At 44.4% G+C, this 144,179-nt stretch overlaps 3 protein-coding genes and 1 long non-coding RNA gene across 10 annotated transcripts in view; 2 read left to right on the top strand and 2 right to left on the bottom strand.

The window, feature by feature from the left end:
• LOC121548973 (A-kinase anchor protein 7) overlaps positions 1 to 43,417 on the top strand; it is a 54,117-nt gene extending 10,700 nt beyond the window's left edge. For 2 of the 3 annotated variants that reach the window (XM_041860711.2, XM_041860707.2), the window contains 2 exons: positions 40,833 to 40,868; positions 41,666 to 43,417. In XM_041860711.2, coding sequence (XP_041716645.1) covers positions 40,833 to 40,868; positions 41,666 to 41,877 — 248 coding nt within the window. In that variant the 3' untranslated portion in view covers positions 41,878 to 43,417. The remainder of the gene's footprint in view (positions 1 to 40,832; positions 40,869 to 41,665) is intronic. The other variant, XM_041860708.2, reaches the window with a different exon arrangement.
• Positions 43,418 to 68,409: 24,992 nt separating this feature from the next.
• Positions 68,410 to 101,949, bottom strand: med23 (mediator complex subunit 23). 4 transcript variants are annotated; one of them, XM_041860680.2, is made up of 30 exons: positions 101,766 to 101,949; positions 100,745 to 100,776; positions 100,472 to 100,559; positions 100,230 to 100,354; positions 100,032 to 100,143; positions 99,751 to 99,849; positions 99,556 to 99,657; positions 99,368 to 99,437; positions 99,138 to 99,250; positions 98,929 to 99,024; positions 98,370 to 98,387; positions 95,772 to 95,972; positions 95,433 to 95,576; positions 94,812 to 94,957; positions 92,625 to 92,870; positions 91,608 to 91,750; positions 91,139 to 91,313; positions 88,182 to 88,345; positions 87,019 to 87,143; positions 86,702 to 86,919; positions 84,447 to 84,627; positions 84,034 to 84,204; positions 83,418 to 83,634; positions 82,956 to 83,192; positions 82,526 to 82,691; positions 82,116 to 82,188; positions 81,571 to 81,785; positions 74,033 to 74,153; positions 73,250 to 73,381; positions 68,410 to 69,101 (listed from the first exon to the last, which is right to left on the bottom strand). In XM_041860680.2, the coding sequence occupies exons 1-30, from the start codon at positions 101,814 to 101,816 to the stop codon at positions 68,922 to 68,924; spliced, it is 4,161 nt and encodes a 1,386-aa protein (XP_041716614.1). In that variant the 5' UTR covers positions 101,817 to 101,949; the 3' UTR covers positions 68,410 to 68,921. The 4 variants fall into 4 exon arrangements, with proteins under 4 accessions (XP_041716614.1, XP_041716615.1, XP_041716616.1 ...); XM_041860681.2 differs by having other exon boundaries at positions 86,714 to 86,919; XM_041860682.2 differs by lacking the exon at positions 98,370 to 98,387.
• A 1,734-nt stretch (positions 101,950 to 103,683) lies between these two features.
• il20ra (interleukin 20 receptor, alpha) lies at positions 103,684 to 109,627 on the top strand. Of its 2 annotated transcripts, XM_041861156.2 has the most exons (7): positions 103,684 to 103,897; positions 104,869 to 105,001; positions 105,167 to 105,372; positions 106,789 to 106,964; positions 107,189 to 107,333; positions 107,660 to 107,799; positions 107,901 to 109,627. In XM_041861156.2, the coding sequence occupies exons 1-7, from the start codon at positions 103,858 to 103,860 to the stop codon at positions 108,867 to 108,869; spliced, it is 1,809 nt and encodes a 602-aa protein (XP_041717090.2). In that variant the 5' UTR covers positions 103,684 to 103,857; the 3' UTR covers positions 108,870 to 109,627. The 2 variants fall into 2 exon arrangements, with proteins under 2 accessions (XP_041717090.2, XP_041717089.2); XM_041861155.2 differs by lacking the exon at positions 103,684 to 103,897 and having other exon boundaries at positions 104,792 to 105,001.
• Positions 109,628 to 128,611: 18,984 nt separating this feature from the next.
• Positions 128,612 to 135,316, bottom strand: LOC121549364. Its single transcript, XR_005996805.2, has 8 exons — positions 135,180 to 135,316; positions 134,999 to 135,101; positions 134,040 to 134,274; positions 133,821 to 133,919; positions 133,575 to 133,734; positions 133,310 to 133,482; positions 132,646 to 132,753; positions 128,612 to 129,026 (listed from the first exon to the last, which is right to left on the bottom strand). It is a non-coding gene; the product is annotated as an uncharacterized LOC121549364 (long non-coding RNA).
• Between the last annotated feature and the right edge of the window lie 8,863 nt (positions 135,317 to 144,179).

The raw sequence follows: 144,179 nt of genomic DNA, 5'->3' as shown, positions 1-144,179 counted from the left end.
GCTTCACAGTAGGTATGGTGTTCTTTGGATGCAACTCAGCATTCTATGTCCTCCAAACACGACGAGTTGAGTTTTTACCAAAAAGTTATATTTTGGTTTCATCTGACCATATGACATTGTCCCAATCCTCTTCTGGATCATCCAAATGCACTCTAGCAAACTTCAGACGGGCCTGGACATGTACTGGCTTAAGCAGGGGGACACGTCTGGCACTGCAGGATTTTAGTCCCTGGCGGCGTAGTGTGTTACTGATGGTAGGCTTTGTTACTTTGGTCCCAGCTCTCTGCAGGTCATTCACTAGGTCCCCCCGTGTGGTTCTGGGATTTTCTTGTGATCATTTTGACCCTACGGGGTGAGATCTTGCGTGGAGCCCCAGATCGAGGGAGATTATCAGTGGTCTTGTATGTCTTCCATTTCCTAATATTTGCTCCCACAGTTGATTTCTTCAAACCAAGCTGCTTACCTATTGCAGATTCAGTCTTCCCAGCCTGGTGCAGGTCTACAATTTTGTTTCTGGTGTCCTTTGACAGCTCTTTGGTCTTGGCCATAGTGGAGTTTGGAGTGTGACTGTTTGAGGTTGTGGACAGGTGTCTTTTATACTGATAACAAGTTCAAACAGGTGCCATTAATACAGGTAACGAGTGGAGGACAGAGGAGCTTCTTAAAGAAGAAGTTACAGGTCTGTGAGAGCCAGAGATCTTGCTTGTTTGTAGGTGACCAAATACTTATTTTCCACCATAATTTGCAAATAAATTCATAAAAAATCCTACAATGTGATTTTCTGGATATTTTTTTCTCATTTTGTCTGTCACAGTTGACGTGTACCTATGATGAAAAGTACAGGCCTCTCATCTTTTTAAGTGGGAGAACTTGCACAATTGGTGGCTGACTAAATACTTTTTTCCCCACTGTATATATATATATATATATATATATATATATATATATATATATATATATATATCAGTGGGGAGAACAAGTATTTGATACACTGCCGATTTTGCAGGTTTTCCTACTTACAAAGCATGTAGAGGTCTGTAATTTTTATCATAGGTACACTTCAACTTAATGCAAATTAATTACTTAAAAATCATATAATGTGATTTTCTGGATTTTAATCCATGACGGCGTAGTGTGTTACTAATGGTTTTCTTTGAGACTGTGGTCCCAGCTCTCTTCAGGTCATTGACCAGGTCCTGCCGTGTAGTTCTGGGCTGATCCCTCACCTTCCTCATGATCATTGATGCCCCACGAGGTGAGACCTTGCATGGAGCCCCAGACCGAGGGTGATTGACCGTCATCTTGAACTTCTTCCATTTTCTAATAATTGCGCCAACAGTTGTTGCCTTCTCACCAAGCTGCTTGCCTATTGTCCTGTAGCCCATCCCAGCCTTGTGCAGGTCTACAATTTTATCCCTGATGTCCTTACACAGCTCTCTGGTCTTGGCCATTGTGGAGAGGTTGGAGTCTGTTTGATTGAGTGTGTGGACAGGTGTCTTTTATACAGGTAACGAGCTCAAACAGGTGCAGTTAATACAGGTAATGAGTGGAGAACAGGAGGGCTTCTTAAAGAAAACTAACAGGTCTGTGAGAGCCGGAATTCTTACTGGTTGGTAGGTGATCAAATACTTATGTCATGCAATAAAATGCAAATTAATTACTTAAAAATCATACAATGTGATTTTCTGGATTTTTGTTTTAGATTTCGTCTCTCACAGTTGAAGTGTACCTATGATAAAAATGACAGACCTCTACATGCTTTGTAAGTAGGAAAACCTGCAAAATCGGCAGTGTATCAAATACTTGTTCTCCCCACTGTATATATATACACATGTATATATACACACGTGTATGTGTGTATGTGTATATATATATATATATATATACATATATACGCACACATTATATATATATAGATACACATATATATATAGATATAGATACACATATATATACATACATGTGTATATAGATATATAGATACATATATATATATATATATATATATATATATTATTATATATATAGATAGATAGATATAGATACACATATATATACACATACATGTATATATATACGCACATATATATGTATATGTATATATATATATATATATGTATATATATATATATATATTGTGATGTCACGAGAGGCTGTGTCCTGGAGGGACGTTACATCCCCCTGAGGTGGCTGCAAACCCAGACAGCTATGGCTCCATCTGCTGGTATGGTCGGGAACTCCAACCCTCTATGGCCAATCTTCCCACGCAGCTGAAACCAATCAGGAGCTGATGAGCTGAAGGTTTGTTGAAGGGAAGAGACACGGTCTCCAGGCTGGGCTCTCTGGAGGACAAGAGTGCTGCACGTCCACTTCCATGAGGAATATAAGGATTTGGAGATACTTACCTTTGGGAAATACTCACCTTTGGATATATGCACCTGTGGAAATACGTGTGGGACATTTGGAAGGACGTTTTGCTGGGTTGGCCACTAGCTGCAACGGGGAAGACAGTAAGACTGGGGAAAAGTTATTTGAGCGAGGGAGAGTTATGATTTTGGATGTGGAAGAGACATCCCTGAACTGTTAACCCTTAAGAGCCACCAGAGAACAGAATTGTGTTATACTTTCGTTAGTTTCCCAAGACCTTTAATAAAATCCTTGTTTTGGTTGAACCTGGTCTCCTTGCACTACTTGAGCAATCCCGCTGAAAGCTGTGTAGCCTCTCGTGACGTCACAGATGGTGGAGAATACAGGCACGCTCAAGCGTTAATAGTGCATGTCAGAGGAGGATACCGAAGGTTTGATCACCCAGTTTTCCAAGCTGGCCGTAGGCTCCCCGCCGACTGAAATGGAGGACATATTGAAAGCCCTTGTTGCTGGCCAGCAAGCCCAGATGCAAGCAAACGTGGCTCTCTTGGAGGAGCAAAAGAAAGCCAACCTTCTGAAGGCAGAGGAATTGCAGTTGCAGAGACAGAGGGTGGTCCAAAATACCCGCCCAATAAAGGCAAGTGACTTTATATCTAAGATGGGAGCTACCGATGACATTGAGGCATACCTGCATGCATTTGAGGCCACGGCCACTAGGGAAGCCTGGCCCAAGCAACAGTGGGTTGGTCTGTTAGCCCCCCTTTCTAACCGGGGAAGCGCTGAATGCTGTCCGGGACCTGGGCCCTGACCAGGTTACTGACTATGATGCCCTGAAGTCTGAGATCCTCAGCAGATATGGACTCACAAAGTTTGGTATGGCCCAGCGCTTTCACAGCTGGACCTTCCAACCAGACCAACCTCCTCGGGCGCAGATGCATGAACTTGTCCGAATCGCAAGGAAATGGCTGGATCCGCAGAGGAATACAGCAGCGGCGGTGGTGGAGGCCGTTGTGGTGGATCGTTACCTACGCGCCCTGCCTTATGAGGCAAAACGGTTCATCAGTCAACAGGCCTTGACCACGGCTGATCTGACCGTGGAAGCTGTGGAAAAGTACCAGGCCACAGCGGAGATGCTGAATGCTTCCGAAAAGACCCCAGGAGTGCGGCCCCACCACAAATGGGAAGAACCCGTCCAAAGGACCCCAAGGTCTCGAACCCAGCCACGTCAGGACTTATCCCGGCTCCAGGGGGAGCCAGAAACCAGGCGGGTCCAAGAAGAGTACACCAGGAGGGGGAAACTCGACAGTGTTACCGGTGTGGGGGAGATGGGACATATCTCCTGGCAGTGTGGGAAACCAGCCGATGAACCTATGCCCACTGCGGAGTCCTCCAGCTCAGCACCCACACACCGTTTTGCCTCGCTCTTGGGAGTCGTAGATGGCGGCCCAGATCGACCCCCCCACCTGCCCGGTAACTGTGAATCACCATGATGTGGAGGCCTTACTGGATTCTGGTAGCCGGGCCACCCTGGTGCGTAAGGATTTGGTGGGCCCAACGTGTCTGACCCCGGGGAAAGTCCTCCCAGTTTCCTGTGTCCATGGGGACACCAGAGAATACCCCATTACTGAACTTACAATGACCAGCACACGGGGAACCATACACACGACGGCGGGCGTGGTTGATTCCCTCCCCGTCCCTGTCCTAATTGGACGAGACTGCCCAGCCTTTTACCCACTCTGGAGAGAGTCTCAGGAGAGGATAACCCGAGTACCTCGGAAACGGAGAGGCAAGACTCATCCTGGGAAGGCTCCGGTGCAATCCTCCGAGTTACTCACTCCCGCCCCGGGCTCTGATAGGGATGGCAGGTGCCCAGACCGACACAGAGACGGAGCTACAGAATCTGGACAAAGAACTGTCTGGTCTGAAGGGGACCGCTGAGAGGTATCGTTTGTTAAAGCAACAGTTAGACATGAAGACAGAAGAGTTAGATATCCTCCAGGCTAAACTCCAACAGAGCTCCTTCCCTAAGCAACAGGAGGAGCTGGAGAGGCTGCGCAGGACCATCGAGGAGTGTGAGGAGACCCTGCGCAGTAGTAAGGAGGTCCAGAAGAAGGCAGAGGAGAAGTACAAGGTGTTGGAGAACAAGATGAAGAATGCGGAGGCAGAGAGAGAGAAGGAACTGAAAGCTGCTCAACAGAAGCTAAACTCTGCTAAAACCAAGGCTGATGCGTTCAGTAAGAAACTCAAGGAGAGACAACAGGAGGCTGAGTCCCTGGTCCTAGAGGTGGAGGAGTTGAAGAGAGAGCAGGCTGGCAAGCACCACGGCAATGCGGACGCCCTCTCCCCGGCGTGATGCCTTCTTCGCTGCCTTTACCCCGACGAGGACGTCGGTCCCGAGGAGGGGATGTGTGATGTCACGAGAGGCTGTGTCCTGGAGGGACGTTACATCCCCTGAGGTGGCTGCAAACCCAGACAGCTATGGCTCCATCTGCTGGTATGGTCGGGAACTCCAACCCTCTATGGCCAATCTTCCCACGCAGCTGAAACCAATCAGGAGCTGATGAGCTGAAGGTTTGTTGAAGGGAAGAGACACGGTCTCCAGGCTGGGCTCTCTGGAGGACAAGAGTGCTGCACGTCCACTTCCATGAGGAATATAAGGATTTGGAGATACTTACCTTTGGGAAATACTCACCTTTGGATATATGCACCTGTGGAAATACGTGTGGGACATTTGGAAGGACGTTTTGCTGGGTTGGCCACTAGCTGCAACGGGGAAGACAGTAAGACTGGGGAAAAGTTATTTGAGCGAGGGAGAGTTATGATTTTGGATGTGGAAGAGACATCCCTGAACTGTTAACCCTTAAGAGCCACCAGAGAACAGAATTGTGTTATACTTTCGTTAGTTTCCCAAGACCTTTAATAAAATCCTTGTTTTGGTTGAACCTGGTCTCCTTGCACTACTTGAGCAATCCCGCTGAAAGCTGTGTAGCCTCTCGTGACGTCACAATATATATATATATATATATATGTGTGTGTATATATACATGTATGTATGTATATGTATTTATATATATGACAATATAATTAATCAAATACATTCTCTAGTTACATTTGTTTTGCCAGATTGCTAGCTGGCTAGGGACTCGTTGCTATGGGGCTATCAGGCTAACGGCTAAATTAGCTAGCGGACTTTCACAAGTTCATAACATAAACGCACCATAACAATATAACAAACATACTACGGAAACATTACTCTTTTGAATAGTGGCTTTGCCACTCGCTTACCTTCAAAATAAAGATAAGAAATGTATTTATGTTGGTGCCTCTGTCTTCCTGTTGACTTGGCAAACTTCTCTCAACTGCCACATATGTGGTCCTCTGTAGCTCAGCTGGTAGAGCACGGCGCTTGTAACGCCAAGGTAGTGGGTTCGATCCCCGGGACCACCCATATACAAAAATGTAGGCACGCATGACTGTAAGTCGCTTTGGATAAAAGCGTCTGCTAAATGGCATATTATTATTATTATTATTTACATAGCGCGAGCCCACCATAGAAGAAGCAACCACAACATTAAAACGAGTGGCGGCCTCTAGTTGCCATTCTGGTACTGCACCATACATTGCGCAATACATGCCAAAAAGGATAAATGGTCATATATATATATATTACACCCTCCCCCACTTAAAAATTATTTAGGAACCCTTGATGGTAGGCTTTTCCCTGGTCGTAGACGGAGAACCATGAGTTGCCACTCAGTGAGTAGAGCATGCCTTGGATTCTGGGTATGGGGATGTTGATCAGGAACAGATTTGTTGTTGAGCTCCCTTTAGTCACAGCAGAGCCTCAGGCTTCCATCCTTCTTCCTCACACACACCACTGGGGAGGAGTATGGTAACCTTGACTGGCTTACCCATCCTTTGTTTAGCAGGTCCTGGAGATACTCTTTTACCTCAGCGTGGAGTGGCTTGGGGATGGAGATGTAAGTCTTTTGCACTGGTGTAAGGTCGTTCAGGGTGATGTGCAAGTGCAGAGATGGGATACAACCGATGTCGTCGTCATATGTGAAGGCTTCACATTCTTTATGCAACATCTCTCTGACTCTCTGTTCCTCTGTCAGGTGGTACACATTGACTGGAGGGTACCAGTTTGGTCGGTTGTTTCTCTCTCTCTCTCTCTGCTGTGCTGGACTCACTGGGGCTAGGTTGACTGTAAAACACTTGGCTTGGGAGTCAGCGGCGGCAGGATACACAGCTTTCCTTGTCTGGAGGTGGCTTAGGATGATGCACTGGTTGAGTGCGATTTGGTGGTGTTCGCGATGGGAATAGTGACAAAGGCTTTCTTCCCATTGGCTGTCTTCACCAGCCCATCAGTCACTTCCAAGCCGTGGGGGAGAGGGTGTAGTTCACTGGGTGTGAATAATATCTCTTGGCCTTTGAACTTGGCTCCTACATGTGCACGTAAACGGATGGTTATGACTTCGTTGGCAGACAGGAAGATCCTCCTACGGCCTGTTCTCACCAGTCCCACATCTTCACTTTCCTCGGGAGTGCGGATGAGCTTCAACACCATCTTGGCAGTCCTGGCTGTGAGAGAGGATGCAGCACTTACTGTTTGGAGGGTGTCTGGGTCTGTTTGTGACCGGTGCTGCGGGCCTTCACCACCACCTCGATAACGTTGAATCCGAAAAATGTGGTTCTCTGCCCCACCTGGGTTGTCTGACACGAGGATGGGAGCTGTGATGTCTTCCATTGTCTCGCTGCTCAGTTTGAACTGTACCTCCATCTTGCCAGTGAAGGGGATTTCAGTCTATTTTGGCTGCCAATCCCGTCAGTGTTCCGGGCCCCAACAGCTCTTCAATGAGTCGGAGGGTGGTGTGTGGGAGGTGTTTCTTCCTCCAGGCTTTGTTGATGATACTGGCTTGAGCTCCGGTGTCCCACAGGGCCTCTACTGTGATATCTTCAAGCTTGCAGCTGACTAGACATTGCCTTCCAATCAGATTGATGAGCTGCGTTTTGTGCTGTGGCCTCACATAGTTCACATATAGACTCGGGATTGGAGCTGTTGTTGTGGCTTTAGTGGTGAGTGGTGTGTTTAGTCTACCTGGTTGCTGTTGTTGTTGCTGTTTTTTGTGCTGGTGCTGTGTCTCTCTTGTGGTTAGGGAGTCTGGCTGTAGGTGGGACACGTGATCTGGAGCTACTGTTGATCCCGTCTCAGCAGCCCATTCCCGTTTCCCGCCGTCTGCCTTGGCTTCCTGCACCCTCTTGACACGTGGCCCGTCTCACCGCAGCGGTAGCACTGCTCACAGGCCGCACAGCCCTGTGGTCTCTGGCTGGTCTGTGTGGTAGGTCTTCCCCTCTGGGCTGAATGAGAGGTGTATCTTTCCCCTGGTGATGGCTGAGTGGTGTACATTCCTCCCTGTGATGGCTGAGTGGTGGCCTCCCTCGCTGCCAGGAACACCTTCCTCATCTCTCAGACGTCGGACCTCAGGTCTTCTATGAGCTGGTGGGTTTCAGATGTGATCTGTGGACCCTGGGAGTAACCTCTCTTTGACTGTGGTGGTGGCTCACTCGTCCTCGGCATCACTTAGCAGTCCAATTTCGATGGCACGGAGGAACTTTCGCTGGATCAAGTCGTGGCTGTAGTCCTCCTCATCCCTGTCTGTGGACTTTCACAGTAGCTTCTCCTCCACCTCGATGACTCGGAAGAGGAAGGTCTGGGCTGACTCTCTGGGCTCCTGTGACACATTCACAGATGAGCTCTCTTCTTTATAATGGCCCTTTAGGATGCTTTTTAGTATAGACAGCATCAACCCACTGGTGTATGACAGCCTGTCTCTCTGTCCCCCTTCTCCTATATGCCTATTGATTCTGAACTCTCTTCGGAGAGTGACCTCAGGTACTGGGGTATGACGTGGTGTGACCTGAGGTGCTGGGGTAGGATGTAGTGTGTTCTGTACCTCTGTTCCATGCCTGGGGGGTGTGACCATCTCACGGAGACATCTGATCTCTTCCTCCAAGGCTCTGTACTTTTCCATCTGGACTCTCTCATTTCTTGCATGAATTAGAGGACGTCTCTCAGGGACTCACATTCCCTGTCCTCCTCCTCCTGGTCCTCAATGTCATTTAATGTCCTTTAAATCACCCGGATAAGACTGTGTCTGGTTTTATTTGACAAACCCCCCCCTCAGCAGGACCAACACATTTCAAATAGTTGCACACTTCAATGAGTTGATGCTGTTCCAGTTGGCGTAGGATGGCACTCACTTCATCATTTATGTTCTCAATTTTTACCTCTTTTTTATTGATGATGTTGTTCTGACGCTTTCTCTAATGTTAAGTTGATCCTAGTTTCGTCTCTTAGGTGGTTCTACCTTTTTCTTGCTTGTAGAATCTTCTCCTGGCTAGCTCGCCAAAATGTTACACATATAGTGTGGTGGAGTTGAAGAAAGGGAGCCAAGACCTTCAAAATAAAGATAATAAATAATATATTAATGTTGGTGCCTCTGTCTTGCTATTGACTCACTTGGCAAACTTCTCTCAACTGCCACATAGCGCGAGCCCACCATAGAAAAAGCAACCACAACATTAGAACAAGTGAGTGGCGGCCTCTCGTGGTCATACTGGTACTGCACATACATTGCTCAATACATGCCAAAATGAATAAATAGTCATATAAATTATATTACATCATTTACTGTAGAATTCAAGGAGACAGAAAAATGTTTTTCTCTTCAGATCTACTATACTGTAGTCTGTACAACTTCAATATCATATGAATTATGCACTTAACTTGATTTACTCCAGAACTTGGGAGGAAAACTGAACCCGAGGGAAAGTTTAACAAGATACAGGATAGTCTTAACAAGATAATGTAATAATAATATAATAGTGATTGTGAAGTGGGAATTTTCTTCCTGAGATTGATTAGCCTATTTCTCTCAGAAATGCTCCCATAAGCAGTTAATATAATGTAATGTAGCAAGGGTTGTTATTGTTTATTAGCCTAGATTTTATTTGCAAACGACCTTGGGGATGTTACTGAATGGAATTATAGTGGGTTGCTGTGTTAATATTTTACCAGCAGAGGGAGTTAATAATCTTTTTTAAAGGTAATCGTCTGTGAAGGCAATGCATTTCCTCCACATCATCTGGTCAACTCTTTACCCAGGGACTAACATTAGGAGGTTTAAGATGTTTGTTGTTCAGACGTGCCTTGATATTCCCCAGAGGTTTGTTCTGACAATCAATAGACGCTCCTAGTTGCTGGGGATTGTGTGTCGTCTCTTTCTTCCTGTCTGAGTTTATTTTAGTGCTTGTTTTATTTGTTCTGATTCCCTACATGCTTTAGTTTCTGGATGAATAAATCACTTGGGGATGATGCTCTCCACTGGGAACAAGTGTCCTTGGCAGCCATTCACTTTCATATTGTTCTATTTTCACAGCCTCTTAACTGAGTAAACAGCAGAACAGACCTTTTTCTAATTAACTGAGTAAACAGCAGAACAGACCTTTTTCTAATTAACTGAGTAAACAGCAGAACAGACCTTTTTCTAATTAGCCTAATTGTTTGAAAGGCCAAGAATATGTTTACTTTTGGCCTCCATCAATTTCTGGAAATGTTGATTATGTTCTACTAAAGCCACTAATACAGAATAGATGTACAAAATGCACTGTACACAGCAGGATGCCTGTGCCTGGATTATCAGGTTCTGTGCTGCCCAGTAGAACCCTTGTGGTCGTGATGCACACTGCAGCAATAACATGCAATACATAACAGGCTCATTCCATGCAAGCAGGTCTGCTAATTGAATTGCATGAATCGTTGGGAGAGATCAGATGGCTCTGTATGCTGTAGCATAGTGATGGAGGTCTGACAAACAAGCTTGGCAAACGTCTTATGCACCCGCAGTGAGGGAGATGGGTTAGCCAGCACAACAGGGCAGCCCAGTTCATGTGCACTGACTGGCTCCACAGTGCTCTCCTCTGGCTTGGTTTGTCTTGATGATATGTGTGGTGCTTGTTTGTCTGAAAGCTTCCCTGGCATGCTGAACAAACGGAAACAAGTTAACTTGCTTCAGATTGCTGTCAAACAGCCTGTGAAATTTGTGGGACTGGGAATATATTTGTTGGTGGTGGATCATTGATGTTATGGGGCTGTTTTGCTTCCATATTTATTTTCTAGTCTTTTTTGCTCATCTTTATCAAGGGATCCAATAATTCCCAACCCCACTGTATATATGGTTGACAAGTGGTAGGGCTATAGCCTAGACCTTTTTCATCCTCTGTAATGAGTTGGTCCACAGAGCTTTTGGTTGGTCTATATGACTAACATGTACAAGTCTAAAGCATCAGGTTGAGAGCAACATGGTTCCAAAAGAAATGTGTTAATTAGCCTGGCGCTCAGGGTTGGTCTGGAAGGACTCCAACTGGATCAGGAAACTGTCAGTAGGCAGGCGACAGAGTGGAAGAAGGGTGTTGATTCAGGAGGATGTGTGAGGAGTATGTTGGTTATACATGACAGAAATAAAACCCACCCAATGCTTGGCTCAATGGCCAATATCTCTTTTTAAAACAATCCATAAACACACACACACACACAATTAAAATAATGACCGTGACAGTCAGTGATATTATGATAAAGATGGAATTGGGATTGTAGTGCACAAACACTGGTGAGAGTTCACTAGTCCATCTATATTCTTCTCTGTCAGCTGCCACTGGGCTCTTGATGGAGCTATGGCTGGGCAGCAGTGCCAGGCCAGCTAGGCAAGCTCTCCTGGACTCATCCAGTAGATGTGTGTAGTTGGTATAGGGAGCAGGCAGACCGGGGTCTCTCCCCAGCCCTCTCTGATCACTGCTCCCATATGGAAAAGATATAGAAGAATTTAACTAGATTCTTCTGTTCTACCTGGAACTTGTAAGTAATACAAATGGCAGCAAATACACTGAGAAGATTCATAGAATATTCTTGTAATATCTGACTCATGTGGGTGGTTAACATTTAGACATAACAGAAATGTTGCATGTATTAAAAAAAAAAAAAACATATGATAGACATGTAAGCGAAGCCTTCTAAGGTCTCACATACATGGGACATACACATTTCAAAGCACTTGCATACCACTGTCTAACGTCATTGACACATGCAATGTGACACTTATTGAAGAAAGAAGCAAAGTCCACCAAATGATGAGGAACAGGAGGAAGGTGGAAAGCAGGATGGAGAGGAGGGGAAGAGGAGGAGGGGAGGATGAGGTCGGAGGGGGGGAGGAGGAGGGGGGATGAGGATGAGGTAGGGGGATGAGGGGGGAGGATGAGGTCGGAGGGGGGGAGGATGAGGGGGGATGGCTCCTGACTGGCTCCCCTCCCCTGACTGAGTCGCACTGTGGTGTCACAGACGGGACACAGCACACTGAGGGGTCCCTCTCTCTCACCTCACACAAGCAGCCAGCTGTGAAGCCCATGTCAAGGAGTTGACACCACGGCTCAGTGTCAAAAACACTGTTGCCATACTCACCCTCTAAGGTGTTGGGTAAGAGGTTAACTCATGTGGCAACTCTGGGAAAGCTGGTGTGTGCCTGTGTGTGTGTGACTTAGATGTTATATTGTGACTGGGTTGTGAATATGAATTTGTTTTGTGCCATCTGCTTTAGGCTGGTTCCTCTCATATTATAGAATAACTCTGCTTTTTAATAATTGAGTTATTTCTGTCTGGGGAAAAATGTCTGCATTGATTAGGAAATCGATTTTAGGGTACCTAAATGTCATGTTGATTTTACAGAAAATAAAGTTGAATGCATAAGTCTATGGATTTCTCAGTTGCTCTCTTTCTCCCCACTTGTTCTCTTTCTCCTCCTCTCCTCCTTTACCGTCTCCCTCCCTCTATCGCGCTCTTTCTCTCTCTCTCTCTCGTTTTTACTCTCTCTCCCCCCTCTCTTTCCCCCTGCCTCTGTCTCTCACTCTGTCTGGGCTTAGTGTTTGTGACCTTGTCATGTTGTCACCCTCATCGTCGATGCAGAATCATCTCAGGGGGCCTCTTGTCCTGCCTGGTGTTGCTTCTGTAATGTCTGCTCCTTTTCCATGTGAGTTGATCTAGCCCAGCAGTACATTGCTTTAGAAACACTGTAGTTTTTGTGTGTTTTAATAAACTTAAATCTGAACAAAAAAAACGATTTATGCTCATGTTCATTGAATATTAGGGATATCAACACATTATCTCCGTGTGTTTCAATGCAAACCGGGCTTAATTGGATCAACAGGGATTTATGGTGAAAAAGACAGAATAGCAAAGTCTACTCGTAAAATATTTGGAAAGCAATGGTTTGGGGTTAAAATACAGTTGAAGTCGGAAGTTTACATACACTTAGGTTGGAGTCATTAAAACTCGTTTTTCAACCACTCCACAAATTTCTTGTTAACAAACTATAGTTTTGGCAAGTCGGTTAGGACATCTACTTTGTGCATGACACAAGTCATTTTTCCAACAATTGTTTACAGACAGATTATTTCACTTATAATTCACTGTATCACAATTCCAGTGGGTCAGAAGTTTACATACACTAAGTTGACTGTGCCTTTTAAACAGCTTGGAAAATCCCAGAAAATGATGTCATGGCTTTAGAAGCTTCTGATAGGCTAATTGGCGCCATTTGAGTCAATTTCCAAACGCCTGAAGGTACCACGTTCATCTGTACAAACAATAGTATGCCAGTATAAACACCACACAGCCGTCATACCGCTCAGGAAGGAGACGCGTTCTGTCTCCTAGAGATGAACGTACTTTGGTGCGAAAAGTGCAAATCAATCCCAGAACAACAGCAAAGGACCTTGTGAAGATGCTGGAGGAAACAGGTACAAAAGTATCTATATCCACAGTAAAGTGAGTCCTATATCGACATAACCTGAAAGGCCGCTCAGCAAGGAAGAAGCCACTGCTCCAAAACTGCCATAAAAAAGCCAGACTACAGTTTGCAACTGCACATAGGGACAAAGTACTTTTTGGAGAAATGTCCTCTGGTCTGATGAAATAAAAATAGAACTATTTGGCCATAATGACCATCGTTATGTTTGGAGGAAAAAGGGGAAGAATTGCAAGCCGAAGAACACCATCCCAACCGTGAAGCACGGGGGTGGCAGCATCATGCTGTGGGGGACGGGTGCACTTCACTAAATAGATGGCATCATGAGGAAGGAACATTCTGTGGATATAATGAAGCAACATCTCAAGACATCAATCAGGAAGTTAAAGCTTGGTCGCTTAATTGGGTCTTCCAAATGGACAATGACCCCAAGCAAAATGACTTAAGGACAGTAAAGTCAAGGCATTGGAGTGGCCATCACAAAGCCTTGACCTCAATCCTATAGAAAATCTGTGGGCAGAACTGAAAAGACGTGTGCGAGCAAGGAGGCCTACAAACTTGACTCCGTTACACCAGCTCTGTCAGGATGAATGGGCCAAAATTCACCCAACGTATTGTGGGAAGCTTGTGGAAGGCTACCCGAAACGTTTGACCCAAGTTAAACAATTTAAAGGCAATGCTACCAAATACTAATTGAGTGTATGTAAACTTCGGACCCACTGGGAATGTGATGAAAGAAATAAAAGCTGAAATATATAATTCTCTCTACTATTATTCTGACATTTCACATTCTTAAAATAAAGTGGTGATCCTAACTGACCTAAGACAGGGAATTTTTACTAGGATTAAATGTCAGGAATTGTGAAAAACTGAGTTTAAATGTATTTGGCTAAGGTGTATGTAAACTTCCGACTTCAACTGTACACTAGACTACAATATTATGGAATGTTAGTAACGATCATATTGAACAATATTGCTGTATTGTAATTTACATTCTGTATAGAGGGAGTGCTTTTTGTGCTACTGTACCCTTTAACCTGAGATAAATGTCAAATTTACAAAAATTTAATCAATGTATAACAATGCAAGGTTCATTTAACAGTAAAATAAGACAAAATGCATTTAAGAATGTATGTTGTGAATGCATGAAATCTATTATCTTCTTGTAGTTCACCAAGTAATGTTGCTACTGTGAGACTGTGACATGCAGGCACGACGCTAGCATGAAAAACTCATATTTTCAATTGGCAAGAAATAGTAATTAATGCCCATGAAATATGCTGTCATCAGCATTTGTCAGTACATTAATCTCTTTAATTTTACATAAAGTATGATCACTTATCTGAGAAAGTACTACAAATATCTGAAAGATTTGTTTATCTGAGGGTTGCCTCAACGCCAACGTTTTTTTTGCAGCTTTGAAATTGGCCACTAGTGGCAACTTACACATAACTGTCAATAATAATAAAACATCTGAATGGCTTAGAATAAAAAGTGTTATGGATTGGTTGAAACATTAAACAGCAGAAATGTCTTTTTTTTTTTTTTGGAATCCAAAGTGGGCTTAATGGGTATTTAGGCTTAATAGGGACGCTTACCCTACTGTAGTTATAAAGGGGGGAAAGAATTAGGGTAGATTCTTCCTTTACAGTTATGAAATGTACTGCCTCTCTAGAGTCTCTGAGAAGTGTAGAGAGTCATGTTTGACTAATGCCGTTGTAAATTTATGCTGAGCAAAATGTCAATTCAGAAATATGACATTTGCAAATCCTCTTCAGCCCGATTACGGAGCTTTCCCAGCCTGAGGTGGCGGTGCCACCATGTGTTCCATATCATCTGTGTTGCACATCTGTCTGTGATGGCTGGGGGCCTGAGATTTAATGCACTGATTTCATTACTATGGTATCTATGGAATGAGAGGCTGCTCCAAGGGAGTTCACTGCCAGATTAAGAAGAAAAATGTCATTTTCAGCCATGACTCTATTAGTAATGCATTTGCCTTTAGATATAGGCTAGGCTATCTAGGCCTACATTATTTTCACTTTTTCTGCTTTGGAATGATGCATCCTGGTAATGCTGTTTTAAAAAATATATACATATAAAATAAAATGATATTTCCATATCAGATAAAAAAAAAATATATATATATATATATATTTACAGAATCCTCCTCCTATACCTCTGCATTCCATATGTAGAATGTAGAATCTGTGAATTGTTTAGTAATCCACCGTGGTGCTGATCGTTCACGGTTATTGTAATTCACCATCTCTGTGGCAGATGGGAAGAGCAGGATAAGCAAGTTATGTCATGTAATCCTCACTGGATTTTCACTTTCTGAATGCTACCCTCAGCCAAAGGCCACTCTGACAAATGTTAGATTATTTTATTTGTTCACCAGTGTAGCAGTAGATTAATAATAATCTTACGTGTCCTTTTTTTATCGAGCTTTGCTGTGTTTGAAATGGTGACGATGCTCTCAGACAGTGTCCTTGTAACTCGCATACTCGTCACGTCACTGTTAAAACTAGGTCACAGTCAGACCTATTTTTCCTCCCCAACTGGATAAAAAAATTGACATTTAATCCTGGAGGAGAAAGTTTTACATTATCCTGGCTGACATCACTGTTCAAATATAGAGTTGGGAACTTGGGATAATCCCCAAATGTTCATATTAGAGATGGCCTTTGCCATAAGAATGTGCAGCAGGGTATTTATTTCCTTTAGATTTGATCTCAGCATGCCATGTTGGGTTATGCTAATGTTAAATTGACATGTGGTAGCTAGCCTGCTGTCAGCAGACCAGCGGTAGGGAGGTAGGTAGTGTGGTTGAGCATGGAGAGAGGAGCGTTCTACTGGTGGGTTCTAAAGATGTTGTCTCTCCTCTGCCTGCAGCTGCAGAACACATTTACAAGGAATATGTAAGCTGGACATTTCTGTAGCACAGTGGTGCTGTAGAGAAATCCATTGTTGTTTTTGTGTATGTAAAAGGATCACCAGTTGGGGGTGCACATGCTCAATTCCTTCAGGCCTCATTTGTCAAAAGAAATAGAAAAGCATTTGAGCTGAACTATGTCTAGGAGATACAGAATGTTTTCACCGCTTGCCATAGGCCTATTGGACAGTCCTCTTACTCATAAAGTTGGAGGCATCATTACATTGTATTTGTACAAATTAGCACTCACTGTGTGTATTGATATATTGTTGTAATATTATTAATTGTGATGCCTAAATCCTATGCCTGGCATTTCAAACAGATTTTATTATACACTGTAAGTTGAGGTTGATATATTCCAAAGTGTGTTGAAATGATAATGGCCTTGACTTTGATGAGAGGGTGTAACAACCGAGTGTGTGGTAGGCTTGGCCAGCTGATATTTTATCTTGGCTGATTAGGTCTTGGGTAGCAACTAGAAACATACATCTAGTGTAGTGAGTGATAGCAGCGATTAATAACACCAGTCATATCCAGAAAGGTGATAGGAAAGGCCTTGTTATCTTTAGTGTGCAGCTGCTTATCTGTGTGCCGACCTGCCTCGTGACCACTTCACGGTGAGCAAAGCTGACCTTCATACAAATAGAAAGTCATCCCCAAGTCCAAGGTACTGGGTAGGGCCCTCTGTCTGAGTCACTAGAGAGGCTCAGTCTGTGTGTTCATCAAAAGAGTTGTCTGAAAACCAATATTGACCTCTGTTCCTTTTAAGTTTGCTCAGATTGTGTGTTGCCAGTGTGGACCTGGATGCAGCGTTATCGATCGGAGGCAATCCGATATTTAAAAATAGGGTAGCAAAATTCCGGGAACTTTCAATCAATTCCCTGGTTTTCCTGAAATCCCGTTTGGAGGATTCCCGGTATCAAGAAGGAATAAGGAGGAAATCTGGAATCCTCGAATCCCGGAATTTTGCAACCCTATTTAAGACTGCTCAGCCATGTTGAGAGTAATCTTATATTTGAGCGATGCCGCTGTGTTCATGTCTAGCAGCTGCCTCGCTCTTAAAGACATGCTCCGGAACTTTGGCGACTACTATGTATATTTTTAAACCTCCCGTATGGGGCTTGACGTGTCAATGTGTAGTTCGTACATGCCTAGTCTATGAGCAGAATTACTGTATTACCTCAATTAGCCACGAAATCCCTAGTTTGAAATGATGCTGGGTGATATATCGAACTAATTTGATGTTCCAAATGCCTGTATCGCAAGAATTTATGTTTTTATGAGCATTCTATGTCTTTTTGGTCTCATCTCCTTGGCTCCTTCTGTGCTGTGCACTGTGCACCTTCCCACTCGCACACAGACACCACGCCCCTGCCACTCACAACAACAACGGCGAAAGATCATTTCTTCCTCTCTGACAACAAGCAGTTTAAACTCGCTATTTGCATTTAAGGTTTGGTCCAACAGAATCGGTAATATGGACACCGAAACGCTTAGAGACATTATCTTACTGTAATAGACGAGAACTTAACCTTTCTAACTATACCCTTTTTATGTCTCAACTCCCAAAGTGTAGAACAGAGCAGACCCTACTAAAACGAGAGTATCAATGAACATGATTGTGGAAAATTAATGCTCAGTTTCTGTCACATGCAGTATTGCTGTACCACGTCCAGCTAGCAGCATTTTAGCCACAGACTGTCATGTGCTAGCTGTCTAACCTGTGTTTTATAAATGTGCAATGAGCATAAAAATACTCATTTATATAACAAATTGGCAACCCGCTCTCATTCTGAGAAATAAGCATCATCTTATCCAGGTAGGCCACTTGATTTCAATATCTAAACAAAGTGAACAGGCTATGTTGTTCAAACAGTTTGAGACGGACAGGAGGGTATCTTCATAACAGTTCAACGGTTCTTTCTACCTTGTTAGCAAGCAAATAGATCCAAGTTGGCTAGACTTTAAATAAAAAGATTAGCTGGCTACTCACTGCCACGTTGGCTTGAGCTTGAGCGATTGTTTATGAGACCTGTGTTAATTTTATATATTGCCTGCTACCAGAAGTTGGTAATTATTAGTGGGATGTGCATGGTTCTTGTAAAGTTTGTAAAAACAGTTTTTATTTTTATAGGCAAACTTGAATGCCAGATCAGTGATTATTGCAAAAAAGCTGGTTAAACTATTTAGATAAAATAATTACATTATTAGTGGGTTGTGGGAGGCTTATATTTAGCCTAGCTATACTTTTACATGTAACAAAGCTTTTAGTTATTTTTTTATATACAGTATGCATATTAACAGTATTCAGCCCCCTTTACTTTTTCCACATTTTGTTAGGTTACAGCCTTATTCTAAAATGGATTAAATAGTTTTTTCCTCTACACACAATACCCCATAATGACAAAACAAAAACAGGTTTGTAGAAATTTTTGCAAAAACAAAAATATATAACGGAAATATCACATTTACATAAGTATTCAGACCCTTTACTCAGTACTTTGTTGAAGCACCTTTGGCAGCTATTACAGCCTCGAGTCTTCTTGGGTATGACGCTACAAGCTTGGCACACATGTCTTTGGGGAGTTTCTCCCATTCTTCTCTGCAGATCCTCTCAAGCTCTGTCAGGTTGGATGGGGAGCGTTGCTGCACAGCTATTTTCAGGTCTCTTCAGAGATCGGGTTCGGGCTCTGGCTGGGCCACTCAAGGACATTCAGAGACTTGTCCCGAAGCCACTCCTGCATTGTCTTGGCTGTGTGCTTAGGGTCGTTGTACTGTTGGAAAGTGAACCTTCGCCCCAGTCTGAGGTCCTGAGCGCTCTGGAGCAGGTTTTCATCAAGGATCTCTCTGTACTTTGCTCCGTTCATCTTTCCATCGATCATGACTAGTCTCCCAGTCCCTGCCGCTTAAAAACATCCCCACAGCATGATGCTGCCACCACCATGCTTCACCGTAGGGATGGTGCCAGGTTTCCTGCAGACATGACGCTTGGCATTCAGGCCAAAGAGTTCAATCTTGGTTTCATCAAACCAGAGAATCTTGTTTCTCATGGTCTGAGAGTCTTTAGGTGCCTTTTGGCAAACTCCAAGCGGGCTTTCATGTGCCTTTTACTGAGGAGTGGCTTCCGTCTGGCCACTCTACAATAAAGGCCTGATTGGTGGAGTGCTGCAGTTTGGCTGGGCGGCCAGCTCTAGGAAGAGACTTGGTGGTTCCAAACTTCTTCCATTTAAGAATGATGGAGGCCACTGTGTTCTTGGAGACCTTCAATGGTGCAGAAATATTTTGGTACCCTTCCCCAGATCTGTGCCTCGACACAATCCTGTCTCGGAGCTCTACGGACAATTCCTTCGACCTCATGGCTTGGTTTTTGCTCTGACATGCACTGTCAACTGGGGGACCTTTATATAGACAGGTGTGTGCCTTTCTAAATAATTTCCAATCAATTGAATTTACCACATGTGGACTCCAATCAAGTTGTAGAAACATCTCAAGGATGATCAATGGAAGCAGGATGCACCTGACCTCAATTTCGTGACTCATAGCAAAGGGTCTAAATAAGGTATTTCTGTTTTTGCAAAAATGTATAGACACCTGTTTTCGCTTTGTCATTATGGGGTATTGTGTGTAGATTGCTGAGGATTTTTATCTATTTAATCAATTTTAGAATAAGGCTGTAACGTAACAAAGTGGAAGAAGTCAAGGGGCCTGAATACTTTCCGAATGCACTGTGTGTGAATATATATATATACAGTGGGGAAAAAAAGTATTTAGTCAGCCACCAATTGTGCAAGTTCTCCCACTTAAAAAGATGAGAGAGGCCTGTAATTTTCATCATAGGTACACGTCAACTATGACAGACAAATTGAGAAAAGATAATCCAGAAAGTCACATTGTAGGATTTTTTATGAATTTATTTGCAAATTATGGTGGAAAATAAGTATTTGGTCACCTACAAACAAGCAAGATTTCTGCCTCTCACAGACCTGTAACTTCTTCTTTAAGAGGCTCCTCTGTCCTCCACTCGTTACCTGTATTAATGGCACATGTTTGAACTTGTTATCAGTATAAAAGACACCTGTCCACAACCTCAAACAGTCACACTCCAAACTCCACTATGGCCAAGACCAAAGAGCTGTCAAAGGACACCAGAAACAAAATTGTAGACCTGCACCAGGCTGGGAAGACTGAATCTGCAATAGGTAAGCAGCTTGGTTTGAAGAAATCAACTGTGGGAGCAATTATTAGGGAAATGGAAGACATACAAGAACACTGATAATCTCCCTCGATCTGGGGCTCCACGCAAGATCTCACCCGTGGGGTCAAAATGATCACAAGAACGGTGAGCAAAAATCCCAGAACCACACGGGGGACCTAGTGAATGACCTGCAGAGAGCTGGGACCAAAGTAACAAAGCCTACCATCAGTAACACACTACGCCGCCAGGGACTAAAATCCTGCAGTGCCAGACGTGTCCCCCTGCTTAAGCCAGTACATGTCCAGGCCCGTCTGAAGTTTGCTAGAGTGCATTTGGATGATCCAGAAGAGGATTGGGAGAATGTCATATGGTCAGATGAAACCAAAATAGAACTTTTTGGTAAAAAGGACAAAGAATGCTGAGTTGCATCCAAAGAACACCATACCTACTGTGAAGCATGGGGGTGGAAACATCATACTTTGGGGCTGTTTTTCTGCAAAGGGACCAGGACGACTCATCCGTGTAAAGGAAAGAATGAATGGGGCTATGTATTGTGAGATTTTGAGTGAAAACCTCCTTCCATCAGCAAGGGCATTGAAGATGAAACGTGGCTGGGTCTTTCAGCATGACAATGATCCCAAACACACCGCCCGGGCAACGAAGGAGTGGCTTCGTAAGAAGCATTTCAAGGTCCTGGAGTGGCCTTGCCAGTCTCCAGATCTCAACCCCATAGAAAATCTTTGGAGGGAGTTGAAAGTCCGTGTTGCCCAGCGACAGCCCCAAAACATCACTGCTCTAGAGGAGATCTGCATGGAGGAATGGGCCAAAAATACCAGCAACAGTGTGTGAAAACCTTGTGAAGACTTACAGAAAACGTTTGACCTGTGTCATTGCCAACAAAGGGTATATAACAATGTATTGAGAAACTTTTGTTATTGACCAAATACTTATTTTCCACCATAATTTGCAAATAAATTCATTAAAAATCCTACAATGTGATTTTCTGGATATTTTTTTCTCATTTTGTCTGTCATAGTTGACGTGTACCTATGATGAAAATTACAGGGCTCTCTGATCTTTTTAAGTGGGAGAACTTGCACAATTGGTGGCTGACTAAAAACTTTTTTTCCCCACTGTATATATATCGTGAATCGCCCATAAGTTAGGAAAAATAAAGATATTATTTTTAGGCCAATGATGCTTATCGCCCAGCCCTAGTTTGAAATTAACTTTTTCTCGAAGCTGTGCTGCGCCATTTTCCCTACATTTCCCCCACGTCGCTAGCACCCTAGCAATTCGAGTTCTAGCCAATGAGCTTCAGCCCCTCGCCATTTGAGTAACAACTAGCAAGATGCACACACAGCAGAGCGAGAGAAAGAGCAATGATGTGGTGCACATATCTGCACATATGTGACGTAGTACACAATTGTCGGGGACCACTTTTGGCTCGTAAGCGCTACTTATATAACTACTGGCTAAAAAGTATACAAAAGTACTGGAGAATAAACTAAAAAAATAGATACTTGGAGTCACAGTATCGATATAAAATTGGCAAAGATAATATTGCGATACTCTGCTGTATCTATTTTTTTCCCCATCCATATTTCTTTCTGGTTTTGAAAATGAAAGAACCAATACTATCCCTCTCCTAGCTCATCATGAACATCCAGTCATGTGTTTTTGAGCCCTGTAATTTTTGTCAATTTCCATTGAGGCACAGCAATTGGCACGTTCTAGCACCACAAATTGAGATGGGGAGGATTATAGCAGCAGTCGGTTTAGCAGTGTGTACATTTGGGTCTGTGTCCACGAGTGTGTGTGTGCGTGTGTGCCTATTTGTGCCTGCACGTGTGTGAGTGAATGTGTGCATTTAGTGTGTGTGTTTTGTTGAGTAGCAGCTGTGTGAGTACCACTGCTGATGGGGGCTGGAGACTGCTGGCCCTCTTACACAGCTGAGGACAAATGCTGCTGTGTGTGGTCCTTCAATGGCCTGTTACATTGCCATCACACATCCCTAAAAAATGTACGTTCCCACCTTCTACTGATATATTTGTATTGATCTGTGCTGGGTCTGGACGTGGCAGGACAGTCAATAGTAATGATGTGATGTAGTAGGGGCCCGTATTGGTAAGCAGTAAGTAGTGTATGAAAGATGGGATTGCAAGCGAGTCGGACCCACGATGGTCACCATAACCGTCCTCTGCTAAGGCGTAACTCAATAGCCTCGCCCTGCCTGCTCTCTGAGACTCCAGATATGAAACATGCTGTTCTATCGATCTGATGCTGTTTGTTGTGGGAATATGAATTATGTGGACGTCGCCAGCCGCTGTTCAGACACCTTTAATGGCCTTGATGCTCTTCTCACACACAAGGAGGGAATCTGTAGTAAACCAGGCGCCAGTCATTTGCTCTCGCCTTTTAATCTGATGGTGATGGGCTATCATCTTGGATATCACACACAGTTAGTGTTTAGATAACGATCCAATAGAGTGCTCTTCAGTGGCTAAGTTAAAGGCTTCATTGAGGCTAAAGGGTTTAATGGTAATGGGATCCATTCTGTTTTAGGCTAAATCAATATGAAATATGTACAGTTGAAGTTGGAAGTTTACATACATTTAGGTTGGAGACATTAAAACTCGTTTTTCAACCACTCCACAAATTTCTTGTTAACAAACTATAGTTTTGGCAAGTTGGTTAGGACATCTACTTTGTGCATGACAAAAGTAATATTTCCAACAATTGTTTACAGACAAGAATATTTCACTTATAATTCACTGTATCACAATTCCAGTGGGTCAGAAGTTTACATACACCAAGTTGACTGTGCCTTTAAACAGCTTGGAAAATTCCAGAAAATTATGTCATGGCTTTAGAAGCTTCTGATAGGCTAATTGACATCATTTGAGTCAATTGGAGGTGTACCTGTGGATGTATTTCAAGGCCTACCTTCAGACTCAGTGCCTCTTTGCTTGACATCATTGGAAAATCTAAAGAAATCAGCCAAGACCTCAGAAAAAACATTGTAGACCTCCACAAGTCTGGTTCATCCTTGGGAGCAATTTCCAAACGCCTGAAGGTACCACGTTCATCTGTACAAACAATAGTACACAAGTATAAACACCATGGGACCAATGCAGCCGTCATACCGCTCAGGAAGGAGACGCGTTCTGTCTCCTAGAGATGAACATACTTTATTGTGCGAAAAGTGCAAATCAATCCCAGAACAACAGCAAAGGACCTTGTGAAGATGCTGATACAAAAGTATCTATATCCACAGTAAAACAAGTCCTATATCGACATAACCTGCAAGGCCGCTCAGCAAGGAAGAAACCACTGCTCCAAAACCGCCATAAAAAAGCCAGACTACGTTTTGCAACTGCACATGGGGACAAAGATCGTACTTTTTGGAGAAACGTCCTCTGGTCTGATTAAACAAAAATATAACTGTTTGGCTATAATGACCATCATTATGTTTGGAGGAAAAAGGGAGTGGCTTGCAAACCGAAGAACACCATCCCAACCGTGAAGGACGGGGGTGGCAGCATCATGCTGTGGGGGTGCTTCACTGCAGGAGGGACTGGTGTACTTCACAAAATAGATGGCATCATGAGGAAGAAATTATATGGATATATTGAAGCAACATCTCAAGACATCAGTCAGGAAGTTAAAGCTTGGTCGCAAATGGGTCTTCCAAATGGACAATGACCCCAAGCATACTTCCAAAGTTGTGGCAAAATGGCTTAAGGACAACAAAGTCAATGTATTGGAGTGGCCATCACAAAGCCCTGACCTCAATCCTATAGAAAATCTGCGTGTAAAGCGTAGCAAGGAGGCCTACAAACCTGACTCAGTTACACCAGCTCTGTCAGGAGGAATGGGACAAAATTCACCCAACTTATTGTGGAAGCTTGTGGAAGGCTACCCGAAACGTTTCACCCAAAGTTAAACAATTTAAAGGCAATGCCACCAAATACTAATTTAGTGTATGTAAACTTCTGACCCACTGGGAATGTGATGAAAGAAATAAAAGCTGAAATATATAATTCTCTCTACTATTATTCTGACATTTCACATTCTTTAAATAAAGTGGTGATCCTAACTGGCCTAAGACAGGGAATTTTTACTAGTATTAAATGTCAGGAATTGTGAAAAAATGAGTTTAAATGTATTTGGCTAAGGTGTATGTAAACTTCCGACTTCAACTGTAGCTAATGTAATATAGTTCATTGTTATTTGATGCAGGCAGACACTTTTCTGATCTAAGTCTCAGTAGTCTACATGGTCTGAATTAATTAATTAATTAATTAATTTGTTTCTTGCACAACAACAAGTCTCTTTTTATTAATTTAGTATCTGTCAGATTCACGCTGTCCAACATTAACTCATCGAACATTTCATTCCAAAATCATGGGCATTAATATGGAGTTGGTCCCCCCTTTGCTGCTATATCAGCCTCCACTCTTCTGGGAAGGCTTTCCACTAGATGTTGGAACATTGCTGCGTGGACTTGCTTCCATTCAGCCATGAGCATAAGTGAGGTCGGGCGCTGATGTTGGGTGATTAGGCCCGGCTCGCAGTCGGTGTTCCAATTAATCCCAAAGGTGTTCCATGGGGTTGAGGTCAGGGCTCTGTGCAGGCCAGTCAATTTCTTCCACACCGATTTTGACAAACCATTTCTGAATGGACCTCACTTTGTGCACGGGGGCATTGTCATGCTGAAACAGGAAAGGGCCTTCCCCAAACTATTGCCACAAAGTTGGAAGCACATAATTATCTAGAATGTCATTGTATGCTGTAGCTTTAAGATATCCCTTCACTGGAACTAACGGGCCTAGCCCGAACCATGAAAAACAGCCCCAGACCATTATTACTCTTCTCCAAACTTTACAGTTGGCACTTTGCATTGGGGCAGGTAGCGTTCTACTGGCATCTGCCAAACCCAGACTCGTCCGTCGGACTGCCAGATGGTGAAGCGTGATTCATCACTCCAGAGAACGCATTTCCACTGCTCCAGAGTCCAATGGCGGTGAGCTTTACACCACTCCAGCCGACACTTGGCATTGCGCATGGTGATCTTAGGCTTGTGTGTGGCTGCTCGGCCATGGAAACCCATTTCTTGTGCTGACGTTGCTTCCAGAGGCAGTTTGGAACTCAGTAGTGAGTGTTGCAACCGAGGACAGATTATTTTTACGCGCTTCAGCACTCGGCGGTTCCGTTCTGTGAGCTTGTGTGTCCTACCACTTTGCGGCTGAGCCGTTGTTTGCACCTAGACATTTCCACTTCACAATAACAGCAGTTACAGTTGACCGTGGCAGCTCTAGCAGGGCAGAAATTTTACGAACTGACTTGTTTTAAAGGTGGCATCCTATGACGGTGCCACGTTGAAAGTCACTGAGCTCTTCAGGAAGGCCATTCTACTGCCAATGTTTGTGTATGGAGATTGCATGGCTGTGTGCTCGATTTTATACACCTGTCAGCAATGGGTGTGGCTGAAATGGCCGAATCCACTCATTTAAAGGGGTGTCCGCATACTTTTGTGTATATAGTGTATGTTGAATCAAAGCATTCATCTTTCAAGCTCAACTATACCACATCAGTCTTCAGTGGGGCTTTTCAGAGCTTAAAGGGACATTTCTACATTTTTCAACTTCATTTTCATAATCTCCAGCACCACTCCAACATCAACATATGTGAAAATGTCATGTTTCTATGTTTTGTAGAAAACAGATAGAGGGAGAATAGTGTTTCCAATGACATAATTGGTGTGCATCGTGATTTTAACCCATTATGAGTAGGCATTGCCTACTAATTGGTTGATGGTGTCATTGGAAATGCTTATCTTTTTTATTACAAAACATAGAAATGAGCCATTTTCACATAGTGCCTTCGGAAAGTATTCAGACCCCTTGACTTTTTCACATTTTGTTACGTTACAGCTTTATTCTAAAATTGATTACACACAATACCTCATAATGACAAAGCAAAAACAGGTTTTTAGAAATGTTTGGTAATTTAGGGATGGTGCCAGGCTTCCTCCAGACGTGACGCTTGGCATTCAGGCCAAAGAGTTCAATCTTGGTTTCATCAGACCAGAGAATCTTGTTTCTCATGGTCTGAGAGTCTTTAGGTGCCTTTTGGCAAACTCCAAGCGGGCTGGCATGTGTCTTTTACAGAAGAGTGGCTTCCGTCTGGCCAATCTACCATAAAGGCCTGATTGGTGGAGTGCTGCAGAGATGGTTGTCCTTCTGAAAGGTTCTCTCATCTCCACATAGGAACTCTAGAGCTATGTCAGAGTGACTATTGGGTTCCTTGTCACCTCCCTGACCAAGGACCTTCTCCCCCGATTGCTCAGTTTGGCCGGGCGGCCAGCTCTAGGAAGAGTCTTGGTGATTCCAAACTTCTTCCATTTAAGAATGATGGAGGCCACTGTGTTCTTGGGGACCTTCAATGCTGCAGACAATTTTTGGTACCCTTCCCCAGATCTGTGCCTCGACACAATCCTGTCTCTGAGCTCTACGGACAATTCCTTCGACCTCATGGCTTGGTTTTTGCTCTGACATGCACTGTCAACTGTGGGACCTTATATAGACAGGTGTGTGCCTTTCCAAATCATGTCCAATCAAGTGAATTTACCACATGTGGACTCCAATCAAGTTGTTGAAACATCTCAAGGATGATCAATGGAAACAGGATGCACCTGAGCTCAATTTCGAGTCTCATAGCAAAGGGTCTGAATACTTATTAAATTAGCAAACATTTCTAAAATCCTGTTTTCGCTTTGTCGTTATGGGGTGATGTGTGTAGATTGCTGAGGATTGTTTATTTTTTAATCCATTTTAGAATAAGGCTGTAAAGTAACAAAATGTGGAAAAAGTCAAGGGATCTGAATACTTTCCGAAGGCACTGTATGTTGATGGTGGCGCTGAAGATGATGAATATGAAGTTAAAATTTTTTGAAATGTCCCTTTAATAAACCCACCGTCATCCAAACTAAAAGAGCTCTGATGTTGTCAGTGTTTAGTACCCGAAAACAATAACAGAGCTGTGTCTGATATCAGCACAGTCATCTAGACAAGGTCCATAAACAGACAGACAGACCGACATCATGCTTTCTGACATCTAGCAGTGCTGACGTCCAGAGAGCAGTTCCATGCCATTGAGCTCTAAGCAGGCGTCACCCTGTCACGGCCAAGGCTAGGAGAGCAACGGGAATGTTGCCTGGTACATCTAGTTCATAGTCTTTCTGCACACTAAAGAGGTGTGCGTGTGTGCGTGCGTGCGTGCGTGCGTGCGTGCGTGCGCTACCAATTCATCCAGTCTGGCCAAAGTCTGCCACAGCAGCTTTGAATACCAACAGCCCAGATTGAGTTAGTTGCTAATTGAATCTCGTATTTCGATGGTTAAGTAGAGGCGAGGAGAGGACAGTCGTCACCCTGGCATAGTATTTCACAAACACTGCTGTCTGGTGGGCCTTGGATGGTGGGTGAGAGGTGGTGATAGTGTTGAGTGGGTGAGAGAAGGACCTGGTCCAGTGGGGTCAGAGCAGAGCAGTGTGTGCCAACGGGGTCATATCATAAACATGCTCTGTCTATTCTTACGTCATCATCTGGATGCTCCTGGCTGTCTTTCCACTCTACTGTTTTAACATGAAGATGTAGTCAGTTCTCTGGCAGTTTGGCTCCATATTTCACTTCTTTAATAACCTTCTAATGTTGTCGTCACGTTCTTAGCATAGCAGCCTAACTAATAATAAAGTGGTCATCATTGATGAGATTGTGTACAAAATGTATTAATGCTATTACTTCTAGCTAGCACAGGGGATTTCAACCGGTGATCCGCGGAGGTACTGCAGGGGTCCCCGAAAATATGGATATATACAGTACCAGTCAAAAGTTTGGACACACCCTTTTCTTTATTTTTACTATTTTCTACATTGTAGAATAAATGTGAAGACATCAAAACTATGAAATAACACATATGGAATCATGTAGTAACCAAAAAAGTGTTAAACAAATCAAAATATATTTTATATTTGAAATTCTTCAAATAGCCACCCTTTGCCTTGATGACAGCTTTGCACTCTTGGCATTCTCTCAACCAGCTTCACCTAGAATGCTTTTCCAACAGTCTTGAAGGAGTTATCACATATGCTGAGCACTTGTTGGTTGCTTTTCCTTCACTCTGCGGTCCGACTCATCCCAAACCATCTCAACTGGGTTGAGGTCGGGTGATTGTGGAGGCCAGGTCATCTGATGCAGCACTCCATCGCTCTCCATCTTGGTCAAACAGCCCTTACACAGCCTGGAAGTGTGTTGGATCATTGTCCTGTTGAAAAACAAATGATAGTCCCACTAAGCGCAAACCAGATGGGATGGCATATCGCTGCAGAATGCTGTGGTAGCCATGCTGGTTAAGTGTGCCTTGAATTCTAAATAAATCACAGACAGTGTCACCAGCAAATAACACCTCCTCCTCCATGCTTTACGGTGGGAAATACACATGCGGAGATCATCCGTTCACCCACACCGCGTCTCACAAAGACACGGCGGTTGGAACCAAAAATCTCCAATTTGGACTCCAGACCAAAGGACACATTTCCACCGGTCTATTGTCCATTGCTCGTGTTTCTTAGCTCAAGCAAGTCTCTTCTTCTTATTGGTGCCCTTTATAATAATAATAATAATAATAATAATAATAATAATATGCCATTTAGCAGACGCTTTTATCCAAAGCGACTTACAGTCATGCGTGCATACATTTTTTTTTTTTTTGTGTATGGGTGGTCCCGGGGATCAAACCCACTACCTTGGCGTTACAAGCGCCATGCTCTACCAGCTGAGCTACTGAGGATTTTAGTAGTGGTTTCTTTGCAGCAATTCGACCATGAAGGCCTGAGTCACACAGTCTCCTCTGAACAGTTGATGTTGAGATGTGTCTGTTACTTGAACTCTGTGAAGCATTTATTTGGGCTGCAATTTCTGAGGCTGGTAACTAATGAATTTATCCTCTGCAGCAGAGGTAACTCTGGGTCTTCCATTCCTGTGGCGGTACTCATGAGAGCCAGTTTCATCATATCTTGAAATGTTCCGTATTAACTGACCTTCATATCTTAAAGTAATGATGGACTGTCGTTTCTCTTTGCTTATTTGAGCTGTTCTTGCCATAATATGGACTTGGTCTTTTACCAAATAATCTTCACCCCTACCTTGTCACAACACAACTGATTGGCTGAAACGCATTAAGAAGGAAATAAGTTCCACAAATTAAATTTTAAGAAGGAACACCTGTTAATTGAAATGCATTCCAGGTGACTACCTCATGAAGCTGGTTGAGAGAATGCCAAGAGTCTGCAAAGCTGTCATCAAGGCAAAGGGTGGCTATTTGAAGAATCTCAAATATAATATACAGTGGGGAGAACAAGTATTTGATACACTGCCGATTTTGCAGGTTTCCCTACTTACAAAGCATGTAGAGGTCTGTAATTTTTATCATAGGTACACTTCAACTGTGAGAGACGGAATCTAAAACAAAAATCCAGAAAATCACATTGTATGATTTTTAAGTAATTAATTTGCATTTTATTGCATGACATAAGTATTTGATACATCAGAAAAGCAGAACTTAATATTTGGTACAGAAACCTTTGTTTGCAATTACAGAGATCATACGTTTCCTGTAGGTCTTGACCAGGTTTGCACACACTGCAGCAGGGATTTTGGCCCACTCCTCCATACAGACCTTCTCCAGATCCTTCAGGTTTTCGGGGCTGTCGCTGGGAAATACGGACTTTCAGCTCCCTCCAAAGATTTTCTATTGGGTTCAGGTCTGGAGACTGGCTAGGCCACTCCAGGACCTTGAGATGCTTCTTACGGAGCCACTCCTTAGTTGCCCTGGCTGTGTGTTTCGGGTCGTTGTCATGCTGGAAGACCCAGCCACGACCCATCTTCAATGCTCTTACTGAGGGAAGGAGGTTGTTGGCCAAGATCTGGCGATACATGGCCCCATCCATCCTCCCCTCAATACGGTGCAGTCGTCCTGTCCCCTTTGCAGAAAAGCATCCCCAAAGAATGATGTTTCCACCTCAATGCTTCATGGTTGGGATGGTGTTCTTGGGGTTGTACTCATCCTTCTTCTTCCTCCAAACACGGCGAGTGGAGTTTAGACCAAAAAGCTCTATTTATGTCTCATCAGACCACATGACCTTCTCCCATTCCTCCTCTGGATCATCCAGATGGTCATTGGCAAACTTCAGACGGGCCTGGACATGCGCTGGCTTGAGCAGGGGGACCTTGCGTGCGCTGCAGGATTTTAGTCCATGACGGCGTAGTGTGTTACTAATGGTTTTCTTTGAGACTGTGGTCCCAGCTCTCTTCAGGTCATTGACCAGGTCCTGCCGTGTAGTTCTGGGCTGATCCCTCACCTTCCTCATGATCATTGATGCCCCACGAGGTGAGATCTTGCATGGAGCCCCAGACCGAGGGTGATTGACCGTCATCTTGAACTTCTTCCATTTTCTAATAATTGCGCCAACAGTTGTTGCCTTCTCACCAAGCTGCTTGCCAATTGTCCTGTAGCCCATCCCAGCCTTGTGCAGGTCTACAATTTATCCCTGATGTCCTTACACAGCTCTCTGGTCTTGGCCATTGTGGAGAGGTTGGAGTCTGTTTGATTGAGTGTGTGGACAGGTGTCTTTTATACAGGTAACGAGTTCAAACAGGTGCAGTTAATACAGGAAATGAGTGGAGAACAGGAGGGCTTCTTAAAGAAAAACTAACAAGTTTGTGAGAGCCGGAATTCTTACTGGTTGGTAGGTGATCAAATACTTATGTCATGCAATAAAATGCAAATAAATTACTTAAAAATCATACAATGTGATTTTCACAGTTGAAGTGTACCTATGATAAAAATTACAGACCTCTACATCCTTTGTAAGTAGGAAAACCTGCAAAATCGGCAGTGTATCAAATACTTGTTCTCCCCACTGTATACTTTTTTGGTTACTACATGATTCCATATGTCTTATTTCATAGTTTTGATGTCTTCACTATTATTCTACAATGTAAAAAATAGTAAAAATAAAGAAAACCCTTGAATGAGTAGGTGTGTCCAAACTTTTGACTGGTACTGTATATTTCAATGTATTTATGAATATCGTTAGTAACAACAGAATAAACTAATTTTTAATTACATACCTACAGTAGAAGAGAGGAGAATATCTTCTTTCTAATGATGTCAACTTTATTTCTCAACTCCTAATATTTAAAAAATTACACTAATTGGGGCCAATTACACTCAGTGGAGTATCTGACAGGCTTTGAAAAAGCACCTGCAAATAGGCTACCAGTGCGGCAATTGCCGCTGGCTGCTGTGAGCATTCTTGACTTTTTTTTCCAACAGATGGCTAACTTTTGTTTAAACAGCTGCTCTTAGCGAAAATGTGTTTGGAGTTACCTTTCTAGCTAATTGGCTATGTTAGAGTTTACATTTCCTCTTCCAATTATAATGTGGGGAGGTCAAAATAATGAAAAATATTTACCAAATCTATTCATTTTAAAATGTTGATTTACTTCTCCTTGCCATTATCATTCACCTGATGATAAGACGCACTGGTACCCGGCAATTCGTAGGCTATTAATTGTGTGAATTGTTTGCTATTTGTTTGTCTATCTTGATCAATTACCCGTTAAATATACACTGAGTGTACAAAACATTAAGAACACCTTCCTAATATTGAGTTGCCCTCAGAACAGCCTCAATTCCTCGGTGCATGGACTGTACAAGGTGTCGAAAGTGTTCCATGGTCCACCACCTAAAGAACATCCAGCCAACTTCACACAACTGTGGGAAGCATTGAAGTTGCTAGCCCATGTTGACTTCAATGCTTCCCACAGTTGTGTGAAGTTGGCTGGATGTTCTTTAGGTGGTGGACCATTCTTGATACACACGGGAAACTGTTGAGTGTGAAAAACCCAGCAGCGTTGCAGTTGTTGACATAAACCGGTGCGCCTGAACTTACTTCCATACTCCGTTCAAAGGCACTTAAATGTTTTGTCTTGCCCATTCCCCCTCTGAATGACACACATACACAATCCATGTCCCAATTGTCTCAAGGTAAAAATTATTCTTTAACCAGTTTCCTCCCCTTCATCTACGCTGATTGAAGTGGATTTAACAAGTGACATTAATAAGGGATCATAGCTTTCAACTGGATTCACCTGGCCAGTCTATGTCATGGAAAGAGCAGGTTTTCCTAATGTTTTGTGCACTCAGTGTATCTTGATTAGATAAGTATTCACCCCCCGAGACAATATATGTTGGAAACACCTTTGGCAGCGATTACAGCTGTGAGTCTTTTTGGGTAAGTCTAAGAGCTTTGCACACCTGGATTGTACAATATTTGCCCATATTTCTTTTTAAAATTCTTCAAGCTCTGTCAAGTTGGTTGTTGATCATTGCTAGAAAGCCATTTTGAAGTCTTGCCATAGATTGTTAAGCCTATTGAAATAAATAAATTAGTCCCTAATCTATGGATTTCACATGACTGGGCAAGGGCGCAATCAGAATGAGTTTTTCCCCACAAAAGGGCTTTATTACAGACAGAAATACTCCTCGTCACCCCCCCTCTCCCCTCTCAGACGATCCCACAGGTGAAGAAGCCGGATGTAGAGTTCATGGGCTGGCATGGTTACACGTGGTCTGCGGTTGTGACGCCGGTTGGACGTACTGCCAAATTCTCTAAAACAACATTGGAGGCAGCTTATGGTAGAGAAATTAACGTTAAATTCTCTGCCAACAGCTCTGGTGGGCATTCCTGCAGTCAGCATGCCAATTGCACACTCCCTCAAAACTTGAGACATCTGTGGCATTGTGTTGTGTGACAAAACTGCACATTTAGAGTGGTCTTTTATTGTCCCCAGCACAAGGTGGACCTGTGTAATGATCATGCTGTTTAATCAGCTTCTTGATATGCCACACCTGTCAGGTAGATGGATTATTTTGGCAAAGGAGAAATGCTCATTAACAGGGATGTAAACAAATTTGTGCACAAAATTTGAGAGAATTAAGCTTTTTGTGCTTACGGAAAATGTAGTTGATCTTTTATTTCAGCTCATGAAACATGTTGCGTTCATATTTTTGTTCAGTTTAAGTCAAAACTATAATTAAGCCACTCAGGAACATTCAATGTCATCTTGGTAAGCAACTCCAGTGTAGATTTGGCCTTGTGTTTTAGGTTATTGTCCTGCTGAAAGGTGAATTAGTCTCCCCGTGTTTGTTGGAAAGAAGACTGAACCCGGTTTTCCTCTAGGATTTTGCCTGTGCTTAGCTGTATTCTGTTTCTTTTCATCATAAACTTCATAGTCCTTGACAATAACATGATGCAGCCACCACCATGCTTGAAAATATGAAGAGTGGTACTCTGATTTGTTGTGTTGGATTTGCCCCAACATAACACTTTGTATTCAGGACAAAAAGTTCATTTCTTTGCAACATATTTCTGCAGTGCCTTGTTGGAAACAGGATGCATGTTTTGAAATATTTTTATTCTGTGCAGGCTTCATTCTTTTCACTCTGTCATTTAGGTTAGTATTGTGGAGTAACTACAATGTTGTTGATCCATCCTCATTTTTCTCATATCACAACCATTAAACTCTGTAACTGTCTTGGCCTCATGGTGAAATCCCTGAGTAGTTCCAACAGTTCCATTTTTGTTGATGATGTGGTCATGTGTAGCCGTTTCCCCGGTTACCAGAGAAACACGGTGAAGAAAGTGGAGAAATAACAAGAAAAAAGCAACTGCGTTAGGAAGGACGCCTGTATCTCTTTAGTGACTGGGTGTATTAATACACCATCCGAAGCCTAATTAATAACTTCACCGTGCTCAAAGGGATATTCAGCATCTGCTTTCTACATTTTTTACACATCTACCAATCGGTGCCCTTCTATGGGAGGCATTGAAAAACCTCCCTGGTCTTTGTGGTTGAATCTGTGCTTGAAATTTATTACTGGATTGAGGGACCTTACAGATAATTGTATGTGTGGGGTATAACAATCACTATTATTGAACACAGAATGAATCCATGCAACTTATTATGTGAGTTGTTAAGCACATTTTTACTCCTGAATCCATAAATGTATCATTCTTGTGATTGATATATAGAGGCTACATTGTTTTTCTTTCATTCTTTTCTGGCATTAGTGCGTAAGCCTAAGCGTTAGGGCCTAACTGTACGTGTGCCAAGTAGCCGACACGCCAATCGCTTTGTCAGAGTTTAATTCAATAAGAGAAAAGTCATGTTTGGGAAAGATTTGGTGAAGCGGTAAAAGACGATGATAGCAGTGCCGGCTACGTTATGTGCGATGATTGTGAGGCGCTATACAAATTCGACAGTCACCAGACGGGGAGGGGACTTCAAATAGGCTGTAGCCTACTGTTCAGATGGGTTGAATGGAAACTGTAATCTGGACACTGACTGTAGGTCTATAACCTATCACAGAGCCTTAATATTAACTCCTGTAGAATTAATAATTTATTGCAGAAAAATTATACACATGTACATTTTGACTAGGGAAGTTCAGGAGTTTGAGACTGCGTCGACACTCAAATAATTTTTACACTACCTAATAGTGAAGTGGTCATCATTTTTATCTACACACAATATTCCATAATGTCAAAGTGAAAAGCAAATTCTACAAATGTTTACAAATTAATAAACATTTAATATCTAAAATATAGTAAGTATTCACCCAATTTGTTTAGGCAAGCCTAAATTAGTTCAGAAGTAAAATTTGGCTTAACAAATCACATAAGTTATATGGACTCACTCTGTGTGAAATAATAGGGGTTGACATTATTTTTTAATTACTACCCCTTCCTCTGTCCCCCATACATACAATAAATGTAAGGTCCCTCAGTTAAATATTGAATTTCAAGAACAGATTAAACTTCAAAGACCAGGGAGCTTTTCGAAAGCCTCATAAAAAAGGTTGTGATTGGTAGATGGGTAACAATAACAAATCAGACACTGAATATCTTTAAGCATGGTCAAGTTAATAATTATGCTGTGGATTATATATTAAAGCACCCAGACACATCAAAGTTGCAGTCGTCCTCCTGAACTGAGCTGCAGGACAGGATGGAAACTGCTTAGGGATGTCACCATGAGGCCATTGGTGATTTTAAAACAGCAACAGAGTTCAATAGCTGTGATGGGAGAAAACTGAGGATGGATCAACAACATTGTAGTGACTCTACAATAATGACCTAATTGACCGGGTGAAAAGAAGAATACAAATATACAGAATATTCCAAAACATGCAAATGTATGCAACAAGGCACTAAAGTAATATTGCAAAAACAAACATGGCAAAGGAATACACTTTTTGGCCTAAATGCAAAGCCTTATGTTTGGGACAAATCAAAACACAACTCATACTGAATAACTGCCTCCTTATTTTAAAGCATGGTGGTGGCTGCATCATGTTATGGGAATGCTCGACATCGGCAAAGACTGGGGAGTTTTTCAGGATGAAAAGAAAGGGGATGGGGCGCTAAGCACAGGCAAAATCCTAGAGGAAAACCTGCTTCAGTCTGCTTTACACCAGACACTGGGAGAGAAATTCACCTTTCAGCAGGACAATGACCTACAACACAAAGCCAAATATACACTGGAGTTTCTTAGCAAGAAGACAGTGAATGTTCCTGAGTGGCCAAGTTACAGTTGAAATCTGCTTGAAAATCTATGGCAAGACTTGAAAATTACTGTCTAGCCATGATCCCCAACACCTTTACAGAGCTTGAAGAATTATGAAAAGAATAATGGGCAAATATTGCACAATACAGGTGTGCAAAGCTCTTATGACACTTACCCAAAAAGACTCACAGCTGTAATCGCTGCCAAAGATGTTTCTAACATATATTAACTCGGGGAGGGGAATACTTCTCTAATCAAGGTGTATTAGTGTTTTATTTTTCATTCATCTTTAAAAAATGTTAGAATTTTTCTTAAACTTTGACATTACAGGTTATTTTGTGTAGCTGGATGACAAAAAATGACAAATCCATTTTAATCCCACTTTGTAACGCAACAAAATGTGAAAAAAGTTTGAGGGGTGTAGACTTTCTATAGGCACTGGAAACCCTGGCTCTCTGCCTGAAGTCATTTTTATATTCTTAGTTTTTCATCTTCTCAAGAAAGCTACTGTCTAAAAGCAATTACTGTTGTTCAAATATTGAATTGTAAAAAAGGATGATTGGTTTTTTCACTTACTGCATTCTGTTGCACGTTGACATTTTGATCTCAGATCTGTGTGATTTTTATTGTATCTTTTTGATCTGTAGGTTAACTCATTAAATGGAAACACAGAGTGAAATGAGAGAAAGTCATAGTGCTTTCACAGCTTTGTATTATCAGCCTCTCATTTAGTTTCTAATGATCGCTCATCTCTATGTGGAATGTTGAGCAGCTGGCAAGGTGAATAACCGTGGTCTTGTAGAAAACCCTCTCTCTGGCCCTGGGAGTTAGAGACAAACTTTCGGACTCTGGCCCCAGCAGAGGCTATCATCCCACGGATTCACACCTCTGGCCCTGGCTACTCCGTAGCTAGGGGGTTGCCAAGCGTCCTTCCAGAACACTCTTCCCTGGCTAGAGTCATGTGACCTGGTCAGCTCAATCACATCTCAAACCCCCAACACAGTCTGTGCTTTAGTTGAACAAGGAGGTGCAGAGAGACAACAGGTCAGAAGAACTTTGCACCACTTCAACACAACTCCCCACTGGACCCTTCCTACAAGGACAATCCTCCAACCTGGACTTCCCAACTGTGTGATAGTGCATCACTGACGATACAGCCACTTTCACGATTACTTCCTGTTTCAATGCCGTCTGTCTTGAGTGTGGTATTAAAAGCGTGAATTGTATCTCTGTCGCCTACTGGTCATTCTACGTCATCTAACCGGGAAGCTGGGACAGATGTATCTATATTCTAAACCGGCACCTCTTTCGGAGACCATACACACACACTTACACATAAACACCCACGCAGGAGAGCACACAACCGTTGCAGTCAGCTGCCGGCCATTCCAAAGCAATTATCCAAGGCAACGAGAGGGAAGAGGGTGGAGCTTGAGTCACCCCCCCTCCCCTTCCACACACTCACACACCCCTCCCCTCTCTGTCACAGAGTGAACGCTGCCTTCAGCCTCTCAGTTGACTCCCTCATTCACTCACTCCATCTCAGGCAGTGTGGAAGCTGTGCTGGATTTTACTACTCATCTGTTTGCAGCGGGGTAGAGCTGGGAGTGATAGAGAGGGGATAAAGCCAGAGAGACGGGGCAGAGGAGCGGTGCGGCTATGGGGCAGTTGTGTTGCTTTCCTTTCTCCCGAGCGGAGGAGAAGATCTGTAAGTCCTTGGGTGTGGGTGGTCTGTCTGTCTTCTGGTTTGCTTGTGGCTGAGACTCAGATCTATGGAAGATCGAAAGGGGCGCATCGTTTTATTGAATGTGTCTGTGAGTGTGTGTGCCTGTGTTTGTATCCGAGTGTCCATTATTGCGTTTGTATCGTGTGTGTGTAGGTAAGTATGTGATTTTGTCATCTTGGCACTGCAGAGTTTATAGTCCGCTATAAACGACATGCACATGCCATAAACGTGTGTGCTGCTGTCTCTGTCACCAGTGTGCAGATATGTGAACTTGGAGCTGTCTGTCAAAGTGCCAGTATCTCTTTCTGGAGCTGCTATGTGCCAACAGCCTCTCCAACAATTGGCAATGCAGCGGACTCAGCACTAGAAGCTCCCATGCTGCCAAACAATTTATTTTTCATTTCCCTATTATAAATTGGTCCAAAGCTCTTACCAGTCTGGCAAAGCTAGGCTGATTTGGGATGTCTATTTTGATTTGGCAGGATTTTCTCTCTGCATTGTTTCTCTGCCTCCAACTCGATGGGAGCCTTTCTCTGATGAAACACTGCAATCTTGCCTTTTTCTGAGAGCATGTTTGCCCTACTTTTAATTCTAGCAAGGGGGTGAGAAAGAGAGAGAGCGAGTGGGAGTGAGAGGGATGGGGAGAGAGGGCAAGAAAGAGAGAAGGGTGAAGAGATTTGTCGTGATAGGTCAGATGCTCGTTGGGTGATGTGATTGTGTTGTCGCCACCCCTCATGAGCACAGCTGGGCGCGAGGAGCGTGTCCTTGTTTGGCCGCTGGCTGGCCGTGTGAATACTGTGAAAGGGTGTCTGTTCTTCCACGGGCACAAACTGTGAGCCCTGAGCATCTGACAAGGCCGGCAGCGCTAAATAATGGCTTTGGGATTTTAAAAGGCAGCATGGCGGAGGGGGTGGGGGGGTGGGGGTAGTTGTACCCAGCTAAAGCTGATCTGTCTGCCTGGTCTTCACAGTGCAGTTAGAAAAGACGGGGGAGTTCCTCAGAACGCATTCAGACACATACAGTGCTAGTTAGTTTTAGTGTTTCAAGCAGAAGCTTCATTGTGATCTGTATCCATATTGGAAGAGAACACTTGATTGTTCTCTTGCTTTGGCATTTTGTCAGCCTGAGGTGTGTAGCCTATTCCTGCTTGTGTGTCTGATGAGTAAGAGACATGACTGGCAGAGTGTGCTGGGTTGTTGCTGCCTGTCTGCACTCCTGTCTCTCTGTCTGCTTTTATGCAGCCACATGTGCATGCACACAGACACACACACACGCAGTGCACAGTCATGAAAAACACATACACAGCCTTTTCTAACCTCGTCCAAGGACAGATTGGAGCTGGGACTCAATGGCAACCTTGTCAGGCCACCAGCAACAGGTCCCTATGGTGACGGAGAGACACACCCTGTGATGTATGACTGCAGAAGGTCCAGAAGCGCTAGGCTCAGCATGCAATGACTTTCACACACAAACTGTATGGGCTCATTTGATGCATCACTTTATCTTGTTGGAGGATATCCTAGTTGCTGTGTTAATACGCATTTTTGTTTTGGAATGTGGCTTATCCATTATCCATGGGATAGATTCAATCTAGTGTGCTCGTTGATAAGGAGCAGTGCAGCGGTTGACTCCCACTGTGTGTGTGTACAGCAGAGAGGGAGCAGAGCTAAAAAGATCCCTCCTCGCCTCATTTCCCTCAGATGACCTGGTGGTTTAGGGAGTCTGCCTGGAGGTATTTCCTGAGGAAACGGCAGCTCCATTAGGGAGATCCTGAGTTCCCGCACCACTCCCCCTCCCAGGGATGGAGGAAAACAACACACATTTACATTTTAGTCATTTAGCAGACACTCTTATCAGAGTGACTTACAGGAGCAATTAGGGTTAAGTGCCTTGCTCAAGGGCACATCGACAGAGGTTTTCACCTAGTCGGCACGGGGATTAGAACCAGCTACCTGCCGCCCCGTTTGACAACACATCTGATGAAATGTCTGGCCCCAAGAGTGGAGTAGAGAGGGAGAGCCAGAGAGAGAGAGACTGGTGTTCAATACTTGCATAGTTTAATACTGTGAAACTCATTCTAATGCTATCGCCATGACTACTAGCCAGGCGAGTCTGGGTTTTGGCTTCCCTTTTCTCAGTCCAATTCAAAAGGTGAACCACTTCTACTTGTCTCTAAGGTACGACCTGCTTGCCAGCTCTTAATCTGTCAGCCTGATCTCCCCTACATTATTATGGGTGTGGAGGGAGCATTTACTGCTCTCATAAAGTTCTCTCTGAGCCACAGCAGTAGCTAATGGAATAGAGTTTAGCTTCAGGCTGCTCGCTGTTCTGGTTAGAGTGGGAGAGAGAGAGTCTCTCTAGTCTACGATGTTCAGGTTTGGTGTCTGTCAACCCAAAAGGCGGTCTCTGTGAGTTTCCCCCTCTCCACGTGTTATATGCAGACATATAGAAATATCATTGCTAGTATCTATGGATGTATGCACACCCTTCAATGTACTGCACACTCTCTCACATTGTGTTGTGTGGACTTCCATGGTTCAAAGTGCACTCTCCTGCCTTGAGTTTATATCTTTTTCTTCTCACTTTTGATAACCAACTTCTCCATGTGTCACTCATATAACATCACACTCTTTATTCTAATCGACATAGTTAGAATAAAGGTCATTACTTTGCTGTGTAAAGAAAGCGAATTATTTCTCCCCCTCTGCTGTAAGTATTCATTAAATGTCTTTGGAGATAGACTCATCCCTGAGAGAAAATAATACGCTTAACACTTATAAACCTTTCTTAATCTGAATACTTGATTCTGTAACACAGTGGTCCTCTGAGTACAACACCATAAAACACCACAGAAATCAAATGTGTGAAATTCCTAAATGACTGAGTGTTGAAATTCACCAAACCTGTCGTTCAGTAATGCAATCAAGGTATGCTGTCAGCCAATCAAAATAAGGAATGGGCTAATCGCCACACAAACTCCCCTGATTGTGAGAAATGGAGTCTGATTTGCGTTGAGAAGTACTGTTCTGTTGCTAAACGGCTATTGTTTGTCTTGCAGATCTTTTTCAGAGTGGGCCTCGGGCTGCTCGGACAAGTACGTGCGTCTCTGTCTCTCAGTGGGCTCTCTGAGTCCCAAAGCACCATTTCATTTAAAGCACTGTAGTCTCCCTGACTCCCTCCCTTGACATGTTATTGTGTAACTAGCTGACTGTCTGACTCTAAACCCTACTGGAGCAACAGCGTGAAAGGATGACACCAGTGTTTGTACTGTTTTAGCCTCCGCTTCTGTGCTCTCACTGTCAATGCCAAATCCCCTGTCACTCTAATGCACCATCCCAACTCTAACATACTCTAATACTGGCAGACTGTCACTTATACAATAGCTAACGAGAACATTACTGCGGGCACAAAATATTTGTCATAAAACTATAGCCACAGTAAATTCATAGCTTACCTTAATCATTTAATTCAGGGTTCTTCAATTCCGGTCCTGGAGGGCCGAAACACTTCTGTTTTTTATTTCTACCTGGTAGTTAATTGCACTCACCTGGTGTCCCAGGTCTGAATTAACCCCTGATTAGAAGGAGAGGATGAAAAACAGAGGTGATTCGGCCCTCCAGGACCGGAATTGAAGAACCCTGATTTAATTGCTCAAAATGTGAATTGTACTCCTCTGTGAGTGTGCTTAATTGATACTGTATGAGCTTACCATCACTAAACTTTGAGCCTTGAAGAGCCTTTAACCAAGGGGCTCTTGTTGTGTTGACAGAACTTGACACTTAGCTGGAATAGGGTAAAGTTCATATAGCTCAGAGTTGCTAGGCTGCATGGTGTGAGTAATAACAGGGTGTGGTAGTGACGCTAGCTGTTGTGGTGTCGTTGGTTGTGTAGGTGTGAAGAGGGGTCCGGAGCCTGACGATGAGGAGCTGGTGAGCCTGAGTAAGAGGCTGGTGGAGGACGCCGTGCTGCGGGCCGTGCAGCAGTTCATGGACGAGACTCAGCACAACGGGGCTGTGTCATCCGATCCGGTGCGGCCCTCAGACAACCTCAACACTAACGCTGTCAACACGACCACCACCGACACCAGCGCGAGCAGCAAGTGACCACAGACAATTCCCCCAGGCAGCACTGGACACTAACCAGCCCAAGCAGGAACTCAGGCAGTCAGCCAGCCAGCCCAGGAGCCAATGGGCAGTTGAAGGGTTTCACTAGACAAGGAAGGAGGTTTTTTTGGGGGCAGGACACTGAATTGATTGTGGAATCCCTATGCTGCGTGTTGTGTATCTTTAACTCTGATTGTTACCCACGACTCTCGGCAGTCTCCCTCCATACAAGCCCCTGTCGTGTCTGTCTGTCCATCTGTCTGACTAGTTTGGACCTTTCTTCTTTTCTCTGATTGGTGCCCTGAGAAAAACAGTTGGCCTTTTTGAAGGAAATTGCACACTACAGACTGATCTGGGATCTGAGGTTAGGTTAGGCTATACCTCGGCCCTCCACAAGGTGCGGTCAGTGCAAAGACAATCACCGTCTTTCTACTAAGCTAAAACAAAACATCACTACAAAATGAACTGCAACTCAAACACTTGAGACCAAGGAAAATGAGCTGGACTATGCAGTTGGACAATATGCTGTGAACTATGTTTACGTGATCCTGTCTCATCTGTGCTGTATGTGGCTAAAACGTGAAGAGTAAACAAAGAGTGGTTCCCATGTGCTACCTATGGTAAAAATATGCTTTTTAAAATCGAATGATTATACACAGCCAATAAGGTTGACCTACCGGCGATGAGGATCATGTTGGGTTTGTGTTAGTTTGTTTGTGTGTTTTGTTTTGTTTGTCCCGTGTAGAAGAGGCTGGTGATGCAGCAGGCCTGGTTAGGAAGGCCCTTCACACACAGAACCAGTCTCCTTCTCAGAAACTACAGGACGTAAGTCCTGTAGTCCCACTGCACCTGACTGACTGAGTCCCACTGCACCTGACTGACTGAACACTCCCAGTACCCGCCGCCAGTGCGGAGACAGCACCAAGGAACTACAGAGACTAAGAGTAGGCTACTGTACTACACACAGGAGAGAGACACCACTGTACAAACACAACAGAAAGTACATCCAGTTGACATAGTCAAAGGTTTTCTGTATGATGATGATATAAAAAAATAAAAATAAAAGTTTAATTTTGAAATGAGTAGAAAAAACTAGTTGGCTGAAAAAATGACAACTGATGAATTTCTGTTTTGATTTTACATACTGTTAGCGAAGGAGATGCTTAAATTACCACTTCCGAACAGGCCTTAATAATGACTGAATTGAAGTAGACCTTGATTTATTATTACCCTGCACTTGGAGGCTTGTGTTTGTTATGTTTATGTTCAGCTTTTGCATAAATTCACCAGAACCTTAATAATATATGATTTGTGTCACGGATGTGTCATGGGATGCTACAGCAGTGTCTGCTGCCTTGCTTATGATCTCCACAGTCGAAAGGTTGTTATATGTACCAGGTTGTTCTATGTACCAGGTCTACTAGATTTCAACGACAGTTTGTCTGTGGAGCAAATTCACAGGGCCCAGTGTAGCTCAGTTGGTAGAGCATGGCGCTTGCAATGCCAAGGTTGTGGGTTCGTTTCCCACGGGGGACCAGTATGAAAATGTATGCACTCACTAACTGTAAGTCGCTCTGGATAAGAGCGTCTGCTAAATGACTAAAAATGTAAATGTCTAGCCACAATGAACAATAAAAAATCAGGATATGAAAATCGATCGAACAGACTTTGTTTCCTATCAGGTTGACTGATTCTGATGCCTTGAGGGTGGGGTGTTTGGATTATCTATGGTGTCTATCTTGGAGGATGTGGAGGTTCAATGCAAAGAGCTATCCTTAAGTGCTGTGATAAAGAGCCTTGTGTGACGCACCCTCATTGGAATTTCCTCACAACAGATGGGTCAGTGGGTTGTTCCTGTATTTTAAAAGCATCTGCCTCAAGCAGTTGTTTTACTCATATACTTTAAAATGTTTTCTCATCTATTTTTGATCTTGGCCCTCAAAGCTCCCGTTCGCCTCAGCCCTGGCACAATCTGCCCAAGCAGAGGGAAAAAGCGAAGAGAAAGGGGGAGTGTACACTGCACAGAGATCGAAGCAGGATTGGCAGTCGTGGGCTGAAACTATACTTATCACTCTATCTCTGGAGCTGCCTGCTCCGATCGATACACGCTCCCTGCCAGAGCCACTAGTCTTCTCTTCAGACCAGTCTGTAATATCATCTGCTATAGTATAGACAGAGACTATCAACTCCCCTCTACTCAATAGCTCTCAGTACATGACCACTTAATTGAAGCCACTTTCTGTCATAGTGAAGGCATAACAGTCACACAAAGGTTAAATGTGTCATGATACCAGTCCCAAAGCAATCTCTTTCAGTATATTCGTAATCCACGTTTGACTGATGTCATCTGGTGACTAAATTCCACTGTCTGCTAGGAGAAGTCGATACTGGGGTCATATAAATTATATAGCAGACCTTTGCTCTTTACTCTCTACCTCTCTTCTCCAATATTGTGTTGTATGATGCACTAGCTGGCTGATTTACAGCCCTGTGTAGAAGAGACCATGTGCAGCTATACCTGTGCGCCATGGAAACTGTCAATCGTGTCCAAAAACCCATTTATTTTCATGCTTGGAAAATCACCTCTATCCTCACCTCTATCATATCTCTATAGTTATCCGACTCTGAAACTACTGATGAAATTCAATATGGTTTGCAGGAAATTCATGTTTAATGTCAAATGCAGTTGTGAGTGACTACATAATGAAATGATATACAGGTAAACTGCCTTTATAATAATAATATGCCATTTAGCAGACGCTTTTATCCAAAGCGACTTACAGTCGTGTGCATACATTTTTACGTATGGGTGGTCCCGGGGATCGAACCCACTACCCTGGCGTTACAAGCGCCATGCTCTACCAATTGAGCTACAGAGGACCACAAATAAAGGAAGCACCAGCATAAAGTCTCTTAATAGAACGTTGGGTCAGCACGAACCGCCAGAACAGCTTCATTGTGCCTTGGCGTAGATTCTACAAGTTTCTGGAACTCTATTGGAGGGATGCGACACGATTCTTCCATGAAAAATTCCCATCATTTGGTGTTTTGTTGATGGTTGTGGAAAACGCTGTCTCAGGTGCCGCACCAGAATCTCCCATAAGTGTTAAATTGGGTTGATCTGGTGACTAAGACACACACAACCACCTATGCTCCTTTGAGACCTGTCTTTCAAAGTCACTGAGATTTCTTCTTCTAGCCATGGTAGCCAAAATAATGGGCAACTGGGCATTTTTATACATGACCCTAAGCATGATGGGATGTTAATTGCTTAATTAACTCTGAAACCACACCGGTATCCCATATTTACTTGTGTTTCCATGACCGTGTCACCACAAATCCCTTGAATGATTTTAATTGTTCATGACAAATCCTGACATGCATTCATAGACAATCACTGCATGCAGGTTCACTCTCCTAGCAGAAAACAGCATTAATATTTTACTATTGTTTTCACTGGGAGGTAAGTGAGGTAGTGCAATGTGAATACTTTCTGCTATTTGGAGCATATTTAAACTTTGGCTCATACATCACCAATGTCTGTATTCCATTCATAACATATTCATAAACAGTTAATTAATTAAACCAATCTCTTATTCAGAAAGGGAATGATGTCAAATATATTCTGGACTAATGGACCTAAAACAGGAAGAGATAGATTAGAGCTGTTGGAGCTTTTGGTTTTTCTGTGATGGTCAACAGATAAAAATAGCCCCAGAATCATCATGCCTCATTAGGTGTGCATAAAGTAATGTAGCATTTGTCTTTCCATGGCATGGACAAGGAAGCCATAGTTGCACTGGGAAACCCTCCCGTCCCCCATAATGAAGGCCTTTCCACTTCCCAGCAGTAATTTTTTTAAATACTGCTGTTTTCACAACAACGACAAAGATCTATAAATTGATTGTGCAGAGATGATTTTCTCTGGAAGAAAACAGAGCATAAATACTGTCAGGAGGAAGCTGACATTGAATAATAACCCTGCATGAGGCTGTTTGAATTGTATTAAATGAGGGCAGAGCTGTTCTTTTTCTCCTGCCATCAATTTCCTATTGCTACCAATGATTTTGCCAATACATCAAGTACAACTATCACATTCTTTATCCATATGTTTTCAACTTTTTCCTCTCTTTCATTAGAAAGATAAAAGCTTGTGAAGTCTTGTTAGCATTGTGTTTATGTATTTTTCCCTGTTCAAGTCATATCCCCTCCAGGCTGTGCATGCATCTGCCTCATACTGCCATGTGGCAACCTCAGGACTCGAGAAACCCACACCACCCAATCCTCAGAAATAAATCATGAACAGCAAGTTTTCTGCATTCGTTTTTATTCCCCACATTCCTAACAGTTTTGTCTGTCCTTGTGTTGATACTTTCTGACCACGGAGAGAAGGATTACTGTCAGCTAGCTGCAGCCTGCACTCAGCAGGCTGAATAATGGTTGAAAACTTTGTGTGTAGAAGTGCCTAGATCCATGAAATGGCTTTCTGTATGATGGCCTTGAAATTCCATGCCTGATGGTAGCGAAATGATAACAAATTATGTTTACAGTCATGTGTGTGAGAATTCTTCCCCTTCAACAGTTGAAGAAGTCTGATATATGCTACATTACTCTTGCAGGCAGAGTAGTACACCCTCTCCCTCGCTCTCACAAAGCTCTAGATCATGGGAACTCCAGAATAAGGCTAACACACAATGAAACCCCCCGGCAAGTAGCCAAGTGGTGAAAGCGTTGGGCCAATAACCGACTAGGTGAAAAATATGTTGATCTACCCATAAGCAAGGCACTTAACCCACATTTCTCCAGGGTTGCCGTCAATAATGGCTGATCCCTGGATGTGACCCCACTCTCCGAGGGTGTCTCAGGGGGAGTGGGATATGCAAAATACACATTTCCATTTCACACCACACACGTACAGTGTTAAACAGGACAAATATAAGCACCCCCTATTTGATCTTGATCTCTGGGAACACTTCAGCGCTCCACCCATCGATTCTGACCTGTGGCGTACGTCCTTGGGCTGTAGTGGTGGACGAGAGAGAAAAGAAAAGCCACTGTTTTCCCATGTTACCTCTACTCCGACACGGCCATTAGCCACTGTTTTCCCATGTTACCTCTACTCCAACACGGCCATTAGCCACTGTTTTCCCATGTTACCTCTACTCCGACACAGCCATTAGCCACTGTTTTCCCATGTTACCTCTACTCCGACACGGCCATTAGCCACTGTTTTCCCATGTTACCTCTACTCCGACACGGCCATTAGCCACTGTTTTCCCAAGTTACCTCTTCTCCAACACGGCCATTAGCCACTGTTTTCCCACGTTACCTCTACTCCGACACAGCCATTAGCCACTGTTTTCCCACGTTACCTCTACTCCGACACAGCCATTAGCCACTGTTTTCCCATGTTACCTCTACTCCGACACGGCCATTAGCCACTGTTTTCCCATGTTACCTCTACTCCGACACGGCCATTAGCCACTGTTTTCCCACGTTACCTCTACTCCGACACGGCCATTAGCCACTGTTTTCCCATGTTACCTCTACTCCGACACGGCCATTGTAGGGAGCAGTTGTTGTGATTAACTGCCTTGCTCAAAGGCAGAACGGCTGATTTTTCCACTTTACCCGGATCAGGGTAACAAACAAGCAACCTTTCAGTTACTGTCCCAGCGCTCTAACCGCTACAGACTCTTCCTTCCGCCTTTATAGGCCTACAGACTCTTCCTTCCGCTTTTATAGACCTACAGACTCTTCCTTCCGCCTTTATAGGCCGACAGACTCTCTCTCTTTCTCTTTCTCTTTCTCTTTCTCTTTCTCTTTCTCTTTCTCTTTCTCTTTCTCTTTCTCTCTCTCTCGTCCCAGAGCAAGGCCTTCAGCCTTGCTCTGGGACACGAGGTCACCCTGTGGTCACACCACTGCTTTAACATTAAATTGGGGAGGCAAAAACCTCCAGGGAATGATTTCTGATGCTAATTGGCAGCGGCAGCTAATGTTCCAGCCCGGATAGATACCCCTAGCAATATTCCCTCTAAACTGTAGGCCTGAGACTGCTGCTCAGCTCCCCCGGGACTTCCGCGCAGAAATATCAACCCACAAAGAGAAGCACGAGATTGAACTTCACTCAACTTTCTAGAGCACTGGTCGATCTCCAAGGCATTCCTAGTCGATCACCAAACATTTTTGCAAATGTTGGCAGTAGGTGCACCCGATTCAGCTGCCCTGTGTGCCGGGTAGGCGAACTGTTGCCATTTTTAACCATTTCATGTGTATGAAGGTACAAACTCTGCCTTCCCGGCAGGCCCAGATAGCAAATCAAGTGCACTCTAGGTCTACTGCTGGCCAATCGGATGGCTCAGATTACAGTCTGCAGTAAGGTAGCAGGCCTAAAAGAAAGCTACAGCAGAATTGTTACTGTGAGATTTCAAAACGTTTAAAACCATGACTAGAGAGAGATTGTCAATGAATACAGCAAAGAGCTGCTGTTTTTATGAGTGAGTTCATGTTTAAGTTACTTACTTACTCAGCACTGTCAACACTCTGTATTCAACACTTTTATAAGCCATAAAATGCACGTTCTTCCTATTTCCGCTCAGCGCTACAACAAGCAGTGCAGCAGTAATGAATGAGTAGGAAAGTGTATCTATAGGCTTGTTGTTGTTATTATTAGCGGCTTGGGTATTTTTTAATATCGAGGAATATTTCACTTTCTCTGTTCATAACAACATGAATTTGTGCATGAGGCAGAAATAATGCAGTGGACTCGAGTTTCCCCATCAGCTGGAAGACAGTGTCCCTTTTTGGTCAGTGTCAGTGGGGGAAAGGGAGAGAGGAGGGATGTTGATAGGCAGACCCTGAGTCTGCTGCTCTCTCCCTCCTCTGAGACTGACCATCAGATGCAGGCACCATCAGCCCAGTAAAATAAAAATAAAAAGCAAATTATTTAAATGTATGCTCGCTCAGCTGTGCCTCACAAGTAATACAATGGATCTATTACCTGTGTGATCATGTAGACTACCTGAAATGTTGTAATATAATTTTAAAAAATGGCCCGAACAACAATGCATTGGCAGGGGAATTCAAGCAAAGCCAATATGTGGTGTTAATGTATTGGGCCTGTAGCTTACTGCACAAACCTCATTGCTACAGTACTGTTTTTAATTGGTTAATGTTTTTTTAAAAATCTGAGCTTTTTTTTTTTAAAGGGGCAGTGTTGGATTTTGAGACAGGCTTGAATAAGCTCAATAGCCAATACGCAGAGGGTAGCATAATTTGCCTGATTCTCTGTAATAATGGTATGGGAATAATAATGCATTTTATTTTGTAAAGTGGTTTCTTGCATCAAACAACACAACATTTTCCGTCACCTCCTTGTCTGAAGGACAAGTTCATAAACAGGTTAATGTCAAGCCCTGCATGTTTTTTTTCCAAAAGTCTCATGAAATGTAGGCCTACATTGAACACCACACATTGGCTGCTATTGTAGGCTGAATGATAGAACAGCTATTTCCATGTTAAAATGTTATGGGATGCATTTTCTCCATTGTTTTTGATGGTAGGCCACTCTGGTAGGCCTACATTATGATCAAATAGCCACAGTAGCCTACATGGCCACTGTTAAAACTGTAACTTAAAGCGGGTACAGCCTCAGTGTTCCCAGTAAACGCATGCTGGAAGTTGCACAGAAGTTTGCGCTCAGCAGACCAGAAAACATTTGAGGGAACATTGACCCCTAGTCACAGTGTCAGAGTTATGATAGATCATTATTACACAGCCAAGGTTTTCTATTAAAGTTCTCATTTGGGGAGCAAGACATGTTGCCATCCTCACTGCATAACATCATAATTGGATACAGGAGAGAAGAGGAGAAGTGGCCACCCAGGTAACAACAAACATTCTCACAACTTTAGAGAACGTTCCCTGAAGAGTCTCATTAGGTCCTTACCTAACGTTTTCATAGGAATGCCCCAGTGACGTGCAAGGACTGTTTCCAAGAGACCATTCCCTTAATGTCAAACAGAACTTACCCAGAACGTGGTTACCATGTTCTCAGAATATTGAATATTAGTGTTCTAGACATGTTTCATGGGAACGTTGCAAGAACATTCCCGTGTCCAGTTTTCTAAGGGTTAGGACAATATTCCATCAATGTCCCACCAAACATACACAGAACATAGTTGCCATGTTCTCAGAATATAAGATATTAATGTTCTAGACACGTTTCATGGGAACGTTGCATGAAAATTCATGTGTATCAGTCATCAGGACGTCGCCTGATGGTCCCAAAGAAACGTTATCCAAAAAATAACTATTGTTTCATCATTACACGTCACCCCTTCTTACTGTGGCCGAGCCCATCAAGGCTCTGATTGGTGAACCACTGAGATGTACTTGGATCCTGGATGCACCTATTTCTGGTGACTGTTCAGTTCTGTTTCTGAAAGATGCAGGTGTCCTTCAGACAGCTTTGCTATCTCTGTCTTGATTAGGGTAGATGTGTGTGGGTAGACTGGGCACTATTCATGGCATTTTGATCTTCCTGCTACACCACCATGTCTGTGTCAGTTATCAGTTAATCTAACTATTCTCTCATCATTGATTTGATTGAGTTATTTCAGCAATTTTAGGGCTTTTTGTATAGTTGTCTAATGTTGGTGGGGCATATAACCCTTTTTTAATGTTACTCCTGAATCACTATGATCAATAAAATCGTTTTTCTTGAGTGTACTTTTAACAGAGCTGAGATTTACTTTGAAGTGCATTCACCCTATAGCTTACACCTATACTGTTGGTTCAGATTTACACAAGTGCGTAGGGAGAAGAGGTTAGGGTTATCTTCTGGACAGGGCCTAACTATACTGGCCCAATAAGCACATGCCCTAGGGATATCCCTTATTGGGACAGTGGTTACAGTAGGGCGTTTGTCACTGGTGCTGGTGGCCTGGATTTGGAATCCGCTAGGGGAGTCACACTACTCTCACATTCTTAGCAATATACACTGAGTTGACTCCAATGCTTTCCACAGTTGTGTCAAGTTGGCTGGATGTCTTTTGAGTGGTGGACCATTCTTGATACACACGGGAAACTGTTGAGCATGAAAAACCCAGCAGCGTTGCAGTTCTTTACACTCAAACCAGTGCGCCTGGCACCTCTTACCATACCCCCGTTCAAAGACACTTAAATATTTTGTCTTGCCCATTCACCCTCTGAATGGCATGCATACGCAATCCCTGTCTCAATTGTCTCCAGGCTTAAAGATGATTAGTTAACCTGACCCCTCCTCTTCATCAGCACTGATTGAAGTGGTTTTAACAAGTGACATCAATAAGGGATCATAGCTTACACCTGGATTCACCTGGTCAGTCTATGTCATGGAAAGAGCAGGAGTTCGTAATGTTTTGTACACTCAGTGTATGTTAATGTCATTATTTGGCAACATTTACAACACCCCTAACTGATCTAATTAAAATCAGTTTCTCATTGAAAGATGGGAATCTGTGGGATTACCCCTTGAGCACAAATTATGACTACATTTCTACTACCTCTCATACATTTTTTGTATTGTTGTATTATATGGGCGGCGCACAATTGGTCCAGCGTCGTCCAAGGTAGGGGAGGGTTTGGCCGGCAGGGATGTGGGTTCGTTTCCCACGGTGGGCCAGTATGAAAAAAAATAAAAAATGCATGCATTCACTAACTGTAAATCGTTCTGGATAAGAGCGTCTGCTAAATGACTAAAATGTAAGTGTAAATATATAGCTGAGCATCTCTCCATCGTCTTCTTGAAATGCACTTTTAAGTAAATCTCAGCTCTGTTAAAAGTACAATCAAGAAAAACTATTTTATATAGTGATTCAGGAGTAACATTAAAACAGGGTAAAATGCCCCACCAACATTAGACCACTATACAGAAAGCCCTAAAATTGCTGAAATAAGTAAATCAAATCAATGATGAGAGAATAGTCAGATTAATTGATAACTGACACAGACATAGTGGCGTAGCAGAAAGATAGGAATGCCATCAACCAAGAGGTTGTGAGTTCAAATCTCAGGTGAGGATACGCAGAAAAATAATTACTGTATAAATGAACATGCACAGCATAATCATGTATGTCAAAGTGTGTCAAATATGTACATTGAAAACACTGTACGTTAAATGCACTGTGTGTGTGTGTCCCCCTAATCTTGCCAACAGACAAAGAGCTGTGAGTGGTTCATGAATCAGGGCCTTGATGGGCTCTGTAACAAGGCGTGATGTGTAAGTAAAAATAAATTGGGGGAGGGGGGAACTTTTCTTTGGGACCATCAGGTGACGTCCTGACAACTGATATACAGAAATGTTCCTTCAACGATCCCATGAAACGTGTCTAGAACATGAATATCTTATATTCTGAGAACATGTCAACCATGTTCTGTGGATGTTTGGTGGGACATTAATGGAATATTCTCCTAACCTTCAGAAAACTGGACACAGGAAGGTTTTTGCAACATTCCCATGAAACGTGTCTTGAACATTAATATAGGATATTCTGAGAACATGGCAACCACGTTCTGGGTAAGTTCTGTTTGACATTTAGGGAATGTTCCCCTAACGCTAATGCCAAAACATGCTAAATAGGTTCTCATGAGGTTTTTGCTAACATACAAAGAATGTTCCCCAAAATAACGGAAAACTGGACACACAAACATGGGGAACATTATGGGTAACAATACAAAAACATTCACTCTCCCTAGAATTGTTAGCTGGGAGTCCATCCATCCACATTATAATGAAAGGAGGGATGTTGTGAGGGAGGGAGGCTAGAGACTGTTCCATTTGGCTCTAGCTGCTTGCCTTCCTCCACTGTGTTGCTCAGACACACCGCAGGTTCAGTAATACATGCACTCATCTCGTGTGCCTCGTGAAACCGCCTGGAGATGTATCTTTTATCATCCTACAGCATAACTAATCCACAGCATAGCATCGCTGCAACAGGGTGACACAACACAGGCAGACAGATATCTACCAGGCATGGTGTGCTGCAGATGAGCATGGTGTGGTGTCTCACTGTGTGTGTAGGTGTGAATGTGTGGGCAACATCTATTCAGTAGCTCAGGGCACTCTATAACCTATGCCATTATAATTTCAGTCAGTGCTGTTCCTGTGGGATTGTGCTACTCCTGCAGGAGCTGTGATATCCACGTAACATTACCTCCCAAATTACAGATCAGACACTTAACCTTAAAGCTGTGAGGAGACACAAAACCATCATGATGACACATAGGTTTACGAATAAAATACAGTGGGGAAAAAAAGTATTTAGTCAGCCACCAATTGTGCAAGTTCTCCCACTTAAAAAGATGAGAGAGGCCTGTAATTTTCATCATAGGTACACGTCAACTATGACAGACAAAATGAGAAAAAAAATCCAGAAAATCACATTGTAGGATTTTTTATGAATTTATTTGCAAATTATGGTGGAAAATAAGTATTTGGTCAATAACAAAAGTTTCTCAATACTTTGTTATATACCCTTTGTTGGCAATGACACAGGTCAAACGTTTTCTGTAAGTCTTCACAAGGTTTTCACACACTGTTGCTGGTATTTTGGCCCATTCCTCCATGCAGATCTCCTCTAGAGCAGTGATGTTTTGGGGCTGTCGCTGGGCAACACAGACTTTCAACTCCCTCCAAAGATTTTCTATGGGGTTGAGATCTAGAGACTGGCTAGGCCACTCCAGGACCTTGAAATGCTTCTACGAAGCCACTCCTTCATTGCCCGGGCGGTGTGTTTGGGATCATTGTCATGCTGAAAGACCCAGCCACGTTTCATCTTCAATGCCCTTGCTGATGGAAGGAGGTTTTCACTCAAAATCTCACGATACATGGCCCCATTCATTCTTTCCTTTACACGGATCAGTCGTCCTGGTCCCTTTGCAGAAAAACTGCCCTAAAGCATGATGTTTCCACCCCCATGCTTCACAGTAGGTATGGTGTTCTTTGGATGCAACTCAGCATTCTTTGTCCTCCAAACACGACGAGTTGAGTTTTTACCAAAAAGTTCTATTTTGGTTTCATCTGACCATATGACATTCTCCTAATCCTCTTCTGGATCATCCAAATGCACTCTAGCAAACTTCAGACGGGCCTGGACATGTACTGGCTTAAGCAGGGGGACACGTCTGGCACTGCAGGATTTGAGTCCCTGGCGGCGTAGTGTGTTACTGATGGTAGGCTTTGTTACTTTGGTCCCAGCTCTCTGCAGGTCATTCACTAGGTCCCCCGTGTGGTTCTGGGATTTTTGCTCACCGTTCTTGTGATCATTTTGACCCCACGGGGTGAGATCTTGCGTGGAGCCCCAGATCGAGGGAGATTATCAGTGTTCTTGTATGTCTTCCATTTCCTAATAATTGCTCCCACAGTTGATTTCTTCAAACCAAGCTGCTTACCTATTGCATATTCAGTCTTCCCAGCCTGGTGCAGGTCTACAATTTTGTTTCTGGTGTCCTTAAACAGCTCTTTGGTCTTGGCCATAGTGGAGTTTGGAGTGTGACTGTTTGAGGTTGTGGACAGGTGTCTTTTATACTGATAACAAGTTCAAACAGGTGCCATTAATACAGGTAACGAGTGGAGGACAGAGGAGCCTCTTAAAGAAGAAGTTACAGGTCTGTGAGAGCCAGAAATCTTGCTTGTTTGTAGGTGACCAAATACATATTTTCCACCATAATTTGCAAATAAATTCATAAAAAATCCTACAATGTGATTTTCTGGATTATTTTTTCTCAATTTGTCTGTCATAGTTGACGTGTACCTATGATGAAAATTACAGGCCTCTCTCATCTTTTTAAGTGGGAGAACTTGCACAATTGGTGGCTGACTAAATACTTTTTTTCCCCACTGTAGCTCACTTTTTGTTGATGATAAATAAAGGACATTTTAAACTCTTATTATGGTGGTGATTTGACACAATTACAATCATGGTCTTGAATTGGACTCACATTTTTCTGGTCTCGGTTTTGGACCCCACGCCCCCCTCGCAGTCTCGGTCTTGACTCAGACTCGATTTGCTCCGGCCTCCCAGTAGCAGAGTTTACTTTCTCCCTCACAACCAGGATGCCAGAACAAAATGTCTTAATCTGCAGAGAATGTCTTGGCTTGGTTACTGTCAGAGAGAGGGACAAGTTTTCAGCTTCCCCCTGAGGCAATGCCTAAACCCAGTCTGCAGTCTGAGGGATTGCAATGAACAGAAGGCACAAAGCCACATTCTGTTGCACGGATTTATATTCATCTGGAAAAGCATCACTTTCAACGAAAAAAGCAACCTTCAGTTCGAGTTGGAATCAAGCACACGGATCCCGGATCCACCTATTTCACCAGGACTATTCTGTTCTGTCCATGAGAGGTGCAGGTGCCCTTCAGACAGCCTTGCATTCGCTGCCTCTCTGTCTTGATTAGATGTGTGTGGGTAGACTGGGCACTATTCATCAAGTGTGATGACCGAAATGAGTGTTTGTCATCTTGAACGCTCCCCCAAAACTCCTCTCAACCTGATTTTAATTCCCTTACAAACCCTCCAGACCTGACCGCCGAATTACCTGATGTCTATTCAATTGTGAAAAAATTAAGCCTAGATTACATCAACAATTACTGTGCCCCCGGTAGCAATGATGGATGCCACACTGTGTATGAGTTGGAGGAGTATTTCTTCAACAGATCCACCATGTCATAATCATAATGTTATTCAGGCTACAGACCTATGTCATTATACTACAGTGGGCCTGCCTGATACAACTGCACCTGCCAGCTAGAAACAATGGGAAGTAATGGCAAGAATTGTCCTTCGGGGACAATAAAGATCTATTGAATTGAATTAAACTGCCGCACTGGGCACAAACTGGTTGAATCAACGTTGTTTCAACATAATTTGTCAACATGTTGTGACGTGGAATCTATGTAGAAATACATTGGATTTGAAAAAAGTAATTGACCTAAACTGTTGTTTTGAGGGTGAAATTTCAACCACAGGATTATGTCATCATGGTAACCAAATTTCAACATAGACAAACCTTGTATAGAATATGTTGAATTTGTACCTTTAAAACAACGTCAGATCTTCAACATTACAGTATATACACTATCAGAAAAAAACAATAAGCTGGGCAGCACCTCCTACTGGATAATTTATCTATCTATAGCTACCCTTTGGTCTCCCAGGGTTTTAACCAAGCCCAGCCATGCTATGATATTTGTCACTGACTATTACCAAAGAGCTATCGTGAGAATGATTGTTGACAAATCTCCACTTAAAAACTAAATAAATCGATTTACTTGCTGTCGGAGTCATTCCAAAGGGTAGGTTTAACAGAGCAAATTAAATGTGACCATACTTTATCACTCATATACAGTATCATCAATGATGCTATTTAGGCCTATATAGCATTTTCAAAGTCATCAACAGCTATTGTTTCAATTCAACCCAGAACAATAAAATAAAATAAACAATACAATAGGCCTATGGTTTCAAGCTCTGGTTGATTTAAAATGTAATAATCTTTAGTGATATTGAATTGTGTTTGTCTTTCATTCCAGTTTGTTTACAAATTAATAATTTATATGTTGGATTCACTTCTCAATCTCAGCCAAAAAGAACATTTTACTCAGGAGGATTCCTTCATAGGATAAAACAAACCATGAGTAAGGAGCTCAAAAAGGTCTTCTTCAACTTGGAATCCTACGGAAAAAGCTTAAACATCGAGGCCAGCGATGCGGTAGGAAATCCATTCATAAGCCAAAAGAATCTATCTGCAGCCAGTTACAAAAGTCCATGTTCTGCCTCTCACTGAGGCCCCTTTAAGACTGGCACTGTTTAATGCGCAATCTCTAACATACAAGACTCTACAATTACAAGAGTTAATCAGTGACAATGGCCAGAAATTGTGATTTCTACCTACTCAATGAAACAGCTTCACCTGATTATAAATATCTGGAAAATGGCAGGGGTGGTGGTCTTGCTGTTTTCCACAAAGACTGTTTTGAACTGTAAGTGTTGCCTGTCCCTGCTGGCTTATCATTTGAATGCATGGCTTTTAAAATGAAGTCTCCCAGTCCTCTCACTGTGATATGTATCTATCGCCCCCCTAAAACAAACACAGTCTCTTTTACTACAGAGTTTTCTGAGCTGATCACCTCTCTCTGTCCTATCCTCTCCAATGTTGTTATCCTTTGTGATTTCAACAAAATGTTCCTCTGCCACAGACTTCCTGAACCTGCTTGACTGTCTCAACCTGGTTCAACAAGCATGAAGACCCATGGACGCAAGCTAGAGCATCTGTGGAGAGGTACTGGCCTAACTGTCCACCTATGGGCCTATAAAGACCACCAGGCTTTAAAAGCAAAGCATTAAAAGCAGCCTGCTCCACCTTCTAATCTGCCATGATAGACAACGAACGAGGAAATCCCAGGACCTTGTTTTCCAAGTCCATATTATGGCAAGAACAGCTCAAATAAGCAAAGAAAAACGACAGTCCATCATTACTTTAAGACATGTGTAACCGGTGTGAAATGGCTAGCTAGTTAACGGTGCGCGCTAGTAGCATTTCAATCGGTGACGTCACTCCCTCTGAGACATTGAAGTAGTTGTTTCCCTTGCTCTGCAAGAGCCGCGGCTTTTGTGGAGCGACGGGTAACGGTGCTTCGAGGGTGACTGTTGTCGATGTGTGCAGAGGGTCCCTGGTTCAAGCCCAGGTAGGGGCGAGGAGAGGGACGGAAGCAACACTGTTACACATGGTCAGTCAATCCGGAAAATGTAAAGAACTTTGAAAGTTTCTTCAAGTGCAGTCGCAAAAAACATCAAGCGCTATGATAAAACTGGCTCTCATGAGGACTGCCACAGGAAAGGAAGACCCAGAGTTACCTCTGCTGCAGAGGATAAGTTCATTAAAGTTAACTGCACCACAGATTGCAGTCCAAATAAATGCTTCACAGAGTTCAAGTAACAGACACATCTCAACATCAGCTGTTCAGAAGAGACTGTGTGAATCAAGCCTTCATGGTCGAATTGCTGCAAAGAAACCACTACTAAAGGACACCAATAAGAAAAAGAGACTTACTTGGGCCAAGAAACACAAGTAATGGACATTAGACCGGTGGAAATCTGTCCTTTGGTCTGATGAGTCCAAATTGGAGATATTTGGTTCCAACCACGTGTCTTTGTGAGACACAGAGTAGGTGAACGGATGATCTACGTATGTGTGGTGCCCACCGTGAAGCATGGAGGAGGAGGTGTGATGGTGTGGGGGTGCTTTGCTGGTGACACTGTCTGTGATTTATTTAGAATTCAAGGCACACTTAACCAGCATGGCTACCACAGCATTCTGCAGTAATACGCCATCACATCTGGTTTGCGCTTAGTGGGACTATCATTTATTTTTCAACAGGACAATGACCCAAAACACACCTCCAGGCTGTGTAAGGGCTATTTTACCAAGAAGGAGAGTGATGGAGGGCTGCATCAGATGACCTGGCCTCCACAATCACCCGACCTCAACCCAATTGAGATGGTTTGGGATGAGTTGGACTGCAGAGTGAAGGAAAAGCAGCCAACAAGTGCTCGGCATATGTGGGAACTCCTTCAAGACTGTTGGAAAAGCATTCCAGGTGAAGCTGATTGAGAGAATGCCAAGTGTGCAAAGCTGTCATCAAGGCAAAGGATGGCTACTTTGAAAAATCTAAAATATATTTTGATTTGTTTAACACTTTTTTGGTTACTACATGATTCCATATGTGTTATTTCATAGTTTTGATGTCTTCACTATTATTCTACAATGTAAAAAATTTTAAAAATAAAGAAAAACCCTTGAATGAGTAGGTATGTCCAAACTTCTCAACAAATCAACAACAATAACAAATACTAAAAGATAGGAATATGAGCATAAAGTAAATGGCATAAAGTAAATGGCTCAGTAGAATGTAATACATTTTTTAGCATTAGTATAATACAGGAAGGCACAATTTATAGTAGAATATTTACACATGTACCAGAGAAAGTGGGGATTGGGGGGCAAGTGTTTTAAATTGTGCAGTATTAGCAATAAGAGTCTGGTAGCAGCAATTGTGATGTGTGTGGGTGTGTGAGTGAGTGCATGTTTGCTAAGGTGCGGAGAATCAGAGCAGGTGGCCAGTTCAAGTGTTCAGCAGTCTGATGGCTTGTAGATAGAAACTGTCTCTGAGCCTGTTGGTATCAGACCTCATGCTCCGATACCGTCTGCCCGATGGTAAGGGAGTGAACAGCTCGTGGCTGGGGCGTGTGGGGTCCTTGATGATGCTGCGGGCCTTCATCAGGCACTGTTTTGAGTAGATGTCCTGGATGGGTGGGAGCACGATCCTATTGATGTACTGGGCCATCTTCACCACCCGCTGGAGGGCCTTGCGGTCGTAGATGGAAAAAGTCACGTACTAGGCCATGAAGCAACCAGTCAGGACGCTCTCGATGGTGCAGCGGTAGTATTTGGAAAGGACCTGGTGTGGCATGCCAAATTTCTTCAGCCGCCTTAGGAAGTAGAGACGCTGTTGCACCCTCTTGACAAAGGTAGTGGTGTTGTTGGTCTGTGACAAGTCCTCTGAGATGTGGACACTGAGGAATTTAAAACTGATGACTCTCTACAGCAGTCCCATTGATGTGGATCAGGGCATGTTCCCTCCTCTACTTCCTGAAGTCAACAATCAACTCCTTTGTTTTGCTGACGTTGAGGGAGACGTTGTTGTCCTGGCACCACAATGCCAGTTCACTTACCTCCTCCTTATAGGCTGACTCGTCGTTGTTGGTTATCAGGCCTACAACCGTGGTGTCGTCAGCAAACTTGATGATGGAGTTGGTGTCCTGCAAAGCCACGCAGTCATGAGTGAACAGGGAGTACAGCAGAGTGCTGAGAACACACCCCTGGGGGGCCCCTGTGTTAAGAGTCAATGTGGAGGAGGTGTTGTTGACAATCCTCACAGCCTGTGGTCTGCCCATCAGGAAGTCCAGGATCCAGTTGTAGAGGGTGGTGTCCAGACCAAGGCCTCTGAGCTTGGTGTCGAGCTTGGAGGGAACAATAGTGTTGAATGCTGAACTGTAGTCAATGAACAGCATTCTCACATAGGTGTTCCTCTTGTCCAGATGTGTTACGGCCATGTGAATAGCAATGGAAATGGCATCTTCCGTGGATCTGTTGAAGCGGTAGGCAAATCGGAGTGGGTCCAGTGTTCCTGGCATGCTGGCCTTGATGTGGGCCATGACCAGCCTCTCGAAGCACTTCATGATGACCAAGGTGAGTGCGACGGGTTGATAGTCATTCAGGCTTGTTTTTCACGTTGTTTTTCTTGGGCACTGGAACAATGGTGGTCTCCTTGAAGCAGTTGGGGACTACAGCCTGGGGCAGGGACAGGTTGAAGATGTCTGAAAAGACGCCCGTCAGCTGTTATACGTGTTGCGCGCCACCGAGTCATCGGGGTTCGTTCTGCTGACATTGAATGCTGCAGTACGGGCTATCAGCATGGTATGGATACCTGTTCATCCAGGGTTTTTGGTTGGGCTATGTTCGAATTGTTATTGTCGGTACAATATCATCAACATATTAACAAATGAAGCCTGTGACTGACGATGTATATTCCTCAATGTTGATGAGTCCTGGGTGGATGAATCTTTGAACATAATCCAATCAGAATTCTCAAAAGTCCTGCAGCGTTGAGTCGGCCTCCTTTGTCGAGCGCCTCACTGTGTTGGTTGCTCCCTCTTGAGCTGCTGCTTGTAGGCGGGGAGTAGGAACAGGGAGACGTGATCTGATTGTGATAGTGATAACACATTGGAAATTCAGCTAACTTTTTGCTGTCTTTTTGAGTGGGTGAATATAGATTAATCTCATTGATCAACATCTCAACCAAATATTACCAAATTATCCACGTTGACGGGGTATGCCCAGTGGGGCATGTCTATTGAATCCCTGTAACACTGCTTTGTGATCAGGTAGCTTTGACCGCGTTAGCTTGTCAACCGTGACCGTATGACTTTGGTGTGACCGTCCTGAAGACTGAACTCGGTTTGCTCTGGCTTTGTTTCTATCGCTTGTCCACATTACACTGTCCCCACTGTGGATTGAACTCTGCCATTGTTCATGAGATACTGCATTATCTCTCTCTCTCTCTTATCTTTCTCTTTTAGACACAAGCACTCACACATGGACAAATACACACTCACCCAAACACTATCTCTGGACAGCAGCCCACATCTCCAGGCCAAGGCTGCTCTTTGGGGAGAGAGTGAGGGAGGCTGGGAGAGATAGAGGCTCTTGTTGCTGGACTGAACAAGCCTGCGGCCGGCAAGAGGGGGTCTGGTCTGCCTCCCTCTTGTCCTCTGGAGGCTGATGTGAGTGCTTGTAGCAGAAGTAATGAAAAGCGATTGAGGCAGTTTAACAAGGCACACGGTAGGGATTAGGGGGAGGCAATGATAGACAGACAGGCAAACAACAGGTAGACACCGATCCTCCCTGATGCACCCCGTTACCATGGAAACCCTGGCTGGCAGTGAGAAAATAGAGCACTAATGATGTAGGCAGAAATATGCAGTTTTCTTTTCAGCTGCACATGACTGGAGTTAACTAGAGGGCAAAGACATATGTGGATGGGTATACAGTGCCTTCAGAAGGTATTCACACCCCTTGACTTTTTCCACATTTTGTTGTGTTACAAAGTGGGATTAAAATGGATTTAACTGTCATTTCAGAAAGAAAAGGCCACGTGGAAATACTGTATGTTTAACCATTTATTAAGCAATGAATAATGCAAGTCTTGGCGCTATAGGCTCTGCTCCTTCAGGGTAGCTCACTGCCCAAGCAAAGCATCAATATAAAATAGCACGGAACCTAACAGGTGGAGGGTGGTGGTGGGAGCAAGAAACCAGAGCATAGTAGCAGTAGCAGTTGCAGCAGCAGGATGAGTAAGCAGACCCGGTCAGCTTAAATAGACCACCAAATAAGGTAGGCGTGATTGATATTAGCCTCTAATTGATGCCATCACAGCTGATGCATCAGCCTGAGGCTGGGCATTTGGGTTTCCTTTCTGAACTGGCTCTGCTTAATTTTTGGTCAACGATCTACACAAAATACTCTGTAATGTTAAAGTAGAGAAATATTATTGCATTTATTACAAATTAATGAAAAATAAAACACTAATATATCTTGATTAGATAAGTATTCACCTATCTCAACAAAATAATGAACTGTATTCTAGCACTGGATCCGGGGAAGGAAAATCTGTCCGTGGGGGAAGGCAAATGTTCCGTCAGGTTAAGTAGAAATTGGTTACCTCAGTTCACATTATCAAAAAGAGACAAAATGAATGAATTGTGGGTTTACTTTAAAAGATATGCAGTTCCTGCTCCCTAAGACCCTATCCCTAGCAGGAAGGAAATGTTTATACAGTACAGTCACAAGGCCAGGCAGGGAGATGGAGATGAGATCAGGTCGACGTCTCGGTCATTATGGCTGAAGCAATACAAACATAGGCGCAGACACATGCATACACACACGATAACATACACACGTACACATGGATTTTTGTACTGTAGATATGTGGTAGTGGTGGAGTAGGGGCCTCAGGGCACACAGAGTGCTGTGAAATCTGTGAATGTATTGTAATGTTTTTCAAAATTGTATGAACTGCCTTAATTCTGCTGGACCCCAGGAAGAGTAGCTGCTGCCTTGGCAGCAGCTAATGGGGATCCATAATAAATACAGTGGGGAGAACAAGTATTTGATACACTACTGATTTTGCAGGTTTTTCTACTTACGAAGCATGTAGAGGTCTGTAATTTTTATCATAGGTACACTTCAACTGTGAGAGACGGAATCTAAAACAAAAATCCAGAAAATCACATTGTATGATTTTTAAGTAATTAATTTGCATTTTATTGCATGACATAAGTATTTGATCACCTACCAACCAGTAAGAATTCCGGCTCTCACAGACCTGTTAGTTTTTCTTTAAGAAGCCCTCCTGTTCTCCACTCATTACCTGTATTAACTGCACCTGTTTGAACTCGTTACCTGTATAAAATACACCTGTCCACACACTCAATCAAACAGACTCCAACCTCTCCACAATGGCCAAGACCAGAGAGCTGTGTAAGGACATCAGGGATACAATTGTAGGCCTGCACAAGGCTGGGATGGGCTACAGGACAATAGGCAAGCAGCTTGGTGAGAAGGCAACAACTGTTGGCGCAATTATTAGAAAATGGAAGAAATTCAAGATGACGGTCAATCACCCTCGGTCTGGGGCTCCATGCAAGATCTCACCTCGTGGGGCATCAATGATCATGAGGAAGGTGAGGGATCAGCCCAGAACTACACGGCAGGACCTGGTCAATGACCTGAAGAGAGCTGGGACCACAGTCTCAAAGAAAACCATTAGTAACACACTACGCCGTCATGGATTAAAATCCTGCAGCGCACGCAAGGTCCCCCTGCTCAAGCCAGCGCATGTCCAGGCCCGTCTGAAGTTTGCCAATGACCATCTGGATGATCCAGAGGAGGAATGGGAGAAGGTCATATGGTCTGATGAGACAAAAATAGAGCTTTTTGGTCTAAACTCCACTCGCCGTGTTTGGAGGAAGAAGAAGGATGAGTACAACCCCAAGAACACCATCCCAACCGTGAAGCATGGAGGTGGAAACATCATTCTTTGTGGATGCTTTTCTGCAAAGGGGACAGGACGACTGCACCGTATTGAGGGGAGGATGGATGGGGCGATGTATCGCGAAATCTTGGCCAAGAACCTCCTTCCCTCAGTAAGAGCATTGAAGATGGGTCGTGGCTGGGTCTTCCAGCATGACAACGACCCGAAACACAAAGCCAGGGCAACTAAGGAGTGGCTCTGTAAGAAGCATCTCAAGGTCCTGGAGTGGCCTAGCCAGTCTCCAGACCTGAACCCAATAGAAAATCTTTGGAGGGAGCTGAAAGTCCGTATTGCCCAGCGACAGCCCCGAAACCTGAAGGATCTGGAGAAGGTCTGCATGGAGGAGTGGGCCAAAATCCCTGCTGCAGTGTGTGCAAACCTGGTCAAGACCTACAGGAAACGTATGATCGCTGTAATTGCAAACAAAGGTTTCTGTACCAAATATTAAGTTCTGCTTTTCTGATGTATCAAATACTTATGTCATGCAATAAAATGCAAATTAATTACTTAAAAATCATACAATGTGATTTTCTGGATTTTTGTTTTAGATTCCGTCTCTCACAGTTGAAGTGTACCTATGATAAAAATGACAGACCTCTACATGCTTTGTAAGTAGGAAAACCTGCAAAATCGGCAGTGTATCAAATACTTGTTCTCCCCACTGTACATAAAAAAAAAAAAGATTTTTAAAAAAGCTATTCAGACAGAATACAAATCTACGTAGCTCTCTTTTTTCTGAGACAGAGATGGCCATGAAACCTTGAGATTTGCGACAATATAAGACCATCATAAAAATGTATACAACCATGACTCAGTGTGTGAACTTTCATGAACTTACATGATCCTAAAATGGAAATAGTTACTGTTGAAGTGTGAGGGCGTGAAGTGTCTGACAAAGACAGAATCTGGCTTTTCAGGGTGCAGTCTACATTTACGTTGCCAGGTAACACAGAACAGCAATCCGAGATGACCCACTAATACGATGAGCAACAGGCATCCCTGAATCACTGATACACACTGTAGCCTCAGAGAGCAGAATCTTGTGATATCACCCATTCAGACCCTATTCATCTCACGTGAAGAGGAGTCTGTCAAAAACGTCAATTGTTCACATCATATGTCTGTCTCTTTCTGTTATTGTGATGTCATCAGCAGCGGAGATTATAAGGCATTATAAGGCATTTATAACATGACAGCTGTGCCTCTCTTGCAGAGGCTTAATAATTTCCTAGAACCTTAAAGTCTAGATTCTATTCCAAATAGTGACTGCATATCAACTATCTGTATCAACTCAACTCATTGTCAACTTATTAAATGCATGCACCTATTACATGCAGTGAGATTGGTATGGCCAGGAAAAAAACATGATTGAACACAGCAGGAAAAAGCCATAGCCATTAAAAATTGTTCTGCTGATGCACCCTGGAAAACATTTAATGCATATTTCCCTGGCATCCGTCTCACATCCGCAGCTCATTGACTTGTGCCATTTATGACTGTGGAGCTGAGGTTCCAGTGTCACATAGTTAATGGCTACTGCCCTGTCATCCGGAGCAGGGCAGTCTGTTTCTTCAGTCTTAATGACAGCTCTGGCTTGAATACTCTTCATTAGGAGTCCCAGGGGCAGAATGCAAGGCACAGCAGATGCTGGGGCTGAGGGGTTGGAGGAATGGAGAGAGGCTGAGAGGGCTGAGGGACTTGGACTGAGAGGCTGGGGAGCTGGGGTGGACATTCTGGGGGGCTGGGGAGAGACAAGGGCAGGGCCGAGAAGACAAGTCAGTCTGTCACAGATGCCTCACCAGCATCTGAGCAGTTTACCAACAGGTCTGTGTGACACACCATATAATGAATTCTCAGACCAATGAGCGTGGCATTTGGAGAGATGCCTTGTTGTAACCTGCTGGGAGAATAACAAGGACTGAGAACACATGGCATTTGCAAAGCAGTGAAAATATAAACCCACTTGAGAGAATAAAATGGCATATTGCAAAGAAAATAATGTAGCTGTTAACTGAAACTGAACAGGTAAGTGGTATAACCGCAATTACAGTGCAGCCTACAATCAAATGTCAGACACAGCATGCATTTCCAGAAATACAAATGATCATATTGCATTTTGGATTCAAGAACTAAAAAAAAATCCTTTATGTTCAGCCTGTTTTCTTCAACAGAACAGAAACGTTCAACCCTTGTACAAGCAGCATCACTTGTTTTAATTGAATGTCTTGGCTTGAACCAGGGATTACTGAAAGCAATCATGCTTAATGTAGCGGCCATGTGACCCTACAGAGAGGGCCTGATCCTCTGGACACAGAAAGCAGCAAAGCGCCTTACCGAGACAGTCCACACTCCCTCCCTCGCTTCCCCTCCCTATCTTCGCCTTTCCCCTGTCCACTCTCCCAGGCCCCCAGGCCCCCTGGAGTCACATTCTATCTCTGGTCTGGTCTGAGAGGTCTGGCTGGTCACTGTGACCATGGCAACCGCATCAGCAGCGGACCACAGATGGCAGGTCCTTGGGACCATTAACAGGAAGTAGAGGTGAGGTGGGTTTCTTACAAATTGCCGTGGGAGCTGAAGACATGGCTCCACAGTAACCAAGCCATGACTCTCTGTAAAGTAATAGATTTGTTCTGGAGACTTGGTTGTGTAGGAGAGTAAGGTCTGCTACTGGAAAATGTTGTGTAATTATTTATTAGACAAGTGACACTCTTTAGATAAACCCATAAAGTAGAAATCGAAACCGAACATAAAATCTATTTCTCATTAGTTTGATTTATCATGAGCAAGTAAAATTATATTTGATCCATGGCCTGTGTTGCCTTTAACATTTATTTCTGTATTGTCTTTTATTATACTGAGAATACCTCCTATCAAATGTCACCCAGCAGATACATCTTATCGAATCCAAATAACAAACCATTAATGCCAAATAAACTATTGGGCGATAGCCAAGAGACATAGATAGGATAGTAGAGAGAAGGTGAGCGTTTTAAACCCCTCCACATCTCAGATGACTAATACCCCAGGAACGTAACCATCTCAGTGTTCATTTGTACCGACACGCGCCGCTGCCACCTCCCCTTCATTGAAATTACCTTTTACATTGCACTGTCAATTACATAGCACAGTCCCTTTTATATTGATTGAAGCATGGGAAGTCAAAAGTCATGTGAACGATCTGGAAGGGAATCTGGGAGAATAGATACTGTAAGGGTTAGCTCAGGACTGTATCAATGAAGGTAGTTGGCCTCTGTACTCTAATTACAAAATGGGTTGAAAGGCGAGGCCGATGCTGGCTGGTCCTGGAGGGCCTGGGGTGATGAACACTGATAAAACATTCGTGCCTTCACTGTCCTCCAGGGCCCAGCTTGCTCTGCTGCTTTTTACTGAGCTTCAGCATCAGCAACTACTTGATTAATTTCAAGCATTATTACTGAGTCAATTCCCCACATTTCCTAGATCTATATCAGATGCAGGCACTGCTGCCCCAATGTTTGGAGCTGAGCAGCAGCCCGACTGTGAAATACAATCACCTTCTTTGGCCCCTATCTTCCAGTCTGAAAAGTCCATATGGTCTAGGCTAATGTAATTCTCTAGTGAAAATTTTTTATAGATGGAGAGAAAAAATTCTAAATGTATATGCTCAGGTAAATTTGTACCAACAATATTGCTAGATGTATGATAGCAAATACACTGCCCCTGTTTTTCATCAAGCACATTTCTGAATTAGCGTGTCATTGCATGCATACTGCACCAGAATTACAATTACTGTACATTACAGAGTGCTGGAGTTGACAGCTTTCTGAAACCTCTTCCTACAGATTATGCAAATCACATCTATAAGAATCCCAGGGCATGGAAATGAATGACTAAGGTTAAATAAATTGATTATTCTCCTTATCCCCTCCCCTGTACCATCTAATTTCCTATTCCAATGTGACATTAGTGTCCTTGGAAGGTGAAAGGCTTCTTTAGGAGAGACTAGCGCAAGAATCTGAATCAACACTCATTCGAAAAAAGTTTCCAATCACATTCTGTATCTCACAGCAGAAATACCACTCATTATTTACATTTGTCATACACTCTAATCCAGAGCAATTTACAGGAACAATTAGGGCTAAGTGCCTTGCTCAAGGGCACGTCGGCAGCTTTCTCACCTAGTCGGCTCGGGGATTCGAACCAGCGACCTTTCAGATATTGGCCCAACGCGCTTAACCGCTAGGCTACCTGCCGCCCACTCATAGGCTGCGTTTACACAGGCAGGCCAATTCAGATCTTTTTTTCACTAATTAGTCTTTTGACCAATCAGTTCAGCTCTGAAAAAGAATTTAATTTTTGTAATTTTTTTGTTTAACCTTTATTTAACCAGGTAAGCCAGTTGAGAACAAGTTCTCATTTTCAACTGCGACCTGGCCAAGATAAAGCAAAGCAGTGCGATAAGAAACAACAACACAGAGTTACATATGGGGTAAAACAAAACATAAAGTCAAAAATACAACAGAAAATATATATACAGTGTGTGCAAATGTAGCAAGCTATGGACGTAAGGCAATAAATAGGCCATAGTGCAAAATAATTACAATTTAGTATTAACACTGGAATGATAGATGTGCAAGAGATGATGTGCAAGTAGAGATAGTGTTCTAAGCACCGTACGCCTCTCCAGTCTAGTTTGTGTTAAAGAGAGTTTGAGTTGTTGACCCTGTTCTGAACTTAGTGTTTGTGCATCTGGCCATAACAACATCCAGACATCTGGCAGAGGTCCTGAGCTGACAGAATACAGGTCATCTCTACAGAGCAGAGTGCAGAATAACAGGGGATCAGACAAGACAACAATCCAACTCAGAATCCTAAGACGTTTTATTTCTTCTTTACTTCATGTGAAAAATACAACATAAATCACCTCTCATGATTAAGTAGGGAGTCACAAAGCACTGGACCATCTCATGTTATTACAAAGGGAGAGCAATAACAGAATGAGCCGCCATCAACCGTAGTCTTTTATATATACACTCTAGCAGACCAATGATTGCAGAGAAAACACTTGTCTTTTTCCAATACACTCAACAATAAAAAGCACTATAAAGCTAAAGGTTATAAAAAGGTAATGTCTGTTGTGTAACAGTTCACGTCTGTTTTCTTCTATACTGCGTTTGGACTGACTGGCTGTTTAAAGCTTTGGAACACACCACAGCACTGGGGTGTTGCATGGTCAGTCTCAAGAGACCAGACTCTCAGGGTCATCTTGTCTGTCTGCAACCCTGACCTACACATTTGTGGAGTGTGTCCATCTCAATCCTCCAGCTGGTGACAGTGGGACCATGGCCATGGGGCTGACAGACTGTGTTTTTTACTGGGCCACAGACAGGGGGAGGTTGGAGGGACCGGGGTTGCTCTGTGGGGCGGGTGAGGACACAGAGGAGGAGGGCTGGGGAACGCTGGCAGCTGCAGGCTCCATCTTGCTAGTGTGGGTGATGAAACGCAGACGGAGCTTCATGGCCGGACGCAGGGTCAGGATGATCTTCTCCACCTGGGAATACACACACACACACACACACACTCGACATTAAACACAACACTATGAGAGACAAGGGATAAGCTGGGAGGACAATTCAACTAATCTCTTCTGTACTACTACTGAGGAGACGCCAACTTCAGCCTTAGACCCTGAATTGAAGTGGGACATGCAGCAAGTGACATCAAAGTAAAATACGTGGGAATGTTTGGAGGACAAACAAATTAGAATTTCAAATTCATGGTGTGTTGATATAGTTAGAGGAGGAGGGAAGAGGAGAGGCTGAATACCAATGCAGGACATGACAGAAAACCAAGTGAGCAAACATTTTGAGGTCAAGGAAAGGCATAGAGTACACAGTATTCAGGGTTAAAAGCAACACAAAATCCCACAACTGAAACTTAAGTCGATCACAGATCGATTGTCTGGGGCCAAGTTAACCTCCTCTTTCATGTAAGAAAGTCATGACCAACATGCTGTTGGGGAAAGACGATAATTTTGTACATGTATTAAACTGCGAGTTTGACCAATTCCAGTCGCCTTGCTTAGGGGGTCCGGGGTTCTTTTATGTAGAAGGACTGAGAAGCTCAGTTCTGGTGACTTTTTAAACTACATTCTACTCCAAAAATGTATGAAAATAAAATGCTGCTGACACCATCTAAAATATAATTTCCACCTCCGGAAATGGGCCCAGTAACATATTGGTAGTATTTCAGTAAAAAGTATTTGAACATATTGGACCATTCATATAGCCTATGCATGGTCTATATTATCAGATGTGCTATTAGCAATACGCATTATCACCTGTAACACAACTGATGAAGCATAGTGGCTATAAAATGTACAGTGCCTTCAGAAAGTATTCACACCCCTTGAATTTTTGTTGTGGTACAGCCTGAATTTACTGGCCTACACACAATACCCCATAATGTCCAAGCGGAATTATGTTTTTAGAAATGTTTACAAATTAATAAAAAAATGAAAAGCTGAAATGTCTTGAGTCAATAAGTATTCCACCCCTTTGTTATAGCAAGCCTAAATAAGTTCAGGAGGAAAAATGTGCTTAACAAGTTGCATGGACTCGTGTGCAATAATAGTGTTTAACATGATTTTTGAATGACTACCTCTGTACCCCACACATACAATTATCTGTAAGGCCCCTCAGTCGAGCAGTGAATTTCAAACACAAATTCAACCACAAAGAACAGGGAGGTTTTCCAATGCCTCGCAAAGAAGGGCATCTATTGGTAAAGAAAAAAATATATATTCCCGTTTGTAAAAATGCACTAAAGTGAAACTGCTAAAAATGTGGCAAAGAAATTAACTGTATATCCTGAATACAAAGCATTGTTTGGGGCAAATCCAATGCAACACATCACTGAGTACCACTCTTCATATTTTCAAGTGTGGTGGCTGCATCATGTTATGGGTATGCTTGTCATCGGCAAGGACCAGGGAGTTTTTTTTAGGATAAAAAGAAACGGAATAGCGCTAAGCACAGGCAAAATCCTAGAGGAAAACTTGGTTCAGTCTGCTTTCCAACAGACACTGGGAGACAAATTCACCTTTCAGCAGGACTGTAACCTAAAACACAAGGTCAAATTTACACTGGAGTTGAATACCAAGACGACATTGAATGTTCCTGAGTGGCCTAGTTATAGTTTTGACTTAAAATCGGCTTGAAAATCTATAGCAAGACTTGAAAATGGCTGTCTAGCAATGATCAACAACCAACATGACAGAGCTTGAATTTAAAAAAGAATGTGCAAACATTTCAAAAACATGTTTTCAATTTGTCATCAATTGAATCAATTTTGATTTCAGGCTGTAACAACAAAATGTGGAATAAGTCAAGGGGTAGGAATACTTTCTGAAGGCACTTGAAGAATGGGGTTTGGTCATCTGCATTTACCCCATAGGACACAACATCCTGATTGTTATTATTATTAATAATAAATGAATATTTTATTATAAATACATAAATCATTATTTACTTAAAGTAAACAATTTTACGTTTCTATTACAAAGTATGTCATTTTAAGACGACATTGCCCATTTAAGAGCTCTGTTGCACAGCTGCGCCTAAACCATGCTCGAAACTCTGGTTGTAAAACTTCATTTTTAAACAATGCCACCTGCGCAATTTAAGGAGTAGATAAATAAACGTGGTAGCAATGGAAAACTGAGGGCCCACCCTTTTTTAACAAAGGCCAAAACTGCTTTCAAAATATACAGTGGGGAAAAAAAGTATTTAGTCAGCCACCAATTGTGCAAGTTCTCCCACTTAAAAAGATGAGAGAGGCCTGTAATTTTCATCATAGGTACACGTCAACTATGACAGACAAAATGAGGAAAAAAAATCCAGAAAATCACATTGTATGATTTTTAATGAATTTATTTGCAAATTATGGTGGAAAATAAGTATTTGGTCAATAACAAAAGTTTCTCAATACTTTGTTATATACCCTTTGTTGGCAATGACACAGGTCAAACGTTTTCTGTAAGTCTTCACAAGGTTTTCACACACTGTTGCTGGTATTTTGGCCCATTCGGCCCATGCAGATCTCCTCTAGAGCAGTGATGTTTTGGGGCTGTCGCTGGGAAACACGGACTTTCAACTCCCTCCAAAGATTTTCTATGGGGTTGAGATCTGGAGACTGGCTAGGCCATTCCAGGACCTTGAAATGCTTCTTACGAAGCCACTCCTTCGTTGCCCGGGCGGTGTGTTTGGGATCATTGTCATACTGAAAGACCCAGCCACGTTTCATCTTCAATGCCCTTGCTGATGGAAGGAGGTTTTCACTCAAAATCTCACCATACATGGCCCCATTCATTCTTTCCTTTACACGAATCAGTCGTCCTGGTCCCTTTGCAGAAAAACAGCCCCAAAGCATGATGTTTCCACCCCCCATGCTTCACAGTAGGTATGGTGTTCTTTGGATGCAACTCAGCATTCTTTGTCCTCCAAACACGACGAGTTGAGTTTTTACCAAAAAGTTCTATTTTGGTTTCATCTGACCATATGACATTCTCCCAATCCTCTTCTGGATCATCCAAATGCACTCTAGCACGGGCCTGGACATGTACTGGCTTAAGCAGGGGGACACGTCTGGCACTGCAGGATTTAAGTCCCCTGGCGGCGTAGTGTGTTACTGATGGTAGGCTTTGTTACTTTGGTCCCAGCTCTCTGCAGGTCATTCACTAGGTCCCCCCGTGTGGTTCTGGGATTTTTGCTCACCGTTCTTGTGATCATTTTGACCCCACGGGGTGAGATCTTGCGTGGAGCCCCAGATCGAGGGAGATTATCAGTGGTCTTGTATGCCTTCCATTTCCTAATAATTGCTCCCACAGTTGATTTCTTCAAACCAAGCTGCTTACCTATTGCAGATTCAGTCTTCCCAGCCTGGTGCAGGTCTACAATTTTGTTTCTGGTGTCCTTTGACAGCTCTTTGGTCTTGGCCATAGTGGAGTTTGGAGTGTGACTGTTTGAGCTTGTGGGCAGGTGTCTTTTATACTGATAACAAGTTCAAACAGGTGCCATTAATACAGGTAACGAGTGGAGGACAGAGGAGCCTCTTAAAGAAGAAGTTACAGGTCTGTGAGAGCCAGAAATCTTGCTTGTTTGTAGGTGACCAAATACTTATTTTCCACCATAATTTGCAAATAAATTCATGAAAAATCCTACAATGTGATTTTCTGGAATTTTTTTCCTCAATTTGTCTGTCATAGTTGACGTGTACCTATGATGAAAATTACAGGCCTCTCTCATCTTTTTAAGTGGGAGAACTTGCACAATTGGTGGCTGACTAAATACTTTTTTTCCCCACTGTATATTGTCAAAACTGCTTTCAAAAGTGTTTTCCCATGATTGCGTTCCAAATTGTTGTGCATTGACTGCTTTCCCTCCTATGGCCCTCACAACTTGAATGCGCCTCGAGAGGAATACTTATCTCACATAGAACACACAACAAGCCGACTAGGTAAATAAGTGAACTATTCTACTATGGGGTTGTCGGATTTTGTTTTAATAACAACATTACATGCCATAAATAGGAGCAGTGGAAAGTTACATCCTGAGTGATAAAGTATACGCTTTGAATTACTTTGCCCGTCCCCGTCCCCGTCACAGTAATGGAGAACTTTAACCCAAGTATTTCTCTAACCTGGTCTTTGACGCTGTCCCCGGTGAACATGTACTTGATGTGGTAGAGGAAGTCACAGATGGGGTCCATGTAGGACAGGTGTTGACTGTGCTGGTCCACAGCCTGTAGCATCTCATAGAATGCCACTCCAATCTGCAGTTCACAACACACACATAAATGCGTAGATCGTTAAAAAAGGCACAGACAAATCAGTCACTGATTGAATGGCGATGGTGGGTCACACATCTGATTAACACAAAGCCAGAGTGAAAAACAGAATGAATGGCTATTTCTAAGAATGACTATTTTTGTCCGAGCGCCTTCCAGGGGGTGGCAGGCTGGTCAACAGCAGTACTGCAGATTCATTAGAGCTGTCCATGGGAAGCCACAGCACAACCCAGCACAGAGCCACTGCCTCTTGGGAGAGGAGACCAAGGACCTTAACCCTCCCGCTCCTCTCCACAAACAACAGGATTTCTCAGTGAGCCACCTAATTCCCCTTTAATCTACCCAGCTATTGTCCATTTTCTGGGGGTTAGATCTGTGGCAATGGGGCGCCAGCACTGGGGCTTAACCTCAGGGCCACACGTACATGTCACACATATGAACGTTCACACACACACACACACATGCACGCACGCACACACACACCATCAGCTCTATTCTCTGTAATGGTCAAGGGAGTGTGAAAGGGAATTTAATTTACAGGCCTTTTGTGTGGGATTGTATGGTATAATAGGGTTGTATTAGGGTTGTACTGGGAGATGGAGGAGGGGGGTATATATTGACAGGAGTAGTCAGTACCTCCAGCATGCAGCGGGTCCTCTCCTGTTGGAAGCGCTGGAGGAAGGGCCCCACCAGGTGGTACACGTAGAGGAGCTGGAACTCGGTCTTCACTATGGGCTTCAGCACCTCAGACAGGAACCTGGGGAGGGACAGGAGAGAATATGTTACACTTCTCGTAAAGAGAGATCGAGACTGAAGAGGAGAGAATGGACTGCTCTCTTTCAAAGACATGCTGGGATGGAGGAGAAAAGGACTGAAGAAGAAAGTAGTGGAAGGCTTTGTAAAGCCAAGCACCTGATGTTCAAAGCGACTAAGGCTCGAACTGTGAGAGCTGTATGCAAATGGAAGAAGACAGTGGAGGCACTGAATTTAAATGATAATTGACAGGGTTTTCTGAACAGAGACAGTGGAATATAAACCACAGGTACAGCAGAACCAAAGCCTCAGTGTGGTCGTAGATGACAAGATAGATCCCAGGTGTCTGTGTGTGTGCAGAGTTTTTCCCGAGCGAGCTGTGTGTGATCTGTGTTCCAGAAGCGTCAGTGTGAGGCGTACACACTTGGCTGCCCACGCCACTGGGGGTGCGTCACGTCACCGGGCTCTGTTGTCAGGATGCCGCGGCGCCTGCTGAGATCTCCCACGTGTCACGGCCCACAGTGATGATGACAGCCCGGGGATAGCAGCAGCCTGCCTGTCACTGTCACTATAACGCGGTAGAGTGGAAGCGCTAACACAAACACTGGCTGAGAGGAGTCACCAAGGTAATGACTGCCTGGCAAGGAGAGGTCATCGTATATCTTGCCCACTCAGATTCTGATTGGCTTGGCACGTCCTAGAGAATGGCTTTTGAATATAAATTGCTTTTGTAGTATTTCTGGTTGCTTTTCAAATTCAAAAGTAAACAATATTGGGCCTCCCGAGTGGCGCAGCGGTCTAAGGCATCACTACAGACCCGGGTTTGATCACAGGCTGTGTTACAGCCGGACGTGACCGGGAGACCCATGAGGCAGCGCACAATTGTCCCAGCATGGGACAAGACTAACTACCAACTGGATATCACGAAATTGGGGAGAAAAAGAGGCACAAAATATATACAGCTGTGGAAAAAATTAAGAGACCACTGCAAATGTTTCTTAAATCAGCATCTCTACATGTATGACAGCCATTCCATTCCAGTGTCTGTTGAATTCCAACACAGGCACACCTCATTCTACTGACTTAGGTACTGATTAGGTGATCACATGAACCAAATCTTATTTAACGAGGAAAAGTATAAAAACCACTGCTGTGGTCATCACTATCCTCTTGCAATAGGACCAGCTGGATGGCAAAAACAGTGCTAATAGTACCTCAAAAGTAATATTAATAAAAAAAGAACTATTGACCATGCCAAAAGAGTTGAAAAGGAAAGTTTTGAGTGAGGAAAAGAAGGTTTCAATTCTGGCTTTACTAGCAGAGGGATACAGTGAGCGGCAGGTTGCTTCCATCCTTAAAATTTCAAAAGACAGCGGTTCATAAGAACAAGGTCAAACAGTAGACATTGGGGACAACAAAGCTACAGACCGGCAGAGGGCGAAAAACGACTCTACTGACCGGGATGACCGCCAACTCATTCGAATGTCACTCAACAACTGTAGGATGACATCAAGTGACCTACAAAAAGAATGGCAAACGGCAGCTGGGGTGAAGTGCACGGCGAGGACGGTTCGAAACAGGCTCCTAGGGGCAGGGCTGAAGTCGTGCAAAGCTAGAAAAAAGCCCTTTATCAATGAGAAGCAAAGAAGAGCCAGGCTGAGGTTTGCAAAAGACCATAAGGATTGGACCGTAGAGGACTGGAGTAAGGTCATCTTCTCTGATGAGTCCAATTATCAGCTTTGCCCAACACCTGGTCGTCTAATGGTTAGACGGAGACCTGGAGAGGCCTACAAGCCACAGTGTCTCGCACCCACTGTGAAATTTGGAGGATCGGTGATGATCTGGGGGTGCTTCAGCAAGGCTGGAATCGGGCAGATTTGTCTTTGTGAAGGACGCATTAATCAAGCCACGTACAAGGTTGTCCTGGAAGAAAACTTGCTTCCTTTTGCTCTGACATTGTTCCCCAACTCTGAGGATTGGTTTTTCCAGCAGGACAATGCACCATGCCACACAGCCAGGTCAATCAAGGTGTGGATGGAGGACCACCAGATCAAGACCCTGTCATGGCCAGCCCAATCTCCAGACCTGAACCCCATTGAAAACTTCTGGAATGTGATCAAGAGGAAGATGGATGGTCACAAGCCATCAAACAAAGCCGAGCTGCTTGAATTTTTGCGCCAGGAGTGGCATAAAGTCACCCAACATCAATGTGAAAGACTGGTGGAGAGCATGCCAAGACGCATGAAAGCTGTGATTGAAAATCAGGGTTATTCCACCAAATATTGATTTCTGAACTCTTCCTAAGTTAAAACATTAGTATTGTGTTGTTTAAAAATGAACATGAACTTATTTTCTTTGCATTATTCGAGGTCTGACAACACTGCATCTTTTTTGTTATTTTGACCAGTTGTCATTTTCTGCAAATACATTCTCTAAATGACAATATTTTTATTTGGAATTTGGGAGAAATGTTGTCAGTAGTTTATAGAATAAAACAAAAATGTTATTTTTACCCAAACACATACCTATAAATAGTAAAACCAGAGAAACTGATAATTTTGCAGTGGTCTCTTAAGTTTTTCCGCAGCTGTATATATATATATTTTTTTAAAGAAATGTTTACAATATTTCATAATCTGTGAAATCTGAGATACTATTCAGGTAGAACATGCATATAAATGTTATTGGACCAATGAAAATGTAGGCATATATGCACCAATTCCTGAAATTAGAATCCCCATGCTCATTCCAATTTAAGGGCACATTACTCATCTTAAACAGTAGCATCACATAATGTCAGAGAGCTGTAGCCAGCCCAGTAGATAGTGACTGTACTTCTCTGAGTCTCATCATAAGGCCTTTCCATCTGCTTCATGGTAATGTAATCCCAGCAGGCCAGGGCTCTGCTGTCATTTCACATGACAGTCTGGCGGAAGCACAGGAGCACAAGGGCACTTTGGGCTTGAAGTCCAGCGAGGCCTGAACACACAGTGTTATAGGGGGAGATATTCCCAGGCTAGATGAGAAGGCCTGCTAAGCTAAGCCTGAGCTGGGAGGCAGCAGGACTATCCCTCTGTGATTGAACACAGGGTAGGAGTGGAGCAGACAGTCTTAACTAAACCCCATCTGATATAAGTCAGACGTGAGCAGCTTGGGCTGGTAGGGGCCTGAGCTGAGGGAGGGGGCAAGATGGTGGGGATGGAGGGGATGGAGGGAGAAGGGGTAAGGAGTGAGAGAGAGGAGGCTAGAGGGGCTATTTCCCAATTATGTCTCCTTCCTCCCAAAGTGTGCACTTGTTCACTTCCCTTCAGTCATTTGAAAGTAAATGGCCTTTTATCAATTAGATTTGCTCACCTCCTACATCCTCTCTCCTCCATCCCCTCCTTTTGAAAAAGGTCAGTTAATCGAGAAGAGTCGGAGAGGAGAGTGAACGTGGATGGAAATGCGCTTGCTTGAATTGAGATGGTCCTTCTCCACTAGCGCATCATTAGGAAAATGACATTTACAGGGCTGGATCCCAAAATAAATGTGTAAAGTGATCAAAACAAATTAAGTTACAGTTGAAGTCGGAAGTTTACATACACCTTAGCCAGACATTTAAACTCAGTTTTTCACAATTCCTGACATTTAATCCTAGTAACAATTCCCTGTCTTAGGTCAGTTTATTTTAAGAATGTGAAATGTCAGAATAATAGTAGAGAGAATGCTTTATTTCAGCTTTTATTTCTTTCATCACATTCCCAGTGGGTCAGAAGTTTACATAAACTCAATTAGTATTTGGTAGCATTGCCTTTAAATTGTTTAACTTGGGTCAAACGTTTCGGGTAGCCTTCCACAAGCTTCCCACAATAAGTTGGATGAATTTTGGCCCATTCCTCATGACAGAGCTGGTGTAACTGAGTCAGGTTTGTAGGCCTCCTTGCTCGCACACGCTTTTTCTATAGCATTGAGGTCAGGGCTTTGTGATGGCCACTCCAATACCTTGACTTTGTTGTCCTTAAGCCATTTTGCCACAACTTTGGAAGTATGCTTGGGGTCATTGTCCATTTGGAAGACCCATTTGCAAACAAGCTTTAACTTCCTGACTGATGTCTTGAGATGTTTCTTCAATATATCCACATAATTTTCCTTCCTCATGATGCCATCTATTTTGTGAAGTGCACCAGTCCCTCCTGCAGCAAAGCACCCCCACAGCATGATGCTGCCACCCCCCTGCTTCACGGTTGGGATGGTGTTCTTCGGCTTGCAAGCATCCCACTTTTTCCTCCAAACATAACAATGGTCATTATGGCCAAACAGTTCTATTTTTGTTTCATCAGACCAGAGGAAATATCTCCAAAAAGTACGATCTTTGACCCCATGTGCAGTTGCAAACCGTAGTCTGGCTTTTTTATGGCGGTTTTGGAGCAGTGGCTTCTTCCTTGCTGAGCGGCCTTTCAGGTTATGTCGATATAGGACTCGTTTTACTGTGGATATACAGTGGGGAGAACAAGTATTTGATACACTGCCGATTTTGCAGGTTTTCCTACTTACAAAGCATGTAGAGGTCTGTTATTTTTATCATAGGTACACTTCAACTGTGAGAGACGGAATCGAAAACAAAAATCCAGAAAATCACATTGTATGATTTTTAAGTAATTAATTTGCATTTTATTGCATGACATAAGTATTTGATCAACTACCAACCAGTAAGAATTCCGGCTCTCACAGACCTGTTAGTTTTTCTTTAAGAAGCCCTCCTGTTCTCCATTCATTACCTGTATTAACTGCACCTGTTTGAACTCGTTACCTGTATAAAAGACACTTGTCCACACACTCAATCAAACAGACTCCAACCTCTCCACAATGGCCAAGACCAGAGAGCTGTGTAAGGACATCAGGGATAAAATTGTAGACCTGCACAAGGCTGGGATGGGCTACAGGACAATAGGCAAGCAGCTTGGCGAGAAGGCAACAACTGTTGGCGCAATTATTAGAAAATGGAAGAAGTTCAAGATGACGGTCAATCATCCTTGGTCTGGGGCTCCATGCAAGATCTCACCTCGTGGGGCATCAATGATCATGAGGAAGGTGAGGGATCAGCCCAGAACTACACGGCAGGACCTGGTCAATGACCTGAAGAGAGCCGTCATGGATTAAAATCCTGCAGCACACGCAAGGTCCCCCTGCTCAAGCCAGCGCATTTCCAGGCCCATCTGAAGTTTTCCAATGACCATCTGGATGATCCAGAGGAGGAATGGGAGAAGGTCATGTGGTCTGATGAGACACACATAGAATAGAAGGATGAGTACAACCCCAAGAACACCATCCCAACCGTGAAGCATGGAGGTGGAAACATCATTCTTTGTGGATGCTTTTCTGCAAAGGGGACAGGACGACTGCACCGTATTGAGGGGAGGATGGATGGGGCGATGTATCGCGAAATCTTGGCCAAGAACCTCCTTCCCTCAGTAAGAGCATTGAAGATGGGTCGTGGCTGGGTCTTCCAGCATGACAACGACCCGAAACACAAAGCCAGGGCAACTAAGGAGTGGCTCTGTAAGAAGCATCTCAAGGTCCTGGAGTGGCCTAGCCAGTCTCCAGACCTGAACCCAATAGAAAATCTTTGGAGGGGAGCTGAAAGTCCGTATTGCCCAGTGACAGCCCCGAAACCTGAAGGATCTGGAGAAGGTCTGCATGGAGGAGTGGGCCAAAATCCCTGCTGCAGTGTGTGCAAACCTGGTCAAGACCTACAGGAAACGTATGATCGCTGTAATTGCAAACAAAGGTTTCTGTACCAAATATTAAGTTCTGCTTTTCTGATGTATCAAATACTTATGTCATGCAATAAAATGCAAATTAATTACTTAAAAATCATACAATGTGATTTTCTGGATTTTTGTTTTAGATTCCGTCTCTCACAGTTGAAGTGTACCTATGATAAAAATTACAGACCTCTACATGCTTTGTAAGTAGGAAAACCTGCAAAATTGGCAGTGTATAAAATACTTGTTCTCCCCACTGTAGATACTATTGTACCTGTTTCTTCCAGCATCTTCACAAGGTCCTTTGCTGCTGTTCTGGGATTGATTTGCACTTTTCGCACCAAAGTACGCATCTCCTTCCTGAGCGGTATGATGGCTGCGTGGTCCCATGGTGTTTATACTTGCGTACTATTGTTTGTACAGATGAACGTGGTACCTTCAGGCATTTGGAAATTGCTCCCAAGGATGAACCAGACTTGTGGAGGTCTACAATGTTTTTTCTGATGGCTTTTGATTTTCCCATGATGTCAAGCAAAGAGGCACTGAGTCTGAAGGTAGGCCTTGAAATACATCCACAGGTACACCTCCAATTGACTAAAATGATGTCAATTAGCCTATCAGAAGCTTCTAAAGCCACAACATTATTTTCTGGAATTTTCCAAGCTGTTTAAAAGGCACAGTCAACTTAGTGTATGTAAACTTCTGACCCACTGGAATTGTGATAGTGAATTATAAGTGAAATAAACTGTCTGTAAACAATTGATGGAAAAATGACTTTTATCATGCACAAAGTAGATGTCCTAACCGACTTGCCAAAACTATAGTTTGTTAACAAGAAATTTGTGGAGTGGTTGAAAAATAAGTGTATGTAAACTTCCGACTTCAACTGTAGATGTTCAAGATATTTTGATAAACCAATAAGTAGCATATTGTTTTTAAACGTGGGCATGTTTTTCTCCTCTGACAAAACAATAGCTGATTCAAAGGGGGTGTGGCAGATTTCAAAACTCTTCCGTGGTAGGATACACAAGTATCCTCGATGAAAGATGGCTATCGAAGAGGGGAGGACACTCTTCCGTTTGCCTACCAAGCAATTGACACACTCCTCAACCACTTATCGGTTTCCTGGTCACGGAGGATAGAGGACAGAGGACAGAGGAAGGAGGATGGTCTTTTGCCCAAACGAGAAAACCCCATTGACTGATATAAGAAATATGGTGGAAACTGCCACTACCCCATGTCTCCACCAATCCAATGCTTTTAGATTTGTGGGAAGTAGTGAATGAGTGTAGACTTCAGAAGAAAGGAGGTATTATTGGGACGTACCCCATGACTGGAGGGCCTTACTTGGTGAGGAGAGTTAGGAGCAGAGCTACTGGTGGACCAGGACTAGAGGGCTGGAGAACAGCTAATCAGGGGGCAGCTGGTGGACCAGGACTAGAGGGCTGGAGAACAGCTAATCAGGGGGCAGCTGGTGGACCAGGACTAGAGGGCTGGAGAACAGCTAATCAGGGGGCAGCTGGTGGACCAGGACTAGAGGGCTGGAGAACAGCTAATCAGGGGGCAGCTGGTGGACCAGGACTAGAGGGCTGGAGAACAGCTAATCAGGGGGCAGCTGGTGGACCAGGACTAGAGGGCTGGAGAACAGCTAATCAGGGGGCTACTGTTGGGTCTTACTTGGGAATAAGGGAGAGCTGTCCGATGCTGGAGTGGTGCCACACGGCGTGGGCCAGGGCCAGCACGTAGCTGCAGTACATCTCGGAGTAGGACTGGTGGCAGGCGGTGAAGTCCAGCAGCGCGAAGGGGTACCCCACCCACTCAGTCTCTGTGGTGAGGCACGGACTGCCCAGCACACTCACAATACGGTCCTGCAGGACCACCCAGTAAGGCTCCTAGAGAGACGAAAGAGACACGCAGACACAGACAGACACGCATACCGTTTAGCTCACGTTTCAGACCTTAGAGAGGCTTCCAGACAGTTCTCTGGAGTCTGGAGGACAGCTGAAGGATGTAGATGTTTATTTGGGTAAAGCTGTCACTACTGTCTGGCTGCACAGAATTACACTGTGAGCAGTAAGACCAACAATTTATGGACTTTGTTTTTCATGGATAGTGGAAACTTTGCTGTGGGCCGTAGACTACAGATTCCTGGCGCAATATGTTGCTGATATGTAACAAAGCCTTTGTGCTAGTGTGTGTGTGTGAACAGAGCTGAGTCTTACAGGCAAGGCAGTGATCACCAGGCCGATAGCGTTCATCCAGGCTGTGATGTTCTCCCGAGGCACCAGCGGTTGGCTGTGAGGGAGGTCACATGACATGACATGACATCAAGAGGCCAATCAATCACAACACCATACAGATACAGACACTGTCATCTAGAGGGGCACACAGGTCTAACTGAGCTCTGCAGAAAGCTAACACACTGCAGTGATTCAGCACCACTTTAAGATTACTCATCCTCCATTCCTCACACAATAACATCTGCATAATGAGGGAACATTTACACACGCATCAAGAGAGCAGTGCAATCAACATACAAGACTGTGGTTGTTTATATAGCCTAGAGACCGTTCAATCTCCCCTCTAATTGGCTGCTTACTGGCCCCTGTTTGATCTATGACCCCATTCTGACCTCTTGAGGACGACGCTGAGCAGGGCGTTGCCCACCTCCTTGCCGGGCACTGCTAGGGCCATCAGCTCTACACAGGTGACGTGGAGAGCATGGGCGGCCGGGTTGGGGAACTCGTTGAATCTCCAGTCACAGTTGGGGAACGGCCCGGGGGACTTGCCAGCCATCGGTGAGACAGCAGGTCAAGGATGATACTGAAGATACTCATCATTGGGAGAGCACTCCATCTACACAACAGTGTGTGAATACACCATAGACTGTTATTCTAGGAAATAATTTCTAGCAATCTAGCACATCAACTATTCCCTCACAGATGTTATAAGACTACTTTTCATCAGTCTGAACATCCCAACAGGACAGAGACATAGAAAACTGTCTGATAATGATTTGGACAGGTCAAATGTGCTCCGGCATAAACAACAAGAAAGGATATTGTCGACGAGGCGTCCGATGAGCTTGCAGTAGTAGGTGTCATCGGGGATCCAGATGTTGTCTTCACGGGGGTTCATGCCACACTTGATGTAGGTCTCACTCAGGCACCAGCCTGGCGCCCGGTTGTCCTTCAGAGAGCTCATGATGGCGTGCACCAGCTTCCTCTTCAGGTTGGTGCGTTCACGCAGGTGACGCTCGTAGTAGTGGAGCGTGTTGTACAGGTAGGTCACCGGACGGTCTGGAGACGACACAGAGAAACACACACTTCAGTTAGTTCAATTAGACCCACCATCTGAACGGACCTCATCACATCACATCATTCCAAATGTACAAGCATAACATTGATTAATAAAGGGGTTTTCTATCAGTGCTCTTTCGAGATGTTAGTATACCCCCCAGGCTGTATATACAATCAAAGCAACAGACCAGAACTATTCCCCATGTTCTTCTACCCTCCCCTCACCGTGGAACTTGTAGAGTCCTCCCAGGTGGTCCAGTAAGGTCTCCAGGGACTTGGAGACGGGCAGCAGCTCCAGGAAGCGATGGATGACAATGTCAAAGACGGGCAGGAAGCGCAGGCACACGTTACCAAAGTAGATGGGCAGGTAGTGGGACTGCTGCTGCATGGGTGGGTTCACCTGCTCTGCCAAGCCCTCAAAGTACAGCTTCTCCGGGTATTTCTGTTATCATAGGGAAGAAAACAACAGTCCAAGTCAAATGGAACTGTATCACCTTTAAGCTTTATTAAAAGAGCAAGCTTGGGAGCAGTGAAACAGTGAGTGGAGGTTATTCAGTCACCACAGTAGAACAGATGGAGACTTAACCCAGCTAACTCCACAGAAGGCTCAGTTGAAATCCCAGCCCAGCCAATGTAAATGTCACATTTAAAAACAGGGCCAAATGTCAACAGGCAACGGTGCAGGCTGAACTATAGTGGCCGCCCGTTGACATTTACGTTCGTATCGCCTTGAACCCCTCTCTGTGCTCAGTGGTTCTTTTCAGACTGTCTTTCAGGCAGCGTTGCTCTTTTCATGCTGGAGCTGTCAGTCAGACCTCCAGGGTTGGGGCCAGTACGGTACCTTGTGGTAGGCCATGTGCTTGGTGTGCCAGTCGCTCTGCAGCCAGTGCTCGGGGGCGTTCTCCTTGACGAAGTCGGAGACACGGTTGCGGAAGTCGTTGGGCTTGAGGAGGAGGAGCTGGATGATGAAGTAGCAGACCTGGGCCTCATTACCCTCGTGACTCCTCATGGCCTGGAGAGGAGAAGGGGGAGGAGAGGGAGATAAGATAAGAGCGAGGGAAGTGATTGGGAAGAGGTTAGTAGGGAATTAAACATTGTTATATCACAACTGAACCAGATTTATATTGAACAATGAGATATTAATGTACATCATCTGAAAACGTAATTATTAATGTGACTGAAGCTTTCAAATACTTAATTTGAGGAAAACCATATGACTGGCCCATAGTTTCAAATGCATTGTCTCATCCTTACCAGACACAGGATGAGTCTGTCCAGCGTGACAATGTTGTACTTCCACACCATGTCGTTGAGGATCTCGATACACTTGTTGAGCTGCTGGCCACCGGCCGACGTGGAGAACTCATAGACCAGGAAGTCTGCAAACGTCCTGACATGGGCCACCAGCGCCCGCGCCCCGATCCTCTCCAGAACCCTGGGGCAAGACAGGACACACGGCTGGTCAGGAGGACGGCCTCGTCTCACAACACACAGACAGACAGACACATGCACAGTCACACGTCAAATTAACATAATGTACAGTACCATTGCTTGTTTACCATGAGTCATCATTACTAGTTAGTATTCATTCCTCTGAATTCAAAAGGCCATCTGTCAATAACACAATTACTTCATGATTCAACGCAAAGCTGTTATCTCAAACACCATCAGCACTCTTACAGCAATCATCAACACAAACAACCACCAAACAGCTTTCTGACACCATCTGCTTCTAGTGCGTGTGTGAGTGTGTGTGTCGGTGTGTTATTATTATTATTATTATAACAGCATTCAGATGCTGAGAGCCAAACCTAGGGCCCCCAGCAGCCCCTTCCCATTGGTAGTGCCCCTTGGGGTGGCCTTCCTACCACCCCACCTGGCCCTACATTTTTTACATTTAAGTCATTTAGCAGACGCTCTTATCCAGAGCGACTTACAGTGCATACATTAATATATATATATATTTTTTTTCATACCCCCTGTGGGAATCGAACCCACAACCCTGGCGTTGCAAACACCATGCTCTACCAACTGAGCTACATCCCTGCCGGCCATTCCCTCCCCTACCCTGGGCCAATTGCGCGCCGCCCCACGGGTCTACCACAACCACAACCACCACTGACATCTCCCAATCCCCCAGGCTCCAGCTTCCTAGCAGACAGGCCCTATTTAGAGGACAGGAAGAGAGCAGTTTTACTGTACCAGCTCAGTTGTATTAACAGGCTGTCATTACCAGCAGCCAGTCACCGCAAAAGCGGGAGCACTATCCCATCAAAGTCCTTAGTCACGTCTTAAAAGCCCTGTTGCAAAATACCTTTCACTGGCGGTAAATCATATTACAAATGGTGGCGTGCGGTGCATGACTGCCTACTCGAGGAAAGCCATCACTCTCGACTGGGTAGTGACGTAAAGAGCCCAGGCAGGTTTACAGTAGAGAACGCTATTCTCATTCCTCACACTTAAACTCTGTGTGGGACAGAGGGAGAGGCCACAGATTCTTTCCTACAGACGAGAGATGGAGAGAGAAAGAGGGAGAGTTGGAAAGAAAATGCCAGGGAGGGATAGAGATAGAGAGAGAGGGATAGAAGGTGCTTGGGAGGGAGTCATTGGAGTGTTTAAGAACTTTTGCAGAAACTCTCTCCGGAAGGGTTATGCAAACAACAGGCCTTCACAGCCAATTCACTCCTCCTGCCTGGTGATAAGCAGAAAAGCTCTGCTCTCCAATCCCCTCAAACACCTGGCCTGCAGAGAAAGCAGACAGCACATAGCCTCTATGGAACAGTAGCACTCATCACATGCCAGAAATCTGGCTCCAGGGATTGGTTGTGATGCTGTGCTGATTTCCACACTGTAAGATGGAATCAGCAACAGCACTTTAGCAGGACGGCACTGACTACAGGTTGTCAGGCAGTCGCCATGACTTCTGCTTCAGAAAGTACTTTAAAACTGCCTTGCTAGTACAGACTGTGTCTTGGGAAAAAAGCTCAGAGAAATAAATTAAAAACAAGATGATAGCGGCAGCGGAGCTGTATTGGTGCTGTCAGAGCGTGTCGAGGTTATTATCTCCCAGAGCTCGTGATTAGAATGACAAGTGTGATGTTGAGGAGAGGTAGGTCTGTGTGTGTGGTCAGGCTTTTCCATCCACAAAACCGTCCTTTGTCTGGAGAGGGAGCAGCTGCACCACAGGGAAGCCATGCCCTCTTTTTCCCACTCACTTAACATTCACAGAACTCAGCCAATCAGAATGTTGACCTTATTAAAATGGTCCCAGGTTACCTTATACTATTTATTAATGACCATACATCAGCAGGACAATGAGAACAAATCTACAGTATATGGTCCTGCTACCGTTAAATATGAATTGATGTGAAGAGATGTTGAACCTGAAACGTTGATTAATGTGTACTGTCTCTGTCAAACACATTTAATAAACGCACAAATAAAATGGTTAAGTGTTGTGCAACCAGTGTGTGATCATGTGTAAAATAGAATAGAAAAGAAGTGAATACTTTGTGGTGTACCTGAAGCCGATCTGGTTGATGTGGTCAGTCTCCAGCAGCATCTTCCAAAGCAGACACAGGAAGAGGGGCGGCGATCCCTGCATGGAGAAGTGGGTGATGATGTCGTTCTCATTGGTCATGCTCTTCCACTTCCTGTATTCCTCCTCCACGTTCTTCTTCAGGTTGAAGCGGCTCTCCTGGGGAACGTTGTTCTGCTTGAAGAACGCCTGGGGGAACACGCACACAGATATGTGTTTTTCTTAATTCTCTATGGCTGCCCCCGTAGACATAAACCCTAATCCCAGTTAGTGACTATCTCTCTGTACCTGAAGAGGAGCAGGGAAGCAGCTAAGGGTGTGAGAGGCCCAGTTATGAGGAGTAAAGTTCATGATGGTCTGCAGGATGTCCTTACACCACGTACCCTGGATGGAGTCAGAGCCTGTGAAGAAATCTGGACCAGAGAAAGCAGTGGAAGGAAAATTAGTCTTGGGTTAGGATAACGTTTTGTTAATGCTAACCTACTAGTCAGCATTACACTGACCTATAATGAGTTTCACAACCATTATCAGACACGTGTTAAATGTTGAAGTAACATTACATATTCACTACCGGTCAAAAGTTTTTGAACACCTACTCATTCAAGGGTTTTTCTTTATTTTTACTATTTTCTACATTGTAGAATAACAGTGAAGATATCAAAGCTATGAAATAACACATATGGAATCATGTAGTAACCAAAAAAGTGTTAAACATATTTTATATTTTTCAAAGTAGCCACCCTTTGCCTTGATGACAGACAGCTTTGCACACTCTTGGCATTCTCTCAACCAGCTTCACCTGGAATGCTTTTCCAACAGTCTTGAAGGAGATCCCACATATGCTGAGCACTTGTTGGCTGCTTTTCCTTCACTCTGCCTTCACAAAGACATGATGGTTTTTGCAACTGCACTTGAAGAAACTTTCAAAGTTCTTGACATTTTCCGTATTGACTGACCTTCATGTCTTAAAGTAATGATGGACTGTCGTTTCTCTTTGCTTATTTGAGCTGTTCTTGCCATAATATGGACTTGGTCTTTTACCAAATAGGGCTATCTTCTGTATACCCCCCACCTTGTCACAACACAACTGATTGGCTGAAACGCATTAAGAAGGAAAGAAATTCCACAAATGAACTTTTAAGAAGGCACACCTGTTAATTTAAAAGCATTCCAGGTGACTACCTCATGAAGCTGGTTGAGAGAATGCCAAGAGTGTACAAAGCTGTCATCAAGGCAAAGGGTGGTTATTTGAAGAATCTCAAATATAAAATATATTTTGATTTGTTTAACACTTTCTTGGTTACTACATGATTCCATATGTGTTATTTCATAGTTTTGATGTCTTCACTATTATTCTACAATGTAGAAAATAGTAAAAATAAAGAAAAACCCTTGAATGAGCAGGTGTTCTAAAACTTTTGACCAGTAGTGTAGGTTAGATAGATGCAGACCTGTGACGTGGGTGGCTCTGGCCAGAGTGAGGATGAGGGCACGATTGAGCTCCTCAGATTCAGCAGACAGCACCGTTTTGGGGTCACTGAGGAAGCGGGTAAACTGAGGCTGAACCTCGGAACTCCCCAACGCTGTGATCAACCTTAACGCTGTGCTCTCAACACTGAGGACACAGAAACAGGAAGACAAAAAGGTTACTTTTATATGACAGTAAAAGCTAGTGTTTATGTACAGAGTTGCGTCTTTGCAAAGCGCTGACCCATTTCTATGTTTATATGGAACGTTCTTATTGAATTGACAATGAATTACTTCCGCTCAATAGCACATCATTCCTCTTTACATTTTAAGACACTGTTGTATAACACCTTGGCTTGCACTGGCTTGACCCCAGAGTATAGACTAGTACTAAATCCTTTCTGGTCTTATGTTTCTGTCAGAGTCAGCATGATTGTAATAAGCCCTGCCTGCCTACGCAGGAGCTCAAGGACCTGTAACCCCTGTGGTGCTGACCACGTACAGTGAGGGAAAAAAGTATTTGATCCCCTGCTGATTTTGTACGTTTGCCCACTGACAAAGAAATGATCAGTCTATAATTTTAATGGTAGGTTTATTTGAAGAGTGAGAGACAGAATAACAACAACAAAATCCAGAAAAACGCATGTCAAAAATGTTATAAATTGATTTGCATTTTAATGAGGGAAATAAGTATTTGACCCCTCTGCAAAACATGACTTAGTACTTGGTGGCAAAACCCTTGTTGGCAATCACAGAGGTCAGACGTTTCTTGTAGTTGGCCACCAGGTTTGCACACATCTCAGGAGGGATTTTGTCCCACTCCTCTTTGCAGATCTTCTCCAAGTCATTAAGGTTTCGAGCCTGATGTTTGGCAACTCGAACCTTCCGCTCCCTCCACAGATTTTCTATGGGATTAAGGTCTGGAGACTGGCTAGGCCACTCCTTAATGTGCTTCTTCTTGAGCCACTCCTTTGTTGCCTTGGCCGTGTGTTTTGGGTCATTGTCATGCTGGAATACCCATCCACGACCCATTTTCAATGCCCTGGCTGAGGGAAGGAGGTTCTCACCTAAGATTCGACGGTACATGGCCCCGTCCATCGTCCCTTTGATGCGGTGAAGTTGTCCTGTCCCCTTAACAGAAAAACACCCCCAAAGCATAATGTTTCCACCTCAACGTTTGACGGTGGGGATGGTGTTCTTGGGGTCATAGGCAGCATTCCTCCTCCTCCAAACACGGCGAGTTGAGTTGATGCCAAAGAGCTCGATTTTGGTCTCATCTGACCACAACACTTTCACCCAGTTCTCCTCTGAATCATTCAGATGTTCATTGGCAAACTTCAGACGGGCCTGTATGTGCTTTCTTGAGCAGGGGGACCTTGCGGGCGCTGCAGGATTTCAGTCCTTCACGGCGTAGCGTGTTACCAATTGTTTTCTTGGTGACTATGGACCCAGCTGCCTTGAGATCATTGACAAGATCCTCCCGTGTAGTTCTGGGCTGATTCCTCACCGTTCTCATGTTCATTGCAACTCCACGAGGTGAGATCTTGCATGGAGCCCCAGGCCGAGGGAGATTGACAGTTATTTTGTGTTTCTTCCATTTGCGAATAATCGTACCAACTGTTGTCACCTTCTCACCAAGCTGCTTGGCGATGGTCTTGTAGCCCATTCCAGCCTTGTGTAGGTCTACAATCTTGTCCCGACATCCTTGGAGAGCTCTTTGGTCTTGGCCATGGTGGAGAGTTTGGAATCTGATTGATTGATTGCTTCGTGGACAGGTGTCTTTTATACAGGTAACAAGCTGAGATTAGGAGCACTCCCTTTAAGAGTGTGCTCCTAATCTCAGCTCATTACCTGTATAAAAGACACCTGGGAGCCAGAAATCTTTCTGATTGAGAGGGGGTCAAATACTTATTTCCCTCATTAAAATGCAAATCAATTTATAGCATTTTTGACATGCGTTTTTCTGGATTTTTGTTTTGTTATTCTGTCTCTCACTGTTCAAATAAACCTACCATTAAAATTATAGACTGATCATTTCTTTGTCAGTGGGCAAATGTACAAAATCAGCAGGGGATCAAATACTTTTTTCCCCCCTCACTGTAGGTGAAGCCAGGAGTTTTTACTGGCCAAATTACCTAACCAGGAAATATTCAGGGCCCTAGTTATATTATATAATTACAACTAGGGTGTGAAGTGTTTCCTGGTCAGATCACAAGGTCAGAAAAAATCTCCTTGGCCCAGTTGCATAAAACATCTTAAGTAATTTTCCCTTACCTAAGGGAATTGTTTAAGGGCGTTGCATAGAGCTCCTCAAATATTCCTTTACGTAATGGCATACTTAAGGGGTTTTATGGTAGTTTGAAGGTATGTACTGTAGAAAGAGTATCTGGTTACCATGGAGACTGCCTGATTCACTGACAAAACATATTGTCAAAGAGATCACATTTATTTTGTGAGATAGTAAAATAGAACGTCTACAATCAAAACAGGACAACCAAATTGCTTCAGATGATTATAAACCACGTTTCTTGTAGTTACTTTTTTCTCAACTTGTTTCTATTACTTGCTAACACTTCAAGCTAGCTTACAGACTTTGTAGCCATGGACTGTGCATCTTCCATTGTTTAGCTAAGTAGCTAGCTGGTTGATGTGTTTCTTTTGTAGCCAGGGCAGATGAAAGCAACATTCACCTCCACAAATGCTGTTTACATTTATAGCCATACTGAATGAAGCAGTTAAGGGACCTCAAGGGCACCTTTAACTTTTTCACTTAATTAAAGGGGGGAATTCAACTTTAAAATGTTTTGTGCAACTGACTTATTAAAATTAAGGAAACTTTAAGGGAAAAGATAAGGGGGGAAATTAACTTAAGGTGTTTTATGCAACCGGGCCCTGGCCCTAAAAATGGTGTCTGACTGTGCCTGATCCTGTGGTTACTGACCAGAGGTGCAGCTGGTTCTGGTTGGTCTGGGGCACGGCAGCAAGCGAGTGCAGGTGACTGAGCAGCTGGACGCGGTAGTGGGGCTGGATGTGGTGCATACGGTAGCTGAACATCTCCAGCAGAGTGTGAAGGATGCCCCAGGCGTGGGACTTGAACACATTGGGCAGGAGCTGGCCTGGTAAAACAGAACATCATGTTGTTGTAGTTAGAACATCTGTGATCCATTTGTAATACAGTTAAGCTGGCCATGCTGCCGCTCAGGCCAGGGTCGAACACAGCAGGGAGAAAACATTTGGAAACTGGGAGCTACAAACTGAACTTGTCAAATAAGAACACACATTTTAGTTTTTCCATTGCAAAACATTTTGTTATGGTGTGCCTTTCTGAACATGAACCAGGTCTCTTTTTGAAAAAATGCAGGCAGGGATTGATAAGGTCTATAAGGGGATTCAGAGACTGCAGGACTTACTGATGAATCCTTTGATGCCCAGAGATTCTATCTCCATGTAGACCAGCAGTCTGCTGTAGGTCTCCACCAGGGCTGGGGCCAGGGCGATGCTGGACTTGGCGTGGGCCAACTTGATCACCCGCGTGGCGATGCTATGGATCAGGCTGAACGTACAGGAGAAATGTGAATGAGATTTGACTAATGTATGCAGTTTTCACCTTATTTATTATGCTTTGATCACAAAACTGTCAGAATACTATTTATGCAAGTGTTGGTATTTGCAGAAAATAGCTGAATGTTCGAGGCATTATTGGCTCAGAAATTGCAGATGGCTTTATTGTAAAATGAATTAGCACTGAATCATCTGCAAAGCAGCCAGAGCAGATAAAAAAAAAAAAAAGTAGAACCCACTCATCTGTAAAAATAGCTTTTAGGTTGAAATGGATGGATGCTGTTTAAACTCATCACTATCACCCTCTATCCTTTGGTTGTAAATGGCAACTAACAGCAGGGAGAATACAACAGTGATTAACAGGAGAGGGAGAAGACATCACTCTTCAACGCTCTCATCTGTTCTTTGTAATTTAGCACAGAGCCATTTCATTTCATACACCCTGGGCTACACTAAACCGAGCGAGGGAAAATGCCAACGTGTAAATGTTATGTGTTTAAATTCAAACGAATTATCCAAGCCTTATTGCATTTTAAATAGGGCAGTTTAAATGTGAACAAAATTGCATAATGGCATGTCCTTAAAAAAAAACTTGGCAGGGGTCTAAAATAATGCATTTAAGTAGAGTGCAGGGTGTTTTTTTAGTTAATTAAAAACACCATAGGATGCATCCTCAAGTCTTTCTGTAAGCCTCTCGTAGACAGACTGTTCCATTCTTACTTCAATAACCCCTAGTAAGAGCTAAATGAAGTATTACTTTTGATGTTGCTGTGATATCCTGACAGCACCAACGAAAGGAACAGTAGTAGTGGTTGTAGGGACTATAGAGACATACAGTATCTATCTCTATGGTAAGCATTGCCCACCTCATCTTGGCGTGGACGGTGAGGGAGTCCAGGAGGTTCATGGGTAGTGGTGTGACAGAGCCTGATGCGGTACAGTTGGTGCCAGGCAGGGTGATGCGCATGCTGCCGTTGCCATAGATAGTCTCCACCAGCACGCCCATGGGCAGAGTGAAGCACTCGGAGTTAGTGGAGTAGGCATTACACAGCAGGGCGATCTTGTAGTCTGTCATCCCCAGGGACTTGTTCCTCAGGCTCTGCTGGAGAAACCTAAACACAAAAGGACAGGTAGAATACAATATTACAGGGGATAGGAGGCAATCAGTTTAAATGCAATCGAATCCCAGATTTGAGATGTTGCTTTTATCTCAAACTGACTATCAAGGCATCACAAATCATGCATCTGTGAGTTACAGTGCATTCGGAAAGTATTCAGATCCCTTGACTTTTTCCACATTTTGTTACATTACAGCCTTATTCTAAAATGGATTCAATTGTTTTGTTTTTCTCATCAATTTACACACAATACCCCATTATGACAAAGCAAAAACAGGTTTTTAGAAATGTTTGCAAATGTATAAATAAATAAAAAACTGAAATATCACATTTACGTAAGTATTCAGACCCTTTACTTTGTTGAAGCACCTTTGGCAGCGATTACAGCCTTGAGTTTTCTTGGGCATGACGGTACAAGCTTGGCACACCTGTATGGGAGTTTCTCCCATTCTTCTCTGCAGATCCTCTCAAGCTCTGTCAGGTTGGATGGGGAGCGTCGCTGCACAGCTATTTTCAGGTCTCTCCAGAGATGTTCGATTGGGTTCAAGTCCGGTCTCTGGCTGGGCCACTCAAGGGCATTCAGAGACTTGTCCCGAAGCCATTCCTGCGTTGTCTTGGCTGTGTGCTTAGGGTCGTTGTCCTGTTGGAAGGTGAACCTTCGCCCCAGTCGGAGGTCCTGAGTGCTCTGGAGCAGGTTTTCATCAAGGATCTCTCTGTACTTTGCTCCGTTCATCTTTCCCTCGATCACCTCCCTGACCAAGGCCCTTCTCCCCCGACCGGGCGGCCAGCTTTAGGAAGAGTCTAGGTGGTTCCAAACTTCTTCCATTTAAGAATAATGGAGGCCACTGTGTTCTTGGGGACCTTCAATGCTGCAGACATTTTTTGGTACCCTTCCCCAGATCTGTGCCTCAACACAATCCTGTCTTGGAGCTCTACGGACAATTCCTTCGACCTCATGGCTTGGTTTTTGCTCTGACATGCACTGTCAACTGTGGGACCTTATATAGACAGGCGTGTGTCTTTCCAAGTCATTTCCAATCAATTGAATTTACCACAGGTGGACTCCAATTAGGTTGTAGAAACATCTCAAGGATGATCAATGGAAACAGGATGCACCTGAGCTCAATTTTGAGTCTCATAGCAAAGGGTCTGAATACTTATGTAAATAAGGTATTTGTTTTTTGCAAAACAAATCTAAAAACCTGTTATCGCTTTGTCATTATGGAGTGTATTGTGTGTAGATTGATGAGAAAAAAAGTATAATGTAATCAATTTTAGAATAAGGATGTAACGTAACAAAATGTTACAAAGGTCAAGGGGTCTGAATACTTTCCAAATGCACGGTATACTGCAAGTTGGTGACCACTGACTACTAACACTTTTAGACTGGCTGCCTAAGTGATTCCTTATGAGCTTTCTAGTAGACAACATGACATACAAGAGCTGGTGTTAAGTACCTATTGGTCTCTAAAGGTAGAGCTGCTGTTTTGACATTCTCTCTCTGCGGGACCAGCTGTCAGGACCTCTGAATGCTCGGCTATGAGAGGCCAACTGACATTTACTCCTGAGGTGTTGAACTGATGCACTCGCTATAACCACTGTGGTTATTATTTTACCCAGCTGGTCATCTATGAACGTTTGAACGTCTTTAAGAACAATCTGACCTTAATGGCCATGTACTCTTATAATCTCCACCCGGCACAGCCAGAAGAGGACTGGCCACCCCTCAGAGCCTGGTTCCTCTCTAGGTTTCTTCCTAGGTTCCTGCCTTCCTAGGGAGTTTTTCCTAGCCACTGTGCTTTTGCATCTGCATTGCTTGCTCTTTGAGGTTTTAGGCTGGGTATCTGTATAAACACTTTGTGACAACTGCTAGTGTAAAATGGGCTTTTTAAAATACATTTGATTGATTGATTGATAGAGGAGACAGTCTCTTACTCATGATGCAGCTTGAGGGAGTGGGGGATGGGGATCTGCAGCTTGGAGTTGTCGTTCTGAGCCTTGCGGTTCAGGTGGATCCAGATGCATGTCATGGCGAAGGCGTGGGTCGACTGGGGCTTGCTGATGTCCGGCACCGGGATGCACTGTAGAGAAACACACACATCACAATGTCTCTAGTCATCCCAATAAAACCTTAAATAAATCATCAATTCATATCAATATCTTCTAAATGAAGTAGACACCAAGTAAATGGTTTCATCACCTGACTAGTATAATGTATTATGTCACTAAACATTTCACTCATTCATTCACAATTGGCTGTTTCATCATTGGTCAGAAAGCTAATAAATATGCACTTAGCTCTGGGCTAAGATGGACGAGTCAGCCATGATTGTGTGTTAGTGCAGCATTTGTAAACACATCCAGTATTGCATGCTAATGGTAGATTTGGCTGGAAGTCAATTGGGGGAGATGGAGATGGGGCTGCAGATGCCTTAATTGCGTCCCCTTGGAGACAGCAGCTCCAGATGCAGCTCAGAGTGGAGCCCACTGGCTCCTGCAGCGTTGCTCCGACAGACGGAGGAGCTGAAACAACAGACGTACACACACTGTGGCTACCTCTTTCTCTGGGTAGAGCAGATCGAACAGCTTCATGACAGGGAGAAAGTCAGCCAGGGCGTTCTTCTGGATGCTGCCAGATATGAACTGGAGGAGGACCCACATGAGGTGGTCTCTGCCTTTGATCAGGCCTCGACCAGCCAGCTGAGGAGCAACACACACAAGACACACATTTTAGACATCGTCTGTATAACAGTCTCTCTGTCTCACACACTAATTTCATCCGCTAATGGTAAAAATGAAGCAAGAACAAGAATAGAGCATTAACGATATTAGGACAAATGACTGTGTCCACTTCTATAAAAGTGTCTGTCTGTGTTTCAATCAACACCATCCCACCTTCTGGTGAAGAGAGAGCACCATGTGTGGGAAGCTGGCGAACTGGAAGAGCACAAAGAAAATGAGCTGGCTGGAGAGGTGCTGCCACAGGAGCTGGCTGGTGCCGCCATCGTCAAACTGCTCCTCGGTCTCCGAGCGCTCCATGGCGTACACCACCAGGTCCACCAGCTGGTCCTCGAGCACCGGGCAGCGCTGCTTGTGCTGTGAGGGGGAGAGCCCAGAGAGACGGGTGTCAGAGGTCAGAGAGGGATGTAAAACACAGGAAATGTACCTCATACAGGGAATTCAGCACTGGCCCATACTTCACCAAAACAAGTGAAATCAGCATACAGTGGGATTTTAGTTCCATTCCCTCTTACTCCACCCCAAACACGGTTTCACAGCAACATCAGTCAAGCCACTTCGCACAAACGGGAGTCTCATAAATGTTGGGTACAAACAGAGCTTGTCCCTGGCACACAGATGGTACACACTCACTCAAACACACACACACAAAACAGAGCATGACATGAAGACTACACCACTGCCAAAGAAAGCCCAGATCCCAGAGTAGCTGCACTATATCACCACATTGGTCACTTTTGCTTTCAAATAATTGATCAAGTCATTTCAGTAATCTATCAAATGTAATTTAGCTGTTAAGCCAATATTTGCTCAACAGGTGGTGCTCTGCACATTTACAATCAGTCTTACGCTGAATAAATAATGGCTTGTGGTCAAAAGGTTCACTGAAAAACAAAGCTGATAGACTGAGAACAAGCTTAGATATACCCAGTCTGTTTGTTCTGACACCACAAAGGTATTTTCTCTCTCGGATATACTGCAGCTGCCCCCTGAAAGTGGCATGCAGGTATAGAACACACTGCCATTCATCTCAACACCACACTGTGAGCAGAGGGTAGCATCATCTCCAACGGCTGGGGGGGGGATACAGTGGTACAACACATGCTCTTCTGAGATGGGGGTTTCTTTACTGGATTAAGGCTGGTCTGATGATAGTGTCCAACCAATGGCCTTGGTTTATGGAATCTAAAGAGTTAAAGCAATCTTCGATGGAATTATATATACAGTAGGTTTTTGGGGCCTTTTTGCTGTCTTTTTAGGAATTTTTCTGATAGAGAGCCAGGACCAAAGATAGGTCCAAGTAATCATTATTTTGAAATGTAATAAGGCTACTTTTAGTAAGGCTCAGGACATTGCATTAGGAAAACAATTCAATCAGAAGATTGCTTTCACCATGACTTTTGGCAGACCCAAAGTAATTTGTCAGTCAGCACATGATTCATAGTAGCTTTTGAACCAAATCATCACTGTTGTGGTGGATGTGTCAAAATCCAATAATGTAACCTCAATGGCAAAAGACATATTTGATCATGCTCCTATGTGAACAAAGACATGGCCAATTCCGGACATTCCCGGAATGCATTTAAATCTACTACCTTGCAACAAAATGATAGAAACAATCCAGTGTCAACATTCAAATGGAAAACTCTTGCAGTGCAAACGTCAAGATACACCTGAACCACAGTTGAAAGACAGGACTATACTACATTACGGCATGCAGCAGATCAGGGCTTGAAATTAACGTGTCATTCTAAGGTACGTACACCTCTAGTTTCAAACACAAAATGTCCAATCCTCTTTGCTGATTTGGTAATGTTGCAGCATGTTTGAAATTGTAAATATATAATGATTTATAACATGCTTTTGTTTCATTCAAAAATAATATATGTAGGCTATTAAATTCAAGGACATTGGAATGGGGAAGGAATTAGTGTATTCAATAATATAACACACCAAAGTAGATCCTAATAATATCAAATTTGCACGTGGCAATTGATACAATTGGTTCACATTTCACTACTTTGTATACAAGCATTTTTCCTTGAGATCTCACAAGAGCTTTTACAATGCTGTTCCGCACATTCTTAGAATTGCAAAATGATTTCAACAATATGAATTCATAGTCTATCTAATGCAGGGAGACTAAATGGGCAGTGGAGTTAGCCACCATTAAATTAGAATCTAAGTAAATCACTTAACTAGATTTGCCACAGTGTACAGGCAGTTGAAATAGTGTTTCAATTGTGTCTAGCTATGTATACAGGTGACATTGCACATTTATTTGATTTGAAATTCAAGTAGAATAATCTATGAAAGACAGAGAGGTAAAATAATTGTCAAGTTGCTGTGTTTTTGGATTTGTGTACAGGCTCTTGGGACGCAAGATGAAATTCTGAAACCCAAGACTGAACACAACACATCTATGTTCTTAAAAAACAGCTTTGAGAGATGTCTCGACAGACAGCAACAGCCACAGCATTAAAACTCCAATGAGATGAGACATCTATGGACCACACTACGTGGCCAACAAGGGGAGCTGAACTGCAGACCCTTGCACATCATGTCAATGTGATGCATTGTCATATCAGCTCTTTCACACGCTCTTGGACATCGGTCTTTATCTAAGGTAATTTCAAGCCCTATGTTTTGCTTTATTTCTCGTTTTCTTTGGTGGTCTAGACGTGATCAGTGTGACTAGGAAGCTGCGTCCAGTATCTGGTTAGTCACAATACAACAGGAAGATTGTGAACATACCTGAGCAATGTTCAAGGTCTAGAGCATTGGAGGATGGGCAGGGCAAGACAGGACAGAACAAAAAGAAAGAAAGAAAAAAGGAAAAAACAAAACAGTGACTAGGAGGCCAGCTCCAAGTTCCCCTGTCAGTCAGTAAAGCCTGAGTACTCCTAAGAGACACATCAATTGAACGTGACGGGGCATATTAACTGGTGTATTCCCTTACACCAATACTGGTTGTTGTTGTTGCTTGTCCCTGGGCCAACGGGGCAGAGTCAGACAGAACTTGAAACACAGTTGATTTGAGCTGCCAAGCAGGGCTGGGGGTAAACATAGCGCACTGAAGTGGCAGGGAGTAGATTGGAGGCTGGCCTTATAGAAACAAAGCAATGCAAACCATTGTTGTTTGCCTTCATCTGGATTCTACAGGTAATCAGATGCACTAAATACAGTACAAGACAGCTCACGTGATAGGCTGGTCATCTGGAGCATCCTGGGCTTGTGTACCGTACCTGTGTTATCAAGAGCAAGGGAGGAGGAAGGGGAGAGCTGACAGGGCAGGGCAGGAGAGGAGAAGTACCTGCTTGTTGAGCCCTAACATGTTGCAGACCATGTCTCGAGAGTAGGGCTGCTCCAGCACATATCGCAGCAGCCCTGTCTGTGGTTCAAACAGGTCCTGGGGGAGAAACACCAACATCCTTTGACAAAAGCTTTGACAAACAGGCGTTACACTGTCCGGGTAAAGGATTTCTATGGTGGTGATAAGTATGATAGGTTTAGGAGTAGTACCTTGTCGAAGGGCAGCATGCCCCTGAGAGGGAAGCGTAACGTGGTGGGGTCCAGCTTCCAGGAGTTGCAGATAGCTCCAGAGTTGTTGACCACTGGAAGGAGGCTGCATCTCCCTACAGATCAAACATATGATAAGTCATTTAAAGTCCTCTGAACAATACTCCCAAATAAATATATTTATCTCACAACTGCTCAATACCAAGCAGGTTACGTGCAAATAGTGGCCTTACCACAGATGGAGTTAATTCTTGCAGTGGGCCGAAAGCTGTCAACAAAATCTGACATGAGACTGCCCAGAAGCTAGAATACAAGAGAAGGATAGGGTGAAAGACTGACCAGTTCAGATGCTATTTATCTCAGTTCAAATCAATTCATCATCCACACAAATGACATGAATATAGCCTGGTTAAAAACATACCCAGTGTGACAACGTCCCCTCGGGATAGAGTTTTCTGATCTCTGTAATGGCAAAGTAGGCAGGCAGGAGGCACGCGTTCCTGTCGAGGATGTACTCCACCACCTGTGAGGTGATATACAAACATCTCAGCAGGTTAATTCAACCTGAAATCCCCAAACTCTTGTGAAAAAGCCTATGGCTGGAAAGGCGGCGTACCTCTCGGGCAGCTAGCAGCTGCTGGACCACTGCTGAGCTAACGGTGTTGGGAATGGTCTGAATCTTGTCCAGCAGAGCCTTCAGTAGATCTCTAACTCCCTGTGATGTAACACAATGAAGCACATCATTCATGTTATTACAATAGTAGATAATATCCTATAATACATACAGTATGTAATAAAACTATTTACACTGTTGTATACGACTTCCATTTCTCTATGCTGAATGCTATCCTACGATCTCTAGTCACGTTGATTGAGATCAAGCACATTGTTTCTTACCTTGTAATCCACACCACCGATGATTTTCCGTATGAGTCGAAAAGTCAAGGCCCATAACTGTGTCCGCTCCCACTCCAGGTTATCTGAGCTTATGAGAGCCTGACACACCATCCTGAGAAAACAGGACAATTCATTATTCTGTCTGCAGCACAATCCACAACACTAGTCATTTTCTCACAGAGGAAAACACATCCTTACCTGGGAGGTAACAGGCTGGTTTCCACTGCCATGGCGAGGCAATCATAGAGAAAAGAGATCCGTTTGGGGCTGTGCTGGCCATGAATGAACCGGACAATCCACTGCACACACTGGTCATGGGAATCCTGAAGAAAGCAGCAAACTGTCTCGTTACTGCTGAGGTATTACAGAAACAAGTGCAGTGTATAGGGTTTGAATGATGTTAGATGCTGCATGTGTCAAATCTTGGGCATCTCTCTCACCGGAGGAAGAGTGCTCCAATACTGACGAAAGGCACCTAGACAACTGATAAGTTTTGTTCTCTCATCCTCAGGTGTGTCCATAAACATGCTGAGAAGAAAGATGAGAAGGCATTAAATACAACTAAAAATATAACTACTCCACAAGTACTATAACAAATTGTATGACACAGAATAGGTTTTTTTATACTGCACTTCATATTTAAATGGGATGCAGACAGTGCACATCTGGCCTAGCTATGTCTTCACAAAACAAGTCTGCTTGAGCAGTCTTACCCTGCAAAGGCTTCCTCAATAACTTCTGTTTTCTGAAAAAGAAAATGAAGTTTTCAGTGAATAGACCATCAATGGAGTAATGCTTAGAATATGTTACACTCGACAAAAATTACCTAGCTAGCACACTTAGGGTTAACGCCGGACCCCGTGTATCTCAGTTGGTAGAGCATGGGTTGTGGGTTCGATTCCCACGGGGGGCCAGTATGAACAGGTATGCACTCACTAACTGTAAGTCGCTCTGGATAAGAGCGTCTGCTAAATGACTAAAAATGTTTGTTTGTTTTTTTATGTAAAACGTGCACGATCTAAGGGTGCATTCATTACGGAAACCGTTTGCCGTTTAAGAACCAAACGGAAGCAAACAGAGTAAACGGAACAAAACGGGGAGGGACCTACCTGAATTTGTCCGATAGACTCGTTTGCGTTTTCGAGTAAACGGATTCTGTTGCAAAACGTTTTGCAACAGAATCGGCATAATGATTACACCCCTGCTGTCACAGGCTAACGTTAGCCATGACATTTTTTTTTATTTTACCTTTATTTAACTAGGCAAGTCAGTTAAGAACAAATTCTTATTTACAATCACGGCCTACACCGGCCAAACCCGGACGACGCTGGGCCAATTGTGCGCCGCCCTTTGGGACTCCACTTCACCGCCTGTTGTGATACAGCCTGGAATCGTACCAGGGGGTCTGTAGTGACGCCTCAAACGCTGAGATGCAGTGCCTTAGACCGCTGCGCCACTCGGGAGCCCATATGGCTCATTTAGTAGAAAGTTAGCTAGCGGGTTTGGGCATTCCTATGCATCATTAATTTGATCAATATGAGGCAGCAAATATTAACTAAGTAGAATGCATGGTGAGATTGTTGTAAAATGTGGCTAACCAAAAAGTATCGGGCCATAAGTGAATTTGCAAAAAAGCTAGCTAGCTCAGCTAGTAACGTTAGCTGCTAACAAAAGGTAAGCGGCTAACGTTAGCTGGTTATCTAAAGTTAGCTATCTGATACAGAATGCACATACCACTACATCCTCGAATATACTCTGGAGCTGGGTTTCCATTGAAATCGCCATGCTTCAACGATGTACACTTCAATTTACCAATTCATGTCAGAAATCGCATAGGCACTTAGCTCCATTCAATGAGTAAGGATGGATTCTACAGCTATCAGGCTAACGTTTGTTAACCGGAAGTTCGTGCAGCCTTAAAAACAAACCGATATGGCACAGTCAAAATAATACATTGTTCCACGTCTATGGTGCCATTTAATAAAACAATACGATCTACGTTTCAATGGTCTGTGGCATATCTAAAATGAAAATATTAATCAGACTGCTACATTTAATATGTCTAGACCAGTTAACATTATGTAAACGTACTTATGCACAATCATAATGTAAAACATCAACGCCATCAAGAACCTCAAGTGTAGAGTTCCCATTTATGCCACAAGGTGGTGATCTATGACAATTAAATAAACTATTCACACCAGTCAAACAAGTCTTCAAACAGGGTAATATTTGCAATGTGGCAATCACTGCACTGCCATCTCAAGAATGTTGTGGGCCTGTCTATGGTGACCCAAAACAAACAAATATGTACAAGTCATTACAAAAGTTGACACAAATCTGACAGATGTTCCCTACCAGAAAAGTGTTTTTCATATCCATCCTTTAAATGTTAAAACATTTAATCATATCAAATCACAGAAGTTATAATCCCATAACCTGGATTTAAAAATACATGTTGAAAATAAATATATTTTTGGTGAAAAACACGTTATAACGTAAAGGCCTAGTTTATTTCGTTATGCGCACAGGTGCTAGTTTGCCGAACTCCTAATTTCTTACAGTAAATAACTCCGCCCATTTCACTTGACTAGGCGACCTGGCCAAGGTAAGGTAAAGCAGAAAAGAATACCACTCTGCGTGAACAACATGGAAGCGATGTGGAAGACACTGTACGGGATACTCGAACTGAATAATTTACTATAGCCTATCGGTTGAAATGTCCATGAAACTCAATTATCCTTTTAAAGGTGTCAAAACTTTTGTTATGACAATGTTATAAACTATTTACCAACAATTCTACGGGAAAGAATGGTCAAATATCTCTACATTATTTCTCTATGGACCGCAGGTAGGCTTCATTTTCATTGGCAGCTCATAATCAATTTAAGAAAATGTTTACTACTGTTGTGCAGTCCAATTTATCACATATCACCTGGAAATGATTTTGAGAACACTTTTTGCACCATTGGCTTGGTTTTATGCCCTATAGACAGTAAACTCAATATTTTGCAACTACAATGTATTATTTGCTAGTGTCAAGCTACAGGAATAGTTTTCTGTAGCCAAAAATATATTTATTTTCAACATATATTTTTAAATCCAGGTTATGGGATTATAACTTCTGTGATTTGATATGATTAAATGTTTTAACATTTAAAGGATGAATATGAAAAACACTTTTCTGGTAGGGAACATCTGTCAGATTTGTGTCAACTTTTGTAATGACTTGTACATATTTGTTTGTTTTGGGTCACCATAGACAGGCCCACAACATTCTTGAGATGGCAGTGCAGTGATTGCCACATTGCAAATATTTCCCTGTTTGAAGACTTGTTTGACTGGTGTGAATAGTTTATTTAATTGTCATAGATCACCACCTTGTGGCATAAATGGCAACTCTACACTTGAGGTTCTTGATGGCGTTGATGTTTTACATTATGATTGTGCATAAGTACGTTTACATAATTTAAACTGGTCTAGACATATTTTTGGTGAAAAACACTTTATAACGTATAGGCCTAGTTTATTTCGTTATGCGCACAGGTGCTAGTTTGCCGAACTCCTAATTTCTTACAGTAAATAACTCCGCCCATTTCACTTGACTAGGCGACCTGGCCAAGGTAAGGTAAAACAGAAAAGAATACCACTCTGCGTGAACAACATGGAAGCCATGTGGAAGACACTGTACGGGATACTCGAACTGAATAATTTACTATAGCCTATCGGTTGAAATGTCCATGAAACTCAATTCTCCTTTTAAAGGTGTCAAAACTTTTGTTATGACAATGTTATAAACTATTTACCAACAATTCTACGGGAAAGAATGGTCAAATATCTCTACATTATTTCTCTATGGACCGCAGGTAGGCTTCATTTTCATTGGCAGCTCATAATCAATTTAAGAAAATGTTTACTACTGTTGTGCAGTCCAATTTATCACATATCACCTGGAAATGATTTTGAGAACAATTTTTGCACCATTGGCTTGGTTTTATGCCCTATAGACAGTATACTCAATATTTTGCAACTACAATGTATTATTTGCTACTGTCAAGCTACAGGAATAGTTCAGCTGTCATTGTTCAAGTTGTTTCCCCCTTCTCCCTTAAAAAGTCATTTTAAGTATGTTTAACCAATGTAATACGTTTTTGTCATTTTGGAACTCACCCAAACACCCTCAACATTATGTGGGTGTCATTTATTTTGGTTTACTTTTGTTTTCACTCACTTTACTTGTGCTTGATGTGGAACCTCACTCTAACTGTATTTTCCATCAGCCTACCCAGCATATGTAGATAATGAGTTGAAATTGAGAACAAGAAAAGTGTTACATTTCATAATAAGTTGATACTCAAGACATTGATTACAACAATTTCAAAAGGTTGTTGGCATGCATACAGAAAAACAAACAGCGCTCAATGACATTTATGATGCAGTGAATAGGGTTCATTTTCTTTTTATCTAATCATGAGGTGTCCTTGAATGACGTGATCGTGTGGTGTTCTGAAACACACAGGAAACCAAGGTGTTGTCTCGTGCAGTCAGGGGGAAAGAAGGGTGTATTTTTGAGGGTTTATGAAATCTTTTATCTCTCAAATGTCATCACAACAACATCCTGTTCTATATCATGTTTATTTTCAGTCTCCAACTATAACTTTTAAGACAGAAAGAAGATGAAGAAGAAGGGTCTAATTCTCTCTCTTCATTTCTCTATAATATTGTTGTATTGTATTATTTTAGAACTGTTTACTGTTTAATGAGTGACGCTCCAGTTGACGTTTTGAAATGCCCTTGGCATTTGATCATCTGCTTTGTGCTCTTTCTCCTTTCTTAGTGGTCTCACACGGGTCCTCTGTAGCGCGTCCCGAAGGAGTTCACTTCAACTCCATGAACCTGAGGAACATTGTAAAATGGCATCCTGGGAAAGACACACCAAATGACACACACTACACAGTGGAGTATGCAATGTGAGGACACTTTAGACTTTATCATGATCTCGGCACCCAGAACCAAATCAGCTACTCGGTTTTGTCACGAGAGACTGAGCTTTCCATTAACTACTTGTAAATAAATGTCCATGATCTATGGATTTAAGGACACATCTCATTATGTGTTTGTTTGTTGTCTCCTAGCTATGGTGACCGGGTGGATGGTGGAGCGAGACAGGTGCGCTGGAGGGTGAAGAAGCAGTGCAGAGACATCCTTCAGACCTGGTGTGATCTATCCAATGAGACAACTGACCTGGATGAAGGCTACTTTGCCAGAGTCAAGGCTGTGGGCAAAATCAGATCCTCCAAATGGACACTCACAGAAAAGAGGTTTGAACCCAAAACTGACAGTAAGTTGGGATCAAATTTTATTCGTCACATACACGTGTTTAGCAGATGTTATTGCGGGTCTAGCAAAATGCTTGTGCTTCTAGCTCCGACAGTATAGTAATATCTAACAAGTAATATCTAACAATTTCACAACATATACCCAATACACACAAATCTAAGTAAGGAATGGAATTAAGATTATATACAGTACCAGTCAAAAGTTTGGACACACCTACTCATTCAAGGGGTTTTCTTTATTTTTAATTTTTTTTTACATTGAAGAATAATAGTGAAGACATCAAAACTATGAAATAACACATATGGAATCATGTAGTAACCAAAAAAGTGTTAGACAAATCAAAATATATTTTATATTTGAGATTCTTCATATAGCCACCCTTTGCCTTGATGACAGCTTTGCACATTCTTGGCATTCTCTCAACCAGCTTCATGAGTTAGTCACCTTGAATGCATTTAAATTAACAGGTGTGCCTTCTTAAAAGTTAATTTGTGGAATTTATTTCCTTCTTAATGCATTAGAGCCAATCAGCTGGGGGGTATACAGAAGATAGCCCAAGTCCATATTATGGCAAGAACAGCTCAAATAACCAAAGAGAAACGACAGTCCATCATTACTTTAAGACATGAAGGTCAGTCAATACTGAACATTTCAAGAACTTTGAAAGTTTCTTCAAGTGCAGTCGCAAAAACCATCAAGCGCTATGATGAAAGTGGCTCTCATGAGGACCGCCACAGGAATGGAAGACCCAGAGTTACCTCAGCTGCAGAGGATAAGTTCATTAGAGTTACCAGCCTCAGAAATTGCAGCCCAAATAAATGCTTCACCAAGTTCAAGTAACAGACACATCTCAACATCAACTGTTCAGAGGGGACTGTGTGAATCAGACCTTCGTGGTCGAATTGCTGCAAATAAACCACTACTAAAGGACACCAATAATAAGAAGAGACTTGCTTGGGCCAAGAAACACGAGCAATGGACATTAGACCGGTGGAAATTTGTCCTTTGGTCTGGAGTCCAAATTTGAGATTTTTGGTTCCAACCGCTGTGTCTTTGTGAGACGCGGTGTGGGTGAACGGATGATCTCCGCATGTGTAGTTACCACCGTAAAGCATGGAGGAGGAGGTGTTATGGTGTGTGGGTGCTTTGCTGGTGACACTGTCTGTGATTTATTTAGAATTCAAAGCACACTTAACCAGCATGGCTACCACAGCATTCTGCAGCGATACATGTGCAGAGGCTGAAGAGGCTCTGTTGCGCCTTCTTCACCACACTGTCTGTGTGGGTGGACCATTTCAGTTTGTCAGTGATGTGTATGCCATTTTCTTTATCTTTGAAAGAGGAGCCAAAGTGAAACACTCAATCAGAGAATGTGTCAGGCCACATATGATAAGATTGTTATACTTTTCTCCAACAGCAACCTTTGGACCTCCACTTGTAAAACTTGTGGTGAAGGAGAATAGTGTTACCGTTAAGCTGAAGGGTCCAATGAGATGGAAGACTGGGAACATTACAAAATATTACTCCTTGTTGAAATTCTACCCTCAGATGACATACAACCTGTCTGTGTACGACAACAGAAGCAACAAAACGGTTGGTGTTACTTAGGTTACTGTAACTCTGTGTAAATAAATAAATGACATAATATGTTGGACTGTCTGCAGGGACTTTAATCAGTGCAAATTGCTGCATTAATAGATTATAATCAGCAATTATATATTTTGGGTATAAGGGTAATTATGTTATAATGCAGATTAATTATGAGTGTTAGTTCTATATTGTGTATTTTAACTTTCTGTATACATTTTGTCTTTCAGCAACACTTCACCGTGGAAAACAGATCCTTTGAATATAGGCTGCTTGCCTATGAAACCCAATATTGTTTCTCTGCTAAGGCCCAGTTCCTATCACTTCTTTTAGCTTGTCATGCATCTGAATGGCAGTGCATAACAACCCCAAAAGGTAAGATAATACTTGATTTAATCTTGCTCCAATGACCTAGCATGCAGTGTTCTTTTCTATTACATGCATTTACTGTATGTCTGTCTGTAAGGATACATCTACTCAACAAGTTTTGGTACAGCACAGCAAAAAAATCAAGAAGACAACTTTAGGTGTTTTCCCAGGGTGTAGTTTCTCTTCCTGCTAGAGTAGGAATTATTTAGAAGTTTCAAGGGGTGTGTGTGTGCTAGTGAGTGTGTGTTTGTCTTCTCAGCTGTATCCTATGAGCTTTCCCTTTCCTATAACGGCTGTGTACTGTATAGATCTGCCTTATTTTATCTCTACAGATCCCTTTTATGGCCAGCTGCTACTGATGTTGATGGGAGCAGTTGTCCCATCAGTCATCTGCCTCTTCATGCTGATGCTGGTCGGATGCCTTGTCTACCACTTTGTCTGTGGTAATAAACAGAAAAGGCCCCCTTTCCTGGTAATAATTATATGTGACTTATATGTGACTAATAGAAGCCTTCAACAATGGCTATGAAGTGTAGTTTACTAAGATGCATGTCCACCTTTTTCCTGTTTCAGGAAATATCGGACATTCAGAACCCACCGCAGACCTTCTGTCCTGAGCAGGCTGTGACAGTGAATGTGGTACTGGTTAACATGGCCAAGCCCATGGAGATGATGCCCATAAAGCCCAACACTATCCCTGCCCTCATCCACCAGTCAGAGGGGGAGCCCATACTACCCTACGCTGCCCAGCAAGCCCCTGGCATAGAGGATTCTCAGGAGGGATCATGGGAAGATGAGTTCAGGGAGGCCCAACCAGAGCCCCTAGACTACGGCTTCGTTGGAGCGGCCCCAAAGATTCCGGAAGTGAGGAAAAGTGAGGCATCTGACAGTGAGGAAACCCTGCCGCTGCGTCTCAGCCAGGTCAACCTGTACATAGCACAGAGATCTGCACCATGTTCACAGGGGCCTGTGGCGACAGGGCTGTTTAGAATTCCACTGCTGTCTGGTATAAAGATGGGGGCGGAGAGCACGAGTTACAAAGAGCCTGATCGGGTGGGTCCCTACGCACCGCAGCACTTCTCGGTCAGAGAGACCCCTGAGGTGGACCTTTGGGAAGACAAGGCTGAGGAGCCCCAAAGTTACCCCTCAGACTACAGCTTTGTGAGGGCAGCACTGGAGCAGCAGGTGGTGACAACAGAGTTCCAGACACAGTCTAACAGGAGTGATACTCAGCCCCTGCGGCTAGCCCAGGTCAACCTGTATAGAACCCAGAGGCATGCACTGTTTCCACAGGAGTCTGAGGAAGAGGATGGATCTGGTGGTAACTGTGTTGACTGGAGCCCTACAACAGGTATCCTCCAGATCCCTCTGCTCTCCGAACATATTCCAGAGGTGGAGGTGGAGGGAGAGACGAACAGGGAGTTAGAGCAGGTGGAGATCTTACCCTCTGTGGTAGTGAGGCAATCAGAGGAGAGTGAGGGTGAGAGTGATCTGACTAAACTACAGAACAACTGGAGGCTAGTGGTCAACATGGAAGAGTAACCTATTGGACAATTACACTGGGATTTGGGGGACACACTATTACAGAGTGGTATTGCTATTCATAATGGCAATTTGTTTATGTTTACCGTATGTGGAAAAGTTGCCAGTTCATATGAAGGAAATATTTTTAACTAATACGAATCGCTTTGTAACTGCTTTAGCACTGTGATTGTAACTAACATATTTTTGAGAAAGGTTTTGTTTACTTGATACCTTTTTATCCATACTTTTCTACTAACTTATTACGATTGATGTATTGCCAGATAGCTTTTTTTGTGTACAACTTCATACAAAGTTTATATGAAGGCACATGCAATGTCACTTTACCTCATGATGATTAACAACCAGGAAGGAGTGTGGCTGTAATGGTCTCTAACCATGTTGTTTTATAACACACTAAAGCTTACTGTCCTCAACCTGCAAAGTACATTATGTACAATATGTACTTCCCTCTGACTATGAAGACAAAGCTTTTCAGGGAAATCGTTGGACTGACCGGTCTATGCAAATGAAGGATACATTAGTTTTTTCCTCAAATATTTGACACTTTGATGTCATACAATCACTGTTAACCGATTTGTTCCCACATTTTCCCCAGGCATGCCACTATGCAAATCTTATGCCATTAGTAACCGTAACATGTAATCCATATTGCTTTTGTTCTTTTTATTTTTTTAAAGTATGTTTTATTCTTGGTCACAATTGTGACCGAATGGAACATACAGTGCTCTGCCTATAATAAAATTAATAGACAATTAGCCCTATTTCTCAGCCCCAATATCTATATACCTCTTAATTTTATTTATTTATTGTCACATACACCAGATAGGTGCAATGAAATTTGTTGTTTTTACAGGGTCAGCCATAGTTGTACGGCACCCCTGGAGCAAATTAGGGTTAAGTGCCTTGCTCAAGAGCACGTCGACAGATCTTTCACTGTGTCGGCTCGGGTATTCGAACCAGCGACCTTTCGGTTACAGGTCCAACGCTCTAACCGCTAGGGGCAACTTGCTGGCCTTACTGCCACCCTTACTTACCCACACACCCCAGCCCTGTTACCCCCATGCCCTAACCCTAACACCCACATGCCAATACCCTAATATTTATACAATCAAGTACACATATCCTAGCCATAAATGCCATATTTGTTACTCATAGACCCCAGTTCCTTTGCCAATGCACCTCATCCCTGTTACTTGCCTATCTCAGCCCTGTTACCCACTTTCATCAGGCCTGTATTCTCCAAGTCACCAACAGTAACCTATATCCAGCTATTCACTGCATACCCCAACCCTGTTATTTGCATATCTTAGTCCTGTGACCTCTGACCTGTACAGTGGGGAGAACAAGTATTTGATACACTGCCGATTTTGCAGGTTTTCCTACTTACAAAGCATGTAGATATCTGTAATTTTTATCATAGGTACACTTAAACTGTGAGAGATGGAAAAATCCAGAAAATCACATTGTATGATTTTTAAGTAATTAATTTGCATTTTATTGCATGACATAAGTATTTGATACATCAGAAAAGCAGAACATAATATTTGGTACAGAACCTTTGTTTGCAATTACAGAGATCATACGTTTCCTGTAGGTCTTGACCAGGTTTGCACACACTGCAGCAGGGATTTTGGCCCACTCCTCCATACAGACCTTCTCCAGATCCTTCAGGTTTCGGGGCTGTCGCTGGGCAATACGGACTTTCAGCTCCCTCCAAAGATTTTCTATTGGGTTCAGGTCTGGAGACTGGCTAGGCCACTCCAGGACCTTGAGATGCTTCTTACGGAGCCACTCCTTAGTTGCCCTGGCTGTGTGTTTCGGGTCGTTGTCATGCTGGAAGACCCAGCCACGACCCATCTTAAATGCTCTTACTGAGGGAAGGAGGTTGTTGGCCAAGATCTCGCGATACATGGCCCCATCCATCCTCCCCTCAATACGGTGCAGTCGTCCTGTCCCCTTTGCAGAAAAGCATCCCCAAAGAATGATGTTTCCACCTCCATGCTTCACGGTTGGGATGGTGTTCTTGGGGGTTGTACTCATCCTTCTTCTTCCTCCAAACACAGCGAGTGGAGTTTAGACCAAAAAGCTATATTTTTGTCTCATCAGACCACATGACCTTCTCCCATTCCTTCTCTGGATCATCCAGATGGTCAATGGCAAACTTCAGACGGGCCTGGACATGCGCTGGCTTGAGCAGGGGGACCTTGCGTGCGCTGCAGGATTTTAATCCATGACGGCGTAGTGTGTTACTAATGGTTTTCTTTGAGACTGTGGTCCCAGCTCTCTTCAGGTCATTGACCAGGTCCTGCCGTGTAGTTCTGGGCTGATCCCTCACCTTCCTCATGATCATTGATGCCCCACGAGGTGAGATCTTGCATGGAGCCCCAGACCGAGAGTGATTGACCGTCATCTTGAACTTCTTCCATTTTCTAATAATTGCGCCAACAGTTGTTGCCTTCTCACCAAGCTGCTTGCCTATTGTCCTGTAGCCCATCCCAGCCTTGTGCAGGTCTACAATTTTATCCCTGATGTCCTTACACAGCTCTCTGGTCTTGGCCATTGTGGAGAGGTTGGAGTCTGTTTGATTGAGTGTGTGGACAGGTGTCTTTTATACAGGTAACGAGTTCAAACAGGTGCAGTTAATACAGGTAATGAGTGGAGAACAGGAGGGCTTCTTAAAGAAAAACTAACAGGTCTGTGAGAGCCGGAATTCTTACTGGTTGGTAGGTGATCAAATACTTATGTCATGCAATAAAATGCAAATTAATTACTTAAAATCATACAATGTGATTTTCTAGAATTTTTTTTTTTTTTTGATTCCGTCTCTCACAGTTGAAGTGTACCTATGATAAAAATTACAGACCTCTACATGCTTTGTAAGTAGGAAAACCTGCAAAATCGGCAGTGTATCAAATACTTGTTCTCCCCACTGTATATGCTAATAATTTCATAGATAAAATCATAGTACAGTGATATAACATGTGCCCCAGCCCCATTCACTTTTTTTCTACCACAAAATTGTTGCCAGAAAGTATTTGAATGGGCAATAGACGTCCATCCAGACCCATTACCTGTATGTGTGTATCCCTACACCCCATTACTCATATAAACCAGGTAGATCCATGGGCATACTCATATAAAACAGGTCTAACCTAGTGCCCAATCCTCAACATTCATACAAACCTGGTCTACACTTGTACTTCAGCCCCAATATTCTTACAGACCAGGTGTACACCTGCAAGTCTAACCCAATATTATTTTTATTTTTAAAAGGTCTACTGCTACATGTTAGCCCCAATTGTCATACAAATAAGTGTACTTCTGCATTTCAGACCCAATATTCATACAAACCAGGTCTACGCCTGTACTTCAGATCCAATTTACATACCTACAAAGTCTGCACCTGTGCTTGAACTCAATTAGTCAACAAAGCCAGGTCTAAATGTGCTGACGCCTGAATTCTCATAAACTGTAAACCAGGTCTACCGCTGAACCTCAGCTCCAGTACTCCTACAAACCAGGTCTACACCTTTGACCGAGTCCCAATACTAATATAAACCAGATCTACACTAATTCAGTATTATGGGTCTATATATGGCCAATTCCTTCTGAAATATGACGTTTTACAGTCAAAATCAGTGATTTAAATATTTGTAAAGGCTAATGGGTAATGGTAAAATCATATGTAAGATCATCTTGATCAAGTATATTCATAACTCAACTCAACTTCAATCTACTGATTAAATACACTATACATACAAAAGTATGTGGAAACCCCTTCAAATTAGTGGATTCGGCTATTTCAGCCACACCCGTTGCTGACAGGTGTATAAAATCCAGCACACAGCCATGCAATCTCCATAGGAAAAAAACATTGGCAGGAGAATGGCCTTACTGAAGAGCTCAGTGACTTTCAACGTGGCACCGTCATAGGATGCCACCTTTCCAGCAAGTCAGTCCATAACATTTCTGCGCTGCTAGAGCTGCCCCGGTCAACTGTAAGTATTGTTATTGTGAAGTGGAAACATGTAGGAGAAACAAGGGCTCAGCCGGGAAGTGGTAGGCCACAAAAAAATGGGACCGGCGAGTGCTGAAGCTCGTAGCGCGTAAAAATCGCCTGTCCTCGGTTGCAACACTCACTACCGAGTTCCAAACTACCTCTGAACGTCAGCACAATAACTGTTCATCGGGAGCTTCATGAAAATTCCATGGCCAAGCAGAATGAATCACGCTTCACCATCTGGTAGTCGGACGGACGAATCTGGGTTTGGCGGATGCCAGGAGAAGGCTACCTGCCAGAATGCATAGTGTCACTGTAAAGTTTGGTGGAGGAGGAATAATGGTCTGGGGCTGTTTTTCTTGGTTCAAGCTAGGCCCCTTAGTTCCAGTGAAGGGAAATCTTAACGCTCCACATTCTAGACGATCCTGTGCTTCTAACTTTGTGGCAACAGTTTGGGGAAGGCCCTTTCCTGTTCCAGCATGACAATGCCCCCGTGCACAAAGCGAGGTCCATACAGAAATGGTTTGTCGAGATCGGTGTGGAAGAACTTGACTGACTTGCACAGAGCACTGACCTCAACACCATCAAACACCTTTGGGATGAATTGAAACGCCAGGCCTAATCACCCAACATCAGTGTCCGACCTCACTGATGCTCTTGTGACTGAATGGAAGCAAGTCCCCGCAGCAGTGGAAAGCCTTCCCAGAAGAGTGGAGGCTGTTATAGCAACAAAGGGGGGACCAACTCCATATTAATGACCATGATTTTGGAATGAGATGTTCGACGAGCAGGTGTCCACATACTTTTTGTCATGTAGTGTATATATAAAAAGTTAGAGCCACTGTATTTTTCCCGTTGGTCACAAATGTGAGCGCTATACCATGAGCATCATGCATTCAATGCATTTAAAATGAAATAACATATTTAAACTAGACCCTGTAGACATATAAAATATTTAAACAATTTAAACAATGTATTTGTTTTTTAAGCTGTTGAATACAGACTTCTGGTGCCAAATTCGTCTGTAAAATGACATATTGGAAGGCCTGCCGAGTGGCGCTGGGTCGTGTTTCGGAGGACGCATGGCTCTCGACCTTCGCCTCTCCCGAGTCCATAGGGGAGTTGCAGCGATGGAACAAGACTGTAACTACCAATTGGATATCATGAAAAAGGGGTAAAAGTACACATTGGAGATTTATGCTTGTGGTCTTGTGACCATTTTGAGAAATAATTTGAAACTTCTCTGAATCATACTAGACACCTTAATAACACATAATATGTTACTTATTTGTTGATAAGTACAACTTTAACTTCTCTAGAGCTTATAAAGTATCAACGTTTTTTTTTCTTCTCACTATTGTGACCGAAGGGATAAAAATCGGTTAACTGTATTCAGGGTGAGGTTAGATGCCTTGGATTATACTCCTAGCACATGGAGGTAATATTAACTTTACAATGTAACCTGACTGTTAAAAGCACTTCATCATTTGTCGTTTGTTGCTTTTTCTTTCCTAACTATACTGAACACAAATATAAACGCAACATGCACCAATTTCAAAGATTTTGAGTTACAGTTCATATAAGGAAATCAGTCAATTTAAATAAATTCATTAGGCTCTAGTCTATGGATTTCACATGACTGGGCAGGGGAGCAGCCATGGGTGGGCCTGGTAAGGCATAGGCCCACCCATTTGGGATCCAGGCCCAGCCAATCAGAATGAGTTTTTCCCCACAAAAGGGCTTTGTTACAGACAGAAATACTCCTCGGCACCTAAAGGACAAAATGCTCACTAACAGGGATGTAAACAAATTTCAGTACAAAATTCTTGAGAAATCATATTTTTGTGCTTATGGAACATTTCTGGGATCTTTTATTTCAGCTCATGAAACATGGGACCAGCACTATACATGTTGCGTTTATATTTTTGTTCAGTGTAATTATTGGTGTGTGTGTGACTGTGTGTGACTGCCTGCATGCGTGAAATGGTCCCCCCCCATATATATATATTTTAAATTAACAGTTGACTGTCACATGAATGTGAACATTCTCGTGATCTCCTCTTTGAAGAAGTCTACCGATAAGAAGGTGAACAGACGGGCCCTTTTGTTTTTTGTTCTTCCAAAAAGCCACATAAAAAAGGATTTGGTTGATTTATGTTGCCAAAAGGCAACCATAAAGGTCAACAAAGATCTGCCTCAGAGAATCAATGGGTGTTTGATATTTAACATCAAAAACAGATGTCTTTATAGTGCAGAATGTGCACTTTACTGAAGTATTTTTACAGGACTCATCCAGTCAGCTTCCATCTGTAGGGTCGTTAGTGTTAAATTATAATATTATGATATGATTATACTAATATGACAATGCGCATCATTAACTATTAACCCACACTAGGCGTAATTCAATGAGGAAAATGACCGTCTGTGTGGAGTAAAACCTAACCTATTTGGTAATAATAGTCCATGCCTTGACCCATAGCTGAGGATGGGGCCAAGATCCACATAGTACCATGGAATCTTCATGTATTTTCAACTGAACTGAGTAGATAGGACATGAGGAAATAGACTAAAGAAATCATGTTGGTTATGAAATATCTTGTCATCTTTGGTAAAGAGTAAGACTATCAAAATGATAAGAAGAGCAAATAAAGGCCAAGCTATAAAGTTTTGTTTATAATGGCCCTGTGAAGGCAACAGATTTGAAATATTGTGTGAATGTGTGGTTCTCTGTGTGTTCAAACAAGGGTTTACAACCATTATATCAGAAGGCCAGTGACTCAAGAGTATAGTTTTAAATCATACAGCACTGTGTGCACAAAAGTGATGCTTGATTGTTGTTCTCAATAAAAAAACGAAATAATTATTTAGGCCTACAATATATTCTACACAGTATCAAAAAAACATGGAACATTCTACCAGAAGCATAATGTTTGTTCATTGTGAGGTATAACACAAGCGAGCCACACTGTTTTGTGATGAAAGCTTTTGAAAAGAGGAACTGAAAAAAGGAAGGATAAATGTTGTCTGGTTGGTGCTAATTAATGACTAACTGTGTTGTACTGTTTACACTGGGTGGCCTTACTCTCACCTTTTAGTCGCCAAAAATGCATCAATCAGGATTAAGAAAAGAGGAGCTGAGTGGATGTTAGTATTTTATCCCCCATTATTCAGACATTCTTGAAAATGTAACACTTTAAATAACAGCACTAGCCCAGTGTTGATATAAAAAAAGACATGTAATGCAGGCCTACTGTACACATCAACACCCTCAATTTGTTGCTTACAAGTGAAACCAAAACTTAATATCTTCTATCATAAAAACAGAATCATAGATGTACAGTAGATGGGTCTCTTTTCCTATAACAGAACATCTGCAGTCAACCTGGTCTCAGAGCATTTCGTATTATTCTGTGTGTAAATCCGAGACACTCCATTTAGTATGATATGTTACATTTCGTATGGTATGTATTCATTTGTGGATATTCATCACCCATTTTGTATGATATGTTACGAATTACAATGTCACACCCTGGCTCTGGGACTCTATATGTTGAGCCAGGGTGTGTTCTTTCTGTTGTGTTTATTTCTATGTTGGCCAGAGTGACTCCCAATCAGAGGCAACGAGTGTCAGCTGTCGTTGGTTGTCTCTGATTGGGAGCCATATTTAAACTGTCTGTTTTCCCTTTGTGTTTGTGGGTTCTTGTTCCGTGTTGGTCATTGTTACCGTGGACTTCACGAGTAGTTTCTTGTTTTGTTGTCTATTATCACTAAAGATAATAAAGTTTAACCATGTTCGTTCATCACGCTGCGCCTTGGTCTATTCAATACGACGATCGTGACAGAAGAACCCACCATAAAAGGACCAAGCAGCGAGTCGAGGAGCCATCGCCAGGGAAATCCCTAGCAGATCTCCGTGGCAGCCTCGACTGGGTCAAGCCGAGTGAAGAGCAGAGAGGGTGGACTTGGGAACAGTGGAGGAAGAGCTTCGACTGGGTCAAGCCAATTGAGGAGCTGAATAGCGGGAGTTGGAAGCAGAAGAGCGAGAGTTGGGCGAGAACTATAGAGGCCTGGCCCACGGGGAAGAGAGACCCCCAGAACATTTTTAGGGGGGGGCTCACGACGTCGGGGCAGCAGGAGGCCGCGATAGAGCGGTCCAGCGGGTTGGCAGAGGAGGCCGACAGGTTACGGGGGCCACTGGTCGAAGAGGGGATGGAAGGTGTAGAGGCACGGCGAGAGGTACTGGGGTGTGTTACCAGTCCGGTCCGGCCCGTTCCAGATCCCGGTGTAGGGCCAGTGGTGTGTGTCCCCAGTACGGTCCGGTCTGTTCCTGCTCCCCGCACCAAGTCAGTGGTGCGCTCGTCCAGCCCGGCTCGGCCCGTTCCTGCTCCCCGCACCAAGTCAGTGGTGCGCTTCGTCCAGCCCGGCTCGGCCCGTTCCTGCTCCCGCACCAAGTCAGTGGTGCGCTTTGTCAGCCCTGCTCGGCCCGTTCCTGCTCCCCGCACCAAGTCAGTGGTGCGCTCGTCAGCCCGGCTCGGCCCGTTCCTGCTCCCCGCACCAAGTCAGTGGTGCGCTTCGTCAGCCCGGCTCGGCCCGTTCCTGCTCCCCGCACCAAGTCAGTGGTGCGCTTCGTCAGCCCGGCTCGGCCCGTTCCTGCTCCCCGCACCAAGTCAGTGGTGCGTTTCGTCAGCCCGGTTCGGCTCACTCCTGCTCCTCACACCAAGCCAGTGGTGTGCTTTGTCAGTCCAGCACGGCCCGTGCCTGTTCTCCACACCAAGCCAGTGGTGGGCGTCGTCAGTCCGGCACAGCCCGTGCCTGTTCCACTGGTGCCTGGTTCGGCACTGGTCAGATGTTTTACGCCGGAGCTAGAGCAATCCGCTCCATCTGTGTAGTCCAGCTCCGGCCAGCGGGGTCAGACCGGACCAGGGGTACTTTGGGGGGTTGGAGAGGGAGCGGGGATCAGGCCCGGATGCCCACCCGGTCCCTCCCCTGTGGTATTTGGTTGACGCGGTCGGAGTCCGCGCCTTTAGGGGGGGGTACTGTCACGCCCTGGCTCTGGGGACACTGTTATGTTGAGCCAGGGTGTGTAGATCAATGTGTTTTGTTTCTATGGGTGCTATTTCTATGTTGGCCAGAGTGGCTCCCAATCAGAGGCAACGAGTGTCAGGTGTTGCTGGTTGTCTCTGATTGGGAGCCATATTTAAACAGTTTTTCATTCGTGTTTGTGGGATTTTGTTTCCAGTCGGTTTGTGTTAGACCGTGAACTGTCACAATATCGTTTAGTTGTTTTGGTCGTTTGACGCTAAATAAAGAGTATGTTTGCCTGCAACGCTGCGCCTTGGTCCTCATCTGTTCCTGACGATCGTGACAGAAGAACCCACCATAAAAGGACCAAGCAGCGTGTCCAGGAGCAGGCAGACTGGACATGGGAGGAAGCGCCGGGAAAGGAGATGGAGAGGTTGGCGATGGCCCAGGTGGGCAAATCGTGGTCCTGGGAGGACATGCTCGGGGGCAAGGGACCTTGGGCTAGGATTAAGGCCCTGGCGAGAGAGGAGCAGCGGCGTCAGCAGTGTCATCGCCGGACGGACGAGAGGCAACCCCAAACATTTTTTAGGGGGGGGGCACACGGCATGGGCGGCTGGGCAGCAGGAGGCTGCCACAGGGCGATTTGGAGAGGAGGCCACCGGGTTAGGGGGGCCAGAAGGCAGGTTGGCGGAGCCTGGATGGAGAGCGGAACCAACTTCCCGTACTCAGGCATGGCAGCATGGGACGGGGCAGTTTCCGCGGTATGCGGAGCGGCGTCTTGTGCCACGAGTGGTCCGGCATAGTCCTGTACGTCCTGTGCGAGCACCCCGCACGTGTCGTGCGAAGGGGGGTATGCAGCCAGGACGGAGTGTGCCGGCTCAACGCCCGTGGTCTCCAATGCCTCTCCGCGGTCCTGGATATCCTGCTCCAGTGTCACGTGCTGTTATGCCAGTACGGGTACACAGCCCTGTACGTCCTGTGCGGATGCCTCACACAGAGTGTGTGAGGGTAGGCATTCAGCCAGGACGGGTTGTGGCCGCTCTTCACTCCAGGTCTCCTATACGTCTCCACAGCCCGGTTCGGCCTGTCCCTGCTCCACGCACCAAGCCTACGGTGTGCGTCGTCAGCCCGGTCCGGCCTGTCCCTGCTCCACGCACCAAGCCTACGGTGTGCGTCGTCAGCCCGGTCCGGCCTGTCCCTGCTCCACGCACCAAGCCTACGGTGTGCGTCGCCAGCCCGGTTCGGCCTGTCCCTGCTCCACGCACCAAGCCTACGGTGTGCGTCGCCAGCCCAGTCCGGCCTGTCCCTGCTCCACGCACCAAGCCTACGGTGTGCGTCGCCAGCCCAGTCCGGCCTGTCCCTGCTCCACGCACCAAGCCTACGGTGTGCGTCGTCAGCCCGGTCCGGCCTGTCCCTGCTCCACGCACCAAGCCTACGGTGTGCATCGCCAGCCCGGTCCGGCCTGTCCCTACTCCACGCACCCAAGCCAGGGGTGCGAGTCGTCAGCCCGGTCCGGCCTGTTCCTACTCCACGCACTCAAGCCAGGGGTGCGCGTCGTCAGCCCGGTCCGGCCCGTTCGGCTCCACGCACCAAGCCAGGGGTGCGCGTCGCCAGCCCGGCCCGGCCTGTTCCTGCTACTCGCACTAAGCCAGGGGTGCGAGTCGTCAGCCTGGTAAGGCCCGTTCCTCCTCCACGCACCAAGCCAGGGGTGCGCGTCGTCAGCCTGGTAAGGCCCGTTCCTCCTCCACGCACCAAGCCAGGGGTGCGCGTCGTCAGTCCAGCACAACCCGTGCCGGGGTCACCGGTGCCTGGTAAGGTACCGGTCAACTGCTCCACTACGGAGCTGAAGCTAACCGCTCCTGCTGCGTCCAGTTCCGCTCCAGCCAGCGGGGCCAGACTGGACCAGGGGCGCTATGGGGGGTTTATTGGAGGGTGGTGGGCAAGGCCGGAGCCAGAACCGCCGCCGAGGAGGAATGCCCACCCAGCCCTCCCCTGTTTTGTTCAAGTTGAGGCGCGGTCGCAGTCCGCGCCTTTAGGGGGGGGTACTGTCACACCCTGGCTCTGGGACTCTATATGTTGAGCCAGGGTGTGTTCTTTCTGTTGTGTTTATTTCTATGTTGGCCAGAGTGACTCCCAATCAGAGGCAACGAGTGTCAGCTGTCGTTGGTTGTCTCTGATTGGGAGCCATATTTAAACTGTCTGTTTTCCCTTTGTGTTTGTGGGTTCTTGTTCCGTGTTGGTCATTGTTACCGTGGACTTCACGAGTCGTTTCTTGTTTTGTTGTCTATTATCACTAAAGATAATAAAGTTTAACCATGTTCGTTCATCACGCTGCGCCTTGGTCTATTCAATACGACGATCGTGACATACAATTCATATTATATGTTATGAATTTGCAAAACATACAATATGTTGCGTTTGTGTTATCCCCTGGCTATAAGGTGAATGCACCTATTTGTAAGTCGCTCTGGATAAGAGCGTCTGCTAAATGACGTAAACGTAAATGTAAATGTAAATGTTTGCAAAACGTACAATATGTTACGGATATGCAAAACGTATGAAATGTTACAAATTCTAGCTAGGTGGCTAACATTAGCTAGGCTAGGGGTTAGGGTTAAGTGTAGGGTTAAGTTTAGGAATTAGGTTAAAGGATTAAGGTTAGGGTTAGGGTTAGGGGAAGGGTTAGCTAACATGCTAAGTAGTTACAAAGTAGCTAAAAAGTAGTAAGTAGTTAAAAAGTAGCTAATTCACTAAAATGCTGAAGTTGTCCGTGATGAGATTTGAACTCACAACCTTTGGGTTGCTAAACACCCGACCAACCACCCTACTTTCATTTTTGCCTTAAGTAACCATCTGTCTTATGTAACCATACCAAACGTAACGCAATAAAATAATTTTGAGGGTCCAAGGTTTGATTTACTATGTTACGTCTAGTCTATGAGACCAGGCTGGCAGTCTTTTCATCTGTACTGACTGTGAATTGGAAGATATGGATTTGGAAGGTGCACTTCTGAGAGACAATTTCATGCTCTTGTAAGTGTCATTTCTGTACAAATGTGATCGCTTGGGGCAAGCTTATCTCATTGTCTCTGTCCACACTCAATGTTTGATTTTCAAACACAGGTTGTACTTAAGAAGGTATGTTTCTCTTTGAGCATTCATTTTACTTATGCAGAAAACATCATTCATATGCTTCTTAAGAAAAACCTAGGAAGCTCCTATTTAGCCGATTTAGCAAAGCTCTGCTGCATCTCATAAGCCTGGCAAATGTGAAAATGCAGAATTACACAGTGCTCAAATATGTAGGCTCTGCTTCCAATTGGGCCACCCACGGCAAACACCATCAATCACACACTCCTCTCACAGCCAGCCACACTCTTTTGAGGAAGACTAAGGAGCACTTGCCTGTTTAAGTCACAGTGCTTATTTTGCACAAACGAGGGGTGAGTGGGGTGATATTGAACACAGTGCTGAGACCAGACATAAATTCTACACAATTGCCTTGTGCGCCTTCAGCTAATCTTCACCAGTCCAAGCTTCCAAGTCTGTCATCCTCCCGGCCTGACCCATGGGGTAATATACTGTACACACCTGAGCTGAATATATCACACAGCCGCTCCAAAGCCCTTTCATTATAGGGAACTAGGTTTTATGGTTGGTGAATGATCATATCAGAGATTCATGATCCCAGTCTGTCATTGTGCTCCTCTTTAAAGGAAATCCATATTTGCAGCAGAACTGGTTAATAGATGGCTATGGACAAAGCACTTAAGGCTTAATGCTGATGGATGATATATAGGCCAGACTAGGTAATAAAACACCCCTAGGGTAAATCAGAGGGTTGTAGGCTCTAGTCCCCGGTATGACAGTGCGGTATTGGAGCACAGAATGGGGACAATGGCAGCTGACTCATAACCTGACAAGGGCCGTCATACAGTAGCTTTGAATCATGGCTGTTGTTGCTGGATTGAACACCTTAGAACTTGGTATTATATTCCCAGTAGGAGTCAACAGAATCACATGATGAGAAGTGTTATGATTCATACTCAACAGAATATCAAGGACTACCTTTGTGATCATGCCATTAATAATGCGACGTCAACAATTTCTATAGAAATGTCCACGCCTGAGGGGATGTTTAATGTTCTGAGAGCCATTTGTGTGAATGGAAATATGATGGTGAACTAATCATTACCTTTAAGTTCACGTTAATGTTAACTGCTAAATCATATAACTTTAACAGAGAAAAATAAAATAAAATATTGATGGTATATTTTTTACCCCTTTTTCGTGATATCCAATTGGTAGTTACGGTCTTGTCCCATCACTGCAACTCCCGTACGGACTCGGGAGAGGCGAAAGTCTAAACACGACCCTGCCAAACCGCACTGCTTCTTGACACACTGCTCTCTTAACCCGGAAGCCAGCCGCACCAATGTGTCGGAGAAAACACTGTACAACTGGAGACAGAAGTCAGCATGCATGCGCCCGGCCCACCACAAGGAGTCACTAGAGCACGATGGGACAAGGACATCCCAGCCAGCCAAATCCTCCCCTAACCCGGACAACGCTGGGCCAATTGTACACCGCCTCATGGGTCTCCCGGTCGCGGCCAGCTGCGACACAGCCTGGGACTTAATTGTCATACTTGAGTAAAAGTAAAGATACCTTAATAGAAAATTACTCAAGTAAAAGTGAAAGTCACCCAGTAAAATACTACTTGAATAAAAGTCTAAAAGTATCTGGTTTTAAATGTACTTAAGTACAGTGGTAGAAAAGTACTCAATTGTCATACTTGAGTAAAAGTACAAAGTTAAAGTAAATACTATGCATCAAATTCCTTATATTAAGCAAACCAGACTGCACAATTTTCTATTTTCTTTTTTTTTACGGACAGACAGGGGCACACTCCAACACTCAGACATAATTTACAAACCCACTATTTGTGTTTAGTGAGTCCATCAGATCAGAAGCAGTAGAGATGAAAAAAACGTTATATTGATAGGTGCGTGAATTGGACCATATTGTTGTCCTGCCTGAGCATCCAAAATGTAACAAGTATTTTTATTTGTATTTATTATGGATCCCCATTAGCTGCTGCCAAGGCAGCAGCTACTCTTCATGGGGTCCCAAAATTAAGGCAGTTATACAATTGTAAAAACATTACAATACATTCATAACAGATTTCACAACACACTAAGTGTGTGCCCTCAGGCCCCTACACCCCTACCACATATCTACAGCACAAAATCCATGTGTACGTGTGTGTATAGTGCGTATGTTATCATGGGTGTGTTTGCATGTGTCTGCACCTATGTTTGTGTTGCTTCACAGTCCCCGCTGTTCCATAAGGTGTATTTTTATCTGTTTTCTAAATCTGATTCTACTGCTTGCATCAGTTACCTGATGTGGAATAGAGTTCCATGTAGTCATGGCTCTATGTAGTACTGTGCGCCTCTCATAGTCTGTTCTGGACTTGGGGACTGTGAAGAGACCTTTTGGTTGTCAGGGAAAATGTATGGGAGTAAAAAGTACCTTATTTTCTTTAGGAATGTAGTGGAGTAAAAGTAAAAGTAGTCAAAAATATAAATAGTAAAGTACAGATACCCCAAAAAACAACTTAAGTAGTACTTTAAAGTATTTTTACTTAAGTATATAGCCTACACAGCATATCAACAAGCAAGACACAGACATGCAGTCAATAGCGATTTAATGTGCAATACATTGGCTATTGGGAGGCAGAGTTCTTTTATCAGCAACTTTGGCTACATGGCAGCATAACTATAAAGATTACATCATCACACAAAACGCTGATAGTTTTCCCCCAATGCAATGAGTAGACTGCCTCTTGCTTGTGCTATGGCAATATCCGTTACAACGGAGATAGCCTTCATATATATGTTTTTGGAATATTCGTTCAAATCGCCACCAAGTTTTTATTTAAGCTGTTCAGAAATATGAGGCAGAGACATAGGCTAGCTACATCATCATGTCGATGAAATTAGTTGAGGGTTCAGAAGAGGGTGAGTAAAGCATAGAGTAAAGAGAGAAACTTGAATGTGTGTGTAAAATAACACATGCGCAGAATGTAATTCGGATCCTTAGTTTTGAGAAAGAAGTTTCCAGAGGGGCGGGACGCGGGTCGAAAACGGAAGTTACGAATGTAACTATGGTTCTACGAATACCTGGAAGACCGTCAGTACGGTTGAAAGTATGGAATATATCCCTCGCGGTCCGCGCAGGTCGAGTAATAATAACAACAACAAAGTCACGCTGGTGACGTGACAGCGTGGGAGGACGTGCCCCGCGGTTCATATAAAACCGCACGTCAGACCACGGACTGTCTCAGAGAATCTTCTCGTCAAAAGATTCAGAGTGACAGGAAAGAAGTGACGGTCTTCCAGGTATTCGTAGAACCATAGTTACATTCATAACTTCCGTTCTACTTAATACCTTTCAGACCGTCAGTACGGTTGAAAGTATGGATGACTCATACCTACAAGGTCGCGAGGAATAGCACTACTAACATCTGATTAATGTGTCGGTGCCACTGGAAGAATGGCAGAGCCCATGGTGTGGCGGGATGCGACGTTGACCATGTAAAATAAAAACAATTTGCAGGGCGACGACCAGGTAGCAGCTGCGCATATCTCATTCAGGGGGACGCCTCTCAGTGCAGCTCAGGATGTGGTGACATATCACACCTTCTGGGACACTGAGCTCTACACCCTTGTAGGCCTGAGCGATGATATCCACAACCCAGTGTGAAAGCCTCTGCTTGGACAATGCAAGGCCTTTTGACTTCCCACCGAAGCACAGAAACAGCTGGTCTGACTTCCTGTCATGCTCCGAGGCTTGCACGTAGCGTTTGAGGGAACGGACTGGACACAGGAGATTTGCTCGCTTCTCCTCTGCATTCTGGAAAGGAGGGGGGCAGTAGGCCGCCAGTTCGATGGCTTGATTGATGTGAAGGGATGATAAAACCTTAGGCAAAAAGGCTGGATTGGGCCATAAGATCACACCTAGGTCGTCTGCCTCCCACCGTAGGCAGACAGGACTCATAGAGAGCGTGTGGAGCTAGGTTTCGCTGATGAAATAGCCAAGAGGAAAGCCATTTTCAGTGATAACCATTTTATGTCCGGTGCTCGAAGGGAGGTTTCGTCAAAGCCTCCAATACTAGTGGCAGATCCCAGGATGCTGCACAGATGGCAATGGTGGGATGCAGACAGCAATGGGGGGATGCAGCCGGCGGACACCTTGTAAGAATTGGCAGATGAGGTAGTGGGCCCCTGCCAATTTTCCATTGATGCATAAATGGTTCGCCAATATGGCTGAGGCAGAGCGACCTGAGTCCAATAGTTTCTGAAGGAAGCTCAGTATAACAGGTACAGAGCAGGACACCGTTTCCTCCACCCTGGTAGAGCACCATTTGGTAAACAGCTTCCAGCGACCAGCATACATCCTCCTGGTCAATGGGCTCTGGTGTTCTGTAATGTCTCGATAATAGCAGGATCGCAGCCGATCAGTAGAGGGTCGGGCTCTTCAGAGGCCTCACCCATAATTGTAGTTGGTCTGGGCTGGGATGCCATATCCTGACATCCAACTGCGAGAGCAGGTCCTGTCTGTGAGGGAGCTGCCATGGTTCTTCCTCCAGAAGACTGAGGAGGGTTGGAAACCAGGGTCTCGCTGGCCAGGGCCCATGTAGTAGGGCCCATGTCAGCAGTTGTTGGGCCACTTGTAAGGACCGTACAGACCTTGTTACCCCTTGATGGTTGATGTGGAACACTGTCGATGTATTGTCTGATCGTATCAGGACATGTTTGTGTTTGAGAACCGGCAGAAAGTGATTCAGGGCTAGGTAAACTGTCTACCACAAAACACAGTAAAGGTAGAGAGCTATTATAATCTGTCGGGAGTTAATTTTGGGTGAGCTATGACCACAGGGCTGGAGCAGGAGATATCATGTTTAAACGTAGGCTTATTTATGCGAAACACACACGATTGGCCGTCGTTTTGTATGCCAAACTGACAACACACAGTGGCAGCTAGGTTGAGTTGGTAAACTAGCTAACTAGCTAGCTTGTAGCATGCTAGTAATACCAGGGGAGAGGGATGCCTAGGGGAGGCAATTCAAATCTCATGTCTTATAGCTGGTAGGCTAACAACCTTCCAAGATGCGTTTATCTAGGGAAGTGACCCAGTGGCCTCGATAACGAGCACAGCAGTGGAGGATATCTTAACAAGGTTAGCACCAGAGTACATTGGCCAACACACACACACACACACATTAGCTGGTGGGCTAAGTCAGCACAAGACAAGGAAGACCGATATCCTCTGATAAAAGGGATAGGTAGGGGAGAGCTGTCACACAGCCTTGGAGGGCGAATTTCGCGCTCTGACCCACAGGGCACAGGCTGTTGGTGGCAGACTGACAGTACACACAACTAACACAGAGTTTAGCTTACCCTACTGGGACCGGGGAAGATGCAATCCGAGAAACGGTAGTAGCGTCGCAGTCAACAAGAAGAAATAAGAGACAGTGCATGGTCTGACGTACGGTTTTATCAAATACTTTTTTTGAGTATTGGTAAAATATAATTGAGTTTATTCACTATAGCTAACCGATTACTGTTCTCTTAATACATGTTATAATTTCACATGGGCAAGAAGAGAGAAATAGTAGCTAGCTCAATATATACAGTATATTTTATATTTCTCCGCAAAATGGCGATTAGCTTATTAACGTTAGCTAGCTACTGTAGATCAATAAATCAGATTCTGCACGTGCCAGAAAAATAGCAAACAGTAGCTAGCTAGTTTAGCTAGCTAATCATTCAGGACCGCACATCTGAGAGAGCACAGGAGGTATTTGTTTACTCGAAGAGCTAGAAACAGCTAGAACACGGATGAGCACAGACAAACAGCGTTTGCATGAATTAATGTACTCTTTACAGTACTGCATTGTTACACCTCAAAAGTGCTAAAACCAGGTGTTCGAACCGAAATTATTTTACAATCGTTTTTTTTTTTCAGGCAGACATTGGAATTAGTTTCTGAGTGACAGTGAAGACATAGCAGGGTTCCCCCAACTCTCGGGCCGAATTTGGCCCATGGGTGTTTTTGTGTGTGTTTTTTTTTTTACATAAAAGACTGGTAAAACACCAGGAAGTCAGCTCCAAGTGATTTTTATTCAAGAAATCTGTTCAAGTATTACCATGCGTAGTAGAGATACGTGATCGTATACAAATGTAAGCAAGGTTTGAATGATTAAATTTTAGTCAAACATTATATCTATTCGGGCTTCTTGCAGTCAATTTGCAGTCTACAAATTATTTGTAATTATATTCCGGCCCCCCAACCATCCGCTCAAGAAAGAATCGCCACGCAGCTGAATCTAGTTGAAGATCCCTGGGATAAAGGGAATGTATGACTCCCCTTTTCTCTGTTTGTTTTTGTTCTCTTCACCAGGATAGTGAGACGGGGGGAAGTCCAGGCACACAAAAAAATGACTATCCGGTGAAACACTTACGTTTTCACTTTGCTGTGGTTTTTGGTTCGTTAACTTCACAATTAATTTTTCTAAGCTGCGCTCGCATTCTACACATGGTGTATTTCTTCATAATTTTTTCGATGAGGGGATAGGCATGCTCGACATGGTCTTCCAGGATGCAATCAAAGGCACTAGATCTAAGCAAGAGGACTCTTACTCCTGACACAATGATCGTTTTTGCCCAGAGACTGCTAAGGTTTTTGTCAATTATGTCCTCCATCTTTGTTACCATCACCATCAGCAGTTGAAATGGCTCCATCAGCCTAGCGTCCTCAGTGTATGGGTAATTTTCCAGTACGTATATGATGAAATGTTGAGATGGAATAACATAATCATTATTGGCTTAAGGGAAACCTGTAACCACACCTTTTTGTATAGGAGAAGTGCAAAACAGAATAGGCATGATTGACACTTTGTAATCAAGATGCATGCCTGGATAGTAACGACAATCAGCACACCCTGTAATGTAATCTTTAAGTAATGAACTCATATTATTTTTTATGAAACTGTTAGTATCACGCCACCAATATAATTGTGTCAAGAGTCGAAGGGGAGGGGAAACCCCACCTAGAGAGAAGCAACTTGACTTTGGAAACAATAGTGGCGTGAACTTAAAAGACGTTAGTCATTTACATAAAGAGGAGTGACTATGTATGTGTTAGGCCTACTGCTGCTAGGTAGCTCTCTCTCTGCTCTCCCCCTCCCCTCTGTCTGTCCTTGATTGCAGGAGTGAAGTCTGGTGTGCGGGAGTCAGGGTTCCAGCTGCAGCTCATTCACCATAATCACCTCAGCCTTAAAGACCCGGTCAAACTTGCCACTCATCGTCAGATCATAGTCAAGACGACCATGTTAGTTTCGCTGTTGACTCAACCTGCTTGTTTTCGCCCTTTGTGTTTTTGGCCTGTTCGAGTTACTTTTCTCCTGTGCCACAGATTATTGGAACCTGACTCCTGCCTCCGCTTCACTCCTGCCACCACCATCCTGCTTTCCACTACCGGACCTCCCTTTTGGACTCACCACGGACACTAGGACATTACGGTACCACACCTGCTCTGAACCTGGATCTGTTACCCTCCCTGTAAACCTGGACTTGCTCTTCCCCTATTATTGGAAACCTGGACAAATTGAACTTTGTAAATAAACCTGTTAAACCTTCTCTGGCTCGGTGTAGTTGTCTGCATTTGGGTTCAAATCCAGTTAAATCATGACAGTATGTTGTGTAAGAATGAAACCATATAAAAGGAGAACTCAGAGTCAGAATGGGAAGTTGCTCCATGGACCAGCTCGGCTTGTTACTTTGTAATAAAGTCTATACTGAATTCACAAGCTCCGGTGTCTGATAGATATCTTTGAAAAGTATTTCCACAACAAGTGTAGCGCTTCCTTTTGATAAAGGTTGTTGGATCAGAAGATCTTTTAGCATAGTTATGCTCAGAACCGATGTGGACCAGCAGCCTCTCGCTTGCCTTGCAGTCATGGAGGATTGTCTCTTCTGCACCTCATGTGCAAGCCATCCGCTTATATAGCTCAGGATCTCATCCTTCAAACAATCACCATCTGCATCCCCTTCGGAAGTGTTGATCTGTGTATTGGGGAAATAATATTTGTGAGTAATACAAACACCTCTTTTTAAAGTTGTTTGTGTCATATTGAAGTTGTTTACTGTTGTAATTGCTGTAAGGTCACTGTCTGTAGCAGTGGGAAGATGCAACTGGCGATGATCGGTGGAGGATTCTCTAAGCTCGCCTGCATCATCGGGACTAGGGCCGGAAGCTAGAGGGGTAGGAGAAGTGGTGTCTTTGCCGTGGAGTAGTAGGTTGTCATCTGGATCGGTCTGGCAGTTTGTGTTACTTGCACAGGTGAGGATGTTTGCAATTGAAGCACTTTTAAGTGCAGCAGAAAACTATTTGGCAGAGGGGATGAATCTGCGCCCATCTTTCCCACTAATAACTGAGAACAGATTCTAGAAAAAAATACAACGGAAACATTCGGATAAACGTTTGAAATACCCTCTGATCTTTCATCTCCTTATCTCCTTTAATGTTGTCATCTGAAGGAGAATATAGGAGAGGAAGGCAGAAGAGGAAGGCCCAAGAAAACATGGCAGAGAACATTGGAGACTGAGCACCAACAACAACTAGCCCAATGGGTGAATGATTCAATGTAGAGGGCCGAAAGTCCCAACAGAGATCATTGCGGCGCAGTCAGCATCTTTCATGCTGCGGGTCGGAGCGAGCGGTCAGACAGACTACCTTGGGATGAACATTTGTTTGTTGTCCCAAAGATTATTTGGAAACGGTCGTCCTCTGTAGCTCAGCTGGTAGCTTGTAACGCCAAGGTAGTGGGTTCGATCCCCGGGACCACCCATACACAAAAATGTATGCACGCATGACTGTAAGTCGCTTTGGATAAAAGCGTCTGCTAAATGGCATATTATTATTATTATTATTTCTGCTTTGTATGCGTTAGCCTACATTGTATTGGACTGCGGTTGGGTTTGGGACCTCTAATTCAATGTAAGACTCATGATTACCCTACATAAACAAACATGCTATTACATTACAATTTACAATTGACCTCTAAGCTGTCCTGATTAAGTTTGACTGTGCACAGACATTTTAAAGCATTTTCCTCTGCTTCATTCATTCTTTTTAGGACACTCCATAGGGTTAGTTTGAAGCCTCGCTGGCATGGTGGAGTAGTTCCGGACCTAAAAAGAAATGGATGAATATTTTTTATGATCCTGTTTTGGATGTATTATACTGTGTCAAATACACAGGAGGTTGGTGGCACCTTAATTGGGGAGGACGGGCTCGTGGTAATGGTTGGCGCGAAATAGGTGGAATGGTATCAAATACATTAAACACATGGTTTCCATGTGTTTGATGCCATTCCATTTGCGCCGTTCCAGCCATTATTATGAGCCGTCCTCCCCTCAGCAGCCTCCATTGCTCAAATAGTGTGTCTAGTGGTCAGAATGGGAGTCCAAATAGTCCTGCATTACAGGAGTAATATAATCTTGGTTTCTGCAAAGCGTGTCAGTCTGTCACACCCTGGCTCGGGGACTCAATATGTTGAGCCAGGGTGTGTTCATTCTATGTTTTCTGTTTCTCTGGTGGGTGTTCTAGGTTGTCAATTTTCTATGTTTGCCGGTGTGACTCCCAATCAGAGGCAAACGAGTGTCAGCTGTCGGCTGTTTGTCTCTGATTGGGAGCCATATTTAATCTGTCTGTTTTTCTTTCGGGTTGTGGGATTTTGTTCGTGTGGTTTCGTGTTGTACCATAGACGTCACGCATTCGTTGTTTATTGTTTTGTATTTTTGAGTGTTGTGCTTTACTAATTAAAGTAAATATGTTCGCTCGCAACGCTGCGCCTTGGTCTCCCTCATTAGACGATCGTGACAGAAAATCCCACCAAGACCAGACCAAGCAGCGTGTCCAGGAGCCATCGCTAATAGATCTCCGTGGCAGCTTCGACTGGGTCAAGCCCATTGAGGAGCTGAGTGAAGAGGGTTGGAGACAGAGGAGCGAGAGGTGGGAGAGAATGTTGGAGGCCTGGTCCACGGGGAGGAGAGACCCCCAGGGGGGGGCTCACGACGTCGGGGCAGCAGGAGGCCGCTATGGAGCGGTCCAGCGGGGTTGCAGAGGAGGCCGCCAGGTTACGGGGGCCACTGGTAGAAGAGGGGATGGAAGGTGTAGAGGCACGGCGAGAGGTACTGGCGTGTGTTGCCAGTCCGGTCCGGCCCGTTCCAGATCCCGGTGTAGAGCCAGTGGTGTGTGTCCCCAGTACGGTCCGGTCTATTCCTGCTCCCCGCACCAAACCTACGGTGTGCATCGACAGCCCAGCCCGGCCCGTTCCTGCGCTCCGCACCGAGTCTGTGGTGCGCGTCGCCAGCCCAGTCCGGCCCATCCAAGCTTCTCGCATAAAGCCTACGGTGTGCGTCGCCAGCCCAGCCCGGCCTGTTCCTGCTCCACGCACAAAGCCTACGGTGTGCGTCGCCAGCCCAGCCCGGCCTGTTCCTGCTCCACGCACAAAGCCTACGGTGTGCGTCGCCAGCCCAGCCCGGCCTGTCCCTGCTCCACGCACAAAGCCTACGGGGTGCGTCGCCAGCCCAGCCCGGCCTGTCCCTGCTCCACGCACAAAGCCTACGGTGTGCGTCGCCAGCCCGACCCGGCCTGTTCCTGCCACTCGCACCAAGCCAGGAGTGCGAGTCGCCAGCCTGGTCCAGCCTGTTCCTGCCACTCGCACCAAGCCAGGGGTGCGAGTCGCCAGCCTGGTCCAACCCGTTCCTGCCACTCGCACCAAGCCAGGGGTGCGAGTCGTCAGCCTGGTTCAGCCCGTTCCTGCTACTCGCACCAAGCCAGGGTACGAGTGCGTCAGCCTGGTCCAGCCCGTTCCTGCTACTCGCACCAAGCCAGGGATGCGAGTCGTCAGCCCTGTCCGGCTCGTTCCTGCTCTCCGCACCAAGTCTGTGGTGCGCGTCGCCAGCCCATTCCGGTCCATTCCTGCTCCACGCACCAAGCCAGGGGTGTGTATCGTCAGCCCGGTCCGGTCCGTTCCTGTTCCACGCACCAGGCCAGGGGCGCGTGTCGTCAGTCCGGCTCCGGCCAGCGGGGCTAGACAGGACCAGGGGGTACTTTGGGGGTTGGAGAGGAAGTGGGGATCTAGCCCAGAGCCGGAGCCGCCGCCGAGGAATGCCCACCCAGCCCTCCCCTGTTTTTGCTCGTATTTAGGCGCGGTCGCAGTCCGCGCCTTTAGGGGGGGTACTGTCACACCCTGGCTCGGGGACTCAATATGTTGAGCCAGGGTGTGTTCATTCTATGTTTTCTGTTTCTCTGGTGGGTGTTCTAGGTTGTCAATTTTCTATGTTTGCCGGTGTGACTCCCAATCAGAGGCAAACGAGTGTCAGCTGTCGGCTGTTTGTCTCTGATTGGGAGCCATATTTAATCTGTCTGTTTTTCTTTCGGGTTGTGGGATTTTGTTCGTGTGGTTTCGTGTTGTACCATAGACGTCACGCATTCGTTGTTTATTGTTTTGTATTTTTGAGTGTTGTGCTTTACTAATTAAAGTAAATATGTTCGCTCGCAACGCTGCGCCTTGGTCTCCCTCATTAGACGATCGTGACACAGTCAGTGGGTCCTAGTCTAGTTTGAGGTGGAAGAAGCATGGCATATTTAATGTATTCGTTTAAATCAATTTACCAACATTTCCATGTGTCAATCCATCGTATTGCTTCCAGAACGAAATCCAGCTTTAAGCTGTTCTCTTGTCTGAGAGCCCTCCTTCATGGATTTCTATCCCAGCAAGATCTAGAAGGAAAAAGCGTGTGTTAGTTTGATAGTGATTTCTATGTGCAAGGTTTTCAACTGTGTAATACACCCTATACTGATTGCATTTACATTTGTTTGAACATACATTGAGTTCAGAACGTCAAACAACTTTCAGGAAATGGGCTGTGCATTCCACCTCCTTAGGCAGTTTGCCTAGCTGCATCATAGTTTGCATTCCTTGAGTAAGTAATGCATTCGTTGGTCCTCTGTAGCTCAGCTGGTAGAGCACGGCGCTTGTAACGCCAAGGTAGTGGGTTCGATCCCCGGGACCACCCATACACAAAAATGTATGCACGCATGACTGTAAGTCGCTTTGGATAAAAGCGTCTGCTAAATGGCATATTAATAAAATTAATTACTACATTATGTTTTCTGATGTTCCATCTTTTCATACCAACATTTATTAATACTTGCATAATTATGTGGTAGTACAGTATTTTCAAGCAATAACAGGTTAGTGTAGTGTCTTGAATGTATAAAGTGTATGAATTTGTAAATGATATTTGCAGATTTTTATGTTAATGTTCTTCTTTACCTGCAGAGACAGTGTGGCTAAACACCTGTGTTGCCAGCTTCACTCGCATGTTCGTGAAGGGTGGCAGATTTAATGTGTTTGTCTGTCAGCTTTTGTGCCATCCTGATTGGGTGTCTTTTGTCCATCTTGTAAAACGACACCAGATGGTCCCAAAGGATTTCATAATCTCCGATCTGGTGAGTTAAAAGGAATGACATTAGTACATTTTTATTGTTAAAAGTTTATATTTTCCATTCAATTGTAATTAAAACATCTTTGAATCTACCTTCATCCCATGATGCATGAAGTTGTTCCGCACTGATTTTATCGTCTTCAACTGTGATGCAGTGTGGCCCGTCAGTGTGATCCTCAGCATTTAGACTTGCTCCAAGGAATTTCATGGACTTCATATTAAAGGGTGACTGGTCACATCCCAACTTGATGACCTGTTGCATTTAAAGTAATTACTGTAAATTTCCAAATATATAGTAGTGATGAAACTGGACTATTGTATATTGACATTGTTACTTACAGTCAGTCCTATGCTTTGTAGTCTCTTTATTGCCTCAGCCACAATGTCAGCAGTCTCTTAGGCTGGCGTTGCCGATTTAGCCAGGAAATAGCCAAATGCCTGCGTGGGAGACATAAACAAGGCAGGGGTAAGTAAATTAAGTGTCTTATTGGGGAATGGAATTTTAGGAAAACTAAACAGTAGTCATGTAGTTGTCTGATAGCTCAGTCACATAATTACCTGTTTACATTTAAATGTGACACTCCTAACCATGAAAACCATTGCCTGATTCGAAACATTGCCCTTGATGGTTAAGCCGTTGATAGCATCCCTTTCGTTGATAGCATCCCATATGTTTTTTATTGCTATTTCATCATTTCTTTTGGTTGTGGTCATATTTCTGACCAGGAGTTCCATCTTCTCGATGACAGGAGGTAGTGACTCCATGGCCTCCAACATTGGATCTTGTTTTGTTCTACAAATTATAAAGAGGATAGATGCATGATGAAATCACCATATAATTGTATAATCAATCCTAATGTTGTCTATTAGAAGTCAAAATGTGTGTTATTCCAATCTATAAGATGACGATGTACTTGGTTTTGATGGCTTTTAGTCTTGCCTGCTTTGCATTTGCCTGTTGTTTTTTTGTGATTTTGACAGCTTATCTTCCAGGAACTGTATTCTGTATTCTGTCACCTGAGCCTCTTCCTGTGATTAACTTTGTGATATTTTTGTTTCAATGTGTGTGCAACTAATCACTGTGGGTGTATTAATATTATACTATAGACCTCCCTCAATTGGATGATGGCCTCCTCCTGCATGACACCTGTGCTACATGCTGCTTCCTTTGACACCTGAACTTCCTGTATTCTCGTGAGGACGCTTCCTTCTGCCACCTCTGTCACCTGAGCCTCCTCCTGTATGCTTGTGATGATGCCTCCTGCCACCTCTGTCACCTGACAGACCACCGGCAGACCACCTGAACTAAATTCAGCATCTGCTGCTTCCTCTGTTGGAGCTGGGTCTACAATCTCCTTAACTCTCTTGTTCTCTCTGTCTTTCTCACCTAAAACTCCAACATCTGCTTCCCTGTCCGCTCCTTCAAAAATAGACAAGTCAAGACTTTAAACCTGCGGTATTGATATAAAACAATAACGATGCATCTTTAATTGCTACGAACTTTGTAGTTGGCTTACTTCTTTTTCTACTACGCTGTGCATCTGTTGCAGATTGAGGGGGTGTATTCCTGCAATTTATTCTGGTAGGTACTGCCTCAGAGGACAGTGTCTTCCGGGAACCCTGTTGAAAGAGACATTTTTACCAGAAAAGTATCATATTACTGACATTTATTTTTATTGACAAAGATAGTAGCTGTACCTTAATCAGAATAAAACACTCTTCAAAGTGCTCCTCGCACATAGCATAACCCCCTTTCTTCAGGTCCTCGAAGGACTTCTGCAGACTGATGTCCCTACGCCTGATGTTTCTCAGCCATATCTTCCTCCTGAGTAATTGCAAAAGTGTGTAATGTTTGATCTCACATGTTTTGAATTCACATAAAATTGTGTAATTACAGGCTTTGTTTTCCATTTTATGGAAACATGACTTACTCTCTCTCTCGCTCTCTCTCTCTCTTCTCTCTCTCAAGCCCTGCAAGATCAGCTTCTACCCTTTCCAGGAGCAGAAGAGGCCTCTGCAGTTTCTGGGAATCTACATCACCAGTTGTTTTTTAACCTCTTCTCTGGGACCCCCAGCCATTGTGTATATAGGCCAGTGTTTAGTTTAAAGTTTATGGTTGTATTCTCAATCCTTGTTCTCTTATTCCTCTACACACGACATAGAAGTTTTAAGAAGTCCTTTAGATGCTCGTGAGCCTGAGGACACCTTCTTCTGCCACCTGAACATCCCGCAGACCACCTGAACTACATTTGGCATCATCTGCTGGAGTTGGGTCTATGCTGATGGTCTCCTGTTCTCTTTCTCACCTCTACTCTAGTTTCTGATGGATGTTGGTCTATGCTTAAGGTCTCCTGTTTTATAGTTCATTTAGTAGTGAAATGGTTGTTATAACATATTGTAGTTTGTAGATAATAGTTGATGGTTATGTCCTCTATCCCTGTTATTCACCCTGATTGATTGTTTTTAATAGTACTCTACAGTTCATTTAAACAGCAGCCATGTCATTTTTCTCTCTGTATGTGTAAGAGGAGTGTGACGTAGACTCTAGAAGTCAGCAGAAAGGCAGCCTTTCTTGCAACTCATGTGACCAGTACCCAAATGAGGACCTTATATTCTTACTGATCATGTCCTGCTATAGTTAATAGTGTATATGGACCCCATCCCTGTAGTCTGCAGTCCTTTGGGGTCTACGTCACACTCCTTCTCTTCAATCAAAATTGACACATTCCTCTCTGTGAGATACCACCAAAACAACCATTGCCTGATTAGCAATACCCCCAATAACTGAGAACATATTATAGAAAAAAGACCCACACTTTATCCTATGAAACATTTTCAGTTGCTGCCCTCTTAAACCTGATTGGGGGGGGGGTGTACCCCGGGGGCCAGAGGACCGGAAACCACCGGACTGAGGAGAGACATATGAAAAGTGGGTGAGACACGGTAGTGAGGGGGAAGGTGGTACGATACCTCATTTATCCGCCAGAGGACCTTAAACGGCCCCACAAACTGGGGGCTCAGTTTATTGCAGGGCAGGCGTAGAGGGAGGTATTTAGTGGACAGCCAGACACGATCACCAGGCTGGAATACGGGGGCGTCACTGCGGTGGCGGTCGGCTTGGTCCTTCTGCCAAAGAATTACCCTCTGGAGATGGACATGGGCGGCGTCCCAGACCTGTTCGGCCCTGCGGAACCAATCATCGACAGCGGGTGCATCGATCTGGCTGGGTGTCCAAGGGGCCAGGGCCGAATGGTACCCCAGGACGCACTGGAAGGGCGTGAGCCCCGTGGAGGAGTGAACGAGGGAGTTCTGGGCATATTCTGCCCAGGGAAGAAACCTCGCCCACTCACCCTGCCGGTCCTGACAGAGGCAACGAAGAAACCTCCCCAGCTCCTGATTCATGCGCTCCACCTGCCCATTCGACTGAGGCCTATACCCGGAAGTGAGGCTGGCCATGGCCCCGATCTTCTCCAGGAAAGCCTTCCACACTCGGGAGGTGAATTGGGGGCCACGGTCCGAGACAATGTCCTCCGGAAGTCCATAATGCCGGAAGACCTGTTGGAACAGGACCTCAGCGACCTGGAGAGCAGAAGGAAGACCAGTTAGTGGCAAAAAACTGCGTAGTTAGGAGAACCGATCCATGACCACCAGGACTGCGGTGAAGCCGTCAGAACGTGGGAGGTCGGTGACAAAGTCCATGGACAGGTGTGACCAAGGTCGCAGAGGCACTGGGAGAGGAACTAGTTTGCCTGCCGGGGCGTTCCGAGGTGTCTTAGTTTGGGCAAATATGGAACAGGAGTTGATATAGCGACATCAGTAGCCAAGGTGGGCCACCAGTATTTTTGTGAGAGAGAATGTAGGGTGCGCGTAATACCGGAGTGCCCTGCCATAAGGATGGTGTGTGCCCAGATCAGCAGGCGGTCACGGACCCTGGTGGGTACATACACGCGCCCCGGAGGGGCGTTGGCAGGTGCTGGGTCCTCCTGAGCCGCCAGGCGGATGTCTTCGTCCAAATCCCAAACGACAGGTGCCACGATGAGAGACGGAGGCAGGATAGGACCACCAAAATATAATATAATAATATAATATAATAATAATATAATAATAATAATATGCCATTTAGCAGACGCTTTTATCCAAAGCGACTTACAGTCATGTGTGCATAAATTTTTACGTATGGGTGGTCCCAGGGATCGAACCCACTACCATGGCGTTATAAGCGCCATACTCTACCAATTGAGCTACAGAGGACCACAGAGGACCTTCCTTCCTCCGGTATGGTGCATCCTGGAGAGTGCGTAGGCTTTCACATTCTGGGATCCTGGGCAGTAGGACAGAATAAACTGAAAGCGAGTAAGAAATTGGGCCTACCTGGCTTGACGAGAGTTCATCCGTTTCGCTGCCCATATGTGCTCCAAATTCCGGTAGTCTGTGAGAATCCGGAATGCATGGACTGCGCCCTCCAGCCAGTGTCTCCATTCCTCCAGAGCGAGGACCACCGCCAACAGCTCCCTGTCTCCAACTCTATAGTTCCTCTCTGCGAGGGTAAGCTTTTTCGAGAAAAAGGCACAGGGATACATTTTCTCTGGCTTACCTTGCCACTGGGAGAGGACCCCACCCACGCCCTCCTCAGATGCGTCCACCTCCAGGATGAAAGAACGAGCTGGATCTGGGTGTTTTAGGAGGGGCGCTGTGGTGAACCTCTCCTTCAGCCTCTTGAAGGCAGCGTCAGCCTCAAGGTTCCAGGCCAGCTTCTGAGGCCCACCCTTAAGGAGAGAGGTGAGCGGGGCGGCTATGGAGTTGAAGGACCTGATGAAACGCCGGTAGAAATTTGCAAAGCCCAGGAAGCTCTGTAGGCCCTTGATGGTGGTGGGGACTGGCTATGACCTGACGGCGTCCGTTTTCACTCTTTCCATGAACACCCCCTGAGGACTGATCCTGTATCCCAGGAAGGAGATGGCCTGTTGGTGGAATTCGCATTCCTCCCCCTTCACCAACAGGCTGTGTTCCCGGAGGCGGAGTAGGACCGCTCGGACGTCCCTGACGTGCTCCTCAAACGTAGCCGAGTAGATCAGGATATCGTCGATGTACATCACCACCTGTCTACTCAGCATGTCTCGGAACACGTCATTGACGAAGGACTGGAACACGGAAGGTGCGTTGGTGAGGCCGTAGGGCATGACGCAGTATTCATAGTGGCCTGAGGTAGTGCTGAATGCAGTCTTCCAGTCGTCTCCTTCCCGGATTCGGATCAGGCTGTAGGCACTCCTCAGGTCCAACTTGGCAAAGTACCGGGCCCCTCGCAGCTGTTCGAGGGAGGGGGTACCAGTACTTTGTGGGGACTGCGTTCAGCCCTCGGTAGTCAATGCACGGCCTCAGTCCTCCGTCTTTTTTGGCCACGAAGAAGAAGCTGGCGGAGGCAGGAGAGGTAGAGCATCTGATGAACCCCTGTTTCAGGGTCTCCGCCACATACTTCTCCATGGCCTCAGTCTCCGCTATGGAGAGGGAGTAAATGCGACTCTTCGGGGGGTGTTGTCCCTCCAGCAGGTCAATGGCGCAGTCCCAGGGCCTGTGAGGAGGGAGACACTTAGCCTTGGAGGCAGAGAAGATGTCGGAGAGATCTGCATACTCAAGTGGAATGTTGGGCTGGAGGGTGGACTCCGGACTCTCCACTGACGTGGAACAACAAACCACCGGCAGGCAGGTCCTCCGGCATGAGTGGGACCAGGCTGTGATCCTCTTGGTGATCCAATTGATGGTGGGGTTGTGTAGTCTAAACCAGGGCAATCCCAAGATGATCCGGTGAAGGGGTGACGTGATGATGTGTAAGGACAGCTCCTTGTGGTGCTCCGGTAGTGTGGGAATGGTGATGGTGATGGGGAGAGTGACGTGAGTAATCGTACCTGATTCAAGTGGTTTATTGTCCAGCGAGGTGACGTGTAGCGGAGAAGGCAGTGGCACGGTGGGCAACCCCCATTCAGAGACCAGCTCCCTATCGATAAGGTTCCCTGCTGATCCGGAATCTATCATTGCCGTGGAAAGCGAAGAGAAGGAAGAACCATTCACCGTTAGGGGAACTAAAAACAATGATTTGGTGACAGGTGATGACGGAACACTCACGGAGCGGCGATGGGAGTCATACCGCCTAGATAGGAAGCCACCAGGAGATCTGTGGTCCGTGGTGGTGTAGGGGATGTAGCCCACCTCCATGGGTGAGGACTTGGAGGCAGGGCGGCTTCCATAGCTCAGATGGGGTGAGCGTCGAGGCTCCGGGTGGTGTTGGGAACGCCGTCGGTCTTTCAACATGTCGTCAAGACGAATGGACGTGGCGATGAGGGTATCAAGGTCCATCTCGTCGTCCCGACATGCGAGTTCCGTCATGATGTCCTCCCGTAAGCCTCTCCTAAAGGCCGTGCACAGAGCACGCTCATTCCAGCCAGAAGACGCCGCCACCGTGCGAAAGCTCAGGGCGTACCCGAACGCGGCCTCCTCTCCCTGTTGTAGCCAGGGGAGACGCTCACCCCAGTCCTTTCCCTCCGTGGGTGAACGAACACCGCCCTGAACCGAGTGAGGAAGGTGGAGTAGGGAAGCGTCGCGGCCTCACCTCCTTTCCAGACTGCCGTGGCCCAATCCAGCACCTTCCCCTTCAGTAGCAAAATCACCAGCGCTATCCTGGCTTGGTCCGTTGTTGATGCCCCACGCTGACATGCCAGATACAGTGAAACCTGTAGCAGGAAGCCTCTACATTTCATCGTTTTCTCGTCATAGCGCTCCGGCAGGGCGAGGGGTACCTCATACGTTGGTGATAGCACGGGAGGAGGTGGACTGGGTGCACTCGCCGCTCCCTGAGGTGGAACCGGAGCGATGGTCAGTTTATGCAGCGTTTGGAGCACTTCCTGCATGGCGGCGTTCAGCTGGGCAATCTGCTGTTGGTGCTGGTCAAGGCGCTGGGGAACTCCAGGAGGATTACGTGCTGCATCCATCTTCGTGATAGGTGTATGATTCTGTGACGAGTACTGAGGATACGAAGAGGCAGGACGCAGGAATCAACAATGTAAAGGTTTACTTAACACTGAGCAAGAGAACAACAAAGAGCGAGTACAGGACATGACACTAACAATCACACACAACACAACACTGAACAGTCCAGGGCTATTGTCACGGTTTCGGCCGAGGCTGCTCCTCCTCCTTGCTCGGGCAGGTTTCGGCGGTCGTCGTCCCCGGAGTACTAGCTGCCACCGATCTATGTTTCATGTTCGTTTGGTTTTGTCTTGATGTTGTACACCTGTTTCTAGTTAGTCTTCATTAGTGTCCTATTTAGTTCTCGTTGTGTGTGTCAGGTGTTGTGTGTGATTACGCTTCTGTTTGGTGTTCTGTGCTACGTGTTTCCCTCCGTTGTATGGAGAGGTTTTTCGCACATGTTGGTGCGCCTTTTGTTTGACGCCTGTGTGCGCCTTTATTTCGCCTCCGGGCTTGTTGGGCTCGTGTACTACGTGAATATTTCACTAAAGTCTTTTGGACTTAGTTTCTGCGTCCTGCGCTTGATTCCTGCACCACACCCACCTTCAGCACCCGTGACAGAATCACACACCATCTATAATGGAATCAGCAGGAGCAACAGCCATACCTGAGTCGCTGGAGGAGCATGTCCGCGGCCAGGATGACCAGATCAGACAACTGGGGACCGCTCTACAGGATGTCATCAACACCCTGCACCGATGGGAGTCCAGAGGGGTACCCACACCTCCACCTACCTTGCCACCCCCATCGGCCGGTCCACCAGTCCCAGGTCCGGAACCCAGTGGGATTCGGCTCTCGCTCCCGAGGGCGTATGACGGCACAGCTGCTGGGTGTCAGGGGTTCCTCCTGCAGGTGGAGCTCTACCTGGCCACTGTACACCCGGTGCCCTCGGGACACGAGAGCGTTTCCGCCCTCATCTCCTGTCTCACGGGCAAGGCGTTGGAATGGGCCAACGCCGAGTGGAGGAGGATAGACGCCACCACCATCTCCTACGCAGAGTTCTCCCGTCGCTTCAAGGCCGTGTTCGACCATCCACATGAGGGCAAAGCGGCGGGGGAGCGTCTATTCTACCAAAGACAGGGGAGGAGGAGCACACAGGCGTTCGCACTGGAGTTCCGGACTCTAGCGGCAGACGCAGGGTGGAATGAACGGGCCCTCATCGACCATTTTCGATGTAGCCTACGGGAGGACGTTCAACGTGAGTTGGCCTGCAGGGACACCAATTTCACCTTCGACCAGTTGGTCGACATGTCCATCCGTCTGGACACCCTGCTGGCCACCCGTGGACGTCCCGAGTGGGGTCCGTCCATTCCACCCTCCAGCACCTCCCGAGCCGAGCCCTATGGAGCTCGGGGTGCTGGCGCTAGAGAAAGGAGGAGGAGGAGCCCGAGGGGGCCTGTCCCCTGCACCAATTGCGGTCGTGGAGGGCACACTGCGGCCAGGTGCTGGGGAGGGTTCCCAGAGGGAGGAGACAACAGGCCACGCACTGGGGAGCCTTCCCAGGTGAGTAGACGCCCCACTTACCCAGAGCTCTCTGTTGTGCACTTTTGTATACCTGTTTGTTTTCCACAGGTTGCACCTCATTCGCAGCATAAGGCGCTAGTAGATTCAGGCGCAGCTGGGAATTTTGTTGATCGGAAGTTTTGTTTAGATTTAGGGATTCCTCTCCTGCCTGTTGACAAGCCTTTTCCCGTTCATGCTTTAGATAGCCGCCCGTTGGGGTCGGGGTTGATTAGGGAAATCACAGCGCCACTTAGGATGTGTGCGCAGGGGGGTCATGAGGAGACTATACAGCTATATCTGATCGACTCTCCTGCGTACCCGGTGGTGCTGGGAATTCCCTGGTTAAGTACCCATAACCCTGCCATTTCGTGGCAACAGAGAGCTCTCAATGGGTGGTCTGCTCAGTGTGAGGGGCGATGTCTGGGTGTTTCCGTGGGGGCGACTTCGGTGGAAAGTCCAAACCAAGTGCCCGCACTGCACATTCCGCCTGAATATGGGGATTTGGCTATCGTGTTTAGTAAAGCTAGGGCGACGCAGTTGCCTCCTCATAGACAGGGGGATTGTGCGATTGATCTCCAGGCAGGAGCAGCGCTCCCACAGAGCCACGTGTATCCTTTGTCTCAAGAGGAGAGAAAAGCTATGGAGACTTACATAGCCGAATCTTTGAGACAGGGATACATACGGCCCTCCACTTCTCCCGCATCCTCGAGCTTCTTTTTTGTGAAGAAAAAAGATGGAGGGTTGCGCCCGTGCATAGATTACCGTGGTCTCAATCAGATTACTGTGAAATACAGTTATCCACTCCCTCTGATTGCGACCATGACGGAGTCATTGCACGGAGCGCGGTTTTTCACAAAACTGGATCTCAGGAGCGCGTATAACTTGGTGCGCATTAGGGAGGGCGACGAATGGAAAACAGCGTTTAGTAGCACGTCGGGGCATTTCGAGTATCTCGTCATGCCATACGGGTTGATGAATGCTCCATCAGTCTTCCAATCCTTCGTGGATGAGATTTTCCGGGATATGCAGGGGCAAGGGGTGGTCGTGTACATTGATGACATTCTAGTGTACTCGTCTACCCGAGCCGAGCATATAGCCCTGGTGCGTCGTGTATTGAGGAGGCTGTTGGAGCACGACCTGTATGTCAAGGCAGAGAAATGTCTGTTTTTCCAGGAGTCGGTCTCCTTTTTGGGTTATCGGTTGTCCACGTCAGGGGTGAGAATGGAGGTGGACCGTGTGTCAGCCGTGCGTAATTGGCAAACCCCAACCACTGTCAAAGAGGTGCAGCAGTTCTTGGGCTTTGCGAATTACTACCGGAGGTTTATCCGGGGTTTTGGACAGGTGGCAGCTCCCATCACGTCTCTTCTGAAAGGGGGTCCGGTGCGCCTGCAGTGGTCAGCTGAGGCGGACAGGGCCTTTGGGAGACTGAAGGACCTGTTTACGTCGGCTCCGGTGCTGGCGCATATCTGTCTCAAATATCTGTCTCATTGTTATATCTGTGGTTTTATATGAACCGCGGGCACATCCTCCCACGCTGTCACGTTACCGGCGTGACTTTGTTATTATTACTCGACCGCGCGGACCGCGAGTGATATAACCATACTTTCAACCATATTTACGGTATGAAAGGTATGAAGTAGAACTAATATCTTCGTCCTACATTGTATCTCTCATTTGACATTTATATGACAGGTTATTACTGTGTAATTTCCATGATACCATGGCATTTCTTAGTCAAATACTTGCTAATTCCAGTAAACTTTTTGCTAGCAAAAATGGGAAATGGAAATTAACGTCTCCAAAACAGATTACATTTTTATTAAAGTACCTTTTGCCTGTCACATAAATGAGGATTAGAGAGAGGCTGTGTTGATGGGCAGGCCAAAACTAGAAAGTGTAGCTGTATGGTATGGATTGTATGGAGTTAGGAGCATCAATGCAGATATGGTTAATGAGGTGTTTAAATATCACTCTGTGATTGATTCTACAATCAGTGGTCTACAGAGAGAAATACCTAGATAACATAATTGAAAGTAGACAATATCGGATGGAATGCAGCATAAGATCCAATCTTGAATATTGTTTAATTTAAAAACCACTCAGATGTGTGCATGGTGTTTCCTTTCCTGTACATTTGTCTGAATTAATTTCTATTTCCCCCCAAAATGAGAGGAT

This window comes from Coregonus clupeaformis, chromosome 33, assembly GCF_020615455.1.
Source record: "Coregonus clupeaformis isolate EN_2021a chromosome 33, ASM2061545v1, whole genome shotgun sequence".
Lineage (NCBI taxonomy): Eukaryota > Metazoa > Chordata > Actinopteri > Salmoniformes > Salmonidae > Coregonus > Coregonus clupeaformis.
The sequence above is the reverse complement of the archived record's forward strand: the minus strand, read 5'-3'. Positions and strand labels throughout refer to the sequence as shown.

Bases quoted from the DNA above. Each gene is read 5' to 3' on its own strand.
- med23 (XM_041860680.2), bottom strand. From the start codon at position 101,816: ATGGCGATTTCAATGGAAACCCAGCTCCAGAGTATATTCGAGGATGTA. The intron at 82,189-82,525 runs GTCAGAATGGGG...CCTCCCTCACAG, and splicing joins CTCAGCGTCGTCCTCAAGAG to CCAACCGCTGGTGCCTCGGG. The intron at 74,154-81,570 runs GTAAGACCCAAC...GTCCCTCCCCAG, and splicing joins CAGCTCTCCCTTATTCCCAA to GTTCCTGTCTGAGGTGCTGA.
- il20ra (XM_041861155.2), top strand. From the start codon at position 104,820: ATGCCCTTGGCATTTGATCATCTGCTTTGTGCTCTTTCTCCTTTCTTA. The intron at 105,373-106,788 runs GTAAGTTGGGAT...TTTCTCCAACAG, and splicing joins GTTTGAACCCAAAACTGACA to CAACCTTTGGACCTCCACTT. The intron at 107,800-107,900 runs GTAATAATTATA...TTCCTGTTTCAG, and splicing joins AGAAAAGGCCCCCTTTCCTG to GAAATATCGGACATTCAGAA.